The 144,179-nt window shown below is 38.4% G+C and overlaps 2 protein-coding genes across 2 annotated transcripts; one reads left to right on the plus strand and one right to left on the minus strand.

Annotated features, from left to right (window-relative positions):
• Nucleotides 1–44,875: 44,875 nt before the first annotated feature.
• Nucleotides 44,876–60,481, plus strand: AGA (aspartylglucosaminidase; the record flags this gene model as incomplete). The annotated part of the gene is made up of 9 exons (XM_084263632.1): nt 44,876–45,020; nt 46,917–47,070; nt 47,709–47,821; nt 52,525–52,637; nt 53,582–53,702; nt 55,658–55,733; nt 56,554–56,661; nt 57,886–58,019; nt 58,840–60,481. The coding sequence occupies 9 exons, from the start codon at nt 44,876–44,878 to the stop codon at nt 58,938–58,940; spliced, it is 1,065 nt and encodes a 354-aa protein (XP_084119758.1). The 3' UTR covers nt 58,941–60,481.
• A 13,529-nt stretch (nt 60,482–74,010) lies between these two features.
• NEIL3 (nei like DNA glycosylase 3) lies at nt 74,011–95,890 on the minus strand (the record flags this gene model as incomplete). Its single annotated transcript, XM_084263558.1, has 10 exons — nt 74,011–74,344; nt 75,132–75,306; nt 77,112–77,511; nt 80,335–80,504; nt 83,469–83,635; nt 86,116–86,190; nt 87,362–87,575; nt 88,633–88,767; nt 93,432–93,547; nt 95,774–95,890. The coding sequence occupies 10 exons, from the start codon at nt 95,888–95,890 to the stop codon at nt 74,168–74,170; spliced, it is 1,746 nt and encodes a 581-aa protein (XP_084119684.1). The 3' UTR covers nt 74,011–74,167.
• Nucleotides 95,891–144,179: the final 48,289 nt, after the last annotated feature.

Genomic DNA, 144,179 nt, shown 5'->3' on the forward strand with positions numbered 1-144,179 from the left:
TCCGTACCAAACAAGTGATAAGGCATTAAAGTTCATGAGAAGGGAAAACTTACAACATCCAGGTCTTATAAATTGGAATTTACAAATCTATCCGGTGTTATATTTCAAGCAGTCCAGAAATAGATTCATAGAAGTAGGGTTTCAGAGTCTTAATAGACTATGGGAAACTAGTTTGATGAAATGGATAACCTTTCAAATCATCTTCTTATCTCATCCAGAAAATGTAGGGGATTATCTCCCTACTCTGCTTAACCTAGCTTCCTGAAGCTCAGGAATGGACTTGACTCTCCAGTCACACCAACTTGAATCTGGAATAAGTCCACATTTGTAATACCTAAACTATAAAAGTATAAAACTAAAGTAAAAACCCAGTTGTTGTAAGTGAATCTGACATCTCAGTTTTTCTGTAAAGAGAGAATACAGCAATACTTGAAAAGATATTACTGAAAACAAGTAAATGGGAGGATTTTCAATAGGGACATTTATCTTCTACTTTTTATGTGTGAACAATATGAGTATTCTTATTATCACCCATGAATTCTACATATCTCAAAAGCAGACCACCTTTTGTTGAAAGCAATCGACACTTCATTGTTCCTTACAGTCATCTTCATTGCAGAAAATACAGTATCCACTTACCTGTTTAACTTCAGCTAACTTCAATGAATCACATTGTTCACTAAGAGTATAAAATTATCTGATCATACACTGGCCATCATATTTATTACAAATCCCAGATGTTAAAAAAGCAAAAAAGAAAGCAAAAAAAATAAAAAAAAGCTTTGTAAAAACAGTTGTCTACCTTCTATGTATTCAAACAGTTTAGATTTCCAACTGTAAGATTTGATTATCTGCATTTATAACGGACATCTTCATCTGCATGATGGATGCAATCAGGAACAGCTAAAACACCTCATCAACTCTTACCTTAAAACAAGGAATCTTCACTTTATTACCAACATTCATAATGTTCATGAACTCCATAGATGAGAGCGTAAAAATAGATGACTGTATAACATATGCACAATGGTTCAGGCTGAGAGCAAAGATGGGAAAGCATTTCTCATGCCAGAAAAGTGTATGTGTGTGTGCAAGAGCATGTGTACATAGACTGAGATTCTATTAATCAAAATATCCACACATTAGTCACTGTCATCAGTCACCAACCACTGTTTTTTGATTTATTATACTGATTTGTTTTTCTTAACTCTGAGAACATTGACAGCTTACACACATTGATGCCAGCAGAACTCCTACAGAACTTTGTTTCATATACATTACATCCAAGTCTGCTTGCCTCTCTGACAGACACTAAAAACCACAGGAAAAATCTTACTCCATTAAACTCACTACTAAACTCCCTACTATTTCTTAAATTAATACAAAATTTCGCAACACCATCATACTTTCTCCTTGCATGCAAATGTATGTACTATGCACATGTACATTACTTTCTGAACAGTAAGAAAAAGGAAAATCTTGGAGGAATTTACACCCTAGAAAGCAAGAAAATAAAGTAGGAAGTTGTATAGTAGATTACTGTTATAATATTGCTCCTAGTCATCTCTCTCAACTTTAAAGGTTTGCCTGTCAGAATGTAGGCTAGGTAAGCCTTCTTCTTAAATAGGTGACCCTGAAGCTAGAAACATGAATGCTAAATGGTGAAGGTGAAAGAACATCACTTTGGGATAAGAGACTAAATTCTTGGTTCCATTTTTGGGGATCAAAACTACCTTACTGAAATATTTCACTAAATTGCAGTCTCACATTTGGAATTGTTAGTGACTGTCAGGAAACACTAATCTAATCTTGTTTTTTAATTTTTTTTTTTTTTACTTCAGACATCATAGTTTTCAAATCAATAGTTAAAATTAATATTTGTTAGTAATTGTGATAGTATCAATAATAGAAAGATAATAGATAGATAGCATCTGTCTTACACATTCATAGAACCATAGAATGGCAGGAGGGAAGGGACCTCAAGGATCATCTGGTCCAACCTTTCTTGGCAAAAGCTCTGTCTGGACAAAAGCACCGTCAAGACAAGATGGCCCAGCACCCAGTCCAGCTGAAGCTTGAAAGTGTCCAATGGTGGGGAATCAACCACTTCCCTGGGGAGACTATTCCAATGGCTGATTGTTCTCACTGTGAAAATTTTCCCTCTGGTGTCCAACACATAAGCATGGGGAAAAACTGAGAAGTGCTTCATTAATTCTAGGCCTCATATTATCTAAATCTCTCTACAAAACAGTAAGACCACGTAGATAGTCTACTTATTGCTCAGACATGAAAAACTGGTTTTTTTCTATTTGGCAGTGTATTTGATGTTAAAAAAAATGCTCACAGTTCTATTTTCCAAATATGTGTTTGTCTAAGTCTGGGGCTTTCTGATATTGTCCCCTTCAGACATATAAAGATAACATTAAAGTTCTATCCCCTCTTTTTAGTATTAGTGTTTATTGAAAAGGTGGAATGTTGGAAAGGCAAAAATGTCATGGTGCGGTTCTTTGCCAAGGAAATCATAAATTGGAACCAATATTTTGTCAGATGAAAGCAATCCCAGAAAAAATGAAAGTAAGTCCTTATCTGGGCTTTGCATTCAGGGCTGAAAATAAAAACCTTCACAAAACAAAAACAAAGAGTGAAAACTGGGAGAATGAGAAAAGCAGATTTTATGATGCCTTTAACCCAGTAAAATAACAAAATCCTGTGCAAAGAGATTGTGAATTGATACTAGCCTGAGCTGTAGTGTTTCATCTGCCTTTTGTACTCACTTGGCAACTGCAAGGCAATAGAGCCTTCACACTCTGAGTTTTGCTCTCATCTGCGACACCAACCCTTTTATCAGTGAACTTACTTTGGAAATCAGTTTTCTCAGCTTTAAATAATAAGTCTCGCAGTACCTCTTAGAAAAGTGTGGTCAAGGTGTAATTTCTTTTAAGAACTGTCTTACATTAAGCATGATTATACGTTCATAAATATTTTAATTTTAAGGGTTTATAGCTCTTTTTCCCTAGCTTATAGATATCTTTTCCAGAAGAGTCTAGCAATTTTCTATAAATTATCATTCCAAGTTCCTTGAACTCTTAAACACAAACAGTCTAAGAGATGCCAACCTTGGAGACTAGCCCTGAAAACACACAGTACCCCGAATTATATTTACAAGTAGCACATGACTGCTACATAAGGACACTTAACTCAGAACAAATGAAATCTCAGCTGAACAACCGAATAACTTAAAATGTGCCATCTCTCCTTGCTTACATAGTGGAGAGAACCCAGGTTAACCAGGCTAGATTTACATCACTACATACTTAATAGCCAGGTCCCTGGTATAGGAACTAATTTCTGATAACTGATGATTTGAATGAATCCAGCTCTGACAATAACATGTTACATATTCCATGTTCTGCCAATCATTTGTTTTCTTCAGTATGACTTTCCAGCAATGTTAAGAAAAAAAAACAATCTGAAAAGCTCTCTTAAAAAAAAAAAATCTCATCACATTCAGCAAATGATTTCTTTGAAAGGATTTCTCTGAACATCCTGCCAAAATAATTGCAGCTCATTTCAGTCCAGCATTACAAAAATAGAATTTCACAAGGACACATTTCCCTGTTGAATATAACATTTATGTTTATAGGTCTGCTCTGATCTAGCTGATTGCTGACTCTCATATATTGTCCTCTGTGGTGTACTTCTCACAGTGAGGTCAAGGTTATGGTCAGATGCTGATGAGCTTTCCTGTATATGAGGGATGAATAAATTCGTACCATAATTGTTTTGTACTAAGAAAGCCTCTCCAGTTTTACTGGAGGTTCAGTTCTTGCTCCTTTCTCATGCTTCCATAGATGATACATGTCTGAAAGAGTCAGAGATGGAAAGATGTTGCTGTGGTCAGGAGTTTTGGCCATCCTACCCTGTTAGAAGAAGGAGTTGTCACATTATGGAACAAGGCAGTGCAAAGAGGGAAGAGCAGCCATCTAATCTGTGATGATGTTACTATTCTACAACCACACATCCACTTTGCATTTTTGTTACTACCAGATTTGCAACTGTGCTTGGTCTGAAGCATCCATGATGTACAAGTAAAGAGCTCACTGCTTTAGGACCCTACACCCATGTCATGAATGGAGTGTGTCAGATGGCACCTCAGTGTGACATTTCAAACTCGGTCCTGGCATGCAGGAAACCCTTTCCAGCATATGCAAGTAAGCCTTTGGAAGACTCATTTCAGCAAATTTAACTGAGATACTTACTTTTCCATAGGTCCTTCACCTATCACAGTTTCCAGCTTTAAACACGGAATTCATAATTTTCAGGTGGAATCAATCTATCAGTTGCCATAGCTGCATAGTTGGCAGTGTAATCAGTTAGGTAATTTGTCTATAAAAGATGTTTTTGAGCACTTCCTAGCATCCTGACTAATAGGAAAGGAGACCCTGATAAATGCCAATAGGGAAAGCTGAAACTTTTATTTACAGAAGGCCTCCCAAAATAGGGACTATTCATAACAGCCAGGATCCACACCTATATCTTGTGCACCATTAAAGGCACACTTAAGCTTTGGCTCTATGGCCGACCTAGACATAAGTGCTCACTGGAAGGCTCAGTGTCACAGACATACAGGAGGAAGGACATTGCACCTGCATGCCTGGATAGATGCAGAATGATTTGGTTTTATTAATTTCCTCCTGCATATTATGGATCTTGCTGGTTCTGAATTTATCCAGAAACAACATAAAATACTAAAAGAACTGCACTGCCCATTCTTACACTTGAAAAGAGACATATTGTTAAACTCTTAGTGGCCGAGTTATAAACTCGTCTATCTAGCCCAAGTAAAGGTTCTTTTGTTCAGAAGTTCATTATTTTTTAAAATTAGATTACTAAGGTGCAAGGTTCATACGTAGGTTTCCCAGCGGAGCTGAAATAACATTTTATCAATTGCAGACAGCCATTTCCATCTTATTGATATTTAATACATGTATAAACCTTTTTTTTTCATTATGTTCTATAATTTAATAAGGAATGGTATGTTTGCACTACACTTAAGCATATATTAAATGCTTTATAAGTGTAGTCAAAAATGTTTTTAAAATGGTAGGGCAGCCAAATGACTGCAATAATCTCATCTGCTGATTGATTTGGATCCCAAGCTGCTTTTATTGCAAGAGAATGAAGTGCCATTACATCTGGGAATATATTTTCTCTAGCAATGTTTTGTTATATCTAATGAAAGACAGTGAATTGGGATATTTTTCTTAACTTCAAAAATGTCACTTTTCCTAACAAAAACACCATAAGAACTCCCAATTAATTTTTCCAAATATAGTCAGTGTATTACAAGGTAGTTCTATCTGTGTATAAGCAATGATGATAGTAACCAGTGGGGAAGGTCATTAGGAAGCTTTCCTGGGAATACTTACCAGCTAGATATCCAACATTTTGGGGTTTGGAGCCAGGATAACAAGGCTGATAGGATAGTAGATCATGGACTATAGATTATTTACTCAGCATGGGATTGCTAGCTTCAGCAAATAGAAGGAAAGGGAAAAGAGTTTGAGTTCCAGTTAAAATATAGTTTGAAAAGTAGGCCAAAAAGATGAATCTAACAAAAAAGCAGAACATGCTGCTGAGTGTATGGCAAAAGCTTTTAAGAGAGTATAGTTATGAGATCTGAAGTCTTTTGAAAAGCAAAAGGTACCAAACATTGTTCCACATATTTATTTCACCACTTGAACAGCTCAGAGGCATTTAATGTGCATTCTTCCACAAAGGCAACAATCTTCACAAACTTCGCATTCAAGAGTCAAGACATTTTCTCACTGCAACTTGGAAATGCAAGGTTTTGAACACAATAGCATCAAACAATTAAACACCCAGGATTCTAAATTAGGAAATATGGAGATAAAGGAGAAAGAAAACATTGGTTTTCATGAGACAAGGAAAGAAAAGCCTTTGTTTCTAGGTGTCTTTGTCTTTATGAGCATAAAGGATGCCCAGTCAATTCATTTCTAATATGCATATGATAATTTTGGTAGTACTTTGTGACGTTCTTGCCTTGAATACCCAATACAATGCTAAATGAGTTTAATGGAATCCAGAAAATAACTTAAGAACGCCAGAAATCTGAGACAGCCTCTAAATTATTAAGATACTAAATGATCAACTTCTTGTTCCAATTTTACAATCCCAAAGATATTTTCAACCTTTTCTTTGTAATGTGGCTAATTAAACCCAGCTGATAGTGATCTTTTTTTAAATAGTACATCTGTCATTTCATAAAATGCCTTGGATTTTTTTTTCTTGATTCTGAGCTGATGTTTATAAAAGTCTTTCAGGCAGGAAGAAATTGACTGACTGTGGAGGAAACAGAGAAACTGTCTATACATAGAGGGAAATGGACCATGTTTTTGTAAAGCTTCTGTGGTATACTGATGAAAAGTGCTGTATAAAAGGTAGGTATTATAATTATTACGGAGAGCTGTCAAATGCACAAAGTAAACCAATCAAAAAAGCAGAGATTTTTTTTCATTAACTCTTTTCAATTATAGTAATCTTAGTTGTTACTTATAATTACACTCAGTAACAGACAGCACTGTTATTTTCAAGTTGATTGTGTCCCTTTAAATAAATCCCATCATGTGTCTAAATCAACCACATGGCAGAGAGCTGAAGCAGGTATTTAAAACCCCATGTGCACTGCGAGATTCTGTTAGTGAACTTTTCGGTCATGATCTCAGTTCGAGATTTTCTTGGTAGAGATACAAAAGATATTCAGTAACTCGTTGCAGTACTTTTTATTATATGTACATCTTATATTTCCCTAGATTATTCTAATTTTGCATTTCTAAAGGTCAAAATTGTTCCTCTGATACAAGAGAATCCTCACTTTATTCACCAAATGGGTCAGGTTAAAAAGAACATGTTCATATATATATGCATGTATAAATATATACACATACACCAATATAAAGCAGAGGGAATGAGGAAAAGATCAAAATCAAAGTGGGGCTTGGATTCCTGAGACTTCTTAAAGAAATGAATATGCCCGTCCAAACTAAATAAATGGAGATTTTATGCCAGACTATCTTTCAGCGCTAATTTAAATACCAGACAGTATGTGTCACAATGTGGGGGAAAAAAGGTCAGACAATATGCTAGAGGGTGACTGAAACAAAAAGGGAAAGCAAACTAAAATGGTAATACAAAAGAGATCAAAGTTATCATACTGCAGTCAGAAACAAGATAGGCAGACCCACGCTCCATATTTTAAAGCACAGAACTGTCTAAAAACTCCACTGGGGGTGCAAAGTCATGCTATCTTCATCGTCTTATATTGTATAACGTTACTTTCATCTGGAATCAGAAAGTAAATTAGAAATGTTTTCCCATTTCACCACACTTTCCCATCTTTTGCATAAAACTGTGACATCGCTTGGAAGCAGGGTACATATCCTCCTAGTTTAAACACTTTCTCCTGCTTGGCTACTGCTTCATACTGAAATATTCTTCCCTGCTTGGCTTCTGATTTCCTAACACAGTATTTTAATTCTGTGGATGGCTGGGTAACTCCACCTCTTAGAAGCCACACCAATTGTATCTTCTCATTATAATTGTTTATAGTTTTTGAAAAGTTAATCTAATAAAAAGGATGACAGAAGATGCCAAAGAAACTTCCCTATGCAATTACAACTATATCTGCAAGCTCGGAAGCATGTTTAAAAGCAGTGTTACTCTATTTTGGTTTTTCCCTTCTGAATGTGATTATCTGTTGCCTAATAATGTCCCCCATACACCAGGAAACAAAGAGGCAGGAACAATCATCTAATAAAGCCACAGATTCAAATTTGGATCTTGCCTCTGGAAATTGTCAAAACCCACTCTAGAACACGTGTCCCTCCAGGGACACTTGTACTCAGATAAGAGTGACCCCAAAATCCATGGAAGGCCAAAGAATCACATTATTGATATCTATTGTGTGTCAGTCATAAGGTAGACAAGCCTTTACTGGGGAGGAAGACAGTTGTAAACCTTGTAAGGAAGAAATAAAGGAGGCGGCCCTCACACATTTCTTGTTACAGCTTTTATTTGGGTCTGTGTTCTTCATCTCATCTAACCCTTTTCCCACCCTACTCTTTTTTTAAGAGGTCTTCTGGATTTTGATGCACATCATCACATCATTTAAATTCTCAGAGCCATGTTCTGTTAATCCTCTTGTAATCTGCTTCAAGAAATGACCACATTCTGACAGAAGACAGTATAATGTATTTCTCCAAGTCCATTCCTTTTTCATCCTAATTAGTAGTTTTCCAGACCCAAAGACATTCAGAAATAAAGAACTCAAGAGAGGTAGTCCAAATGTGCAAAAAGCACCATCGCCTGGCTTACCCATGGCCAGTGACAGCTGTATGCACAAAGGGTTCCTTTCTAAACATTAGCACGATGGGCAATGATCTGGCTCTTCCTTCTGCATTGCCTTTTCATTTTTCTTCTCCATTACTTGCTATGTAGGAGAAGTCAGCTGAAGACTGGTAGTATTATCAAAATTTGATTCAAGTTACATTGGGAAAAATGGCTTATATTTTTTATTCACAGATTAGATAACCTGAGAAGCTGCTTCTGGGCCAAACAGTTGAGTCCTGTGATGCTGCAATTTCATCTTAGCAAAGGGAACACAATATTCTTAATCAATGGATCATTTTTTTAGCTCTTAGAGTTCAATTAAATGTAGCTGTAATGCCTGTGACACTGGAGCTCACAAAACTGACAAAAATCCCCAAAACCAACAAAACATCTGCTGCTCAGGCTAGGATCTTGAGGAGGTAATGCCAGCCATGGCATAGATATGCCAGCAGCTCTGGGGCAGTCTGGGAAGCTTTGTATGCCATACTATAGAGATGCCTTTCATCAGAGCAATAGTATCTCTAACACCAAGGACATAACCTTTTCCTATTGGTACAACACTTCTCCATGTGCCTCACTAAGTCCCCCATGGCTCTTTGCTTTGTAATGAGGTGACTACTCTAGAAACTTCCACAGTGAATTGCAGAGAAAGTTGCACCATTTTCAGGAGATAATTAATTATTATGGAAAACTACTGGAAAATCAGTCACCAGAAAAATGACTTAAGCATCTTCATTCCAAGTGGGTCACTGGGATTTAGTGAAAAGGAGCTTAAAGCTCTAGAGGAGACCTTCACGTACTGTAAGCATCCTTAAAAGTGAAAGACATTACTCCCAGAGAAAAGCTAAGGCAATCAAGCATTCAATTTAACTCCACAGTGCAGACAGACCTACACCTAATGATTCCTAGATTATCAAAAATTTAATTATGTCATTTACCTATCTCGCCAATCTCCATTTACTTCATTAACAGCTAATCCAACACAGAAGTGCTGACCCTTTCGTTCATAGAAATAATTGTGCTAAACTTCCCTTTGTTGCCTGTTGATGTGAAGGCTCAGTTACCATTCATTTAATTGTTCTCCATTAAGAATCTCTAACACAAACTATTGAGTAACAGGTAGGCTGAAGCATGAAACCACTGCAACCCTGTTAGTCTTTATTAATGTTACAGATGTAGATGCTCTTAATCCACTGAAACAGTGGATTGCTGCAAGGTGAAGGAAAGCAGCTCCTCACTAATCCCCCCGTACAAGTGATTCTAATGACACCATACTACTTCAGCACAGCTCTGTGTTGCTTCTTGTGTGAATGCTGAAGTCCCACCTGGCAACATATAAAACTAATAAGTGAATCAGCGTGCAAAAAACATTGCTTTTGCAATTGGATTTAGTCAAATGGATGCAACAGAAGGAGTGTTCAGAGGCAGACATGAATATTCAGATATTTCACTGGGATGGAAAAGCCATCATCAGACATTTGGGAAAGGAACAAGACAACAAGCACAAGGGAGTATTAAAATTTCAGTTCAAACTTCTGGATAACATTGACAAAGATCTGACACTTCTGTAAAGAAATTCTACTGTTCAAAAAATATATATATATTTCAATATAAGCTAAAGAAGCAATGACAGGAGCTTCTTTTTAATATTGAATACCACTTGGATGCAATTATGAGCAGTCCACACTTACATTGTAAGAACAAGCACAGATCCATTTGCAAAAAATGAACTCTAAGAAGTGAAAATTGCTGAGGATAAGACAGAGTGCCTGGGAGCCGGGCGTCCAGGCAGCATGACTCACGACACAAACTTCAGCTCTGACACATCTCAAGCCAGGAAATCACTCTAATTTGTGACATTGATTGCAATCAGTAAAGTGGCTACTGTACATAATAGCTGCTCTTCTCTGCAGTACTTTTTGTGCTGTACTTGGCTGATGCAAGACAATTTATAGACTGCTTGGTACTGATCCCCAAAAAGAAGGCAGTCTTCCCGCAGTTCTCCTCTGAAGTAAGCTTTTACTTTGTCTTCCTTTGTTTCAACCCCATTTGTAAGACCTATGTTAATACTTCACTGTTCTCTTGGACCCCAGTGTACCCCAACACTACTTAGGTGGCAGCCTTAAAATTTAACATGATGCTGAGCCAAAGAGCAACGAATCAGTGGAAGAAAGGCTACTGAACCAAGGTTTGGGGGAATCGAGCAAGAAGGTGGGTAGCACAATCTGTAAAGAAGGTCTATTTTAGGTTTCTGAGTCTCCAAAATATCCATCAGTGTTAACAGGAATAGCGAAAGAAAGGACATGATTTTTGCTTTGCTTTCTCTAGTGTTATACTCAGTGTTTGACAGGCATATAGCTATATATAACATACAATAGATGACTGTATCTAATATACCAAAATCAGGCTCTTAACATTGATAGTAAAAAAGTAGAAATTATAATAGCATGAAAATCAACCCTTCTAACAGACAGAAGGGAAAATGGCAAGATGCTTTCAGAAAGGCATACACAGGCTTGCAGATTCTTTTTTAATATATATCCCTGTATCTCTCAGATTGGAGATGTTTCCCAAATGTGTATGTCTTAAGGTCAGAATGGGCTATTACCACCATCTAGTCACCTCAGTCTCCTTTATTGCATAAGCTATAGAATTCCACCAAGTAACTCCTATATCATACACTATATTTAACAACAGTAGTGAAAAAAAAAAAGAAAAGGAAAAGGAAAAAAGTTATTTCTGGTGCATTGTTCTTGAAATAACTTCTTTCAGTTCCACTCTTCATAATACAAGCAGGTCTTTTCCAACATATGCCTCAGAGGATCTGCAGAGACCACACCTACCAGCAGACAAGTTGTTCATGGTAGCCTACTTTTTAAGTTCATTTTCCATAGCCCCTGCCAGCCTAGCACTCCTCAATCTATTCTGACTGACACCAAGGCTCTGCAGAGTTGTAGGGTCTATATCACATAACATTTTTATGTAAGAAGAGAGAAGTTACCAAACGAGCAGAACGGATGAATGTCTGCTCTGGGTAGTAATTGATTGTTCAGCTTTCTAAGGACCAGATCTGGAATTCTCAAGACATTCCTGATTCATTCCAATTTCTTAATGATTCAGCCATTACCAAAGCATGGTCACTTTTGCATCTCTTTCTATCCTAGTCCTCACCACCTAAAACTCCACAGCTGAGCACACAATGCCCTGCTGTTGCCATGGCTCACCTGGGTGAAAGCAACCTCTCCACTGCAGGCTGTGCCCTGCATCATGGCATTTGGCCAGCTGCAACAGCTAGCAAGGTGTCTTCAAAGGCTCATTCTGAGTTTAAACCCTAGATAGCAGGATCTGAAAGTGTGCATCTCGGGCAGCAAAGGTAAGGGTTCCCAGACAGTAAGTTTCCAGATGGCTGCAGCTCTCTCCAGCTACTGGCAGGGGATGGGAAGTCACAGGTTATGAGTCTCTCCTGGGTCATGGGCTTTACTCTAATTTTTGCTATTCAAGGAGGAAAGGGGAAGGAGAAAGGCAGCCCTTGCAATGACACACCTCTCCCCCTCCACTATTACCATGTTCATGCTTTTCACTTCACCCCTTTGCTCATCTCTTCTCGGTAACAATGACTGGCACCTAAAATAATACTGCTTTAACACATATTAAAGAATTTGTCAAATGCAGCTCCTTCATGGCAATGTTCCTCTCTAAGTCCGTCTCTTTTCTGGAGCGTATTTTGGTCTGGCAAGAGGAAAGGCATCCTGGCAGAGCTTTGCCACAGCTAATGCTTGCAACTTTAGCAGGTAAGTACTTCTTGTGAGCTCTTTCTTGCCTACAGAACCTGCTGGGTTTTGTGACAAGGTGCTAAAATTCTAACTAGTGGCAGACTGCTTAAATTATCCCCAAGGACTTTAGCATTGTAAAGCCTGAAGGCAAAAAAAAAAAAAAAAAAAAAAAAAAGACTTCCAGACTTCAAACAGTAAGTATGAAAAGAAGAAGAAAAAAAGTCTACGAGGTGAAATTATATATACTACAAAGAAATGAGACTCTTTGTCTTCCATTCGCCACAGCTGAAAAAAGTGCAATTCATTACAAGGTAGGAAAAAGAAGTGTATTTACAAAGTCCTCAAGAATGGGCTCACTCTAGCTGTTCAGTTCAATGTGAGGTTTATTTTGAAATACTCTTTTAGCGGCATTAGGAAGGACAAGAGTTACCGTCTGAATACATGTATTGTAATTATGAAAAAGAAAGCACATCTCTCTTAAATTGGAGTGTAACAGCCACTTCATAAGGCATACTTCCTTAAGTGTGAACACATGGATTCCCTGTCTCTGCATAGTGACTGATTCAATAAGTACAAATGTCATACCAATCTTTTTAAATTCAGAAGTATTTTTGTCCTTTTTTTATCTCCCCTTTCACCCTTTCCCTAGCAAAAAGCAATCTACTGCTTATTTTAGATGTTGGTACCCTCCCATATTCTTCCACTACAGAAAATTTATCCAGATTCCTTAGACATATGCAATTAAATCTGCAGTTGTAAATACTGTACTATAAAGTACCCTACTCTCCTACTGGTGAGGGACTTCCTTTTAGAATGGTGTGTAGTGATAGGATGAGGGGCAATGGTTTTAAATCAGATGGGGCAGATTTGGATTTGATGTTAGGAAAAAATTCCACACTTCTAGGGTGGTGAGGCACTGGAACAGGTTGCCCAGGCAGAGAAGGGGTGGATACCCCCCCCCCCCCCCCCCCCCCGAGGTGTTCAACGATGGGTTGGATGGGCCTTGAGCAGTTTGGTCTAGTGAGAGGTGTCCCTGCCCATGGCAGGGGGGTTAGAACTTGATGATCTTTACTATCCCTTCCAACACAAACCCTTCTATGATTCTATCAAAGCACACTAACATATTAAAACTTACCAGATACCAATTATGGTCAACTGGTGTTACTCTGAGTATATCCCTCAGGGAAAAAAACAAACATGTAATCAACCAAGAATAACGATCATCTCAAACCAAAGAACTGGTTATGCAACATAAATATATATGACATTTTGTGATGTTAACTTTAAAAGACATTGGCAAAAGGGGCATTTAAAGAGCATTTTGGTAAATTTGGAGTTATGAGACTAACACCGAACTTTTAAAATACTCAGGTTCTTTAGATTAACAAGACAGTTTGAGAAGCACAGCAGTGTGTTCATGTAAGGGAGAACTGCCAGACCTCCAGTTTTTATGAGGTACCACAGTACATTATTCTCTGCACAGAAGACTTCTTACATGAAGATTTTTTAAGGATACAATAACACCTAAAAATACACACATATATACACACACACACACAAAATAATTATAAAGAAGTCATTTAACCTGTATTGTAAATGAGATTTTTTAAAGAGGAACTGCTGTCATCAATTGTCTACTCAACTAACAGGTGTTTATTCTCACGATGTTACTGTTACTGTTCCTCATTAAAAACAGAGCTGGGATTTACAGCATGGCAACTGGGCAGGATACCTAATCATTCTAGGTACTTCAATTTTTCAGATATTCACAGGAGGCAGATGGTTTGTTTTTCTCTTTAATTATTACTATTATTTTTTTAAAAGGCTATTCGGGAAGTCTTGCTGGACAGGCATTTCAGACTCCAGTGTTAATAACCACGTGGGGAAAGCTCAGCTCATCGGTCATATGCTATAAATGGAGTTGGTGCCCTGCTGCTTGTGTTTCATGCCTGTTGAGGGGAGCAGGAGTAACTGTACATTAGGGAGTTTTTAAATGTGCGCATGAGATACAAGCGAGCAAACAAGGTGCAATAAGGAAAGGTAACACAGGACAGGCATTAAAATCAGATTAATTTAAGTCTATTTCACTGTTGGTGGGCATTGGTTCTCTTTTCTTTCCTGTAAAATGGGTATTGGGATGTCAGACTGAAGCATAACACACTGGATTTGAGCTGCCTTTTTCAGAGAAATAAGCATCCAGCTGATTTCACTGTGTCTTTGCCTCTGCAGAGTTGTCAGGGAAACATATTTCCAAGAGGAAGACAGACAGTTCCTTCCACAGATGTTCTGCACTTAACAGACCTATGAACTAAGCATCTCTGAGTATTGTTGAGGTTTTTTGTCTCATCTTTCGCTGAGCTCCTGTCTGTTTGCTTCGGAGCACAAGACACCAGCATGCCATCCAGGCAGATCCCAATAAGCAGGACTGTGTGGGTCAGGGAGCTCTGCAGCTTGCAGAGAGGGGCACGTACCCAGTGGAAAGCAGCGCCCTGCTGCCTTCAGAGCACCACAATGAGGAGAGCGGAACACCACCCCCTCAGGACTCTTGTCCACAAGGAACTGTTGTGTCTACCTGTGACATAACAGAAAATGGTGCAGATGGTGTTCAAGAAATGACAGACTTTGAATCATTGAGAGGAGTCCAATTCTCAGCTCCCTTAGCACCAAATTCTTTCCCTGTCCTATGTCATAGAGTAAAAAATAAAAAAAAAACCTGTGCTGGAAGCCATCCCTTCAGACCAAGAAAAAAAAAGTAGATTTGTTAGCAGCAGACCCCCAACAATTCATAGTCTAAGTTGGCTCAGCTATGTTAACATCCATCTTATTCTACCTAGGATAATCTCCCCTTACTGCATCCCATATGCCTATCGTGCTATAGAAAGTAATGCTAAAATTAATCAACATAATATAGAAAACAACAGAACTCTGTACACATGAATATTGTGCTAATTATGAAAAAAAAAAGCGGGGGGAGGAGGTCCAAAGAAAAAAAGAAAATGGGTAAATTTTCTCTTACTAGCCTGGTTTTTTTCCACTGAATTCAGACAGATTAATGCCTTGGCATATCAGTAAAATATTTCTACAAACTCTACAAAAGCTAACAGCAGACACTTTGGAAATACCTCCTACAGATGAAACAAAGCCCAAAGATTGGAATAAGAAGTCCATAAGAGAAATATTTTAAGATGTGTGTACAGAAAAGTCTCAAAAGTTAGAACAATGAACAGAAAATGATTAGGTAGTGAGTTAGTTCAAAATTTGACAAAAGACAAGTATTGTGAGGTTAATGAACAGTTTAGATGAAAGGAAATAAAGCAAGGAGCAACTGCACATAATGACAGAGAACCAAATACTGCTTACTTATGTTCAATATCAAGATGAGCGAAATGTCTGCATGAAAAAAGCCAGAATAATTTGGTCTAAGGGAGTATAGTTCCACTCGCCTCCCACTGATGGAAGCAAGTTAGGATCTGACATGAGTAATTTGAGTGACCAGTGCTACAACACAGGAAAAAAAGAGTATCTGTATGTAAAATCATGGCCTGAAATTCAGTTTCACAAAAGAAAGGCAAATATTAATAGACAAGTAACAAGATACAACAATATAAAATATGTGTTAAAGGTTGTTATAAGGGAACACTCCTACAGGCAATGTAGATTTCAAGTATCTACCCCAAACCATGGAGACCATTAGGCAGAAGAGAAATCTGGGGAATACAAATTGTGTAAAATACTGAAAGAGTAATGAAACACAAAAAATAACAGGAAAGAGGAAATTGGAAAGGGAGAAATGCATGTTTGTATTTTGAAGAGCAGAGATATGCTTAGGCATGTACACTGAAGGTGAAGGAGTAGCTAGATATTATTAATCATAAACATTGTGTTTGTAAGTAGGATGGTGCACACACATAGGCAACATAAAGAGAATACAATTAAATCAGAAGAAAACTTAGAGGGACATGGAAAACGTGGAGAGACATGGAAGTGCATGGGATAGAGCAATAGAAAGAATGCAGAGGGGAAATGGAGAATGCAAAATAACATATGCTCAACTGCTCTGTATCTCTTCCCATAGAAAATAAACTTTTAGAGAAAAGTAGACTGTAGAGAAAAGTATAAATGCACAAAAAGTAGCTAATAATAATAATAAATAATAATTAAAAATCAAGGATTACAGAATTAAGTTTGCAAACAAGACTCAAAGGAAAAATCAGAAGACAGAAATGCAAAGTTAAATTGCACTAGAGGTTAAAATGTACAATAAAAGATTTTTAGAAATTGAAGAAGAAACCACTAAAGGTAATTGTAACAAACTAGAAGTGTTTATCCAGTACAGTTTCTCTTTGTCATTAACAGATGTTGAAATCAATGAGATCAATGGGTTCAGCTGAAGCATTTGAGGCATTCTTACTCTAATAATAGATGAAAGCTGTTTTAAGCTGTGGGCAAGATGACTGGTATAATGCCTGAAAGCAACAGCACATGCAGAAATAAAATGCTTTCTTTACAATGTGTTTATTTTGTGTATTTGTCAGCACTTGAGAATTATTCACATCACTGGTTTGCTAAAAGTTTTGCCCCCTTTCTTCATCTCTGCAAAACAAAAGTGTATTCCAATAAAAGCGGTAGCAAAGCTGGAAGTGAAAAAGGTAGAAGGAAAGGTATGTAGAATACCAAAAAGTGTAAATAATTCATGTTAAGAAAAGCTAGCTATGCTGCAAGCACGTGTTACCGTTAAAGTTAAGTTCTGCAGAAGATTCGAATGACACGGTATGACTGCGTGGTGTGGGAGTGTCAAATCCCAGGAAGTCACCAGTCACAACCCTGAGATTTTAGCTGTCCTGAATACTCAAATGATAGTAAATCAGAAAATTACTACATTATCTCAGAAGAAACTACACTTGTACTCCATTTCTAACAGGCTGTTTGTTCCTACTTAAATTTGGATAAGATTTGCACACACAACTGAAAGACCCACATCCTGCTTGAAAGAATTGAAGTCCTCTCCTTCCAACCACATAATAATGACTCGATTTTTTCTTAATCATGGCAGGAAATGTTCAGCTTTTGAGTTTTCAAGAATCAAAACCATCTCAGCTTTTTGATCCTGTGGCGGTTTACTCTGAAAGCTATCAATCTAATAGGTTCCGAGTTTTGTTCTTATATATGGATAGGACATAGCAGGACATTTCAAACAATGATTTGGGAGTGAAACCTTTATGTAGAAAGGTTGAGAAGTATAAAGCTTGAGAAAAGACAACATCCATCAAATTCTGACCAGATCTAGGGTGCAGAGGGGGAAACCTTATAAAGTCATAGCATACAGCTTAATAGAATTTAAAATATTCTACAACCCACAAAGCACAGAATCAAATATAAAATGGAGAAAATAGATCCAGCACTGGGCAAGTAATAGAGAATAAGATCATATTTGGAATAATGGGCATTGTTCTGGTCACCTTATTATGGAAGCGTTGGAACCTCATTGGCTGACATCTGATACGAGGTGGTTTTGGATGTCGTCCTGTTTCTTCCATTATTAATTTTGTGCTCCAGGGCAAATGCCAGCAGTGCTCATTTTAGTTTTTACCTCCTGCTGCAACTTCAACTGTCAGAGAGACAGCAGGAGTCAAAAATGAAAGGAGCCACCTTATAGAAATGCTGTGCCACTATGTCATTTTTAAACTGACAGCTTTTTACAGTCCAATTTCTCAGGGAAAGAAAAAAAGGACTTTCATTTTCACCTCCCACTGCTGCTTTGACAGAGAAAGACATTCACCCAGGTTTGAATGCTGGTGGGAGGCAAAAATGTAAAACTGCAGCAGAGTGTTTGTAAGTGGGCTTTGACTACCCCGTAGAAGGATAAGCTGATTTGGGACAAGTTGAACTCTAACCTTTGCTTACCAGGTGGCAAAAGAGAAAAATGTGTCCACCTGCCCTTAATGCAATAGACGGAGACTATTCTGAAGGATATACATGAATACAGAAGAGCGGGACACAACCGAGGATTTCAGTTCATCTGAACACACTAAAATGGCAGTTTTAGTGATCTTTGGTCTTCATGATATTGGCAGTTGAGAAGATTCTTCAATGAGAACCACCATTGAGGAAGGCAAATATATTTAAAAGGAGAATGTAGGAAAAAGATAGTATGCTCCTTATATTAGTTGTATGCAGAAAAGAAAATCCCTTCCAATCAAAGGAGTCAGGATAATAAGTCAAGAAAAAATGAATGCAGAGGAACCACACATAGCCATTTTTCTCCAGTTATTACCAAAATGGGTACTAAAGCAAAGTATCTATGATGATGAAAGCAAAGTAACAGGGAACAGTAATATTAAAGTACATCTATGAGAACCCTCTAGCATCCTAATCTATCTAGCTTCCATGATGTGTAGTATTTAGAAAATCCATAAACTTATATAATAATAAAATGTAGTAATAGAATATAAAAGTAGAAATAGCTCCTATTCGCTGCTTGATTCAGTTTTTCATTTTCAATGTTACATACTCTTCTGAGCTCAGAGTTAAAATTAATTGCAAGTGACAATGTTATTCAGGCTAAAGAAATTAATCTCCTATCATTTAAAATTCTTTATTGTTAATCTTGTATTCCTTGTTTTGGGTCTCTGCTTCTGACAATGTCCATGACCTTGTCAGGCTCAAAAGGATGCACTTGACTGGAACATGCAAAACGTTTGGCTCTCAAGGACAAGAACACTGAGTATCTCCAAGTGCATTGTTTAGTGAGACTATCTAGAATAACAAAAGCTGTGGTTTCTGGAAAACACACAAACTTTCCAAGAAAAATAGCATATATGGTGTGTACACTTCCATATACATATATTCATATACATCTATTTCCATATTTTAAAATATTAAATAGTATGCACTGAACATGCAAGCTGTACCTGGTGTTTTCTAATGAAAGTTTGGAAACTTAAGCCTTGTAATGAACGCACATTATCAACTGCAATGATATCTCAAGCTTTCATTAAATACCATGGGCCTGACTCCAACTGTTTTTTCAAGTACATGGGATAGCAAAACTGAATTCTTAATCTTTTACACATTTCATTCTTTATTTTTTCATTTAGAATTATTTTGAAATCCTGTTTCATTCATCTAAGCTCACTGACAAAACCTTTTTTCAGTATGTATTTCTTACCTTCTTATCATGTTACATGAAGAAAGTTACTTTCAAGTCCCCCCTGCCATTCTCCAAGCTACTAAGCAACCACAGCCCTCTCTCTTCTATCTGTTTCATTTCCACACAATACATCCCCATCCACGATTTTCCTTTAAAACAAGTGGGCTTGCACACACAGATACCTTCCTGTACAGCTGATTCCGTGGTGAAAGGTACTGCAACCATTCTCTGTAAAATTGCCTTGAGTGTTTCTAGGCTTATTGCTATACAAGAAAGCTTGAACATATGGTTCAGGTGGAAAGGGATGCAAATTATTTCTACGGAAGCATCCTTGTAATATGAAACATTATCAGTTGTATTTATGAAGGCTCTGTTGGTAGAAACATCAAGGCAACAATAAGTGATGCACAAAAAAGAATGGGAATGGTAACACACTGTTAAATAGATAAAATAAGCAGTACTTTAGTGGCTGAACTGGAGCTTCTGAACTGACTGCATAATCACTTCCCAATTCAATAATTTTTTTAAATTATTATTCTTTATTCTGAGTTGAAATGTAAGTTTCCAACTTCCTGTCAGAGCAGTTTACAGCAATTTTACAACAACTTCGCAGCAGAATTTTAATCCAGCTTCACTGGATGAAACCAGTAAGGCAAACCAAGGAGCACAGAGAATGTGTGTGCCATCATATATGAAATACCCATACAGTCTGCTGAGGCCATCATTTTACGTAGGTGGAACTTATTTCATAGTTGTAGCTAAAGAGGCTATAAATGTGTCTTTTCCCCACAATCCCCCACACCCCGTCCCACCCCTTTCCTGGCCAGACATCACTCCAGAGAAACAGAGAAGCAAGTAGCTGGAGCAGAGATGGAGGTAGGGTGGGATGGGGCTTTGAGGAAATGCGGAGGGATGAAATACTCAGGATAAATGGCGCAATTGTCTCCGAGATGTGAATCTCAGAAATGAGAAAAAGAGCCCAGGTATGTTCAGAGGTAATTGTGTGGAATAATAGAGATTGGTTTCTCCTAAATAATAGCCTTAGGGAAGAGAACGTTTTTACCATTGATGGCAGAAACGAGGCAGGCTGCAGAGAAATTACATAAAGAAAGGGGTTGGGTGTGGGTTTTTCTTTTCCTGTGTTTAATCCAAAGTTTTCTCAGATCCTATCTGAATTCAGGGTAGTTTGCTTTGCCTCACTGTCTTCCCCACTTACAGTACAATCCCATGGTTGCCTTTCAGTGTCTGTTCCCGAGTCAGTTTTGAACATCAGCTGTAGAAAGGGGCGTACCGGTGAAAGCATCTGGGTACCTAATGAATTGTAGGAGGGCGCAGTGAAATTTCATCCATTTTCCAAGAAAATCCCATCAAGCACTAAAAGAATCAGGTGATTTTGAAAAACTTCTGCTGTGTACCCTTTTGGGTTCAGAGCTTTAAAACTCTGTTTCTTAACCAGGCTAATAAAGACAAGTATGTGTTGGCTGCATACTGCAAGTACGGGGGCTGGGGACAGGGGTGGGGAAGAGGAAAAAAAAGAAAAACAAAGAAAAAACCTGAAACAATATTGGTTTTGACTTTGCATAGACACCTCCTGATAAGAACTTTAATACAACATATATGAAGCCCAAATTCCTCTCTTATTTTCACTGATAGCTAGAAGAAATGTCTTGACTGACAGGAAGTCAGTTTATGTTCTGATATACAGCTTTTCATTACTACAGTGTTATATAGGTTCAGCATGAATCCCCCAGAGCAAATCCCTAGTATATCCCAGCACATTGTTCTTTTCACTGCTGATGGCTGAAATCCTAATTGAAATCTTATGTTCATTTATTTATTTATTTACTAAATCTTTCTTTCTCTCACTTAAACCTCAAGTGATTTCATTATTATTTCTGTCTTTGACGACTACTTGACTAGCTCTGGGTCTCATCTTGTCCACACTAATGCAAATACTCTGATGAGGTTTACAGGGGCAACTGTACAAGCAGTGAATATTCACTTCGGTGTGCTTGTAGTATTGGACTTCTGGCTGGTAAATTATTCAAGTTCAAATATTAAAGATACTGTGGTTTAACTTGTAGATTGGTTGAATTATATATATATTATATAGAACTGCAAGGAGCTAGGTTTATTTCTAATATAAATCCCATGATGAAATGGCTGAACAATGAAAGTCACCAGGATATGGCTGAGATAGAGGTGAACCAACAGCTACAGAGTTCACTTGACAAAGGAATTGCAGTCAGTCAGCAAGAGAAAGGTTCGGTTTTACAGCAGGAAAGTGGATGACAGAGTGGCTAGCAGAGCGTAACGATGAGAGTTCTTTCCATCAACCCCCTTGCCCCCCAGAAAACAAACCAACAATAACAACAAAACAGTAATTATACTCCCTATTTTTACCATATGAGAAAAAATTAGGTTTTTCCAGGCGATCCACCAAGGCATCCTTGGAGTCCTCACCATTTAGAAGTGTGTTAGGAACAGCCACACCTGAAAAGAAGTCTGTATTGTCCAGATTGTTACAGAAATATGTGGAAGAAAGCTACACATGTAAATTATTCCCTCTGTATCATCAGAGGGAGAATGTTTAGGAATCTTTGCTATGTATCATGGAGTTGAACAGAAAATCCTCTGTCTCCTCAAGGCTAAACAGAAGAGGGGCTGAACCCATTTTGAACCCCATGACTGATTGTTAAGCAAAAGGAAAAAAAAATGTGGTTTATTTATCTCATTATACTCCTGACTTGCCCAGAAAGAGTTGCAAAATAAAAATTAACAAAGCAGTATTTTCAAGGTTGGTAGCGGTGGGTTTTTTTCTTCTGATGGAGAGAGAGAAAGAGAAAATAAGAGCTCATGAAAAAGCCTCTTCTCATATTGCAGTCTTCTATAACCAAGGGATACAAAGGTTTGGATAAAAACTGACATTATTACTCTGTCATAATCAAAAATTTTAAAAAAAGCTATCTTATTTTCATTTCATGACCACCCTGCTGCTTTTATAATTAATAGATATTATAATGATATTCTAAGGCACAGACTTACTAGTTATTAAGCAAATCTAAGCATCTCACAGGAACAGATTATACTGTTGTATGAATTATTGAGTTATTTGGATCTGTTTGAAACAGCAATACCAGAGAATGTTGAAATGCTACTAATGAAAGCCTTCAATGAATATAGGACCCTCTTATTCCAGGTGATCACAGATACAAGTTTCTTCAGCCATAAGTACACATGCATGTATAACAGACACAAGCACACATATGAACATATTTGGATGCAGAAGCTCTTAAGCACAGCACAAAATACTTAACACAGGAAAAGCCAACACATCATCACTATTGTGCAGATGAGAAACTGCACCAGAGTTAAACGCTAATGTTTTTATCCTTTCAAAAGAAGACCCCAAAACTTCTTTAAAAGTATGTCTCCATTCACCACCCCCCTGTTTTGAAAATCTTGCCCATCAGACAGAGAAAGGAGCCCAGGCATGGAGTAGTTAATTTCTCTTCTCTGGTACTACAGGTAATTTCTGATTCTGCCAGGACAATGCACAGCGGAGCAGTAAAACTGGGCTGCAATTCTGTTGCATTTGAAGGAAAATTCTACTAGAGTTTATGGAAAAAATCACGCTATTGTCACATTGATGAGGAGCTTGTTCATCTTTTTTACAAAAGCCTAGAATGTCCCCAAACTGCTGAGTGTCTTCTAAAATAATCTTGATCTTAGAATAGGTGACTTAATTACATTGGAAAGAACCGTGGGAGCACCTATCTGTATTTAAAAGAAATTTAATTACACAAGACAGACAACATTTATTTACTCTGGTTTGAACAATTCACTTGCTGTTAATTAGTATTTTAAAACCTCAATAATAGTGTGAAAAGTAGTATTTTTTTGTACCACAGTACACAACTCATACACTTACTTTTAGTCAGATCTGTAAAAATAAGATCCTCAGGAAATTGAGGCAAAGTTTGTTGCCATCTCTTGCTGCCAAGAACCCACAGAAAAAGCAAGGTAACACTGTCAGTGTTTTCTACTTTAACTCAGCTGGGAGGCATCAGTGGTAAGTTTCAACTGCTGAGATGCATTTGATGAAAATCTTAAAAGCAATTGAGTAGTCTAAACTGTTGACTTTTATGAATTTGTATTGCGAATTAGTCTTTGAAGGCTCTTTACCTGGGAGGCTTTGAACTGCCATTGTTGTGCTAAGCTTCCTATATTTGGAGATAACAAAAATTAACTTTTCAAAGATTCAGTGGTCTGGAAACTGGGAAGTTATTTAAAAGGTTTAGCTCCAAGAGTAGAGCAACACCCCGAACCCTTAATTATTGAAGACAATCTTTAATGCTTATCATCTAAATAAGTGCAGGTCTATTCATTATTTTCAACACTGATAATCTGAGCTCTTTCATTTGTGGATTAGTTGGACATTTGTTTCCACAGAATTTTATGGATGATTTGATATTGCCTTTGAAAGGTGATGGGGCACTGCTGTATTTACTTTATTACCTTTTTATCCCTGTAGATTGTTTTACACAGTCATTAGGAGCACAAAAGTAGCTTCACAGTGAGTTTATCCCTTTCATTTTGTAAGGCATTCCTTAATAGTAAGACTTTTTTTGGTAATTATTTCTAAACAGAAGGGGCCTGATCCTGCATGGTAATTAGTGAATTTTAGCTACCTTCAAAGCTAACAAGCAGCAAGTTTGTTCAAAATACTGCAGAAAATACGCAGCAGAATGCAAATCTGGGCTCAGAGTGATTTAAAACACAGTATGTGTTGCAAGTCCCATTCAAACCATATTTTGGCAAAAGACATTACTGAAAGACAGATCAGGCATTCACCTTTTTTTCTGGTGGCATATGAAACTACAGACGTAATAAACTCAGAAGACACACTGCTTACTGCAGAAGATGGCCACTGCAGTGCTGGCCTGTTCAATCTACTTAGTAAGAAAGCATGTTAATTATAGCTATGTTAATTACAGCACGGAGATGAGGAGGATAAACCTTACTACTACTACTACAAGCTTGCCTGACTTTGAGGAAAAGCAATTCCTATCAACATCTGAAATACAGATGTTTGAGATTTCTTCTTTGCTTCAGCATCCAATGCATGGTTTGGAAGGAATGCAGAGGTTTGTTACTATGATTAAGGCTCTTCTACATTATTTCATAGAAATCTTCAGTTTTGCATAATAGAGGGCTCATAGATCGCAAACAGCTAGCTACAAACTCAGACATGCCAGAGCGTATCATTCAAAACCAGAATACAACTTTTTGCAATGAAACATCAATATGATATAAAGAAAGGCTTATCGCAGAATTAAAAAAAAAAAACAATTGTAAAATAGTTGTTTAAAAAAAAAAGAACTTCAAAAAATGGACTCTAACTTTTCTGAGAAAAACTGACAGTTTGATGCTGGGCAAAGGATTCTAGAAAAAAAAAATAAATATTGAGAATTATTTTCTTTATAGACACTTTAAAGAAGGAAATGTTTTCCTTAGTTGGAACCTACCTGCATTACCGGGAAGCCTTAATACTCCAGTAGCCACAATACAAATCTGTTCTCAGGTCACTAACAGAGTCAGCAGAGCAGAGCTGAAGATTGCAAATTCAGGCACCAGCAGAACAGCTCCAGTTAGCATCCAATTGGAGTAGGACAACATTTGTAACCTGTAATACTTTTCTAATTCACCTAATCTACAGAGGCAATGCAATATAATATACACCAAGAAGGGCACAAGTCCATATGGTGGTTTGGCCCTGGATGGAGGCCAGATGCCCACCAAAGTCACTCTATCACTCTCCTTTTCCACTGGACAGGGAGAGATATATTTATTGAGAGGCTTAGGAGTTGAGATAAGGACAGGGAGAGATCATTCCGCAATCAGCGTCACGGGCAAAACAGACAACAGAAATAAAATAAGAAAACTCTCTAATTTATTACACTACACACCCAGTGACATCAGTTGGATAATGAGAACGACAACCAAATCTTAAAACACTTTCTCCCACCCCTCCCTTCTTAGCAGACTTCACTTTAATCATGCTTTTGCTCCCTTCCTCCCCCCAAGGTGTCAGAGGTAGATGGGGATGGGGGTTTCAGTCAGTTCCTCACGAGTTGTTTTCCTTCTTAGCTGGGGGGGGGCATTTCTCACACTCTTCTCCCACTCCAGCATGGGGTCCCACCCACAGGAGACAGTCCTCCACGAACGTCTCCAACATGAGTCCTTTCTGTCTGCATTTCAGCTCTTCACCAACTACCCCAGTGTGAGTCACTGCTATGGGGTGCAGTCCCTCAGGCACAGACTGAGTTGTTGATAAGGTAAAACGGATCATCTGAGTTTCCCCTTCCTTTCCCCACCTCCTATCTCCTCCCTCAGTATGCAAGCCCACTGCCTCATGCTTTGTCTCTGAGAAGGGATATGTGTTTGGGCTGGCTGACAGAAAGCGTAGGAAACACAGCCCAGCACGTGGCTATTCTAACTACTGTCTCACTTGGTAATTATGGTTTGGACAAAAAGGAAAGGAGTATGGAAGATACTTAGCATGCAAGGGCTTAGGAATTTAGCAAGGTTTTGTCATACCTCCAATATAAAAAGCAAAAATCTATGTCATGACAAGCTGGCTCAGCCCCAGATGTCCACACACATTAAATCCTGGAGTCCCAGGGTCTCCCTGGCCAGCAGTATTTTTGTATTCATGACAGCATTGCACTAAGCAAAGCAGACCAGCAGAAGGAAGAACTGGAATGGACAACTAGAGACACTCTAAAATCCATTTGAAATCCACACACCAACCAGACAGAAATATATTCAGGCAACCCCACAAAAGTAAAAGAAATAAGAATAGGGTTTTTTTTCTTTTCCTCCACACAGCTGCAGAATACTGACTGGCAGGGATCAATATCAATTCACTGGATGAAACGCTGGATTCACCAAACCCAGGAACATGAAAATGATAATGATAAGAGTGAAAATATGCTTCAAAAAAACTACTGGAAGACTATTGTTCTTTTCTGTTGAAGACAATTGCCCTTTGTTCATCAAATGTCAATCTAACTCACTACAGCTTTCATAATAAGGACTCATGAGTAGGTGTAAATGAAAAAAGAGTCTCTGTTATTTAAATTGAAATCCTCTTGCAATTCCTTGGTATGCAAATTACAGATTATGTTATACACTGATAGAGATGGTATAAATAGATCTGGCAGAGTCTAAGGGGACCTTTTGAATTGTTCTAAGAAACATGCACCACTTCTGAATTTGGCCTTGAATACAGACACAGAGGCAAACACAGAAAAGGAAATTTAACTGCTGGTGAAGAAACTTTGAACATGTCCATAGGCAGCGCAGAACTGAACAGGCACGGCAAGGAAGATGATAAATCCTCCCTTACATTCAGGGTCAGACAAGAATATCAGTAAAGAAAGATATTATTCTTTATGTGGAAAAGAAAGTTTCTCCCAAACTGCTTAAGATCCAACAGGACTGCTAGCAGTAAAATGTCTCCAAATGACAGCAAGACCTAACACCTTGTGAAATCCAACCCTGCTTAGTACCACTGGAGATGTAAGGCACAAAAATCCATGAAGGTGGCATGACACGCGAAATCTTTAAGTCTATAATGGTGATAAGATATTTTTTTTTTTATCAAAAAAACCTTCCACAGAAGTATAAGCTTGTTAGTCTTTGGGGACATAACGTGTAGCCTAGACTTTTAAGACATCTTTGTTTCTTAACTGAAAAACCAAGCCCTTCAGACCTGAAGTTGCAAACTTCAGCAGGTCTGCTAATAACACTATATTGAACTCGTGTGGAAGTTTAATACTCTGGCCTTCCTTCACCTACTGCAGATGATATACACTATGCTGGGGGATAACATTTTTTATATTGTCACAGTCATCAAAACTGCAACCGACAAGAAGAAATGAGAGGGTGGACTAAATAAAAAGGGTATGTATCATCCTGGCTTTGAAAGCATTATTGCATATACATGTAATAGAATACCTATAGTGAAAATTAAATGCTAGAAAACTCCAGAAAAGTAACATACAATATTCTAGCCATGAGGAATGAAAAAAGCACTTAGGGACCCATCTGTGACGTTATTTAGTGCCAAGATGCCTATATTCGTTCCTATCAATCGAAAGTTATATACTAAATAGGAATTAAATAACTAGAAGCCAGTGTTAATACAGGATATTTTTTCTCTTTTTATTTCCTTTCAATCATGACTTTTTTAGTGAAGCCTAAGTGTGTGTGCCCTAGTTTCAGCTGAGAGAGTTAATTTTCTTTCTAGTGGCTGGCATAGCACTGAGTTTCAGGTTTAATATGACAATAATGTTGATACATCAGTGTTTTAGTCATTGCTAGGTAGCTGTAGTGCTTGTACAAATCAAGGACATTTCTGCTCCCCATGCCCTGCCAGGTGCAGAAGAAGCTGGAAGAGCACAGCTGGTACAGCTGGCTTGGGAAATGCTTGCCAAAGGGATATTCCTAACCATCAGGGTCCAGACGTAACTGGGGAAGTGAGCTGAGGAAGGCTGCAACTCTGAAACAGTTAGGAAAAAAAGGAGCCTTAAAATGTTCCATTAAATATATCCTGACACAAACAGAAATGCTGGCGACAGGAAGAAAAGTTAAGTGACCCACCGCAGTCTTGACCTCCAGTCAACGATAAGACTGACACTCCAAATCTGTTCTGGCAAAGTGCATTCCATAGCTGCATGAAGACACTATGGGACACAGCGATTTATAATTCTCACTCCGAACAAATGAAAGCCCAACATTTTTACACTTGAGCAAAATTGGGGCTCGACAATAGGGAACCAAAAACTCATTTGGATACATGTGGTGTTTTAAAACACATCACCAGGATCTTCAAATCGATCCAGTACCTAATGGCAGGCATCACTGAGATCTCAGTACAGAGACGTGCGATGACCAGCTATTGTGCATGCTTAAAATCTCAGTGGTTGCATTATTGTACAAGTTCTTGTTTTGTGAAAGGATGGCCGAGTGAGACCTGCAAGCAGGGAATTACAGTAATCCAGACAAGATGTCACAGAAGCATGAATTAACGTTTCAGTATCTCTATGTGACAACGCTCTCAAACTTGTTATATTTCTGGGTTGATAATAGGAGTTTTGTTCCCCCTGAATGCACATGATCCCCAAAGAAAAGCCCTCAATTAAAGTTTACCTCTACATTTTGCACAGATGAAGACCAAGCAGTATTTATGTGCGGAACAGTGAAGGAACAAATCTTCAGACACAGTGTTAACAGCATTATTAAGCACAGTGGTCTCATCTTTTTCATGTTTAAAGCAATTTTGGGGCAGTCAGAACTACACTTCATAAGAAATGGGGATCAGATGCCCCTATTGAGTCCCTAGCAAAATAATGTAAGTCTTCTTTCCAATAGCTGTGCAAGCTTTTTACCTCTACTCTTCTCATCTTCCCCTGGATCTTATTATCCCCTTTTGTCTACGATGCTTAATCAGAGACACAGCAGTTTAAACTGCTATATGACCTGAGAGATGACTTCTTTATCACCTCTGCACTTTTATAACATAAGTAAGTGATGGATAAATTATATAAGAAAGCCTAGACTGTGACCTGAGATAATAATTTTTGTGTGCTATGTCCTGGCATTGTAAGTCTTGCACAGTGCTTGTTCAGGCAAAATACACACAGGAATGAATAGCAGATTTATCAGAGCCAAGCCCGAATAAAAGCAGAGTAGGGATATGAAGATTTGGCCCATTTTGACCTGGGCTGCATCAAAACCAGGGTGGCCAGCAGATCAAGGGAGGTCATTCTGCCCCTCTGCTCTGCTCTGGTGAGACCCCACCTCAAGCACTGCTCCAGCTTGAGAGTCCCCAGTACAAGACAGATATTGAGCTATTGGAGTGAGCCCAGAGGAGGACCACAAAGCTGATCAGAGAGTTGGAGAACCTCTTCTGTGAAGACAGGCTGAGAGAGTTGGTCTTGTTCTACCTGGAGAAGAGAAGGCTCCAGGGAGATATTAAAACAGCTTTCCAGTACCTAAAGGTGACCTACAGAAAAGATGAAGTGGGGTGGGCTCTTTAGCAGGGCATGGGGTGATAGGAAAATGGGCATGGACTTAAACTAAAACAGGGTAGATTTAGATTAGACATTAAAGAAAAATTCTTCCCTGTAAGGGTGGTGAGGCCATGGCACAGGTTGCCCAGAGAAGCTGTGGTTGCTCCCTTCCTGGCAGTGTTCAAGACCAGGTTGGATGGGCCTTTGGGAAACCTGGGCTAGTGGAGCGTATCCGGGCCCATGGCAGGGGGTTGGAACTAGATGAGCTTTGAGATTCCTTCCAACCCAAACCATCAGATGGTTCTGGGATTTCTTGCAAGCAGATTGGGCCACATTGCAAAAAGCATTCAGAAGAGTGAAAGTCCTCTCTGTTATTTTATGAAACACACTAATTTTGTACCTACATTAGTGGGGTGTTTCCCAACAATTTTTCAAATAAATCCAATATGCTACATAGTAGCACTTCAAGGTTGCCAATAAAATAAATAAATAACTTCACAAATTGCTTGGCTAGAAGAGACAGAGTTAATTCTGAAATTCCTCTAATACATCTTGTCCTTTTACAAGGTCTGTGCTTTGCAAATAGGCTTGGTGATGCTTACAGTATCAACACGCCCCCCCCCACCCCGTACATTCAGAGCTACAGTCACCAGTGAACAGGCCTTGCTGAAAAGACTAAAAATGAGCACACGCTTTTTATTTCTTTCCAATTTAATACCCCAGGAAACAGGGTTGAGGGTGCTCTCTCCCAGGAGATCTCCAGGCCCTGTCTAAGCGTGAACTCCATCAGAGCGAGTTGTCGAGAGCAGCTGTCTGGATCACCATTCAGACTGGGGGGGGGCACTGTGTAGCAGTGTGGGGGACACTGTGGGATGCAGGGAAGAACACTTTAGAAAGCAGCTGGACAAGAAAAGACTTGATTCTGGTGGGCAGGAAGCTAACGTCAGCCAACAATACACCCTTGCAGCAGAAGCAGGTAACAGTGCATTAGAAGTGTTGCCAGCAGGTTGACAGAGGACATCCTTCCCCTCTACTCAGCACTGGGGAGGCCACACCTGGAGAGCTGGGTCCGGTTCTGGGCTCCCCTGTACAACAGACACACGGACATGCTGTAGAGAGTCCAGCAAAAGGTCACAAAGATGAGCGAGGGACTGGAGCATCTCTCCCATGAGGAAGGGCTGAGACAGCCGGGACTGTTCAGCTTGGAGAAGTGAAGGCTCAGGAGCTATCTCATCAGTTTAGATAAATACCCGAAGGGTGGGTGCGAAGAGGACAGAGCCAGGCCCTGTCCAGTGGTGCTCAGAGACAGGATGAGAGGTCATGGGCATAAACAGAAACACAGAAGGTTCCCTCTGAACAGGAGGAAACACTTTTTTTACTCTGAGGGTGATTGAGCACTGGCACAGATTGTGCACAGAGAGGCTGTGGAGTCTTCATCCCTGGAAATACTCCAAAGCTGTCTGGACTTGGTCCTGGGAAACCAGCTCAAGCCAGGGGGCTGGACCAGATGACCTTCTGGGGTCCCTCCCAACCTCAAGCACTGTGATTCTGTGAACTGGACCTGGGCTGTAGCCTTGGGAGTTTCTGTGTCCAGGTCCAAGGAACTGGAGAGACCAGGATCTAGGAGCAGTTCCTGGGCAGACTCAGCATCTCAGCTTTGCTTATGGAAGAATCCACACTGATCAGATACACATGTATTATTATTTTTTTTAATTATTTTTTTCCTGGAGATCTGTTCTGCTCAGCCAGTGGGGAGCAGGATGAAACCATTGGTGCTGTCTGTGCTTAAGAGAGTGCTCTGTGTGTCTGTCTGTGATCTGTGTGGTTGGCCATGTACATAAACCAGTGTGTGGTGTATCCAGGTTCTCTGTGTGCTTGTGCATACTAGGGAGATGTTCTCAGGCTTGTTGGACCCAGGGGCACTGCAGTACCCTCACCTCCCTTGAGCTGTCAGATTCAGCGTGATACATTTTCCTCTAACAGAACCAGTTAAGATAAATTCAGAACTGCAAATTTTGCAGCTTCCCTTTATCTTCTGTATCTTTGACTCGAGTCAGCTTTTTTACCATTCTACTTCTACTTCTTTCTGCAAAGTCATAAATCTGGCAAAATGTAACAACAGCTCAATAAATATGGATCCAAACATATAAAAAACAAGTGGTAGTTATTGTTTGTTATAACCAGTTGCATGCTTCATCAAGAACTTCTGTTATCAATGTTCAAAAGCCCTGAGAATCCTGGCAGTACTCTCTGACCAATTTCATTCCCCAGTATGCATAATGTCAATACCGTTGCCGCTATATTCTGCACATACTAGTCGTTCTTGGGGCCATATGTTCTGCTCATACGGATTGTACAGGGCACTAATTCTAGCATCACCGGAAAGCAGCTGTTTTCTCATCAGCAGCTTGGAAAGCCAGCTTCATTGAAATCAACAATGAATGCACAGGACAATTTTCCCTGATAGTATTTTCGAGTGCTTTTCCTTCACCAAAAATCTCTTTCTGTTGGTATGCTCAGGACTCAGCAGGACTGCTCAGGATTCAGCAGTCACCCCCCAACCTGAAATAGAAGGCTTTTCTTAAACATTATAATACTTGTAGAATAAATTTATCTTTATCTTTTACCTACTGTCTTTAAAAGCTGTTTGGTATATTCAAGTCATATTTTCAATCTTCTTTCTCCTATTAGGAAGATAACAATTTATATTGTTGTTTAGCTGAAAGCTGAGATTCTTTCTTGGTGCCTGACAAAGTGAGCTTTTAAGAGAAACAATGAATATTGCAAGGCTCGCAATGCAATAATTATGGATGGTTTCATGGCACAGGCTTTCAATTAAGTAACTACATTTACACGTTGTTGCAGAACCAGGGCCACAGTCACTATAGTTTAGTGTCTCCACTTCATCCATGTGCTGAAACAATGGAAAGGAAGCTGAAATTATTTTTTCATTCATGTTCCTCCTGTAAAAAAATGTTGCACTTCTGTTAGTCAATATAATGCTAATTAAAAAGCTAATAAAACTCAACTCTTTAAATATCCAGTTAAAAACATTGTAAATTCAATCTAGAAAAGAGTCATCCATGTATATATCTAAAAGTCATGGGAAGGGAAGCTTTCCTGAAAAAAAAAAAAAAAAAACCAAAACAAAACTTGAATAAAGCCATATCGGGAAATCCTTTTCTGTTCTTCAGCACAATGTACCAATATCAAAGTACCAGGTCAATTGCTTAGTGCTAAAGGTTTAATAATCAGTTCCTGTATAATTAAGTTACTTCTAATTATTAATTTTGTGGTCAAAGTAGGGATGACTTCAGAACAAACACATTTTAAGGATTCAGGCAACTCAGATAAATAACCCAGCTTTCTACTTAGTTTTCCAAAGGAAGTTACTGGATATGTGACTGGGTTTTTTTATATCAAAGTGAGCAAAAAGGATACAAGCAACAGTTCCATAATATTCTGGGCTTGTTTTGGTCATCTGCACAAGTTATTTTATGGAGTGATATGTAGAAACTATTAGCTAATCTACAGACAAGTCACAATCAGAATGGTTTCACACTATATAACACTCTGGGTGGAAATGCTACTCTAGTAACTGCCATGATGTAATCTGGCATTTTGTAACAGTACATTTTTCCTTGTGTCACTGGTCTTGAATAAAGGAGAAGACAGGAAGGGAAGTGAACAGGACCTCATTAAGTCAAAAACATGCTTCACTGGTCTTGCAAGTAGTGGCTGCTTTAAAACTTCCTGGCTGGTGAGAATCTCAGCACAAAAAATGTCTGGTAGGCTTGTGTGCAACTGCATGTGCATCTGTCTTTGTGTGCATATAACCCAACGGAGACCTCACTCGGGACTACCATGCAGGCTCAGGAGTGCTGAAACTGCATTAACAACTTGTCTCCTATATAGGGATAAAGGTGGCGAACTTGTCTCCTATACAGGGATAAAGGTGGCAATCTACCACGGATTTTAACAAGTTGTTACATATTAGGAAATTCACTGGACACCTCCATTCTTTCAGAGCCTGCAGCAACTCAGGCAACACAAAAAGGTTGCACAGAGTTGTAACAGAGTTGTAAAAGTTTTAACAGTTCACTGGCCACATTTTACTGGTTTCCAGTACTGAATACATAAATATTTTTGTTTTATTAGTTTTACCCTGATAATGGACAACCTAGTTGCTCTTAAACTTCTGGTGTTGTCACGGGACATCCCTATTAAAGCAGGACAAAGAAGGATTTTAGCAGGATTTATAACGTTCTGGTGGGGTCAGACCCCACTCTCACCAAGGTGAGAGCCACCTCTATTTGCAAAAGGCTTCTCCCATTTTGGGGGCATTTGTTTACTTTTAATATAGACATCAAAACCAAACATAAAACACAGCACAAATTCTCAACTGCAGCATACATTTTTATAATAGATAATATCTATTTCCTAGATGGTTCCCTAAAATAAAACAAATCATAAGCATCAGAGACTCCAAGATATAAAACCAACCTAGCCCAAAATAATTAAATGTCCTAAATAATTATTGTCCACTTGACAATTACAGCAGGGATATGATGCATCAAAAGAACGAAGAGATTGCAGAGATAATGTGACAGGAAGTTCTCAGGACAAGAGAGGTCTGGATCAGACAGACTAAACCATCAGCATTATAAAGCATGGTGGCAGCAGAAACTTCTAAATATAAACGTTGCGCATTGCCCTAGAATAAAAACTATGGACTGCTTAAAAGACAACAAAATTAACCAGTCAAGTCACATAATGAAATTTGAGAGAGCAAAAGGCTTCCTGCAGAGAACTGGGCAGACAGTCAGCCGCACATGAGATCATTCTGAGCAGCAGCAAAAATGGAATCTGCCTGGTGTAAAGTATTCCGTTAATTCACAAGACAAATGAGAAAAAGAACTTCTTACCTCTGTCTAATACAGTATCTGTGCTTTAGCACCTCACATTTCATATCTACAAAAGGAAGATTTAACATTGAAGGGATCAAATCATACGGGCAGGCTATCCATTGCATGGACAGTGAATCTTAGGAGGGGAACTGCAGCTGATCCTGCTGGGGTCTGCACCTCCACAGTGTCTTCTTCTGGCCCTGCAGTGCAGGCCTTGTCCTGCCACAGCTCTCCAGGAGAGAGCTGCCAGCTCTCACCAGCTCTGCTGGGTCACTGCTCCTACTATCTCTAGCCCATCTCCCTGAGAGTCCCCCAGAGAACTTTCCAAAGCATCAGAAAAGAGATAAAAACCAAAGAACTCTTAAATGAAGCTACCCACATTCTGCCGCTCCAAATCAGTCTTCACAGGAGTGGTTAGAGCTCCGATACAAGCAGATCAAGATACACTTCAGAAACTCATTCAAGTAAAATATTTCTAATTCCTGCCAGCCATTCGGCGTCCCTCATGGATTGAAATGAACTCTACTCATGGAAGTGATGTCGCTGCATGTGCTCCATTTGGCACTCCACTCCATTCTTGAAACTTCAGGTGATGGAGCCCACTGGCTGTCCTGAGCTACTTCTAAATATCTCATGCGACTCCTGGGCTGGCTTTGCAAGTTCTTACAACCTCATTTATTTTCTACTTATGGTGTATATCCAGTTTGAATTCCTAGGGGCATAAAATTTAAAAAAAAAAAAAAAGGAAAAAAAGTCGGACTGTAAATTAATCAACATTTCTTTATTGCAACCCAGTGTAAAACATTTATCTAGTGCAGTTTTTTTCTGATTAGTACAGCTCTGCGGTTCAATTTGAGACAAATCACATACCACATTGCCACCTAGTGAAAAAAAATAGGAAATTCAACTAAAATAACGCAGTATACAGTGGTATTTTTGTGATACAGGTAACCTGAAAATTCCAATCTCGGGCTCCCCTGTAATAGTTGTGTGGTGTGTAAGCCAGTGTGTACTGACCATGTCAATCCTTCTGCCTTCATGTGTGTTTGTGTGTGTAGGCACTGTCCTGCCTAACCACAATGCACATATATACAAGTCTGTTTGCAATATATACATGTTGATGGACATTAGGGTTTACTCTTTTATATATATATATATATATATATATATATATATATATATATGCTGCCACCAATGTCAAGGAAGAATAGAAACATTATGTGGTGCTGTCTGTCATGCTTGTCATCAAACTACCTATGCCTAGGTGACATTAAATCTGATTTGTTCAGAGTGATGAGGCAGTCCGAATTCTGCGTAAAGATGTAGCATGCATCAGACGGTGCTGGTTTACTAGGACGCCGCTACCAACACGCTGGCCTGCCAGAAGATTTGCCATGGTTTCTAACATAGAGTGTGAGGATAAAAGATCTGTGGTAGAGCTCCTGGACTGACAAATTGCAAGTGATATCTTGACAACCACCATATGAGCTTTTAAGTTTAAGGACTGACGTGGGACACAGCAATGCCAGACAAGAGTAGACAAGATGAAAATGTGCTGATCAGAGATTATGAAGGCATAAGGCAGTGCTGTACTGAAAACTTTTGAATGTACTCAATCAGTCTGACTGTCAACAGAGTTGTTTCAGATGATATCTTCCTCACTACCACTCTCTACCAAGCAGGCAAGGTCATGACCTGAGAAGTTTTAAGGACCAGTTTGTCATTATCTTTTTTCCAGTGGGAAACATCCAGTTCCTAAGCAAAAGAATGACAAAATGAATTATGTGACAGGGACTGCCTGTTTGGAAAACTCTGGACCATTACAGAGAGAGACTAATTTAACACCATAGCTGTTCGTGTATTTTGTGAGGGTCTATATAGATGGATACATCCCTACAAAAATATAATCCCTAACAAACATGAAACAAGTGTAAATTATTAATGGCATATATGTATCATCCCAGATTTTTTTCTGGTATTGCTGAGTTTGTCATTAGGATTCACATTACTGGAGTAGTAAAAAGCAAAGTATGCTTCCCTAGCAGCTGGAAATGGAAGAATTTCCTTGCAATGATGTCCTTCATTTGAAGTGGATACATGCAGGCATTAGGGTGCAATTAAGTGGTAACCCACAATTTATAATTTTTTGGCTTCAAACTCTGTTTGTTTGCATGCATGTGTATATTTACAATCTTTATTGCCGTCTAGAACTGTAGTGGACAACAGAGCCAAATGCAGGTGATCCAGCTGTGTACCTAATTACTAAGACGCTTGCTGATCAAAGGTCATTCTCAGTGGTATACTTCCTCGGTTGGGCTCATTCTTGTTAGTATAAAATAATCAGAATGCACTCAAATACATGCAGTGTATGGAACCAGGTGCTACTCACGTTTCACAAGTTAAACAATGAAAAATGCTGCTTGAAAGTCCACACACATATCTCACAGTGTCGAACTGAGAGGAAGTTCCATGACCCATCTGGTTTTCAGGGGAATTTTATTATATCTTTTAGATATATTTTTCAGCTTCTGGGTATTATGTTTATTACCTGGATTGATTTGTAATCTGTTTTTCTCCTTGACTGAAACCTGGTTTTATGAGCGAGACACTGAAATAACATGCTCTTTCATCTGCTAGTTCTTATAGACTGTAGATAGAAGCATAATTTCAAACTGTCTGTAGACTAGCAGGAGTCTGTATTTGCTACTTCAAAACCAAATATGTGCAAAGTTAATGAAGGTAAATTCTTTAAACGCAAGCAGACACATTCCTTGCAACTAAAGCTTGCATAATACAAGTAAATACTACCCAAAGAGGACACTTTTGTTGGAATGTCTTTAATGAACCAAAATAATTGCAGAACAAAAAATCTACAGGTTTACTCATTGCACATTATCTGAACTATTTCATATCTGGTTAATATTCCAGATTATATATCAGATTTCTGAACAGATGTAGTCTTTATGTATTTCAACATACTCATGTAGAAACAGAATCACAGAATCATAGTGGTTGGAGATCAACCCTCCAGTCAAAGCAGGTTCCTTAGGACATCCAGACAGGTCTTGAATATCTCCAGAGAAGGAGACTCCACACCCTCCTGGGCAGTCTACTCCAGTGCTCTGTCACCCTCACTGTAAAAAAGTTCTTCCGCATGTTGGTGCAGAACTTACTGTGCTCCAACTTGAGGCCATTGTCCCTTGTCCTGTCTCCACAGACCACTGAAAAGAGGACTGTCATTTCCCTCTGTGTCGCACACTTAAGATTTTTATAAACATTAATATGTGAAGCAACGTAAGCATGCAAATTCTGAGTTTCCTGGTGAGTGAATTGTTAGTACAAGGGTTAATCCAAGCAGCAATACACCATCTATTAGTCTGAAAATTGTGTAATTGCTAATGGTGTAATTCTTGTAGAATAAGAGACACCTCTGTATTTGTGCTGCTTGTGATGATAAATTTGAATCTCCAGTTAGAGCCAGGTACCATCTATGGTTATCCATAGCTCAACAGATCTCCCTCAGATCTCTCTGTCACAGAATTACATACTCATCGAACCATTAAGGTTGGAAAATACCTCCAAAATCATCTAGTACAGCCATCCCCCGAGTATATTACCATGTCCCTATGTACCTCATCCAACCTTTGATGGTTTGGGTTGGAAGGGACCTTAAAGCCCTGTCCTGGTTTTGGTCAGGATGGAGTTGACTTCACTTGTAGCAGCGGATGGAATGCTGTGTTTGAGAGTTAAAATGAAAGCAGTGCTGATAACACCCTGATGTTTTTAGTTGCTGTCAGACAGTCAAGGACATTCTCAGCTCTTCGTATTTCTCTATTCATGAGAAAGGAGGGGCGAAGCCAGGACAGGTGACCCAACTCACCAAAGAGAGTATTCCATGCCAATTACGTCCTGCCCAGGATATCGGGGGGCTGACTGGAGGAAGGCCTAGGGCAGCTCTGGGACGCGCGGTTCTTGGGGGATGGTCGGGTTCTGGGACGGCTCTGGGTGGCACGGCCTGAGTTATGTGGTTTGGTGAGAAACTGCATTGTGTATCAACAGCTTCATATATTTTTGCTCTAAAGTCCTGTTAGCATTGTTATATTTTATCTTTCTGTTATCTTAGTAAACTATCCTTATCCCAACCCACGGGCCTCTTAGTTTCTTGGTTCTGGGGTTATTTACCCCTTCCTTTTCCCTTCCCTTGCCTCTCACCCTGCCCCTTCACTCTTCCCCTGCTTTTTTCCTTTAAGGAGCAGGCAGCTGCATGGATCTTGGCTCTCAGCCGGGGTGAAACTACGACAAGCCCATCTAGTTTCAACCTCCCACCATGGGTAGGGACACCCTCCACTAGACCAGGTTGCCCAAAGCCCCATCCAACCTGACCTTGAAGACTGCCTGGGAAACCTGTGCAAGTACCTCACCACCCTCACAGTAAAGAATTTCTTCCTAATGCCTAATCTAAACCTTCCTCCTTTCAGTTTGAAGCCTTCATATATCTGAATACAAAGAACACAAGGTAGAATATATAATACAACAAATATGTTTGGATAAGTAGGGGGAAAGCTGCTAACATAGATCCTCTGGAAAAGAACTGTGTAGTGTTTATGCATATACATATTTAAGTGAAAATTCTGGCAGATAGACTTCACTCTCAAATCCAAAGTGCATTATTTATATTTAGAAGCTTGATAATTTTTATTGGGTCATAACAAAGGCATCTGGTACCAAAGCAGGTCAAAATTAAGACTTTTTTTGGATGAAGGTCCGTACAATAACATCATAGTTTCAGTCTGATATTACCCAGCTTTTCATCAAGTCTTACAGCTTCTCTAAGTAAAGCTGAAGTGATGTTATCGCTACAGTGATTGACAAGGTTGTGAAATTTAAAATTTTGGAGCAAAACTAGATTTGCTTCGAAATAAAGAATAGCTAGAAAATCTACTGGGAAAATAACTAGACAATAAAGGCACTGGACTTGACCAATTTTAGCAATTTTAGTTTAGTGAAGTTTTTGTTTAATATTTTAGAAAATGTTTTTCTGAATAGGTGTATATGAATGTTCTTTGTAAAAGTCAAGACAACGTAAAGAAGACAACAGACTATCCTAAATGAATTCAGTTATTGCTGTCTAGCACACCATTACATGCATTGTTACAGACGGTGGGAGCCCCAGGTCAGAAGGTTGTAAGTGTTCCCTTCTTCTCAAATGACCACCTAAGTTAGTTAGCCATGCCCCTGCATGGCAGAGAGCTCCAGGCAATTGCCCTATGTGCCTCATAGGTGAACTAGTTCTGCTGATGAGGGAGTAGTCATTTACCAGATACTTTTCTAAGGAAGCCAAAGGGACCATCCACAGCAGTAAGGGTCTAAAAGGTCAGTCTGACTATTATTTATTCACAATCTGAATTTGTATTTATGCTACAAAAGCAAGGCAGCCTCCCCTTTCAACAAGGCTCTAAAGTGTAAATCTAAAAAGCAGTTGTAGAATCACAACCCTGGAGACGAGGAAATATAGGAAGAGGCATATTTTACTGCGATTTATCTAGGGTATGTCTAACTCATAACATTATTCCAAAAGTGAGTATCAAAGATGACAGCAAATGCACAAAACAACTTCCTTCTCTGAAGTGAAACCTTCTAGGATTTGAGAAACATCTATATAGAATGAAAACACACAAAATCTAAAGGAGAATTCCACTCTTGCTTCAATCTACGCAATCTCCTTTGCATTCTGTGGTGTTGTATTGGTGTGACCAGGAAAGGTTGAGATTATTATACTCAAATAGTCAGACCAAATCCTCACAAAGTAAGTAAATTCAGACTCACACCTGCTGCTTCACTGTTGGCTTGCCCTCTTGTCTCTAGACATCATACCCTATGATTTAATCAGTAGAGAAGGTCAATTTCTGGCACAAAAATGAACTTAAAAATGTAGTGGTAGCTCATAACTTTGTATTTCTGTGCTTTGTATCTCAGCCATTTCATCTTAAAATATAGTTGATAAAATGCTATCGAGAGGTTTTTTTGTTCGAGATTGCAGTTTGTCAGTCTGAAGCCAAAAAAGATGTATTTCCCACTTAATAACCCCTGTGGTTAGTATCAGAGTCCAGTGGAATTTGCAAAGGACGGTAATTGAATGGTTGGTACATTGCTGAAATAGATTCTCAAAATGACTTTGACCTGATTTGTACACTTCTTCAGTGGTTTAGAAATGCCGCAGAGCTGCGGATACATCCAGTTCAGATATCATGGAGTAGGAACTAGCTCTTTACCACTTAGCCCTATTCTTAAAAACTGTATTCTAAGTTTTTGAACCACCTCTACACTGAGCACCACAGGGCTCTGATACCTCAGCAAGTTCTACGCGCATGAACTTGAGCGTGAGACATAGAAGGCAGTATAAAACAAGGGCTTTGGTGTGCACAGACTAACTACACATGGAGAAACACAGAATGGCATTCCTGTGGCCCAACAAAAACTACAGAGAAAACAACTTGGGCAGAGCACTGTGCACAGACATCACACAATTTTCTTTTCATGGTCAGGGCTTACACACCATAAATTACCTTCCAATGCAATTATTTCTTGCTTTGGGGTGTTCCAACCATGAAAACATCACAGCACTGCATGCGTAGATATGTCCTCTGGTCTTAGATAGTCATAACTCAGGGAGGATCCCGTTAAAAAGTTTAGGTAGGCATACCCAAACCACATGAAATAGATGCAGGCACTGCAAGTTGCCATATTTCTAAAATAATGTTTGTATAATACAAGTCTCTGGTTACTTTTCTTTCAACATTGAAAACTTTAAGTACATTCATTTAACAATGTCAATATAACTTTCAGACTAGGGGGGAGGAAACAGTAACTTGTCATATTTGTCCAAGAACTTTATTATTGCCATGGATCACATTTATGAAGACATCATAAAGTTACAAGGAGTTGCAATAAAAAAAGCAGTTCCAACAATGTAAAGTGGTCCATTACATGTTCCATATGACAACTTTATTACTACAGTGGACCAGTATAGCAATTACAAATAGGAAATATATTACACGTAACTTGTTTTGAGACAGAATGCTACAATAGGCCAAAATAATACGGTACGAACTTTATTGTTCCGTGACATGTTTTAATTATTTCAAGGTTACAAAGTGAGAAGGTGAGCTACTGTAACTTGGCAATCTGATAAAAAAATGCTAACAAGCAAAATTAGCCATGGAAACACAACGATTTATTATTGTTATTACTGGTGGCTGCTTGGTTATTAAAATTAGCATCTGTATTTTTTCTCATTATAGATATTAATGCACATTAACATATTGTCAAGGATCAAAGAGTGCTAAGCTAGCACACACTTGTGCTATATGCTGTATACACTTAAAATGAAATGATGACCCATACCCAAAAGACCTTACAGTACGTGTGAAAAAGGAACACATAGCACACAGAAGAAGATTGTTGGAGAAGACGTGAAGACATGAAAACGGTGTGGGAAGCAGAGGTCTGGATAACTATATGATTTAAACATTAGACATTTTGACAGACCTCACACTGATGCTGAGTTTTATGGAGGATTCAGGTGAGGATAACTAAGTAGCTTTGAAAATGTTTATAGATAGCTCTTCTCAAGCATGAGAGAGGGCATAAGGGTTTTTCCTAGAAGATTTAAGAGGGAGATGATGGAGGCATTCAACAAGAATATACCCTTTTATCCTTTCCAGTGTCATTCAGTGAACTGAGAGAACACACGTATTGTAAGAAGCCGTGAAAGGGATTGACAGAGGGAAAAGCACATTTAAAAAACTGAGAGTGCAGTGCTTCCACAAATCTACTCAGAAACAGGAAAACCACAACACAGGGTCATTTAAAAACACATTTTAATTAGAAGTGTTATTGATTCAAAATCCCACATGTAAAAAATAAAAAATCACACAAGTTTCCACAGCAAAAGCTATCAAACAGTTGTTTATTTTTATTAAGAAAATTATTCTCAGATTTGCTTTTCGTGTGGTCTGTGTATGTTAATATTAGAAAGTGTAAGTAAAATCAAGATAGAAATGTAAACAAATTACAGATATAACTACAACACTTAATTAGATTTCAAAACACACAGAAAATTTGAGACAGCAGAAAGGAGCTAGGCATGCATTTTTGAACAGATGGTGCTAGGTAAGGTCACACAGATATAATTGAGGTCAGAATCTGGTCACTGTAGGAACAGCCACTCTCAGTGAAAGAGGTGAATTTCCTCCTGTGTTTTTCATTAATTACACAGTGCCATTCAGTCACAGTGTTGTCGGCTATAGATCCTCTAGGTAATCCCTTGTCCATCCAAGTCTTCCTTTAGAATATTCTTTCAATATTATGCATTTAAAAAAAAAAAGAAAAATAAACCCAAAGTAGAAACAGTGGTTTGTTTTTCAGCTGCAGAGACAGAAGTCTACCAGTATGACCATTTATCTTCGCTACCTACGGTCTCTAAGGCAGCAGCGAGTATTGGGGGACAGACAGATTAACACGCATTTTCACTGCTTATATAAGAGTAACAGATATAAAACAATAGCTAATTTTTATGAAAATAGAAACATGTTCTAAATTCAAAGATCAATTTTAAAATACTTTATCTCAGAGACAGAAGATAAATCCAGAGTCTGGATGGATGTAGCAGAACTGACTTGCAGAGTTGTCTTATACAAGTTACTGCTCAAATTCTCCTCAGCTGTCAGCATGTAAAGCCAGAGTTTTATTGACCTTGCTGTTGATTTTATATTCTGTATCTGAGAGCAGTGTTTGCTTTGTTTTTTCAAACTTAGCACAAAAACTATATATTAAATAACATTGTATACAGTAAAGCATGGATTCATTACCGTCTTTATTTCTAGCAGGAAGTCATTCCCATTTGAATGCCAGTTAGAAAGTCTCCACAGCTGTGTAGGCTCAGCCTGCAGATGCAACCACAGTCAGTACTTTTATTTGAATTACATCCACACCAAAGTGGTTTTTCTTTTATAATTGTCCATTTTATCTGGCTAAAATAAAACAGTATTTGAAAAATATTGTTAATGTATTAATTTTGGGAACATGTTTCATTGTATTTTCCTTTTCACTTATTACTAGTTTCCTAAAAATATTTTCTTCTCTTTTCCTTCAGCTAACAGTAATTTGGATCTGTAGTTTGGTCCTTTTCCCTTCCCTGCCAGCTTTACACAGAACTACGTGACAGAAATAAGAACAGTAATAGAAATAAATCAGCTAACAGCATTTACCTGAGTAAAGGTTTCTCTAGACTACTTGTAGTTTTGCTTTTGGGAACTGGCTGAAACCAAGGCCATGCTATTATTAAAGTCAGATCCAATACTGTATTTATTACTTCGTGACTTCTGTAATAAAGGATAATACGTTTCTTTTGTGACAGCCATTTAATTCCAAAGTCAGTGGATCATTTTGTTATAATAAAAAAAAATATTGCTTCAGGCCTTTTAAACCAGCTTGGGTACACATACAATTTATGCATGCCTACAAGCTTGAGCTTGGCACACATTATGTCCAAGTATCTCCTCTTACTACAAATGCAAGAACAGCAATATATACCAGTAAAGTGTAACTGAGTTTGGCCCATCATATACTGAAAAGGAGTAATGGCAATGAGCTGGAAAGGTTAAAAAAAAAATTAAAAAGTAGAGCATTTTATCCACTTCCTCTGGTAGAAGCAAAAGCCACCTTTCTCACGTTGTTCAGAAATAATAGCTGGTTGAAGATCAGCGCCTGCTTGAACATAATCAGCACCAAACACAAATCGGTGCATTACGCTGACAGCAGGCAAGCGGGCGGACCTGAAAACAGTCAGACTACTATGGCAACGGGTCAAACAGCTTTAAACTACTGCTAATGGTTTATCATTAAAAGCTTGAACAGCAGGGGCAGGATTAAAAAATTACTTGTTACACGTTTTACGATTCCCGTCAAGCAAGGCTTGTCACGGATTCTTCCACAGGCCATTCGCTGGAGCAGACCCCAAACTGCACCCTTCGCAGAAACTTCCCTGCGCCATTAGGGACCTTTTGTCGGAACTGTACATGTTACCAGGGCGGCACGTGGGTCCCATGAGCTTACAGGTTGCTTTTCACTCCCCCACCCCACAGCCCTGCTGCTGCAGGGCCAGCCTGGCTTAGCCTCTCTGCTGGACCCATGGCAGAGCCCCAGCCCACAGCCACAGCTCAGCGCTGAGGCTCCAGGAGCAGCCATTTCTCTGAGGGATTGTGCCACTATACGAGGAAGCTGGCTTTATTACACACCCAGGCATGCAATAAGCACATGCTGTGTTTTAATCTGCGCTGGGCGGCCATTTCGTCTTCTCCTTGCCACAATCACGTTCCCCAAGAGGCCACAGCAGACCTCGACCTCTGGAGTCGCACCGCCCCATCAGGGCGGGCAGCACCCTTCGCCGCAGGCCATAGCCGCCATCGCCCGTATCGCTCCGCCGCGGTTGGTCCGTGCGCGCATGTGTGCGCACAGCCGCTCGCTTCCTGGCGGCGCCGGCAGCGCTGGTTGGTCATGGTGGCGAGACGCGGCCGCGGTCGGCGGGGGATGATGGTCGCGCTTTTCTTGCTCGCCGTGTTGCAGCTGGCGGGCGCCGCTTCAGCCACCGCCCTGCCTGTAGTCATCAACACCTGGGCGTTTAGGAAAGCCGCAGAGACAGGTGCCCCGGTGGGGGAAACGGGTTGGGCGGGGCGGTGCTGCTCGCTCCACGCTCCTCATGCTGCAGCGCCGACGGGGGGCTCTGGGTGTTGCGGTACCTTAAAGCAGAAGTCTTTTCCCCGTACGGCAAGGCGAAGCGGGTTGTGGTTTTGTTCCCGTTAAATGGTTCTGGGTGCAGCGGGCTTGGGCTACGCCCGCTCTGCCTCCTCTCAAGACACAGGGAAGGGCCTGCGGCGGCTTGGGGAGGAGCTCGGCCAGGAGCCGGGTTTCCTTGAGCTTGCGTTGGTGGCGCTGTGCGGCCGAGCTCTGGTGCTGCCTGAGGGGCTGCAAGCAAGCGGTTTGGCTCCTGAAGCTGGGAGAAATGTGGGGTTTCTTGGGGCTCGCCTTGGCTTGCTTGTTGTTTTTTTTTTTTTTGTTTTGGTTTGCTTTTTCTTTTAAAGGTAGGGTGGTGGTGGTATGAGCTGAGGAAAAGCTCCTTGGAGGTATTCTTTAGCTAGGGGCGTGGTTTACACTCCTGTGACTGTTTGCAATAGTGACTTATTTTTAGTGGCGCCTTTCTGGGGTTCTTTCTTGCCTCCAAAAGTTTAGGTAGCTCTGAGTGTGTTTTTGGAGCTTTGTGTTGTTATGTGATGTCTTATTGACAGTCAAGGCAGGTTTTCTTGCGGCAACATGCATTAGTTGTGGATACTGACTTTGAAAGATCCATAGGCCATTTTACCATAGTTTGGTTGTAAATAACCTCTTGCTAGGGAAGCCTTGCTAGTGAAATGGGTTACCTCCAAAGCCTTGTGTAGGTCAGAAGTGAAATACAGCCATGAAAGCTGCAAGGCCTGTTCTTTGCAGCTTTGGAAAGCTGTGTTAAGGCTACTTGTGCTAATAAAGGGGATTAGAGCAGTAGTCCTCATGCTGAAGTTATTATAAAGACAAGCATATGTGGAGTTGAAGGCTGGCTATTAAGTCTTGTTTTCCCTGCAGGCAGTTTTGTGTAGTTGCATGCAGCATTTGTGAAGATGAGGCTTTGTGAGCTGGTTGAGACAGTGTGATAGTTGTGCCAGAAAGAGCACGATATGCTTCTCCTGCCTCCTCTGTGCTGGGTCTGGCAGATGACGAAGCATCAGAGGGAAGAGGAAGCAGGATTGCAACTGTCAGTGTCAGCAAGCTCAGGCACTTTGGAAAATCTTGCCTTGTGAAATGTGTGTGCAAAGCCATCAGGCCCTGTTTATTCAAGTCATGTTGTTTGGCACATCTGTAATGTCTGACAAAACTGCACCATGAGCTAGATCTTAAAGAACAGAAGACTGAAGGCTGAACAAGAGAATGTGGAGACTGTAACTTCTTGTGTACCACTTCCACTTTCTTCTTGTTCTTGTGTAGTTACTGACATAGGTTTAAATATTTCAGATTTCTGTAATGTTTAGATCTTTTTATTCTTCAGCTGGACAGTTGGTATTCTCAGATGAAGCTTTTGAGGGCTGCTTATTAGAATGTTTTGGTTTTTTGTTGTTTGTTTTGGTTGTGTTTGGTTTTTTGAGATAAAAACTTTGCTTCTTCACACACACTCCCCCCCAGCCAAAGGCTTTAAACAGTGTTAAAGTAATGGTTGGTTCTGGGCAGAGGAGGTTATTTAATATATAGAAGTTGTGATGATTGTTAGTAAATAATACCTTCGCAGTCAGAAAAAGAGCTTAAGTCAAATACTTATCTGATATGCAAGAAAAGCAGTATTTAGAAAAGTAATTATTTTTAATATATTTACATTTTTACTTCACCTATAAATTATAGTTTACTTTTTAAATCCACTTACATAGTGCACTTCCATTATGTCCATCTTTAAAACATTCCTTAAAGCAGTAGAGGAGACTGCTTTTGCTGATAACAATTATTTGTTTTTTTACAGCTTGGAGAGTATTACAGTTGGGAGGTTCTGAGCTGGATGCAGTTGAGAAAGGCTGTGGTCAGTGTGAGATTGATCAGTGCGATGGGAGTGTTGGATATGGAGGAAGCCCAGATGAAAGTGGAGAAACAACACTGGATGCGATGATTATGGATGGGTAAGAAAACTACACAGAGAAAAGAATGAACACTGTAACTTGTAGCACACTTCAAGGGTTGTTCAGAGATCTCCTTCTTTCAGGACTGACTCTGAGACAAGTTACATGTTAACCTGTGGAACTAGGAATAATAATTATCTAATTGGTGGAAGAGTAGCTAAGCTTGTTTGTTAGTGAATCTTTAGGTGTAGTGCAGTAATCCAGTTCTGGATACAGCATTTGCAGAGCAGACAGTTTGTGGCATTTAAGGTTCCTCCTTATATTCAGTCCGTAAATACTTCACTTTGGCAGCAGTTGTCTTCTGTACTTTATTTACCATTTAAAGCTGTCCTGATTAAAAAGTAATTGCCAGTGAGTGGTTCACATTATGACTTGATGTAATAAAATACTCTACTGAAAATATTACTGTGGGTGGAGTTGCTGTTACTTGAACAGCATCTCCGTGCCTGTGAAAGGAAGCAATGTATTTATGAAGCTTTTTCCCTAATAGTGTGATGCCATCTGTCTGGCATAGAACAATTAAAGCAGTATGTTAAAGGAGCAAGCTTTCTAATTTAGCTGAGAACAGATTTTTTTCTAATTTAAAAATGTACAATTATTCTTGTATTTTAATAAGTTTAAATATTTCTTGTTTCCAGCAACACTATGGAAGTTGGGGCAGTTGCAGATCTCAGACACGTAAAAAATGCAATTGGTGTAGCGCGAAAGGTCATTGAGTACACTAAGCATACGTTATTAGTGGGAGAGTCAGGTAATTATTATTCCTTTAACTGTTTCCAAGTCATACTCTCTTTTGAAAACACTTCCTTTTATAATTGCTGTATATTAGTCTTGGTGATACAGGAGGAAGGATTCCCTGACAATCAAGTGAATCTAATCAAATAATTCGCAAGTGCTTACTCTCTCATTATGTGGGTATGAATTAGGTTTTAGTTTGTATTAATGGAAATAATGAAAACCACAATAGAGTTTATGGTCCTTCTTCTAATATAACTGCAAATATTTACTTGTAAGCCCAAGGCTTTGCTAATATTACTGCTGTTAAAGGTATCAAAGATGCAAGACACTATGGAAGCTGTTAGCTGTAAGTGTTTCTTTTAAAACCATCGAGTAAGTTCTTCTAAGAAGTCACAGAATTAATAGATTCTACAGTGACCTTTAGTGTTTTTGTGTATATATAAAGCATTATTACTGGGTTTTTATAGTTTTTAAAATCAACAAGAACTTGAATGTAAAAAAACCCACGTTGTGACTGTAATGCTAGGCATAACAAAAGAGTGATAGCAAACTGGAGGAATAGCTGAGCTCCTAAAATGAGTTCCTACTGTTAGAATAATACTGGTTTTGAGAGGTATGTTGCAGAGAGGTATATGAATTGTGAGTGGAAGGATACTTGCTCACAGTTAAGGACTCTTAACATGTAGGTTCCTGCCCAGAAAGAAATGTGGACATAAGCGTGGAAATTGACATCTGAGCATTAAGGGTCAGTTAAGTGCTTTGAAATTGATATGAAAAGATAAAAAAAACTGGAAGGAATTAGTGTGTACAGAATGATAGAGAAATAAGTGCAAAAGCAGGTGTTTTAAGAAGTGAAATAAGGCAGTAGAGGGAGGTGAAGGCCGTGTTTGACAGAAGGTTTGAAAAGAGAGCTATACTTGCTGATCTTATTTGATTCAAGCAGGTGGCCATGATTAGGTTACAAGTGGCTTTGGTAAGAGATTTCACAGGTGATGCTGAAGAAATTGGGCAGGTGTTAGAGCAGGAAGAAATGCTCATAATACTCTTTTCCTCAACATTGGTAATTATCAAAATATTTCTAACTTTTGATCTGTAGAATGAGCAGAAAAGACAAGTTGAAGAAACAGGAATTTAAGTGCTGATTTAAAATACGTTTTCTAGCCTGGGAAGATAGCTCTTTGCATAATGGAGTCCTGTGGGCAAGGCTGTCATGCTGAGTCCTTGCTGTCAGTGAGAGCTGCCTCAGAATAAACTGCCTAGCAGTTGTAGCAAACGACAGACAGGAAATCTGAACATATATATATATATGTATCTGAGTAAAAATTGGAATTGGTGATGGATGTTAGTAACTGAATGAAAGTGGAGAAATCGAGAAAGCATAATATTTCTTGTGAAGGAATGTATTTTCTATGTAAATAGGAGCTTGGATAAAGGAAACTCTAGCTGTATTTACCGGATGAAGATTGATAAAGATAAAACAGAGCTATAGCTTCAGAAGGATCAAATCAGCATGCGAGAGAAACAACAGTTTATTTTCTAAATCACAGTATTTACATTTTTACTAGAAAAAGCTAGCTAAAATAGCAAAACTTTTTCATATAAATTAATAAGAAAGCCTGCAGAGATTATATGTATGATGCAAAGTTGCTGAGGTTATCCCTTATTTTATTCCCAATAACTGCATTTTTATTTGAATGTATTTGGTGATATAAGCCAGGAAAGTCTACCTGTCTCCTGAAATTTAATTTCTCTGAGTAGTTGTTACTAGAGAGGAGGTAGCAAGCTGTGAAATACATTAATTTTTAGTTGATCATTAAATATGTGGCCAGTATATAGTTCCTGGCAGTAAAGTTTTAATTAAAAGTAACACAAAATATTTGGTTTTGGTGTTGGAAACAATAATGGAATCTGTTGAAGTGCCATGACACCTAAGTAGTTGTTGCAGTTCTGTTTACTTTTGACTTAAGTTTAGGTATTTTAAAACCTCTGGTATGTGGGGAACTTAAGGAACAGGATGTATTATAGAATCATAGAATGGTTGAGGATGGCAGGGACTTCAGATCTTCTGTTTCAACCCCCCTGCTCATGTAGGGCCACCTACTGCTGGTTTCCCAGGACCATGTCTAGATGGCTTTTGAATGTTTCTGAAGGAAGCTCCACAACCTGTGGGCAGCTTGGTCACTCTCAGAGTGTAGAAGTGTGCCTTCCTGTTCAGAAAGACCCCCTGTGCTTCAGTTTATTGCACAATGTCTAGTCCTATTGCTAGGTATCACCAAAAAAGGGCCTGTATTGTTCTTTGCACCCACCCTTCAGGTATTTATATACACTGATGAGATCCCTCCTGAGCCTTCACTTCTCCAAGCTGAACAGTCCCAGCTCTCCTAGCCCTTCCTCATAGGAGAGATGCTCCAGTCCCTTGATCATCTTTGTGGCCTTTTGCTGGACTCTCTGGAGCGTGTCTGTTGTCCAGGGGAGCCCAGAACTGGGCCCAGCTACCTGGATATGGCTTCTCCAGTGCTGAGTAGAGGGGAAGGATGTCCTCTTTCAGCCTGCTGGAGCCCAGCCTGCACTGTTAACTGCTTCTGCTGCAAGGGCCTATGGCTGTCTGACACTCAGCTTGCTGCCCCTCAGAACCAGGTCTTCAGTCAAGCTGCTTTACTGATGAGTGGCCCCAGCGTGTATGGCTGCATGGGGTTTTTCCTCCTCAAGTGCAGGACTTCACACTTTTCTGTTGAACTGCATGAGGTTCTTACCCATCCACTCCTCTAGCCTGTCAAGGTCACTCTGGATACCAGCATAACCCCCTGGCGCTTCAGCCATATCTCCCAGTTTTATGTCATTCCAAGTTTGCTGAGGGAACATACACTTTGCCCTGTCATCCAGATCATTAATGAAGACATTGAACATTACTGGACCCAATTTTAACCCCAGTGGTACACCACTACTTAGTGGTTCCAACTTCATACAGTGATTCCCACCCTCGAAGCAAAGCCCCGCAATCATTTTTCAGTCCACCTGACTGTCTGTTTATCCAGCTGATACTTCATCAACTTCTCATATGTGAAACAGTGTTAGAAGCTTTATGGAAGTCAAGGTAGACAATATCCACTGCTCTCCCATCATCTACTGAACTGGCTGTTTCATCATAGATTGTTAGAAGGCTGACCAAGTATGACTTCCCTTTTGTGAAGCCATGCTGACTACTCCAAATCACCTTCTTGTCATTCACATGCCTGGAAATGGTTTCCAGGATTAGTTGTTTCAGTGATCAGGGTAAACCTTACCAGCCTGTACTTCCCTGGGTCCTACTTCTTGTTTGTGGTGTGGCTTTTCTTGAACAGGTATAGACGGTAACACTGACTGTTTCATCAGCCGCATTCTCCATTTGTTGCCTAATTTCTTTAGGACAAGTCTAAGGAAACCAGCACTGAGGGCTGTGTGTAGCAATGTAGAACTGACAGAGGGGCATTCAGTGCAGAATGATTACAAGCAAGGGGAAAAAACCCACCAATATTATTTTGGTTATTATCTGCCAATCAATTTTTAGGCTTGTTTCCAACAGATAGGAAGGTTTCATAATTACAGTGTGCTTGGCCTTTTTCCTTTGCATCCTAGCAGTGCTTAGACCAATAAGCCAAGTGGAAAGTTCACCGGGTAAAAATGACCAACTCTGCATCCTGGAATAGAAAAGCAGCTTTGAAAGTCACGAAAAAACGACCGGCAAACATGCACAAGCACAATTTCACCTCAACAAAAAAACCCAAACCAAAAACCCAGGAAAAAACCCTTTCATGTTTGTTCTAGAAATGGGAAAAATTTTTTAATTGAAGATGTCAGTTTTCTTTTCCTCTGAGTGCAAAGATACTTCAATTGTGTTAGTTTTTAAGGAAAACACAAAAACGCTGTCTGGAAATAATTGAAGGCATTTCTTAATTCATGGACTGGAGAAGCTGCTTTTGCCACATGTTACAGTTACATTATTATCAAGTATTGGTAATACAAATTCAAGCATCTGAATCTAGCAACAGTCTCAGTTACTAGGTAATATCAAAGGTACCTAGAAACTAAAAGATGAAAGAACAGTTGATCTTTCTTCTTTTCACTTTCCTTAGCTATAAAAGCCATTCTTAGAAGTGCAGCATTTTTTCATTGCCGATGTTGGTATTTCTTTTGCTCTCTTGACACGTACTGCATTAATTTTCAAAACAAGGAAGCAGTCACTTTTAAAGCTGCCAGGAAGAAGTGTAATATGATGTAAGCTGGTGGATTGATGCCTGGAAGTATTAGTGTTTTAGTGGCAAATGTTTTGCCATTATGTTTGTTACATTTCATAAAAGGGTAGCTCCTTAGCGAAAATGTGCCATTTCTTGTATTGTTTATTTAAATATTTGTGACATGCACAGCCCAGGCCACTCTTCTGCCACGTTATTTATGTCCAGTTGATTAACAGAGATTAATATGTTTCTTTTTCAATGGTAAAACTTATATGTTAACATAGTTACAGTGAACTGAGGAAATTTGATGTTGCCAGTGTAGGGAGCGGTTGTTACTGCAGTTGTACATCACTATAATGGCTGATGCTGGTCTTTGAAGTATTTTTCCCCTCGGTAGAGAATGCAGAATTTCTTCACTTATGAATAGTACTACATGGATGTATTATCATAAAATACATAAAAACATGGTAAATTAATGGCTTTGTCTTTGTTGCTTTTAAAGCCTCCCTGTTTGCTGTAAGGATGGGTTTTCCATATGAAGACTTAACTACACAAAAGTCTCTTTCGATGTATTCTAACTGGCTTAATCAGAGTTGTCAGCCAAACTACTGGAAGGTATGGTGTGGTGGTGGTGAAGTGAGGGCTTCGGACATCAGTAGTGCAGCATTGACTCTTCCTTTCACCTGATGTTGAAGTTTTCATGCTTTACACATGAAGAAGAAAAAACATTTTGCATATTAAGCAGGATTAACTTGGAATTACCAAGCATTTGGTAATGTTGGGAAGAGGATGTGTCTAGGTCCTGTTTCTTAGATCCTGCTGGTTTTGATGTTGCAGTAGAGATCTGGTGGGGGGAATTTTCCTTTTAGTTCTAAACTTGGGTAGGACTTCTCAAACTAAACAAAGTAGTGCATACATTTTTGATATGTATATAAATTTCTGAAAGAAAATCTTACCATAGCAATTAAGGTCCTTAAATAGAGTGACTTTATGTAGATCTGTGAACCCATGAGATTACTGCAGCTGTCCATGTTATGCTTGCCTGTTGTGGTGAAGTGTTTTTGTTGATGAGGTGGCATGGCAGATTTCTATGTGTTTGTAGACTTTTTTTCCTTGAACATGAAATGCTGCATAGCTGAACCACTCTAATTCAATACATACTTTGTGTTTCAGCTGGGAACATATCTTGACTATGATACTGAACTGACGTAGTATCTTACTGCTAGTAGAACAAGCTTAGTACATATGGCTGTGTTTTAGATTGAAATTTGTCTTCATTTTGTTGAAGTGAGCTTTTTTTACCAGTCAGTTGAACAAAAGAGATTATTTAATTTGAACAACATAACTTCCCAGTAGAAGAAAGTTTTTACTGTGTAATACAGGAAGTCAGTATTTATTCTTTAAATGAAACAACTTGTGGCTATCAGTACAGCTGTATGATTTAAGTATTGGGCTTCTGATATATGTGAAGTAGATTGAGGATATTGAGTGTCATATTTTTAAGTTTATTTGTAATAAAATACAATATATTATTCATGGAAATAACAAAATAATTACAGAATGTGGTACCAGACTCTTCAAAATCCTGTGGACCATACAAACGGCCTGAAAATTTAACTCCTGAAGAACAACCCACCTCACAAAGAAGAGCTCAGAATGTTCAGAGTCATGATACTATTGGTAACAACCTTTTGGCAACTCTGCTTTATTTTGTTTTGGTTTTACTTGTTCCCCTATAGATTAAATCATACTGAGTTCAAAGAAAAGTATTTCATAGAGGCATTATTTCCTATTGATAGTGGTTTCAAGGCTATGTTGCGTTACCTATGCACAGGGGTGGAGTGTCTAAAAGTAGGATTTGCTTTTTTGGGTTTCTGCCAACACACTTGTTGCACACATACTTGCTTCAGTTTTTGCCCTTAGCTATGTGTTCATCACCCTACTGCTTTTCCCTTGGATGTCTTGGCATAATTACTTGGGCAGCTTTAGATGCTTTGAAAACTGATGAAGGTTAAAAATAATTATTTTTATCTTGATTATTGTTAACTTAGGTTAAGTCTCCCCTATAGTTGTCAGACCAATTTAAAAGGCTTTGAAGTGATGGAAGAAATAAGTAAACAGTCCAGTTGCCAAAAAAAGTTAAACTTACGAAGTCAAGCTTACTTTCATTGTTACTCTATTCTGGCTTAATTTTAACTAAACGAATAAATTTCTGCAGCAGCTACTGTGCTTAAAACAGGTTAGCAGTCCCCAAAGACTTTTAAGAGTTTACTGATGGAGGACCATTAATTGCTAAGCCTGTAAGCTGATTAATGAGCAGATCTGACAAAGGACTGGAGCAGTTACAGATTCATGTCTTTCAAAGCTTTATACTTGCTAGTCTTGAAACTTACACTTTTTGGTTTAGTCTGGGTTTTTCTCAAGTTAGAAATTCAGAAATTTTTTTGGGAAGTATTTGCAATACTGAGAAACAACATCCTCTTTTCAAGTGTGAATCTTTCTTCTTCGCGTACAGTCCACACTACTGAATACCAATTCATATTCTACAGAGATCAGGCAACCTACCAAATTGTTAAGTTGGTAGATAGTTTTCTTCACTGGGATAATCACTCTTCATTTTCTAGAAAACTGTGGAGTGTCAGGATGAGAGGGGAACCTGCTAAATACAGTTCAGGAATTGAAGTACTGTTAAGTTGTCCTAAGGTGTTCTGTAATGAATGATGATGCTTCTAAATCACATTCCTGCACCCCATTTTTTGTTTTATGTGTGAAATAACTCCTTGACATTTTGTGATGAGTCTTCAGAATATATTTAGGAAGATAGCAGGAACTGGTGCCATTCCAGTCATCTTGCAGAGGCTAGTAATGGCCATACAGTCATTGCCTCTATGCTTTGAGCTTCTACTGGTCAGGAAACCCTCCTGTGAGGAGGAGGTACTGCTTAGTGAGATCAGGGAATTTGAATTTTGCTTCTTGGCTCTCAATTTGCACTGGAGTTTGATGCCAACAGCAACTTCTGCACTCTCTTAAAGAGATTAAGTCATGCTTAATGGAGAGGGAGTTGTCCCTAAATCCTGTTCCAAGTGCCGATCTAAGCTTTCTTAGTGAATGCAGTGGCTTCCCTATCAGCACAAAATGAGTGACGGGTAGGCTCATCCACATATATGATTGCCTGTCATGTAATTCTTACTTTGGTAGGCAGTATTTCATTTTATGACAAAATTAGGTTTATGCTGTGATTCATTTTTTTTTAATCTCCATCAAGCACCATGTATAACTTCTAGATTTTGCTGTTCTAATGGTGCTAGTGCAGGATGTGATGACACCAGGTACCTGTAGTTTACTGGCTAATGTGTCTGTCAGGGTACAGAGACTGCTTGGGTGGCAGTAGCAGACAGCTCTGAAAAATGTGATGCTTGTTGTTTTAGATTTCATTCTGAGGTCTTGTAATACACCCGGAAAGTTCCCAGATTTTTTTTACAAAACAATTGTTTCCTTTAAGAGTACGACTTCCCTGTGTTTCAGGATACAGGTAACTTGGATAGTCTGTGTGTCGTGGTTCTGTTTGATAACCTTAGTTATCAGCTTTGTTAGGAGTGTTTCTGAGTATCTTTCATCCCTGTTGAAAACACTAGGTATGGTTGTCATTGGTGGGAGTGGAACTGTTGCTTCTGGAACATCTACTAATGGTGCAATCCACAAAATTCCAGGGTGAGTATCTGGTTTTATGGAACAGCTTTTTTCTACATTTTCATGTGTTAAACATATCTAAAGGTTATAAGTTTTACATTGTGATGATTGCAAAATGGCCTTGATTATTTTTGGGCACTACCATAATTCCTAATACCAAGAAACTGATTGAGTTGCAAGATGATTTACGTTTGAGGGAATGCTTGTTTTTCAGCTGGCTTAATTCACCATCTAGAGACACAAACAACCGGTACAGTTGTGAGGCAACTTGTAAGGCAAAGCACCACAAGCCGATGAGCATGTCAGAGAGGTACACAGTCTCCAAAGAAATGTACATAGAATCAGAGCCTCGGGCCTGCGTTTTGTTCTTGAGATTTTTTTTTTCTGCCTATTTAGGAATCTTGTCTGTCCACCAAGCCAGACAACTTCTGGATTTAGCATCACTTATTGAACATACTAACGTCCCCAGCCACTTACTGTTGCCCACTGGCTAACCCTTACTGCCCTAACTATAGTCAGCATAATAACAAGCGGTTGTGCAGTGGAGGCTGATTAAGCCTCAGGTCAGTCAGGTTATCACAGATGACTTTTATTGGTAGTTTTAAGACAATGCTTTTGACTACGGTGGAGTGACCTCCTTAGCTGGTCTGTTCTCCTGTGGGTTTAACGCTAACCCAGCTGGAGGCAGTAAGGTTGATGAAGTTTAAAGTGTCCCCAAGTCACAAGAACTTACCAGTATCAGGCCAAGAGTTGTTGTATTAATGCAATCCCATTGGAATTACTAAATTACGATTTTCTGTACTTTCCAGTTTTTCTTTTTTTTTTTCTCTATTGATTACAGCCGTGTAGGAGATTCTCCAATTGCTGGAGCAGGATCCTATGCAGACAGTACAGCTGGAGGCGCTGCAGCCACCGGGGATGGTGACATCATGATGCGCTTCTTACCCAGGTTTGTCCTTAGGGTGAATTTTCTCTAGCAAAAGTGTGAACTCAGCAAATGAAGTAATTGATTAAAAAGGCAGTCTGACTTACTGGCTGCTGCAGTGGGAGTAAAGGAAGGAATGGGAAGTGAAAGAGTAGCAGAATCAAGTCATCCTCTATTGTAGGATTGAATTCTTAACTGTCTTGATGACAGATCCCCTTAATACTGCCGAGCGTGAGCAAACAGGCAGCAGATAATGGGTATATTCCCAACTTGCATGCTTTGTAACAGAACTGAGTAGCTTTCTTCTCCAAGGTGTTTTGCTGTGTGGGAGATAAATGTTATAAATTGTAGAAAGGATGAGGGGTGAGCCTCAGATTATTCAGGAGGATGGGGAGGTGTCAGATACAATTACATAGGACTGTTACATTACTTTGATACTGGAAGAGGTGTGGTAGTGCTGTCATCATGGTTGTATAACTTGTGTAAAACATGGCTTTTTTCATCATTGAGAGTTAACAATTGTTGGTGTGGATTGGTCTGAGCAGCAGTGAGTTAAAGAAGTCTGTGCTGAACATAATGGCCACTGGTGCTTGAAGGAATATGTAGCAGTGGCCAGCCTATTACTTGAGTGCTTTTTCTGAAACTCTGGCAGTTACGAATGCCTATTAGCTGCTGCATATTTACAAATGTCCTCAATGAGTTTTAAGGTGTTCCAAGCCAGCCTTGAAATAAAAGGAAATTGACAACTTTGTGAATTATCCTAAGATGCTGCCAGTAGTAGTGAGTTGAGCTCCACTACAAAGGTAATCAATAAAAGCTTATATTACAATTTAGCAGCCTGAAGGATTTTGGAATTTTAGGATTTTTTCTGAAATATTTTTTCAGACTCAATCATGCAATGAGAAATAAAAGCCACTAACTCTATAGCTGCTGGTTTTGCAATTCTTTAATGGTTTTGTTGCTTAACTGTCTGAGCATCTGCAATAGAAGAGGCTATCCCAGGCTTAGTCCTGCCTTAAAATTATATATGGCGTAAGCAACGCATCTTGCAGCCTCTTTTAGCCCTGTTTCTAACTGGTTTTCATGTAGAACCTTAGTAGTAATTGCCAATGTGAAGTTTGGTGAAAGATTATCATGTGCTTCGTTGTTTAAAGAAATCAACGTCTCTCAATGGTATTTTAGAATATGTAACCTGAGTATGGCTAACTGTTTGTGTGGGGGGTATTTTTTATTACTTTTTTAATTTAGTTATCAAGCTGTGGAGTACATGAGGATGGGAACAGACCCGGCAGTAGCCTGCCAGAAAGTTATTTCCAGAATCCAGAAGTACGCTCCAAAGTTCTTTGGTGCTGTTATATGTGCCAACACAACTGGAAGTTACGGTATGTATTTTACTTAACAAAGCTTGTGGGCCCTAAGTAGGTCACAGAAGTGCAAAACCAACGGTGGATTCTAAAGCAGAGATCTTTATTATTCTTTGAACACTGCAGCAGTGCTGACCATTCATAATGTCAAATGTTGGTCAGTAGGGCAACTGTGTCCTAATTGCAGTTGACATATTTTAATTTTTCCTTTACATTTTGATGTCTTGGACTTTCACAAAATTTTGGTAAAAAGAAAATAATATTTCCAACCTTTATATGTTTTCCTGGGCTATTTGTGATTAATTTGAAGGTTTTAAAGAATGCTTATGCCTCCCCTAGATATGGCATGAGGCAGGAGAATGTGACTGTTAAGCATAGTTTCAAAGCAATCCAAGATCAGTCATTGTGCCAGGCATCTCATTAGTGAACTCTTAGATCAGTAGGAAATACAATTTGCTAATCAACATGGCTTATTTAGCTAGACTGCTTATTGCTGTTCTTTGATCTCTTATTTCCCATAGTTCTGTGTTTAAGAGATTAGTGTTGGAGGAACTCATTAAGTTAATCAGTATTGAAAGAGAGAGAGAGATTTCCCTAACTTATGTTACCATTTGAATTGTATTATAAGGGCATTAATTGCACCACGGCAGTCAGTAGCACTGTGTTTTTACTTAAAAATGAAATACTTTCAAGATGTCTTGGGTTAAACAGATTGTAAAGGAGCAATTACCCCATTGTAGTAGAATTAGTAACTGGGTCTTTAGATGATATAGTACAATACCAAAGACACTAAACCTAAATGTAGCAAATGATACCTTTTTTCTCCTTTCTTTCCTAGGTGCTGCATGTAATAAAATTCCAGGATTCACTCAGTTTCACTTCATGGTTTCCAGCCCTTTGCTAAGTCAGCCAACAGAGCAAGTAGTAGATTGCATTTAGTTTCTTTCGTCTTGTTACATCTAAACCTAAAGAAGGAAATTGCTCAGGTTACCCAGGTGTTACGTTCTCAGATGGCTGTTCCAAGTCTGTTTTTGTAAGAACTAAGTACTCAAAAGTGATGCATAATAAACATTGAACTGGACCCTTGCTTTGTCATTTAAAAACACATTCAACAGAAATTTGGAGTAAAGGGTAGGGAGCAGGAAGGACTGCATCTACGTGTGAGATTTATTTTGAGAATATTTAATGGGCCTTCCTAAGATTTAATCCAGGTTTTCTTTCCTCTTGAAGAAAATTGCATGCAAATGCTGACATTTGGAAAGGGAGTTGAAACATAGTGGAGACTATTTCAAAGCTTTACGAGATAAGGAGCATCTCCTTGTGGACCTTTCTAACTTGTTTCCCAACAGCTGAAGAGAGGACATCCAAACATTCCTAGTACTACAAGCCTTCAAGGAGTACTGCATTGACTCTTGCTTGATGTGAAGACAATTGGAAATCTTCCTGTCACCTGCTTTTTGAGTTGAAGTTATGAATCTTAATCACAGTGATTTACTTGTCACCAATAGGCTTCCCTTGGCCTGTAGCACATTTCAACTGTTCTTTGTCAGGCATAATACCTAGAGCATGTTGTAGTTTTGCATGGTTGGGTTCTGGTAGAGGATTTGGGACTGTAGGGATGGCTTCTGCAAGAAGCAGCCAAAAGCTCTCTACAGGCCAGAGAGGGTAAACACCAGCTGACTCAAGGCCAGAGTCATTGACAAAGGCCCATCAGCAATGCTCACAGCGCCTCTGGGAATCACATTTAGGAGGAGAGAAAAATGCAGGCAGCTGCATTTTGCCACCAGAGAAGGAAGTGAGAGGATGTAAGAAACCATGCAGGCACCAAGGTCAGGGAAGAAGGAAGGTGTGGGGGAGAGGAGGCGCCCCAGATCCCGGAGAAAAAGATGCCCCTGCAGCCTGTGGAGAACACCATGGTGAAGCAGGCTCTCCCCCTGTAGCCCATGGATGATGATGATGAGCAGATAGCCCATTTACAGCCCGTGGAAGACCCCATGCCAGAGCAGCTGGAGACACCTGAAGGATGCTGTGACCCCATGAGAAGCCTGTGTTGGAGCAAGCTCCTGGCAGCAAAACCTGCAGCCTGTGGAGAGACCAACCCACGCTGGAGCAGGTTTACTGGGGGGACTTGTGAATTTGTGAAGGACCAGGCGGGAGCAGTCTGGGCCTGAAGGTCAGCAGCTCGTGGAAGGGAGCCACGCTGAGGCAAGTGGTGAGGAGCCCAAGTGCCGACAGAAGTGACGCATGTTGAAGTTCATGGAGGACTGTCTCCTGTGGGTGGGACCCCATGCTGGAGTAGGGGAACAGTGTGAGGAATGCTTCCCCCAGCTAAGAAGGAAAACAACTTGTGAGGAACTGAATGAGACCCCCAGTCCCGTCTCCCCCTGTGACACCCTGAGGGGAGAAAGGGAGTGAAATCATGATTAAAGTGAAGTCTGCTAAGAAGGGAGGGGTGGGGGAGGTGCTTTAAGATCTGGTTGTGCTTCTCATTGTCTGGTTTCACTGGGTGTGTAGTGTAATAAAGATGGTTTTCTCTCCTTTATTCTGTGTTGAGTCTGTTTTGCCCATGACGCTAATCATGGAGTCATCTCTCCCTGTCTTTATCTCGACTCCTGACCCTCCGAGTATGTATTTTCTCCCTTGTCCAGCTGAAAAGGGGAGTGGTAGACTTTGGTGGGCATCTAACCTCCACCCAGGGTCAAACCACCACAAGCATGATAGTTATCTGCAGCTGACAAAGCTGATTTCCTCACTTTATCTAGAGATGGCAGGATTCAATTGTAATAAAATCTCACCATCCTGAGGAGTGTTCCGCAGGTATTTGAAGATCTGTTTGATTGCTTTCTTAACTTGGTGGCTTGCTGATGGTTTCATTGCATCTTTGCTAAACCTGAGCTAGGAAAAGTTGGGGTTTGGGGCGGGGGGAAGAAAAATAAGCATGTCTTGTCATAAACATTTTGATTTATTCATTGTCTACTTGAATAAAATCATTGGGTAATGAAAGAACATCTTAATGTATCATAAGTAAGGTTGTTCAGATTTTTGTGTACTATCCTTCAGAACGATCGTTGCTTTGTTCCAAGTCAGCAGCTTTTAAAGTTGGGAAACACATCTATAGTGGTTTTAAGAGAAGTTTGCTACCTGTCCTATCCACAATGCTTCTGGTATGGATGCTGTGCCTTCAGATAACTCAGGCAGTGTCCCTGAAGTCACTGCTACAATTCTGACTTACTGCATAATCAGTTCATCTGTACACAAGACTAAAATTACGTGTCTGAGACACATGTACTTATACGCGTGGCTTGATAATGTAGGTTGCTCTGTGATGCTGAATTATCATAAATTAAAGGGTTAGGCTGTATAAGCTCTTTTAATACATTGTTAATATGACAGTATACTGCACTATAATATTAATGCACCATTCTGATTTTATGGACAGAATTCTGAATTAAAAATATACTGAATATTTTATCAAATATTTCTTTAAATGTAGCTAGCAGTAGTGCTGTTTTCTGCTTAGCTGACACATCCATTTTTAAAGAAAGATTTCTACAAGTACAAACCCTTGCCACAAGTAAGCAAAAATTGTTTCTGATTCCAAGGAATTTTGTATTTTTAAGCTTTTACTACAAAAAGCAAAAATTCCCCCTAAAATTGCACAGAATATATTGGCCAGTTATTGCCACAGTGAAATGCATCCTGTCTGTAAAATTGGGGCTTTAAGTCCAACTGTGGTTAGCTTGCCTGTTCGTATTCTAAAACTTTATTGAATTATCATTTCATCTAATGTGGATGGAAAAAAGCATCTTGGCTCAGTGCTCTGAAGTGGTCCGTGCCCTGTTTCTACATGACACGGACTCATTCTTTAATGAAGCAGTCTGGATGAACGCTGGTGATGCTTTGTGTGTGCTTACTGTGGAAAGCTTCCCTGTCCCCTCAGTTGTAGGCTACTGCTGCAAGAGGTCCCGTTGTCTGTAACGGCCTCGATTGGGAATAACAGTGATTTTCAGGGAATTCAAGGCTGGTCTTTCAGATGGAATCTGCAAGTAATACTATAAAAAAGGAATGAATCTATAATGTCTTCACAGGGTAAACCCAACAGTTTTCCTCTGCCTGTGTGTGTTGTTTGGGCTTAGTTGACATGTGCCTTGTGTTAACAACTTACAACTCTGTTCATCCTTTTTTTGAAATGGAAATTCCGCATAGGATTTCAGTGCTGTGGTCTGTGATACAGTTAAACTTACACTAATGTAGTACTAGTATGGTACATGTTACCCTGTGAACTACACGTGTGCTCACTGGGGAATCTTCATTCCTCCATGCATGTTCCGTTAAACTTACTGGCAACAGAACATTACTGGATGTCCGTCAAGCAGATGTCACAGGATCTCAGGATTTTGTGACTAGTTTTGCTGTCATTTTTCAAGCTGCTTAGTCAGGCAGCAAACACTCTTCGATGCTTGTTTGCACATCTAACAGTATTAGCCATGTTTTCATTTCCTTCTCCCCCTCACCCCCCAACATTTGGAATCACTGTAGGCAGGCAGACCCACTGGTGCAGCTGCTCTGGGTGTGATTAGCTGGTATGTTTACAGTGACAGGTGGTAGTCTGTGAAATAAAAGCAGTAGCAACTTCAAAGCGAGCCAGTTGTTCAGGGAATTCCTGTTACCAGTGACTTTTGATTTCTAATAAGAAAGAGAAAGATCTTTTAAAGAAAAGTAAGAAAAGTATAGGCTTGGTTCTTCTCCCTCCTGCCTCTGAAATCAGAAGAATACTTCTGGGTTTTTTCCTGTTCTCCTGCCACTAATGGGACTTTGTACTTTCTTCAAATGTATATGATTTTTCCCTTTTCATATGTTTTATTCTTGCTCTCAGCAGAGCTGTGTCTTTATAACAGCTTCCTTGAGACATTCTGACCATACCCATCCAGGCTCAACTGTTGGTTAATTTTCTTAAGTTGACGTAAACTACTACTAAGAGTAGTCTGTCACTCTTTTAATGTTGGGGTTTTTTGGGGGCGTTTTCTTTACCAGTTGGGAGGATCCAAGTTCTGGATGTTAAGATGTCTTAAAGGTGGCATAATTCCTCAAGCAGTTTGTCATTTCTCTTGATGTTTAAGGTGCCTACTGTCTACTTTCTTTGGTGGAGGGAGCGGGTGGGTTTTTTGGTATTTGTAAATACAAATAGATAACAGTATTAATGATTAATTCTGATATTAATATTAGTTCTGAATTAACTAATAGCAAGTTAGTAATTTAAATGCTAGCTACAGAACTTGCATTTTTGAGGGCTGAGGGAGGAGTTACTGAAATTGAGCAGCAGTGTCACAATAGATTCCAGGGTTGCAGTACTACAAGTTGAGGATTATTCTTTGCCAGGTCATCGATGTTTGTGTTACCTCAGTAAATGTTTGATGGTACATGTGGTTATTTATTAAATACAATGTGACAGGCTATTTGCAAATAGAATTTGTTTTGCTGCTAGCATAATACTACTCCTGGATATTCGTTGTTATGGGAAAACTTACAAGACAAATTATCATGGAACATGTGTGAGGATGAAGGCTGGGTTGGCAGGCTGATATGCAGAGAAGTATAGAGGAACTGAGACTTCCCATAAATTAATATTTTTATCTGCAGTGCTTCTCCTGAGTGTTGAAGAGCAACATAGAAGTGCCAGTTTCCTACTTCTGTCGTGTAATCAATTCTTTATCTGTGTAAGATTTTTTTCCTGGAGAATTTATAGTAATAGATGAAGTAAAGTACTATGGATTAAAAGGGTGAATGTAAAAAGTATTATAAACAAGTCTAATTCACATGCAGTCAAGTGTGTGTTGCTGATTTGGTTGTTACTGAAGACTTAATTTATTTTCCACTTTATAACATACAAATTACATTGGAGTAGCTGCAGCGCTCGCAAACGGCAACTATTTAAATTAAATCTGTGCCTGTTCTCCTGAATCCATCAACATGAAAGGTCCTGTGATCATATTTCTTGGCAAGATTTATGGCAGTTTTTGTTACTGCTTACTGAAGTGCTAGTCCCACAAAATAGGTCTTTAGGGGGTAACATCGCTTTGCAGCTGAAGGAGGTTAATGGCCTTTAACTGATTTCTGCAGTGCTACTTCTCGCTGCCTGCTGTCTCTCTGTGCTGGAGGCTGCTGTTCTGTACCAGGACCAGCAGACCAGGGCGTATGCATTACCCCACACAGCTTCACACCAGATCCAGTAGTTTAATCTCTCTGACCCCCATCCCCACTTTGCACTGAGGATAGCTGATCCCCTGCACCCCATTCCTCTGGCTCTGCTGCAGGGTTCATACCTTTCTGCCAAAGAGCAGAAACAAACAGCTCCGGGGCAATCTGACTGCAGGTCTCTGCTGGGGAAGTGTGCCTCGGAGCCCTCAGGTTATGTATGGAACACTGTCCTGTGCTGACCTCCTAGGCTGACAGCTATGGTAATAAAATCCACAAACAGCAACACACTGAGCAGAGAACAGCTAGCAGTCCTGGGCTGGCCTGAAGTGCTGGAGCCAAGGTTATGTTTTAAACTTTGTCTTTCTCTCTCTCTCTGGAGTATTGTTTTGGCTAGATAAAGCCTTTGCTGCCCCAAGAGGAGCGGTGCTACCCACATCCTCCAGCACACATTCTCTCTCCTCAAGTTATACAATTGGTTTTGTTGACTCTGCAGCTCTATGAAATGGAGCTCCATGAAATGGTTGGACTGAAAACTAATCTGTTCCTTCTTTCAGAGTGTAAGCAAGGAGTTCTGCTTTACCGTGCAGCCACCCAGCTGCGAAGAGCAACCCAAGGCAGACTGCAGGAATGTGCAGTAGGGAAGTTACCCAGCTGGTGAGAGCACAAAACAACATTCTCTTCAAAGCTTTCCTGCAGACTGAAGCAGGTGTCCCTGTGTCTGCAGGTGTGTGGCTATTGTCATGTGCCCTGTGTACTCTCTTCTGCCACATAAATATTTAATGGTTTGTCATAGGTTTCCCATTTTCAGGATGGGAGAGCACAGTCTTCATACAACCTTCTTCTGGTGGCCTTCTCTGTTAAAATGTGAATTTTAATATCTTCTGACCAAGGAGACTTTACAGCTCCTACTGCAGAGCAACTGCTGTTACAGCAATGCTTCATGAAAACATGAGCACCATGAATTCAGTCTCCTTGACTGGCTACTTAATTGAAAGTTGCCATGAGACGTGGTCTGTGCTAACAGGGCTGTCATTTGGGCACGCTGCTGTACTGGGCTCTCGGGGGACTTTCTGTCACTGGGATGTCTGGTTACTTTATCACAGTAGTTTATGCAAGAGACCAGTGTGCTCAGCGGAGCTAAGAAAGTATCTCCAATCACATTCAAGAATAGAGCTATAACCCTGTAACTTAATTTGAAAAGTCAAGTCTCTTTCAGAGTTGAAGTCTGATCTTGCATAAAGTTATGTAACAGTCGTTTCATGCCTTGCTATGACAAATCTAAGTGCTAATGCCAGATAAATATTTTAACTGTCATTTATAATTGTCATTTATGTAGCTTTGGTGGTCAGACTTAGCTATTCATAACTACGGCCATTAGTGTCCTACTTAACCATTCTGTTCTGCTTTGTAGCTGTGATTTATTTGTTTTCCCCAGACAGCATTTGGGAAGAACTTCAGACACAGGCTGGAAGTTGGTGCAATCTCATCATACAATAGACCATCTTGTGTAAGTGTCTCGAAAGCATTTCTTATGGTGAGTAACAAAATCACTGAACAGTACAGACCTACTGCAGCCTTTAGTCTTGGTATGCAAAGATTAGTGCTTCATCCTTAGGAAGGGAAAAGCTGCCCTTTCTTAGGAAGCTACAAAAGGGATGTAGGCACTACAGTTCCCTGTTTTAAACTTTTTGGGGACCTCTAGTTTGTCTCAGGTGCTGCTTTCTAACTTTGTAAATATCCCACATGTCCTGTATGTATTTCTGCTTTTGATAAAGCAAGATAATTCTTGATTATGAATTCAGTGAGAGTTTTATTTGGGTGTACCTTTCCTTTCCAAATTTGACACAGTCATGCCCTGTTAGCACTTAAGAGCTAGTATGAATGGTTCTTGACTTTATTGTCATGAGCTGGCTTGTGACCTGCTGCCAGTTGGCAGCTGAGCCTGCAGTCCTGCCATGGAAGCTGAGATGTGTGGGTATTGTTCACTGCCTGGTGCCATTCTTGTTCCTAGGAAACAATCCCAACCTCAGTTGCGAGTTTTTCATCAGTAATTTCTTCAATCAAGCAGCCTAAGCAATCGGTAAATATAGATTGAATATAATCACCTAAGCTATCATTAAAAGATTCATCTCAATCAGCAGAGCCTGCTAGCTGATTGTCACCTGAAGCCTTGCAATTAACACAATGACTAGTATTTTTGACAAAATAGCTGTGTGTCTTGATTAATAGTGCTATCTCAGGAATGGCCTTTTTCAGTATTTATTACTGTCAGAGCTGTCAGCCCTGGTACTGTGTTATTCTGAAGAGACTTCACAACACGTACAGCTAAATGGATGTACCTAAGATGGGCTCTGCCTGGCTTCCTGAGACGGAAGTAACAAAGTTCAAGTGCTTGAATTATTTCATGTGCTTCATCTGTTGATATAACAATAAACTTAGAATAAAGTTAATCCATCTTGTGTAATGAATCTGGTAAAACCCAAACACAGGCTGTGTAGAGTAGTGACGGGGGAGAAAAAAATATCTGTTTGAATTGCAGCTGAATATTGTTACCAGGGGCTGAGTTCAGTTCTGCAGTACCTAATTTATTACAACCAGAGCAGCATCACATAGTGAGCTGGCATTTGCTAAAGAAAACTTTAGGACAGCAACCAAAACAATTTCACTGTTTTTTTACCTCCTCTTGTGCACACTGAAGGTTCAGGGTTTTATTTCCCCCTGCCTGAATTCTGCCATCTGTTTTGTCCCGTAACTACTTTCTTCCTTCCATTCTAATCCACAACTACATAATTCCTGGTCTAGTTTATCAAATAAAGTTATAATTAGTAAAATATAAATAGCTGAAACTTCTGCAGTTACTGTAGTATCTGCAGACCTGAATAGTTTTATGGCAAGAGTATAGAGTTTCCTTGATACTTGTTTCATCCTGCTTTGCTACGTAAAACAAGCAGTGTCGGGCTATCGAGTGGCACTTCAAGCAGTTGCACCTTGCTTTGATCCCCTGATCTTTGTTGGTCTCTCTGGGAATCCACAACTTTTAGTAGCTAGTGTCATGACTACATATTTAATGCATTTCCACTGAAAAAGGAAAGACTTTTCCTGGTGTGATTATGTGCTTTCTTTTGACTTCCATTTCCTTCTCAGTGGTTACGTATTTTTGGCAAAGAAAGGTTTCTGCGGTAACTTTCTGAAACCTGTTCTTACTGTGACCTTTCTGGGGTTTGTTGCTGCTGTTCTTAGGTTAATCCAGTATCAGATGCTACTCAGAGTCATCCTGAGTGATTTCTGGAGAAAACCTCACCTTTTTTACATTAGAAAATTCAATTTTAAACAGTGATTACTTTGAGAAGTTGTGCCACTGTAATAGTAAATACAGTTATCGGTAGCATCTGATACTGGAATTCCAATACTAGAATTATTTATACCCTGAGAAAAGTAGATGGAATTACTTTTATGAGAGATTAAATGTTGTTTTTTCTCTAGTTGATCTTAATGGACGTTGACTTAAGTTTGAAATAATAATAGGCCAACATTGTGCTCTTCAACTAGCTGGAGCCAAAGCACTTTGCAAGGGCTACCAAAGCTGGTTATTCCTGTGTGGTGCTGTATTGTGTTCTCTGGATAAAGCTTAAAACACATTTCCTTTTTTTCCCTATTTCAAGTGATTTGTTTTTTTTTCCCTTTCCATACTACAGCACCCTGGCCTCTAAGGAATTATGAGGGGTTTTTGCATGTCAAGTCATGACTGTCACTCTTGTGATGATCGAGTATTTCCTGGGACAAGAATGAGAAGTTATGTTGGAAGGAAATAGCCACAAATAATTTCTAGGTTAAGTGCATCTGGAAGAAAGTGAGTGGATATTAATACACTTAAACTGATTAAAGGAGCATAATAAATCCACCTGTTTTCTGCAAAGGTGTATGCTAGATGAGTACTGTAATCCTGCCTAGACTTAAGAGATAGGTGAATAGATCCCTCAGAGGGATAAGATTTTGTCAGAAGAGAAATATTTAGAAATAAATTTTTCATTTATAGGAAGCAATAAACGTCTACTCCATCAGTCTTCCTGGACCCTCTGATCAAAATGTGGGGATAGCTCCTATTCGAGTTGCTGCCTTGTGCAGGATGTATGTGCAGATTTCTTCAAGAATTTCTGCTTGCTCTACATGAACAGCAAGGGAGTGGAACACAGTCGAGCTCTTATCCCAAGATGGGATGCTAAAGCTGCTGTGGTAAGACTCACTCCAAGTACTGGATTTTTTGAGCCCCCTGGAGCACAGACCTGCCAGCAAAACTTAAACATAGGCCAGTTTTCGATCTAGTGAAATGTGCAGTTAGAGGTACTCATCACCTGAGATTAAACCCTGTTAAATCTAAGCACAAAGCATTTGGATTGCAGTTAATTTGTTGAGTTGATCTAAAACACGGATGGAGATAATACAGGTTGGTGTGAAGCACCACACAAATTTGTGGTATCTGAAGGAAGGACCTGGAGCTGAAATGCTCCATCTGTAGCCAAAAAAGTGTGATGGGCCTTCCCCTGCCAAAGCAGAGGAACTCTTCCTTTTTTTTTCCCTTCAGTGTTCCTAGCTAGTTTCATGCCCCTTCAGCCAGGCTCTGCTGCTCATCGGGGCCTTCTGAGGGGTCTCTTTCCTCTCCCAACTCCCTGTGAGTATCTTGCCTGAAACCTCAGCGTTCAAAGGCGACTAGTGTTAGGATCTGGTCACAGTACGATCATGCCATGTGACTAACAACTAGAAGACAGTCGTGTTTGAAGTAGATTTTATAATCAAAACCATAAAGCATGTGAACTCTGCAGAGACCTGCACTTGGCATGGGAATGGCAATCCAGTAAATTAAGTAACTACAGCACTGACTTTGCTTAGACAATACCGTGTGTGCTCTTGATTCTACTTGTCTTTACTGTGCTTGTTGCATTTTTAATGAGCCTTTATCTGGCAAATAGCTTTATCGTCGGGTTATCACCTTCGATTGGATTTTATTTAGTTGTTCCACTAGAAGTATAGCACACTTCAACACTTTTCTAAATGGATTTTGAATGTATGCTCTGAATATTCAAGTGAAAACTGGACATATTAAACAACCTTTCAGGCATTAGAGGAATGAAGACAGACATGCAGCACATTAGGTTGCCCTAGATGCTGAACTCTGGCCATCATCAGCAAATGTCAGTACAAGTGTAGTTTACAGCAACTTCAATTGCACAGTGCAAAGATAGAAGAAAGGTGTTCAAAAGAGCTTTAAGTCTTCTAGAGCTTTTATTAAGAGAGAAAGAGGCCTTACAGGTGCCGTGCTGTCCACAAAAGATTTGCAAAACCTTTTGGTTCCGTGCAAGAGATGCTTAGAGCTGCTAATGCTGAACATTCATAGCGATATTAAGGGTGGCATCACCTTCTTTAAATGTACCCTTCTTCCCATCGAGCTAAACACTCTCCTTTATGGTTTCCATTGCAGAATAGCAGAGGAGCACTTGCACTGTTTTGCACAGCAAGGTGGATGCAGAAATAGTGTCATGTATATACTTGTGGAGGTCTGCAGTCACAGCTGTGACAGTCGTGTCTCAAAATTCGAGTGCCTATTTTTGGTGTAAATTTATTTCTCCCTGAGCGAATTACTAATCTAAGACCACAGCTCCAGCCCTCACTCTGTCTGTTGAGTTGCTATTGCCATCAAATGGTAGCTGTGCATGTGCAGAGTAAGAAAAATGCATGCCTTGCCCAACAAATAGATGGTTATAAAAGTGCTTTAAATAAGGATATAAAGGCATGAAACCAGGCATAAAATCTGCTGATTCTAATCTGGATGTCACAAACTGGAAAATAAATGTTACTTTCAAAGTGAAAGATATACTCTGCCTAAACTTACTTAAACTGCTATAGTAACTGAAGCACTGCCATAAAGTAGAAACTGGGCATGGCACTAACATTTCCTAGGTTTAAATATTTACTTCACAACTTGTGTGACCTTGATTTGATCCTCTAAAAATGGTTTTACACAGCATATCAGCAGAGTTCAGAGGTTAGCTTTGTGGTATATAAAACCAGAAAAAGTGTTTCCTGCGTAAGGTTGAAGACAGGTTTCCCTTATGAGGTGTGCTATCACTTTGTAATGTTAATGTCTAAAATAAGCTGCCTAAAAAGTGTGAGTCTGAGTACAGAGAAGTTAATTTGACTGTAGAACTCTTTTCTATTACTGACCTGTCATCACCACCTCATTCAGAATGTGTTAGGTAGAAGGCGCTTTAAGCGAGCCTGTCCCTCCTACCAGCCCCCGCAAGCACTGGGAATACAGCCAGTTTCTTGTAGCTACAGGTTAAAGGAACAACTTTTTTTTTTAAGAGGTGGTATATTCATGAGCAATGTAAATGACAGGAAATGATCAGGATGGACAGTTCCCTCTTTAACACAGGCTTTGTTACTCTCTTTAACCTTCCCAGTTGATTGTGCGTGACTGGAACCATTAGCATGTGTAAGCCAGATATCGATTTGAAGTAAGTGTGTTCCATCCCTTGCACTGTAGCAGGACAATCAATGTAAAAAACCTGAAACACACTTATAAGCTACCAGGACAAAACCTGAAACTCAGGGCTTTCACCTTGAGCAAACACAAGAGATACTTTCCAGAACTGCCTACTAGGTTGTACCCTTCATTGCAGAATCTGTTTGAAAGGTTGAGAGGGGGAGCTATCCCAAGGTAAGGATGGTGGTTTTTTTCTTGCCAGCTTTAAGTTATGCCAGCAATGAGGTACAGGGAGGCAGCTGGTCTCCTGCTTAGTCTCTTATATCACTGGAGTGTAAATAATGTCAGATTCCCCTGTGTGCTAGTTACAGGTTTGGGATATCCTCAGCCTTTGCTATTTCCATTTCTGTCTTTCCTCACCCTGTGATATTACACAACCAGGATACATCATCAGTAAATTCAGGTGATATAAATATACCACCCCTTCAGAGAGATGCCCAAGGGAATGCTTTCTACCAACTTTTGAAGTTTGTAGCTTAAAGTGGATGGTATTTATTGGATTATAAATTAATTAGATATTAATTTATCTCATTATTTAATGCATAGCATCATAGCTTTAGTAATGTAAATAAGCTATTATGTTCCTCTTGATATTAGTATACCCTGCTTTCATGAAGTGCAAGGAAGGATGTACTGTACCAAAATCATGTGAGCCTTAGGCAGTACTCTAATTTCTACATTTTCACTTGTCTTTATAAAATAAACATTTTTCCATAAGCACTTATTCCCCAAACAAAACTTTTGTGTTGCCATACCTTGCCCTGTTCCTGTTCACACTTCTTTGAAATGTATAAAAGTAAATTTAGAATTCCTCTCAAACATTCTACATGCTGTCTACTAGATGACAACTTGCCAGAATTTGAGCTAAATACCCTTTTCCTGAAAGAACTCTTTGTTCAAAACAGTGTTATCATCCATCCATCAGTGACACAACCTTTCTGAAACATCTTTAGAGAACCTTAGTGGCTTAATTCTTAATCTGCTTTTATACATGATGCTGTGCTATCAGAGACCTTATAAAATCTCCCTGGTAAATAGTGAAGTACAGCTGGTCAAGCTCCTGATCTGCAGCCAACTCTGGTTGCTTCAACTGGCTCACCTGTCACCCTACTTTGTATTTATCATCTCAAGCTAGTGCATGCTAACAGTTGTAGTTAGGCTGAAAGTAGCAGAAATGAGGCAACACAAAGTCAGTGTTAAAAAAAAACCCCAACTTTTATTCAAGATGAAACTTCTCTTGCACTACTAAGATTTTTATTGTAGGTTATTTCTTATGCTTTTACATTATGCAAACTTTAGGAGAAATTACTTGTTAGAAAGATGAGCCAATGATCAGGATGAAATATTTTAAATGCTTTTCCCTAGCTTAGTTCTTAGTTTAAGCAGGACCTAGTATTCAGTTCAATAAATAATTCAGATTACCATCTGAGGATGCACAAATGCACTTTATAATCACTTCAGCAACCAGGCTAACTTCGTATTCGAGTGTGTCTTTTAAAAGAAAGGGCATAACACATTCTAGAAATACAACAGAAAAAAAGAAAGTGGTTGCAGGAGCTAATAAACCTGTTTATCTTTTAATGCTTGTTTGTGTTATATGTAAATAGATACCAACTTCTGGTCTGGCTGCTAAGATATAAAGATGTAACAGCCCAACTGTTATCTCTGAAGTGTCAAAGGTTGGAAAAAAGTCCTTTAACATCCAGCCTCTGTGAGATCTTAACATTTGTGGAAGTCAAGTGATCAAAACTTGTTGTATTTCTGATTTCTTATGTTTATCTGAACTATGGAAGATTTGTCCTTATGTAAGACATCCAAAAGCATGTGCAATTTAAAAATAATCAGGTATTTTATTGCAGTAATCAATTGTATAAATACCAGGGACTGGTTAGAGAGCAAATTTAAAGATTTAGATGTGTAAGTACATGCGGTAACAGTGCTTATACAATGTTACACAGTGTATACAGTGACACATCACTGTAACAAGCATCATATAGAAAGACAGCAATGGAAAGTCAGTCTTCACCACGTGAAGTAGTTTGTTTTCTTCTTGGATGGAGTTCTGTACCTCACTTTAAACAACAAGCTTCATAAAAGATATATATTCTTTGGAAAGAGTCCGTTGACCAACATAAGGATTATAGTTTAGTCTAAAGTCTGAGTTGAAGATCTACTTCACATAGGGAGAACTTCTGAAAGGTACCAAAGGCTACTGAACAGAAGAAAAAGAGTGTCTGAATTTCTGCTAGTTAGGACAAGAATTAATCAGTTTCACTTGCACCAGGACATGGAAGATTTAAATTGGGCTGAAGTTCCACAACTTCTTCAGGAAAATTAGGTAGTACTTCCCACTGCATTCCCACCCCCCAAAAAAAGGCAAAACCTCAGTTAGGTCCCTGGAATGACACAATTCTGAAGTATTCACATACACTAAAGGACCATTTACAAGACTCTTTTAAACCTGTTTCATCTGACATTTTCGGTAGGAAGAAACACTACTTCCCCTACTTCCTTTAAAAACTGATTGCTGTTCAATAATTTATGAAACTAGAGCCATATCTTTATTAGTCTAATTTTCCTCATTATCTATAGAGCATGCTCCAACCTCTCAAAGACTTTTGTTTCTGCTTTTTCTCCCATTTGCTATCTTCCCCTATTCTCTTTACTTTCTCCTTGCTTCATCAAATAATGGTGAGACGAGCAAACACAAACTGACTTGTAACCACCTGAGAGGCATGGCTGTGTTATGCATTACACATAGATTGCTACTGAACATTTTTTCCCCAATTAGAATAAAATGTTAATTATTTATTTTTAACTCCAGGTCTTAAGACAACTTCATAGTAATGTTGTTATTTTTAGGGCAGTTTTTGTCTTTGCTTTCCAAATATAAGCAAAGTCACACGTTCAACTACGGTAACACTCGAAGTGAACAGTCCATTGTCATTTCACTTTAAGCTCAGAGGAAATAAAGCATTAAGTGGTATTAGAGAAAGTATATTGACTTGTTATTCACATTTATTTAATACACATTCACACTTGTGAAAAAGCCTACCACTTTAAAACATTAATTCAGATGAAGTTATCCATTCCATAAGTCACACATGCTTGACAGTATGCAGTGTTAACAAACCTGTGATGTTTACATGAAAAAGAGTTTGATTTTTGTATTAGAACTAAAACAGTATGTCACACTATATTGCAATCTAGATGTTTATTTCTAAATCGTATGCAGCGTACAAGCAGTGTCTGTTTTTTGCAGGACTATGTGAGACTACTCTTTCTGGATCTGCAGTTCTTCTTATTGAAGCTATTTTATTGATTAAATAGTGAAGAGGGAAAAAGACAAAACAAAACCAAAACAGAAATTATAAAGAAAACTGTATGCACTTAAGACATCCTGAGGAGCAGATAGCTAACACTGAAATCAAGGAATAACCTGCATACCTGGCCCATTTTCCACCCATTGGAAAAAGCCACACTGTTTCTCCTTCCCCAGAGGGCACACAAAAAAGTTCTTTCCATTATTGGGACCAATCTTCAACACAGTCTTCATAACGCATCGCTTGCCGTGGTTACAGAATGGAAAACTCAAGTCAGCCCACTGCCAAAAGAAACAGGTTCCAGGCACAATTTCAGCATATGCAATGGCCTCAAATTCCTTATTTTAAAACTTGCAATGGAAACAGACCTACAGGGGAGAGCCTAGAAGAGAGTCTTCCTAGTAACTGAGTTTGATATCTTTTGCATCCACTAATTTTACATGATTTTAACATCAATTGTAACTGCACTCACTTTAACTAGTGTAACTTCAATTGTTAACGCAGAGCTCTCTTCAAAATCAGGCATTATAGTCATTACTGTCTTGAGTTCATCTATTAACTACCTAGCAGTAGGTGATGGCAAACTCTTCTCCAACATATCCAATCACAGAAAGGGGCACCACTTGCAGCTGGGGCAGGAGACCTAGGTTTTCAGGCAGCAGTGGGAACAGCTGCCCAGGCAGATTACAGCATCTTCATCCTGAAAGTGTTCAGGATTTTGGCTAGACAGAAACATGGCTGATGTCTAGATCCAAACTTTGCCTTCTTTAAGCAAGAGGCTGAACTAAATGAGTTGTACAGGTCCCTTCAAAGCAACATTTCTGCTACACATCTTGTATCACACTAGCAGACTAAAAGTATTTACATAAGCAGGTGCCTTCTCAGCAATAAGTAGTTGAAACTTTACGTTTTTAACTGCTATTATGATCTTAGTCTTAAATACTTTTGCACACTGAATTGAAACTACCTCAAACTTTAAAAGGATATATCTGTCCACAGCTGACTGGGGAAAGGAGGCTACAGGAACAAACATTTCTTGGAAGAGAGGCCCTGAAGTCTTATACATACTTGAAAGTAGTCACAGCGTGTTTCTCTGGGTAGAGGACAGGTGTAGAACTGCCTGCCCTTGTTCTCTCCATCCTTTCTCACGACTCTGAGGCTGCAGAGACGGCTGTGTTTGCTGCAGCGAGGAGGGCCCGTGCTTAACGTAGGAATATCATCTGCCATTCTAGCTTCAGGTGTGCTGCAAGGACAGGTCAGAAGATGACTCCTGCGTGATGTCAAAGGGATTACCAATACCACAGCCCAAGCATTCCCTCCTATCATTACAACAGCTCAGTGTACTTTTACATGCAATGCAAGCCAGAGAACTTCCTTCTCTAATGCACCCTATTGTGCCTTTAAAGCTGAATGACTGCTAGTAACAAATAGACTCTGTGCTTTTCTTGCAGGTCTGATACCAGTTTTACCCAGCATTAGCCCATGTTTTAAATATGTCAAAGTAATCTGTCAAAGAAAGACATGTACTACTACCACTGTTACACTGCCCACCCCAAATTCCAACAGGTTCTAGAAGAGTATTTGCTCTCAGTGGGGAAAAAAGACCAATGTCAAGTAATTACTCCAAGCTGAAGATATTTATCCACTTCACAGAACAGGCCCCCACCCTCTTTAGTAAAAAGTTACAGTAATGCTCCAAATCATATTCAGACAGGAAGTAATCCAGTTGAGGGGATGGAATAGCATTCTCTGAACAGGAAAAAGTTCTTCTTTCTTCCTTTCTCATGACTGGGATAGAAATTCTCTGAATGTAATACACAACATTTTATTTAAACACAGTAACATAATGAAGAGTAATACTCTCAAATTTACCTAATAAATTTATAGAGCAAAAAAGGAGTGATGAAACCTTTGTGAAAAAAGGAAAATATTAATTCATTGATTCTTGTTATCAGCTTAGGAATTTCATGTTTGCTTTTCTCAGCTTGAAGACTGCAGTCCTAAAGACTTTTTTTTAATGAAATGTTTGATGGTTGCTGTTTGTTGGGGTTTTAAAAAAAATATTTAAGTCAATGACTTGCTATAACTACCTGTTACAGTGATTGATACTCTCACTTGTTCTTTGCACTCCTCTATTCTGCTGGCTACATCCTCAGTATTCCTCTACTGAGACAGTGAGAAGAAAGTGTATTCAGAGCCTAACCTGGCTAGCCAGTGAGATCCTGTTTCAAAACTGGTGCTTCAACAGTGCAGGAAATAATGTATTTCAGAAGAGACACATGACCAAGAATTTTGCAGCATACTGTTAATATTTCACATTCACACTGCATAATTTACAACTGTAAGTGACATCTACCTTGCACTCCCATTACTGTTGTGTATGTCTGCCCAACTTTTCCTTGACAACCCTAATAGATTTTCACATTTCTCTTCACTAGGCAATCACTGTGCCTGAACAGGGCCATGTAAATAAAAATTCAGGATACACAGAGCAATGAAGGACTTAGACATAGAGGATGGGGAGCAAAATTGAGAGAAAACAGTGATGCGAGGTTCATTAAGGTACCTGTACAGAGCTTCGTATCATGGAATAATGCTGAAAACTGCTAGTTGACAAATAACTTTATTAGAATGCATTCATTCAGCTACCTTCCTTTTGTCAACTTTCCCAATGATGTCAAGATCTCACTAAACGGATAGCAAGTACAGTCCCAAGACAAGAAAACTCCTTAGGAAGCACTGTGTTTGTTGACCTATGCTGTTGTTGAGCTATGCTGTCCTGTCCCATGGAACAGCTGTTCATAGTTCAGCTGTTCAAGTTAAACAGCAGTACCATCAAGATGCCAAATATCAGGGCTTTTCCAGTGACAGCCTGGGTCATTCAGTGCTTTGGAAGTCTGAGTGTAACTTTAGTTACTCCAGAATAAGTTACTTCTGGCAGAAAACCAAATACAGGAGTGTCTGAACACAACAGCATAGTATTCCATTAATCTTTATGGAAAAAGTTGGTTAACAGGATTATATAAAGATATGTTTTAGATTACATACCTGATAGCTGGATTACATTGGTGAGCCGAGGGTATACAATCAGTTTTCTGTTTCTTCTGTATATGTTTGAAAGAGAGAGATTGACAGGAGGACAAAGCCATAGCAGCTATGTTTGTTGAGCAGTCCTTGTTTGTGCTTCCCTTTGACTGGCAGCCGTTGTTTTGGATTTGATTACCATTGGTTTTTGTAGCAACATGGAGAGAGTGTCCATAGGATAACTGAGTATCATTTCTCAAAACAGCTTTGTTACCAAGATCTGTTAAGACAAGAGTTGTATTTCCAAATGCAGCTTTCCTGTTGATCTTTATTTCTGTGCTTGGCTTTCTGAAATCATTACAAGGGTACTTCATTAAGTTTATGTTGAGGGCTGCAGAATCGTCCATATTCTCTGTCTTTGGAACTGAGGAAAAATAAGTTGCTGGTTATAATCTAACCCTGTAGAGTGATGCATCATATTTCTGTATTCATAAATCATCACACAGGAAGCAAAGGAGTAAGTTTACCATACCATCTTCAAAGGTCACAAAACCTGTCGCAAATTGGATATAGCATTAATTTTCTTACAATTAGAAGCCCATGGACTTTTGGAGTGATGTACAACACATGTTTCAAGATGGCATTACTATTGCTTGAACAGAATCAGATGTGAGTAGTACTCTGTAAATGAAAGCTATTGGAAAGTTAACCATACAACACTGAATTTGGCCCAAAAAGGATATTTAAATACTTAATTTTCTTTCAAAACAATATTTTATAACCCCAGCACTGGAATATGGCAGGATATGGTACCTACAGCAACAATACTGTATCTGTTTTTAAAGCACTGTTCTACTATTGACGCAAAAAAGGAATATTCATCTGTTGGGTTTCCTAGTGTGTTCAGGGTACCTGTCCTTGCAAAACATCATGCACACCCAGACTCATCAATCCCTTACTGTAAAAGGCCTCAGAAACAAGTAGTGTGGGCATGTACTTTGCATTTACTTCCTCCCATGAACAAGATGTTTCTTCACAGAATTTTACTCAGAACATTTGTGTTCAGTCTCCTTCCCTTTTGCCACTGCTGCCCAGTGGAACATACTAGTTCCAGTGCAGATTTGTTGAAGTAAGAATATGAGTTTACTCTTGCACTTAGCAAAGAATTGGAGATGCAATGCTAAATAGTTATCTCTGTCTACAGCCTGAATTATTTTGGCTGTATGCCAGCAGCTAACTTTACCTATCAAGTATTTTGTCCTCAAAAATTCAAAGGTTTCTGCTGAGAGTAGTTAACTTTAGAAACAACATAAAACTTAAAAAAAAAACAAACCACAAAGTGAGAAGGCAAGGAAACAAAGTTTGAAAAAAGGCAAGCAAAACCATGTTTAAATAAAGTAAATCTCAAATACCACTCCTATGACATAAAAGTAAGCCTGATTTTTAAGAATTAATTTTAACAGTATTCCCCCAAGTCTAACACAACCTCAAATTCCAGGCCTGTGTTCACTAAAGGCATGTAGCTAAACAAATGGAATTTGGAAGTACAGGAAAATTAACAGGACTTTATTACAAAGCTTGAAATACAGCACTTGTGTACGTGCTATTATGGGTTGGACTAGATGACCTTTAAAGGTCCCTTCCAACCTAATGCATTCTATGATTATATTCTTTTAATCTCCAGCTGGCAGTCTGAATTCCAGGATAAATGTTAGATGGTAAAGCTGAGTCTGCAGACAGATTAAAACTTTCAGGTTTCTGGCACTGGTTTTCTGGGAGAATTATGCAAGATTAGCCTCTGCTGGCAACAAGTGTCACAAAAGGCACAAACACATACTTGTATTGATTTGTGACCTGAAGAAATGGACTTCAGTTAGTGTAAGGTAAGAGCTTCACACACATCACTGCATTTGTAAGAAGAGGAACTAGAATGAAGCAATACTTTTTAAAAGCATTTCCATTCTATTTTCATCCTAAAGCATTTATAGAACTTATTCCCTAAGAACAGAGATCAGTACCATAAAGTCACTTCTTCACCAGCTGGGAATTCAGAGGCACTCTGGGAAGCATGGCTCAAAGTACCCTCAGAAGTTGTAAGAATGCAATCTTAATTCTGATTTCACCATACGTAGTTTGAGTCATACAGTTAAATTCGGTGAACTTTAAACATAAAAACAGGGATTCTTCTCAGATACAAAATGCTAGTGTGCTGTTTACAAACATATTTTCTTTCAGTTTTGTAGCACCGGAACTAGAAAAATAAAGACATAAGCTGTAGCTTGTAGATTTCAGCCACTTCACTAGTAATTCACTACACCATGTGAAATAAGTGGATTATTAGTTTTTGAGATAGAAAAGTCTCAATATGGAATTGTTATAGAATTAGCTTTATCCCTAAGAAGCCACATACATGCACATCTCTAGGCTTTGTTTCTTCAAATATATGCAGCAATTCAAAATGTTTCAGAGCAACAGTTTGATCCAAAGAACTTCCCGTAAATCGCTCCAGAGTAATCTACTATTTTTTGTACAGAACGTAAAAAAAGAATTCACATAGAAACAGGTCTCAGCAGAAAGCCTCTCTCTTGACTCATTCATCCCTACTTAATATCTAAATTTCTACATAGAAATCTGGAGAGAAGCTAGCATGTTACTCATGCCATCTTCCTGTCCCTTTCTAGGTCTTGTTCCCAGCTGTTTCTGCCCACCAGATCTAGATAGCAGCATTAAAAACCCCACTCAGAAACAAACAAGTAGTTTAGGTAAGAAGTCCAGAATCATCCTTTCTCTGAACTTACATGAAAAATTCTAGCACCTCGGAAACCCAACGTCCTTTTGGACAGGCTACCAAAATATACTGCTTTTGTTCACATGAAAGAATGATAATTACTTTTCTGCTCCCTGGTGATTTCTCAATCAGACATGTGCCTCAAGCTTCTAATGAAAAGAAGAGCTGGAAGAACGGTGTTTTTGCCTTGCTCTTTGCCCCAGCAAAACAAGGGCCACAGCAGAGGCTTGGCAATAGAAACCCACCTGCACACAAAGCTGGAAAACAAGGCAGTTTTAAGGTTTAAGGAAGATGGTTTCCATGACTGTCTGTGTAAGATCTCCCCAAAATCTGACTTTAAGTTAGCTAAAGTTACATAAATGCAATTCACAATGAAACACTTCTACAGTTTCAGAAACTACTTGAAAACCGCAATCCTCCCCCTCTTCCCACTACAGGTTCCAGACAACCTTTCAGTACCTTCGGGCCTTGAAGTCAAACAGGCATCACAAATTTCAGCAGAAGGTGTGTTTATTAGGGTACAGCGCGTACACGTCCACTCCTCTTCAGATTTCTGAGCTACATGTTCATTAGAACATGACCCCCTGCCATATGCCCAGCCAATTAGGGTATTTCTAGTTGGCAGTTTGCTGTGAAACAAAAGATTGATGTTAGTGTTTTGTGACGTTTCTGCTACAGATTGCCTTACAGCACTATGTGCAAGGAGGCACAGGGCTGGAGAACAAACAGCACGCAGCGTTATGCCTGCCTATCAGAGCTGGGACCGCATGTCATGGTTACTCTGATTTTATTTTATTTTTGTTTTCTTTACTTCAAGGGCCAATCTTCCCTGATGCTGCACAATTAATAGGAATACAAATGTTTAAACAAAAATGAGCAGAAATTTAATAATTAACTGATGTACTCTCCGGCACACTGGCCCAGCCTCTCTCAAATTCCTTACCATTTTCAAGTGCCTGCAGCAAGAAACTGGATGAGAAAGGGAGACTATATCAGTACTTTTCCACATCTCTTGTACAGAATGCTAACAAACACATTACTGGATGAAGGACTGGTTAGAAGCTGAACTACTGGCAGTCACACAATCTAGCAAAAAAATTACATATTTTTTTATTAAACTCTCATTTAAATGGCAACCACTAGATCATTTAGTTAACAGAACAACAAACAGAACCAAAAACCCTGTAAGTTAGAAAGTCTCTCTCGTGTGTCACCACTTGGTGGAAAGCCTTTTAAATTTAGGAGCCTGTTCAGAATGAAGGATTTTTTTTTTTATTTTGTTTCTCCTCACTGGAAAGAGTTCAGGAATATCCTAGCTGTAACTGGTGAGCTAAAGCTGCACTCCTGCCACTCTATAGATTTAGCTTTATTTATTTCTCTGTAAATGATAATGCCTCAGTGTTCATGCACTGATTTAAAATCAGTTACTATTTTAGTCACTACATGTTTAGCAAGGACTAATTTTGTTACTGTATCCAAAGATTGTTAGCATGTTCAGTGTAACTTGAACTTACTTGTTCAGTAAAATATGTATGTATATTTTAAGTACTATGGTTGATAAGTTTTTGTGCAATTAAGCACTTTTCAGACACTTTTATTAATCCTAAGAATTTAAGCACTTCAATTAATAATGCAAATGCTGTATTTGGGAACTGTTGTGACACTCCTTAGAGGTATCACTTACTCAGTAACGATCACTCTCCTTAACAGGCTAGTTTTCTAAGATAATGGTAGGCATATCCACTACCTACCACATCTCTCCCACAACAGGGAAAATAAGAAGGATAATGAGAATTGCTGACACACTAGAGGTCCCGTGCTGTCAAGAGGCAGAACAGTAGCATTCACCAAAATACAGTGGCCAGAGAACAAAACAGCCAGTGGAAGCAGTAAAATGGATATTTTCACATTATTACATCAGTTCTTCTATGCAGCTAAAGATGCAGTGCTAGACTGCATCTATTCATACTGTCATGTTTCGGAGTTTAATTCCATGTCATCCCCTGGACTATCTGTCATGTTGTTCCCCTTCCTCTACCCCCACTTTGGAACACAAAATATGGGCAGAAAAGTTACATTTTAATTTGATGATGTAAGCTTTTATTAGGAATTTTCTTCATTTTTTGAGTTGAACAAAATTATAAGCTGCTTGAATTGACCCATGAACCACTGGGTTAAATTCTACAGTTTATGACCTGTAGCCAGTCAGCCTGAGCACACTGGCTCCTCTAAGCCTTTGAAGGTGGAAAGCCTGTAATGGCAGATAAATCACATGAGCTACACATACTTTTAATTGGCACCAGTTCCTGTGTTATAGAAATCAGAGCAGCAGAACAGAGACCTGGCCATTAGGATGAGGACAGCACAAGAAAAGACCTGTTTAGTTTATAGCTACCATTATAATGTTTTTCATTGAAATATGTTATTTGTTTAAAGAATACCCCAACAACAAACCAAAGTACTACTTGTTCTAGAACAGATAGGGGTTTTTTTCCACTCCTTGCATCATTTGCTAGTTATCTGACTCAATGGAACACTGCTGTCTTCCTACCCTTCTGCAAAACACTTCTTGTTATTACCTTCTGAAAATAGAGCAGATTAGGGTTATCAGCATGTGAAATATTTATCTTCCATGCTGGAATTTTCTATATTTAATCTGTACTCAAAGGTGCTTTTTAAGCTTTAACCAAAATCCCTTCAGCCATCTGAATCTTGAAAGAAGGTTGGAAGTTGGAAGAGCAGTTTGTGTGTTCTGTAAATCTTATCTAAATATATATACACACACAGAGTAATGAAGGGAAAGTTTGCAAAGCAAAGCAGTATCTTTTATCATATTTACAGAGCTCAGTACAAAGAGGCAAGAATCTGAAGCCTCAGATGAAAATTTTCAAGAATAACTTTGGTATGTAGAAGTCTAAATAAACTGGGTTTGGAACTTTTACCTTTTGACCCTTTGTGTTATCAAATGCATTTTGTGCTTTTCTAAAATATAACGAGGAAAGCTGCTAGTTTATGGGGATCTGAAAGTGACTCTGTGGCACATGTGTAGTAAAATCTTCCCAAATCCAACAAGGAAGAAAAAGGTCCTAAGCCCTACAATAGTTGCTACACTCTGGATTTACTTAAGTTTTAGTTTCCTCAGAATAACTCTGCCTTCAGAACAAAACTACATACACAGGTACCCAGACATTTCAGAACTGAAGGGGTTATCTTATGATAAGGGAGACAAAAATTTCTGCCTTCTTTATGCCATTCAACTCATCTGGGTGTCTATTAATTTTGATAACACCAAGAAAAAGGGACAACTTTCCCAGAAACAGTGAATGATTCTGAGTGCTCCACATTGTTGTACAGCTCCTAGATTTATTAGGGTAATAGCTATTTCACATCAGACAGGCCCTTTGAAAGAAACAGTATCAAAGAATCAAAGCTTCTAACCAATTTTAAATACCAATGGCCAAAACATTTTTTTTTTGCAAAGTCAAGTGAATGTAGGTGTAAAATGCACAAAGATCCATCCTACCCAAGAAGTGATGTCCCTTGAGGCTCTTACGCACTCCCACCTTCAAAGCGTTTCAAAGGTACCACCATACCTAACGCTGACAAGCTGGGGATCCACCTTCTGACATCGAGGGCAGAAGTAAGTCATCCTGTTGTTCTCTCCCAAACGACACACAGTGATCTTCCCATTGCACTGGCCACAGGTTGGGCGCTTATATACTCTGTAGTGTTTGTAGAGTGGAGATCCAGTTTTGCAGCACTAAAAAAAACAAACATGTTTAAAGCCCAAGTTAAAGACCTGGTATAAATTTCCTGTCAGTCCTTCTACAGTTCAACCAAAGCTAAAATAAAAACTCCTACGTAAACTGACAGCTCAATGACTACATAAAGATATTTAAGGCACACTCATAAAGGCTGTCATCTGTATTTTATATTCTTTTATGAAAAAAGATTGACTTCAGATTGGGTGTAATGGTGTCTGGAATTTCCACATAATGGAATAAAACACAAAAGAGAAAAAAACCCTAACGGCATGGTGCAAGCCAGTAACTGCTAGAGACTCCCAGGGTTCAGCTGGACCAGCCAGCTCTGATTCAGCACTAGTTGTCTTTGACCTGGCAGCCGCAGAGGTATTTTCAACGAGTGGATAACCTCCACTCAATCCAGCACAGAAAACAAAAATAGACCAAACATAAACCACTAAACCAACCACCTTCCCTCACCCCCAAAAGAGCCAAAACCACACTGCAGAGCTAACTTAGAACTGATGCTGCACAGCTGGGTTAATCAACCTACCAAAACCTGAGGAACTGAGCAATGCAGAAATATTGCAGAGATTCTGTAGCAGTTGAGTAGCGCCCAGTAAAGTTGCTCAGCTTCATCTTAGCACTCGCCATGCCTATGAAAAGCCAATTGGCATTACAGCCAGCTCCCCAGATCCTGGCAGAAAGTCATTAAATTAATTACAGTACAAGCCCAAAGGGCACAGAGACCTCAGGAGCCTTCAGAGGGCTGACAAGCAGGCACATTTCATGAGACAATTCACATGGAGTCAGCACAGACAAACTCCAGCTAAAACTGGCAGAAAAACAAAACAATCAAGAAAAGCCCAGCAGACATGCAGCCAACTCTGCAGAGCCACACAAGTTTCTGCACTACAATTGCAGTTCCTTGGGCGCAGTTCAAACAATACCACAGCTGGCCCAGCAATACCAACCCAGCTTCCGCAGAGTTCAGTAGCTCTAGCTCCACAATGCATGAAGACCCTTGGAGTTCTCCCAAAGTACAGGTGTCTCTGAGCACAGCATATTTGCTTCTGCTGTGCTTTTACTCACCAGCCTCACCAAACAGGAGAGTGAATTACTAGATTTTAATAGCAATTAAAAGCAATCAGAAGAAATTACTAGTGTATATTCACAAGTGGTTTGCTTTCTCCTCAAGGTTTACAGTTGGTTTCTTACTAGTAGACTCTTTCTATATTTACTTAAAAACCAAACAAAAGCAAGTTTTTTATTCAGCAAGATTCCTCACCCTTACATCTGTAAGCTGTTACTACAAATGGTATAGTACAATTACTTCATTCTGTAACAGTCTGTAAAAATGATCAAGCACTCCCCCCTCACATTAGCCTATTTTTGTTCTGTTGTTACCTTAAAGAGTCATCAGAGGGGCTGTCTCTCCTTTAAAAGCACTTGACCAGTGAATATGTGCTAAGTATAGATTATAAAAGTTTTGAAAATGGCTAAACTGAGCTACAGAAAGTTTATCTTGCTTGTTCAGTGCCAGTCTAAAAGACCATGATGCATTTTAAATCTCCTAGCATTATAGCTGTTGCATTACTGAATGCTCTCTCTTTCCCATGGACTTCACTATGAAGTCTGGAGAATGAAAAGATTTCCCCAGACAAATCTACTCTTCAGTAGGTTGGGGAAAAGGAGACTATATAAAAAAAAAAAAAAAAAAAAAACAAAAAACACCAAACCACTATTTAGCAGCACTAACTCCTTGGCTTTTCTGAATTCCAAGATAAAAGAATTTCACTGCTGCTGTTGGTTTCTCTACATACAGCTTAGAAAAAGAAAGAGAATTTCACCCAGTCTTTGTATGTTTTTCTTTTATTTTGTAAAGTTAAAGAGCAACCAGTAATTACAGTATTTATGGGGAAGAAGTGAAATCCTACTGAAGTTGTGACAGTAGGGAGAAGCTGGAATTTACTTGACTTTAGCAACCAAAAACATTGCTTCGATTAGAAAAATAACTTGTCAGAAGTTATAATCTATTCAGTCAAATAATACTTGCTATTTCAAGTTTCCTAAAAGAAGCCACATGAATTAACTTTGTAGTTCCCTGAGGCAACCTCTAGCTCCCAATCTGAACAGTCTGTCACCTTAATGTTATCTTGCATATAAGGGTGTGCTTAACCTACACCTATTCTGACACGTTCAGAGGGACATTACAGCACATGCACAGCAAAACTGAACTGGCCCTCAGGCAGCATCTGTCAAACTCCCTTGCTGCAACCAGGCCAAGCTTTGCACATTCTCTCAGTCTAGACTCCACCACACCTTTCCACCATTTTACAATTCACAATTAATTAAGAACATGCAAACTAACATCCCTATTTATGGAAAAGCTTGTCCTGTTGCTTTTTTCTTTTGGTACTGTTTTCATTAGATGATCACACACAGTTAAACAGCTAGAGTCAAGTTTTGGAGGTTTCTCAGAAACACATGCCAATACCTTATAGAAAAGCAGGGTAAAATCACGTGTCATTTTCACCAAGTGACATACATGCTCATCTGTCAGTTGGCAAATCTGTAAGACAAGAATGATCTTTAGAATGATCTTTAGAATACTACAATACTAAAGGACAACAGCATAAAGATCTATAATGCAGGGGCACACTCAACACCCTCAGCTGAAGTGGAATTGCATTGCTTCCTGCCAGCAATCCTCTGATTTCATAGTATGTGTGTCAGTAAAAGAGCACACTTTCACATTCTGAACTATACAAACTCACTATGTGAATACCAAACAATATTCTTTGGCGTGGACGAGACTAACATTAGGTGAAAATTTGTCTTCCTTTATATTAACCTATGGAGTTAACTATTAGCTCCCTCTTAATTTCCTCATGGATTATGATAGGACCTGTATATCATCAGAGGCTCTTTCCTGTGAGAGATCTTCAGGAAGAATACTTGAGCCAAAGGCACCATAATTAGACAGAAGTATCAACCAAATAAAATTTTGCACTTTTAACAAAAATTTAAGTATTTTTCTTTCCTCTGCCAGCTCACATTGCAGATACAGTTAAAAATCCAGTCCGATCCTGTGAAGAACTTTCAGAAATATTTTGCTTAATAAAAATCTTTCAGTTATTATCTTCGCCAGTTTTCCTTTATATTCTATGTAAACTCAAACTGCTTTGTAAACATCAGACTGCTTTTCAACCAAAGTTTGTAGATCCATGCTTGGAGATGTTAACAAAGAGAAAAAGGCATGGTAAACATGGCATAAAAGCAAGTGTTGCCAGCTAGCAGGACAAGAAGTGGAAGAAGCAGCTGCAAAAGTAATCAACTCTCCCACAGAAACTATTTTGGATAGTAACTGAACAAAGAAAACCTGAGCAATCTTCATTTTCCTTTACTTATACACTGACAATTTAATGTTAACACAACAGGATGCCAGACAAAGTCAGGATTTGGAAGTTAAAACCTCTTCTTAATAGGGAATCCATTTAAATTCTAAGAGAGAACTCTTAGTTACTGCCTCCACTCTGAGGCAGTAGCAGCAGCAACAGGTTCCAAGGAATGCAACAAGTATCTCCAGTTACAATGATAAAACATTAATTTAGTATCTTAAGAGTAACTGAAGAAATATCAGATGATAAAAGGTAAGATGATGACAAAGCATTATATAAATATGCATTTATATTCCTAATACTTTCATGTCATTCAAAACAATCTTGAGACATTTCACCCACCTTAACAGCTGGATGAAGACCACTGTCAAACAGTGCTTCATTTTTTATGATATTTCCTACCCCAGGTAATACTGCTTGATCCAGTAACACATCACACAGCATGCGGGTTTTCTGTTGTTTAATCTGACTTTGTGCTCTTAAGAAGCTAAACTTTGGAGAACAGACATCCAAGCTTTCCATCATTCTCACCTTCCTCTCGCTCTCAGCTGCATTTCTGGAAGAACAAAACACAATGACATTTATTTACTTCTATGTTAATACAGCAGTATGGTTTTAAAAACAACACATGAAAATATACTAGAACATTATATGCAGACAATAGAAACCATGAAAATACCCATGACAGGAAGAGGTGCTGAAGTTATGCTAACCACCTCTCCCAAAAAGCACGTCAATGATACATGCATGGAACATGTATGTGATAGAATGTAAAAGAATTCATCCTCATTTTTTTCATGTTAGTTTGAGAAATAATTGCCAAGTCCTTGCTTTAAAACTACTTCCAATATGGAAAGAATACATGTCTGGACTATTAAGCATAACTACCTACCAGCATGGTTACATGATCTAGTAGTTACAAGGTGAGAATAAAAGCTCATTTTCTTAAACCTTGATTTTATATTAGCTTAAGCATATTCATAAATTGAGGAACAAATAGTTTGAAAATAATACAGTACAAAAAGTTTCAGGCTTACATAAGCTTTTGTATTCTGTGTATTAAATATGTATATACATTTTACTTGAATTTACATGCTTGCTATGTTGTTTTTATTAGCAGTGAGAAGTACAATGCTGATGGTCAAAAACATCCACTTAATGTCAATTACAACAATTATACAAATTTGTTTCCAAAAAAACCACAAAAATAAAACCACAACCTTGGGAGCATAATTTGAAACCAGTAACCATCACAGGTCCTTATTCTTTTTAAGGATGTGAGACCTGCATAAGAATGGAGTGATGGGGTTCAGCATTTGGATCTAAGGACAGAATACAATTTTCATTCCCAATCTTGACACTATCTAATGAGGCTATGGCATAGAACTACTCTAACTGTACATAAACTCTGATACATAAGTAACAGTTATATTACCATACCAATAAATAAGATATGTTTAGAAAATTTTGGGTTGTTTCCTTGTGTCTGTGATGTCTTTCATCTCATCCAAGCACTTAACAATTTGTGTGTGATTTCTTCCCTATGTTCTTAGACAAATGCTATAAAAAGAAATAAGGCAAGCTGTGTTCAAGTTGATTAGTTTCTGCTTTACCTATACTCCACTGTCACCTCAAAAAAACAAAGAGTATCCTCTGTAAGCTGTATCTCCAAAACCGGTAGTGCTCCATTTCTGTCTTTGCTTCCATCAGGATTAATGCGCATGGAACCGTTCATACCAAAGTGAATCCTCGGAGAGAAAGAGAGTTCTTGTGGGTATTTTATCTTAATGTTCCCAAGCATTACACTAGTCTATTTTTGAAGTCATCAACCACTCTTACCTAACCAAGTCAGGACACATAGACATTAATTCTAGCCATTAAGAATAACACAGCAACAAAGGTACTGCTCAATTCCCAGAGAAGAACCCTCCTCAAGTCAGGAACAGTCCAAAACACAGCCGTCTTCCAGTGGGCATCAAGACTCATTACACGCAAGTCAAACCTGAGCATCAAGTAACACACTTTTCTGGTGTACCACAGTTAAGAACTTTTTCCACTTGACAAGCTGGTCGTCCAACATAGGCTCTTAAGTCCTTAGGGAGGCTGAAAGAAATCAGGCTACTTTACCAGACAGGTTTTTTTGTTATATCAGACAGAAGTCACCTGGTGTGAGAGGAAAGATTTCAGTCCTCGCATTGCCAACGCTGTTATCATATCAAAGCTACTGCCAATAACACCACAAACAAAGTAATTAACATCTGCCATATGTTGTTTTCTGCCTTTTCTTTGCCTACCACCAAGGCAAAACCTGCAGGTCAATTAAAAATTAATAAAAGAAATAAACTGAAAAATGGACAGATGGCAAAGGAGTGGAACAGACTCTTTCAAGCATTCCTTTTACAGATCACTAATGCTTTAAGAGGCCTTACATTTTATAATATATTCTACTGGGAGCTAGCATACTTGAGCAAAGGACAAGTTTGACTGTGGTCTCATACATTCTATTTATTAAGAATTCACCTGGCACATTCAATTCCTAAAAAAACATAAAACAGAGGGAGTGTCCTACTTCTGTACATTGAAAATCAGAAGAATTGGATTATTTTGTAGCTACAAAAGTATTTAACAGATCAAGCTATACAAATGACCAGAGAAATACAAAATACAACATCAAATGTTTCTTTCCCTCTGTTACATTTCAGGAAGGGTAGGTGTTATAAATATCTGCAGATAGGTGAAGACAATATTTCATAAAGCATAGATATCAAGTCAACTCTTTGATAGCAACTCTTCCTCATAGCATTTTTTCTTTCATTTTTATGAACCTGTATCTTTCCAAAACTTTATTACAAGTCAGTTCACTCAATAGAGGTGTTGCAGTCACTTTTATTTTCAATAGCCATTTCCAACTCTCAAGTACCATGTACTCCAGTGCTGTACAGGCTTAATTAGTCAAATTCCTTTTTAAACCAACCTCTTGCATTTTGCTACCAAATGGTAATGCACAAGGTGCTTCCTGAAAGTTATTTTAAAAGAAATAGCATTCATATTAAGAGCTGATGGTTTCATTTACTGAGCTCCAGCACACATTAAAAGGAGCATTAAGACTGACAAATATCTGGTACCCTATGAACTCGTCAGTTGATGACTTGAAAAAAAAAATCCTCACAATATATTTGCATTCAAGAGACTAAAGAAATTTATAAAATTTCACTCCAGTGTGTTTGATTAACTTTGATGTCCTAAAATCTTCTCATTTTAATTACAAATATAAAAGCCGTGCTAATTAAATCCATGATCTGTTACTCTGTGACAGCCAATAGTAAAGAGTTGACAACTTTTTGCTCTTGAAGTAAAAAGGTGAGGCTTTACAACTATCTAGCCATAACACAATATTGGAAAGATCTGCTTTCACTTAAAACATTTTTCCCCACAAAAATACAAGATTAGTAGCAGCACAGTCAAACTACTATATGTAGATGTAAAAACCAGTGACAACTGACATTATCAAGTTCTAAGGGTGAAGATGTAACTTCCAGTCAGGACAGTGGATGCCTTTCCTTGAAGGGTTTTGGAGTTAATAAGTATCTCTCTTCTAGGAATATTTTTGCCCATTGTCAGTTATGCAAAATCATATGCATGTTAACAATTTTCAGACACTTTGCCAAACCATTTATCACTCCAAATTTATATGAATAGTACACTACAGAAGCTAAACAGAGGACAACTTTCACATAACTGCACCATTTCCATGGCAAAACATGCAGTCCATGCAAGTCTCTCCTACACAACTTAGAAATACCAGACTTTTTTTTTTTCAGCATTCATTGATTAAAGTGACTTTCAAGGAAAAAAAAAACAACACACCTCAGATTTTCCAAAACAACTTTACTTTCTTCATTGACTTTAACGTCCTTGTTTAAATGGACATCAAAAAGCAGAAGTACTAATTTCTTCAGGAGGTGTCATTGCTCATTTGTACTCCTTAAAAAAATAAAAAAGCTTCAACTGCCCACCATGGATTGAAAGTATCCTGAACTTCATTTGCTAATTGCTATCTGCAACATGGCAACACTTCAGAAGTATCCTCTTCATTTGCAAGTCAGGCAAGCGGTAGCTAAACTGTATCAAACAATTTCATGGTCAGGTTATCTTCTCCCACCAGGCAGTCATTCCCCACTTGAGAAAATCCAAGAGCATAAAATGAGGTAATAATCCTTCGTGGCCCAGTCTTCCCCAAGACATGTCTAACAGCATTTCAGCATGACTACCATCTTTTTATAAGCAATCTTAGCAGGTGAGAAAAACTGGTGTTGTTATCTTGAGAAAATATATACAGAATCTGTATATCAGTAACCCTCCTCATTACAAGTCAGTCCTATATTTGAGGGCTAAATAATAGAGAAATAATACATCTTGTGAAGGCCTGTTTCTTATTTCCTCCCCCAGTAACAATACTAATTGGTAGCCAGTCTTTAAACTGCTGAAAAGACATTTTCTGAAGCCTTCCTGTACCTCCCCTCACCATCTTAAAGATGCACACCATACATTTTTTAAAACATAAGAACAAAGATAATAATCAGATAGGTAACTTCTGCCTCTTATGTAGACAACACCTTTCTTATACATAGCTTCTACAGTATTTCCAACCAGTGACATGACTAGAGGAACTTCTTAAATACAGTTTCTAGAGCTACAACAACTGATGAACCAATTAAACTTTTAAGCTTAATATGAAAACAATAACCAAAGGTTATTGTTAAAAGCCAATTTCATTGGCTAGAAAATTCAAGCTCTTCTAAGGGTCAAAGGATTATATTTTCCATACTAGAACTTAATCACATTTTGCTTCTCTTTGAAGAGAACTTTTGAAAAGGCTTACTTACTTTCCTCTGTAATAAGTGGATTTTTTTTCTAATAATGTAATTCTGTCTGTTAAAACAGTGTTTTCTTATTGTATCATTTATTCTTTTGCTTATTCAACCAATTTGTACTACATACAACAATCATTTAAAAGAGGGTAACATCTGTATCTATTACCTCCCAAGGTCTTTTTTTTTTTTTAATCTTCCATTATAACTGACTTTTCTTTTTAAAAACTGCTTTTCCTTCTCTATTTCTATTTAAGTAAACACAACACAAAGCAAGAGAAACAGATTAGGACCGTTATCCTTCACAACTGTGGGTTGCTTTAAACACATACACAGGTCTAACTAGTTACCTGTATGATCGCCACATTAGGACTGGTATGTGCATATAAGGCTGGTTGCCTTTCTCTAGCACCAAGAGAAATAAGCATTAACGATGTATCAGTGCTGATACCAAAGATCAGGCTACGCATTATCCCAGGTAATGATACTAATATAATATACCACTACCTTTATCTAGCATGCAACCACCATGCACCTTACACCTTTGCTCAAGATCAGTCACTAGGTAATAAAAACGACACTCAATGTATAGGTGATACTGCTTTCCCTTTTAATGATTTAGAAAGATTAATGTTGCAAGAAGTGTAAAAGAAAAGCATTAAATACAGCAAGTCTTACCTATTAAATAAAGGTCTTATTAATGCATTCTATACTAATTACCATACAGAATCGGAGGAGATTTTTAAATAATTCATTACACTGCCCATTTAGTTAGATCTATTTTAGTTGACTTTGTAGTACAAAAGCAAACAACAAGAAAACGTAAACCAGATTCCAAATACAACCTCTGTAGCTAGTACAAGGAGATCTCCAAGGAGTTAAAGCATTTAACAAAATCCTAAACATGCCAACAAACCCCTAATAAGCTTTACAAAGAATGAACAAACATTTGGCAGTTTTACCATTTGTCTAGAAGACATGGTTTCACTAGAAAACTGATGAGAGTTAAATTTACGATAACCAAACCATTCACCTTCCAAATTTCAAACCATAGCTCTAAATCAAGGAGTTGTTAATATTGCCTAAAGAAAGACAGGCAGCATAAATGCATACACACAGAATATTTCAAGTTTATTACCAGAATTGAACCATTAAAAGCCCAGAATCTCCAGTCTAAATTTCTTAAGGAAAATTAAAAGAAATTGCAACTACAGTTTGTAGATATTAAGTAACTGTAAGTGCATACACTTCTCTGAAATTTTGTCCCTATAAAACGCAATCTCCTGTTTGAAACAAAGCATTTCAAGGAATAACTATCCTTTTCAGATACCTTTACATGGAATCTTAGACTAAGAATAAAGCAGTGAATTATTTATAAGCATAAGTGACTATAAACAGTACTTCCGGTACTGCAGAGAGGCTGCTGAGAAGTCTCTCAGTAACACTAACTTTCAAATCTCTGAAAATGACATTGCCAAGAACAAGAGGAACCCCCAAATATGCAGTCTGAATGCACAGAAAGCCTTTTTCTGCCCTCTTACCTCAAAGCTTTCTGATCAAAATACATGAAAAGTTCCTTTCCCAAAGTCTCCACACCCCTGTAAACATGGCCAATAAGGAAATCAGGACCAGAGGTTCTCTCCTCACTTGCAGCAGTCTGAAAATGAGTACACACACACACACACAAGGATTAAAACAGAATTTATACTACTTTGACTCTAGCATCAGTACACTTTCAACAAGTAGCTGTACAAACTGATTCTCCAACTCAACATTATTAAACCTTCTCTCCTTAAGTAGCTCTATCAGAACTATGAAGACTATTAACCCAGGAAGCAGACAGTCAGTATGGATAATGCTATCAAACTTCGGTCTTTCTTTTCCAAATTGAAACAATAACTCTTTTTTATCAGGCTATTTTATGCCATTTCCTGAAGGCTTCCTTATTCACTTTCAGGCTGATGTAAACTAAACAGGTAAAGCCTGAATATTAAATATTTGTCAGTGCCTGTGCCAATGCATAACATTATTCTGTTCCAAGTAAAGGATTCCGCAAGTCCTGCAAATACTGAACTTAGTTTCCGCCAGCCTGTATTTCTCAGCCTGTAAATGTCCCCGGATCAGGACCACAAGGTCCATTCAGCCCCTGCTGAAACCTGCAAGCAGTATATTCACTGTCTTCCGAGCCCAAACTGCAAGGCACAGATATGTGTACCAGCGCTTCAATCACAACACCCAATTGCAATGCAAATACGTATGAAAGCGACTCTAGAAAATCAAGGAGGCTTCCGCTAGTTAGTCAAATTTCAGATCTACTCTCTATACAATCTCCCACTGCATTATCATCTTGATATGATATATATTTAGAGGGTTTTACGGTTATTTATTCTGTCAAGTAGAAAAATTAAAATATTTTTTGCATAACATCAACATAATTTACTTTGCCTATTATCAAAATATGAAGAAAGCAAAGTTTTGCTCTCATGTAAACAGTTCATCCCTTCCAATAAAGGTATTAATGTCGGTGTGCAACAGTTTTTTTGTCACTAAGGCTTGTTTAAACTAAAGTAAGAAGTAATCAAGATGGAAAAAAATTAATTTCATAACACTTTGGAATTAGGCAAGCCCTTAGAGCCACTGTAGTATGAACTCCTTTAAACAATGTAGTTTTCAGTAGCAGCCAAGGCTTTAGCCTTGGCTAGCGGTCATTGAGAGATGTAACAAGTCCAAGACCTGTACAATGATCATTTGCCAATGACTCAGAGGCTGCCCTGAGGTGACTTTTACTGTACAAAGACATCAATCTATTTGAGGGAACTAAACTTTCTTTTTCGAAACCATAGGAGCATAACTCCTTACTTCAAAAAGCTTAGTCCTGAAAGATACAAGCCTATAAAGGCCAATCTGTTGCCCGCATATCTTACGCCACATTTTTCCTTAAATTGTTCTTTCATTGAAGTACTACTAGACTGAGCCTTGATCACAAACTCTTCTATGCTGCCTTATATAAACTGAACGCAAGGAAAACAACCCCAACTTCCTATCGGGGGGGCATCCAATATACCTGGGCCACAAGCAAGGCAGTTTCTCACAGCTGAGCAATAGGAGGCATGAAAAAAAAAACCACAAAAAACCCTCTAGCCGCCTCAGTCACCCAAACCAGAGGAGGTACCTTTGCAGCCTATCAGCTAGGCATGCCCACCTACACCCCTCCTTCCACCAGAAGGTCTCACAATGCCAGGTACAGTTTTATACTGGTGAAGTATTTTATGCTACCAACAGAAAGGATTAAAAACTAGTAGAAAAAAATACACACTGTGTACACTGGAAGCTGATGAGCTAGTCTTTACTTATTTAAGAGTTGGTCTAATTAAGATAATTTTTAAAATAACGGTTACATAAGTAAAAGCTCCCTTTCTACAGGCAAACATGTACCTTCTCCATCACGCTTCATTCAGATTTGTGAGGACTTATGAAATCACAATAAAATTAAAATTGTGTTTCCTGAGGCTGAAGCTTACCCTACGTGAACAAGAGCAACTCTACAAGCTCTCTCTAGTTCCAACCCCACGATGCTTCTACAGCTTCAGCACCTCTTTTCACATCCAGCCTGCCAGGACAACTTTGTTAGGTTGCAGGCCAGGATATTATCATTTGAAGGAAGAATAAGGGCAGAGTACACGCACACCCCCCTCCCCCGGGCGTCAGCAGCCGCGGGCCGGGCCGCACCCCGCTCTGAGATCAAGCCCGCGGGCCCGTACGGCTCCGGGATTCGTGGCCGCTGCCCAAAACCGCGCTCATCCGGGAGCTCAAGCCCTGCGCCCCGCTGCCCGGCACTGCGCTACCCCTGAAGGGAGGCGGCTGCTGCTCCCCGGCCCCTCACCGCGTTGCCGTCTGCGGCTGGCAGAGCGCTGCCCCGCACACTCCGCACCACCTGGCCCCGCCGCACCCGGGCCCGCAGCCTCTCTCCGGACAGAGTGCAGCCCGGACCCTCCACCATGGCCGCAGAACGTCACCGAGCGCTCCGTACCGCCCGCCTCTTCCGTTCAAATCTGCCGCTCGCTTGGGGGCGGCACTGCCGCCCCGGGTCGCCCCGCCTCTGCCCGGTTGCTGCAGGGCTGCTGTGGGAGGCCCACGGCTCTTGGGGGAGCTGAGGCAGAGACTGAAAGAGGAACCTGGTGGGCCCTCCTGATCTGCCCCTCGCGGCTGAGCGAGGGGTGTCCCCGGCGGGCGCCGCCGGCCTGGCGGAGGCCGGAGGGGCGGGCGCGGCCTAGCCAGCTTCCTATTTCTCTCCCAGTTCCGAGCAGCGGGTGTTTTCAGTTGCCTTTGGCAAGGACGGGAACGTTAGTGAAAAAGCTTTGTTTTGTGAGCCCCGTCAGAAAAACACGGTATATCCTATTTATTTATGTCCTCAAATACCTAATTAACCATCGCAGGCTTCCTGGTCTTGTGTCAAACACCCTTGCACAAGTACATCTTCTTTTTAAGCTTGCTTAATGCATAATTGGAAGTTAATTTCAGCCTTAAAAGAGTCAATATTTAATAAGTTTTGGCAGTCAGTCCAAGTTTACCCAAGGAAAATGTTCCTTCCCCTGCTGCATTTGAAGTAAGAATGGGCATAATAAACTCTTTAAAGAAAATGGAGGGAACTTGCATCTGAGAGTAGAACATTAGATACCATTTCCTTAATGTCCACCTCGTGATGCAGACTCACACAGGTTGGAAAAGACCTTTAAGATCAAGTCCAACTGTTCCCATCCTATGCTAAACCGTATCCCTAAGTACCTCATCTACTCTTTTTTTAAACACATCCAGGGAAGGTGACTGAACCACATCCCTGGGCAGCCTGTTCCAGGCCCCGACAACTTTTTCAGTAAAAAATTTTTTCTAATATCTAATCTGAACCTGTCCTGGCACAGCTTCATGCCATTTCCCCTTGTACTATCTCCTGTTACCTGGCTGAAGAGACCATTGCCCACCTCTCTACAACCTCCTTTCATGTAGTTGTAGGTGGTGATAAGGTCTCCCCTCAGTCTCCTGTCTCCAGACTAAACATCCCCAGCTCCCTCAGGTGCCCCTCATAGGATTTGCCCTCCAGCCCCTTCACCAGCCTGGTTGCCCTTCTCTGGACTTGTTCAAGGACCTCAATGTCCTTTGTATGGTGAGGAGCCCAGAACTGGACACAGTACTGGAGGTGCAGCCTCATCAGTGCCGAGTACAGGGGCACAATCACCTCCCTAGACCTACTGGCCACACTATTTCTGATACAAGCCAGAATGCCATTGGCTTTCCTGGTCACCTGGGCACACTGCTGGCTCATATTCAGCCTGCTGTCAACCAACACCCCCAGATCCTTCTCTACCTGACAGCTCTCCAGCCAGTGTCCCCCAGGCCTGTAGTGTTGCATGGGGTTGTTATGTCCCATGTGCAGCACTCTACACTTGGCCTTGTTAAACTTCATCCCATTGGTCTTAGCCCATCAGACCAGTCTGTTCAGATCTTTCTGAAGAACCTCCCTACTCTCAGGCAGATCAATGCTTCCTCCCAGCTTAGTGTCACCTGCAAACTTAATACGTTTGCATCAAGGGGAAGAGAGGTAATAGCACTGTAAGAGATACGAGACAATTTTATACTTTGAAACAAATGCCCAATGAGGAACTCTAAATCAGGATGTTTTTTTCGTAAAGATACCTAAATGATGACAGCTGAATGAAGAGCAATTGTTTGGCAAAATCATTGCTATTACAGTTTTTTATGATGTAGTAGTGCAGACAAAACACAAGTATGTAACTGTGTGTTACAGTATTTCAAGTAGAATAATCTTAGCTGCTTTTGTAACAGTAATTCTGTGAATCCATAAATCTCAGTTGCTGCTATTCAGTTTCAATACTGCAGTTCCCAGGCTACAAGGGAACATATTTTGTAAGAGGCAAAGTTTAAAAGGAGGCTGATGGATTGCTTACAAAATAAAAGCTATCATTAGATTATTTCAGGGTTCTTCACTAGAATATAACATTTCTTAGCAGGTAATTCCATAAGTAGTTATTCACACCTTAATTTGCCTTTGTCCAAATCCAATGTCCACAAGAAATAATCTCTCCCACAGTGATTAAATGTGCAAATTTCAAGCACAAACAAGCAAATAAATCTCACTCCAGTAAAAGTTTAACATTTGACTATTTTTACTTCCGGTCTGCTGTTACATCAACAAAATCATGGCATTCTATTGAACTGTGATAATTGATATAGGAAATAATGGCAAGTCACCTGCAGTGAAAGGTAAAAATCTATTTTTAAATAAGAAATTGAGTAAATCTGCTTATAAACTTGTCCTCTGTTGTTGTACCTGTGTGCACAGCTGCCTCTGTTCTTTTACCCAGTGGTCTTCTCAGGCACTACTTCTTGATTTGTTTGTGCATTTGCAGTATTTACAGTCAGGTAACAACATACAATAGAACAGTGTGCTCAGGACTTGACAGTCATATTTTCACTGACTTAGTTGGTATATTTTTGCAGTTGTGGTCTCATTAGGAAAACAAAATCAAAAGCATGTTTATTTCAGAAATTCCAGGCTTCACAGAATTGTGAAAAGTAAAGAATTATTTTTTTTTTTAAATTCAATTTTTCAGAATTTATACAGAAGCCTTGTTGAGCCAGTTCATGTTGCAGGATGTCTTGTATAAAATCGATGTGGTCAATTTGTAAGTAGAAGTACCAACATCCAATTGCTAAAACTCTTTTTTAAATGAGCATTTTTGCCCTTGGATTAATGTTTAAAGTCCTAGAACGTTGGTGTGTAGTTTAAATACATAAGTTCAACTTGCAATTAACAGAGCTTTGAAAAAAAGATGTTGGAAATGAGTATCATCATATGGCACACATGGACTGATTTAAATAGGATACAATTTTAAATGGAATAGTAAGGTTACATTTCTCTGAAGGCAACACGAAAGAGCATAATACAAGCACACGCTGCTCTTCCAATCCAGCAGTCTGAAGAACAATGTCATCATTGAGATTCTCACTAAGGCATAGTGTTTTGTGACTTTTTTTTCTTCTGTCTGGTGGAAGTATAGGGTGAACTGAAAGACATTGCCTTTATGGTGACAAAAGCTTGGATAAAAATTAATAAACAGTGGATGACTGATCTGTTTCGTGGTTGCCTAGAGAGTTAATGGGAACAGTTAAGCACCCTCAAAATTGCTCATCATGTAATCCTAATGAAATCCTTCCTAAACCTTGTAAAAACATTACCAAATCCTTCTAAATTAAGTCTGTTAATACAATTAATCCATAGAGTTGCAATGTTCATGGAATGTGTTTTGGTTATGAATTCCTGGTCTGCCAGTGAATTTGGAAGGTCATGAGTAGTTGATATGGATGCATAGTTAAATTATTTTTTTTAGTTATGTCAGAATAAATAATGCTGCAATCCTTTTATTGGTGGAAAGTTCTTACTTTACATTACAGGAAATATACTATTGAAACTTTGTGTCCTACACTTGCAGTTATTGTAAAGATATAGACCAAGTTGGTTCTTTGGAAAGTGCAGTAAAGTATCAATATAAAATTTAGTATGGGAGTTTCTTGCATTTATATATTTTCTGCAGCCAAAATAAAATGCTACAATTTATGTACTGTTCTTACTGAAAGTGTATGTCTTGAAAATACTTCTAATTAATGGATTAATGGATTGGAAGTAAAGGGGTAGTGGAATTTATTAGTACCATCCTAATTTATACCAATTGAAAACTGTTCACAAATAAGCATATTCCTAGGGTTCCCATTCATATACTAAACAAAAGAGTAAATTTCTTACTTACAAGTATAATACATTGTACTTCAATTTGCCAAAGCAGGGCATGAGTTAGAGGATGCAAAAAAAAAGCCCAAACCACTTAATTATGTGTACAACTGTTATAAAACAAATTGTTAATATTTGATATTGTCACAATAGTACTAGGATTGCCCTGAGTAGTGATTAATAGTATGACAGATTGACCTGTCAATGACTTTTCTCCTGTAAACAAGTCACCATTCTTTTAGTAAAAATAGCTTCTTATCTCTGTATCATTTCTTGATTTCCCTAGAGATGAAAAAAAAAAAACCAACTTTGAAAATCTTGGCTAGTTTGACATGTTAGTTTTCAGCAGAGTAATTTTGCCATTTGCAACCAGGAGTTAGATGTGGATTGCTTTCAAACACTGAAAATCATACTTATTCCTAAGAGACCTTTGTACTGTATTAATCTCTTGATCTTTGCTGGGGGGGGAGGGGGGGAAGAGAGAGAAAAAAAAGAAAAAGCAGAACTAATCTATTTTAAATCTGAATTTTTCTTTTGTTCAGACCAAAGGGTTAAATCTACAAGAGGGAATTAGACTTAAAAGGAGAGAAGCAAGCTATTCACACTCCCTAAAATTCGGTAATAATTGAGGTCCATCAGCTACACTATATTTGTAAGGTAATGGAAACTCTGAACTCCCTATCTAATCAATGGCAAAAGGTAGGCACCTCACCAGACAGTGATTTAGAGCAGAGGCCTCATTAGGTCTTTCTCTCTATTACCCACGCAGGGAACAATGCCAGTTCCTGCTATTGGATACCCTGCTGCGTAACTTCAAACAGTCACCTATTTTCCTCATGCAGTGTAAGGGGACAGCTGTGTCTGAGAACATGGTTCACTTGTATGCTGAGCCAGGAACTGTCTGGAAGTGCCATGAAGTTGCCTGGATGCTTCTGTGCACTCTGGATTCATAGCAGTGAACCACCTCCTTTGGTTAAATACCCAAACAAAGCATTTTTTTTTCAAAAAGAGAATGTGGCAGCTTCTTTAAGATGCTGTAGCAATCCACTGATACCTGGATAATCAGTAGCGCATCCTTCCCTGGGAAGTGGAGAGCAATTGATCCGAGAGTTTCTAACTTCTGAGAAAATATGGAGGAGACTAGAATAGACTGTGTTCTGAACCGAGGCAGGCTCATCTCTCCTATCAGAGTGCTTTTACTTTGCCTAACATACTTTGTTTTTAGCTAGAGCAATGACTGGAACCAAGGTCGTTTAGCCTGGAATTATCAAATCTAATTTTCAGCATCTGACTGCTGAACATAGCCACCTCAAGTCTTCAGATTTTGTAATATAACTACCTCTGGAAGGCTATTCTGATCCTAGGCTGTGATCTTGCTGCGAGTTGTAACAGGAGCTTTTGACAGTATGAATTTAATTTTGGCTTGTTGGGAGTGTCTTAATGGTGTAGTTACTATGTTATTAAGTATTCAGTATCCATCTACAGTCATTAATTTTTATTTCTTTTTAATTGAAGGGAAATGCTTTACTACTAAAGACATTCCTTTTCCTTTCTCCATCAGAGTACCTAATAACCCAGTGATAATGGCAGTTCCTTTGGTGGCAGGAGATCAACAGTCCATATGCTGCTCCAAATCAGATCGAGTTCTTTGAACGTAGCGGTATCACTCACTGTGTGGCTATTTAAGCCAGCAGGAGAGAGCGTTGCAGAGACTCCTGCAATATTCTCCTCACCATGTTTGTGTTCAAGAGCTGACCTGATAAACATTTTAAGAAACTGCATCTCTTGGAGCAGACTCCGAAGGCAACGTATGCAGGGATAGTCAGTTCCTTCTATATGTGAGGTATAAAGAAACTGGTATCTTCAGATCTTGATGCTACATCAGAAATTTAGCTTCTTGGTAGCATATGTTTAAGGCAGGGTAACACTGACGTTGAATGTGGGAAGCCCTATTTTTTGGCTAATTGGGTCTTGGAATCAGACTTCTGAGATCAAAATATTACAGACTATATTATTTTTTTGGTGTACTTTAGAAAGTAAAACTGGAGAAAAAGATCTGAAAATATGTGGGTTCCTTCAGAAATTCTGTGTGGTACACAAATTACATTTCAAAGTTCTACAACCATATTAAGCAATATAAGTTTCTTTCCTGAATGTTTCTTTCCAAAATGTGACTAAAAGACAAAATATCTCTTGCAGTTCTCAAATTTCAGAGTAATATTGAAGAATTGGCTAAGACCCAGCCTAAATACAGGAATAAAATACTTGAAAATAATTGAAAAAAACCCGTTATTGTATAAATTTATACTGAAATTTACACGGTCCTTAAAGGGTCTTACTCCCTTCCCAGTTAAAGCCTCTGCTTCCTTTTAGATACTCTGTTCCATCTGCATAGCTACTTCTACCCATTCACAATAACATCATCTAATTTACAGTCATACTTTTACTTAATTTGGAGAAACTAGCTTGACAGCCATGTGCTACTGCCTGAGGGTGGGAAGAGCAGATCTTACTGAAGCTGGATATTCATGGGATAAGTACAGGCAACCTACCTAGCAACTTAGAAACAATGCTCATAACTTTACTGCAACTTGAGACACAGTTCAATGCCAGTAGTTTCTCTCATTCCATTGAAGGACATTGACTCCTCCCAAATGAAGTAAATGTTGCTACATTTGTCTGGAGGAGAAAAGAAAATATTTAAAACTTGCAGTACTTCATTCAAAGGGTAAAGCCTTGAAAATATTTAATAAAAAGTGTCCAGCAGTGCCTCTAGGCTATCTACACGCTAAAACAGACAAAAGGAAAAAGGGAGAAAATTGGTACCTGGGAGAGATGTAGCCTTCTTGAAAATATTGTGTTTATACATACAGTGTTCTGAGGTGTATTCTCTTACTCCAAATGTTTTACATTTAAGATTAACACCTGAAGGAAAAATAAGACAATTCAGGAGAAGATGAATTTAGGGTGAAGTACTTGCCATCGTTCCTTCAGGTTTAGATATTGTACTTTAATACTGTCCTGAAAAACATTAGGATAATATTGATAGTATTAAAAGATCCATAAAGCTCTAACTGCAGACCAAAGTAAGTGAACTTTGTTGGGCAAAAAAAACATTTGCAAAAACTGTTCCAGCAGATGCAACCTGTTTTTACTTCTCTGTTACACATAGAGTATGATTCTTAGTACCTTGCTGCAAGCCTTTATCAGCTGCATATGTATATGCAGCACTCCATTTTAATTAGCCTGAAGATTCAAGGCGCAGAAGAAATAGCAGGGGTCTCTAATTATCTTCACAAACTAGTGATCTGCCTGGAAAATGAGGAACGATAAGCATTAAGCAGTCAGAGGCCAGCATTCAATCACAGAGAAAAGCAGGAAGAGAATGAGATAAAGAAATGCAATTTTCACTGACTTGTCTGGGCATTGAAAATTACTAAAAACAATCTTTCTTTAGTAAAACACGCCTATTCTAGATAAAGATTTTTAGTTTACCTAGTTCAACACTATTGATATGAATAGGATAATTTTTTTCTCATGTCTGTGTCATATTTCTGATATTTTTATTTTAAATATATTTGTTTAGGTATCGGTGGCATTTCTTGAAGGACTCTGAGGACAATACTTCCCAAGTGTTGTTTATAATTTTTCAGTCCAAGTTCCAGGAAAATAAAGACTATTCTTTCCTTCCCCTGAAAAAAATTATGACATTGGGATTTAAATCATTGCTACTCACAAACTGGCCTTGAGAAAAAAGGACAGAGGATTATCTCTTTAGCAACTTTTGAATCAAAGTTGCATTATTGATATGAAGCTAAAAAGGCTTTGCAGTTCTTTATATAATTAAAAGCAACTGTTATTATGGAAATTTTTCAGAACAGCTGTTGTACTGGAAGAAAGGTTACACTCTTCTCTATCAGTAATCCCTTTAAATCTCTGACATGATTCATAGCTCCTCAAACAATGCCGGTAAATTAAACAAAGCTGGATGCCTTCCATACGTGTATTTATTACTTGCACTCCTATCAGCAAGTCATGTAAGGATGCAATAATGGAACTCAACCTGGATAGTGAAAGTAATGTGAACGTCCCATTTTATGAACTTTAATTCAATTTTTTCTTTTCTAAAACACTCATTTTTGTCCCGAAGTGGTGTCTGGTTTCCTGATGAAGCCATACAAGGACTGGCCAAAGAGCTTACAATCACTATGTTAGTCTTGAACCTAACAGATTATAAGGAAAGGATAGACCTTGCTGAGTTTGGTAAAGGCCAGAGGCAGTCTTGAGGTAGGAAAAAAGCTTTAGGTCTTTATGAATTTCTGTCTTTCCTTGTGCAAAGTGGAAAAAGATTTTTCCTTCTGGCTGGAAGGAAGCAGTGTATCATTACTGCAGTTGAGTTTCGGACTTTCAAGACAGGGAGAGCTTTGGAAAGAGGAGAAGAACCAGCCAATATTTTTTTCATTCCCCCACAATAGATAAGAAGCGCTAAGGAGCAGAAGGGAGCAAAAAACCAAACAAAAGTGGACCTGAAAGACCAGAATTTGTTAATGACTTGATGGGTTTCAGAGTGTATTTTGTAGACTGGAGAGAGCTTAGAAACAAAGAAGCCTGGACCTGTATAAAAGCAAGAAGGTGCTTCAAGGTGCAGCTTGGAATCGCCCTCATGCAACAAGTGCTGGCCGAAGGCCTGGCAGCCACCACAGCTGTGCTGCCGGACTAAGCTGCTGGCCTTGCTTCATCAAGTGGATAAGTGGCCAGCACTAGTTACCTGTGGCACGCCCTGCTGCTTCCAGGATAAGTAGCCTGAAGGTCATGGGAAGTGATTATTGCTGCTCGTTAGCATACATGAAGCCACATCCAGCCTCCTGTGTGTGGTTTTGGATTCCTGAGCACAGAGGATTCCTCAGTCCAGCCAAGCTCCACCAACATGTTTAGGGGGCAGGAGCACATGGAGCTGCTGACTCAAGGAGCTGCTTTTGCTCTTCTCTTATTGCTGCCTTCAACTGCCTAAGAAAAGAGAAGTTGTTAAGGATGCAGAGGCTCTTCTCAGAGGCAATGCAGGACATTAAGGAAACAAAACAATCACGAAGAGGGGTTAAGCACAGGAGTAGGCTGTCCAGGGGGCATGTGAAATCTCCACCCTTTGAGAATACTCCTAGGGATCACAGTCTCACTTTGAATATTGCCTTGCTTTGAGCGGGACATTGGTTTAGGTGAACAGTAGAGGTCTCATTCAATCTGCATAATTCTGTGAGTCTAAGATCCACACTATTCATCAGTCAGATTTCTCTCACTCTGTTTCTTCAATTCTGTGAGAAAATCAACATGTAACTTAAATTTCAAATTGTAATTTGCACGTGCCGCAGCCCTTATTTATTTCCACCCCCACTTCTGACAGTGAAATACTGTGTCTAAGAGGTGTTGGCAGAGGATTGCTGATTAATCTGGTATAGCAGTAAGAGGTGGGCTTCCATGCAGTAAAGTTTCTCATTATTTGTGAAGTGAGGAGAGTGTTTATTTGGCAACAAAGTTATTTGGCAGGGTATAATCTGATAGAAGCTGATGTGGAAGGAGTTGACAGAAGTGCTGTAAAGTTTGAAAAGGACAAAACCTTGCTTTTGGATGCACTTTTATCAATTTAAGGGTTGGCAACACTGCAGTTCTAGGAGTGATTTAGTCCTTTTGCCTTTGGATATTTTGATCTCTATTGTATTTCAGATTTTGCCTTCAGTTTCCTCATGAAGACTTTCTAAATGGTGAAAATTTTGTATTAACTGAGTGTAGTACATCATAGGCTAAGGAGAGTTGTGAAGAAAGTAGTTGTGAACTGTGCCTGTTCTACTACCCATCTTAAGTCGGATCTAAGGAAAAGAGAAGATGTGTAAAACAGTGCATAGAAGTGTCAGTACTATAAAAGGTTTTAGACATTGGAGTAACTAGGGAAAGATTAATATTGGCTACTACTAAGTGGAAACTGGTGAGGAAAAAAAACAAATGGAAAGAACTGCATAAAAGAAACCAAAGGCAGCCTCTAACCAGGCTCCAGAACTAGTAGTCTTGGGTTTGAGCAGACTGCTGTCTTGAGAAGTAGGGCCCCTGGACTCTTTTTGTAATGGTGGGGAGCTTACACTGTGGCTCGTAAGAGATTACGTAAAATACTTAAATAGAATAAAAACTGTTGAGACTTACAGTGACCACTAAAAGTTTTGGTGTTTTTGCAGGTTTGTTTTTTTTTTTTTTTTTTTTTTTTTTTTGTGGGGAGGGGTTCCTGAAGAAGGAAAGACCTTTCTTTGACCATCCGTACACTGATTTACCAGAAAGGAAGACTACATCAACAAGGTGTAACAGAAGAAGGGATGCAAACCACTAAAAGCATTGGTGATGCCATGTAGGTAAGAGCATTACTTACATCATTATGTGGGGTGAACATTATGTTGAGAATCCTGCATCTGTAGAAGTCTTTGTCCAAAGTAACTTAAATGCAGTTTAGCATTCCTTTCTTCTAGGGGTTGAAGGTTTTTAGGATTTTTTTTTTTTTATTAACTGAGAGTTTCTATCTGTCTCTCTCAGTTAATTCAGTAGGACTTCTTTTCAAAAAGTAGGGATTCACTTCTATGAATTGTCTGTCATTAAGAGCTTTTACAGTGATCTGGTTGTTGAGCTGTTCCTTGGGTCAGGAACCAAAAAGTTTAGAACTCTTCTCCAATACACTGTCAGCACTCTTCATTTTCTGACTTGCAGCAAGAAGCAAATAATGTCAGTGCAGGTTTTCAGTAATTGATGTGATATGTTCTCTGTGGTAAACATAGCCAAGCAGGTGGGCAGCCGCCTTTTATATCAGCTGTATCATCCAAACAATCTCCAAACAAAGGGTATGATGAATTACGTTGTGAGGAGGGGTGTGTGCCAAGGTGCCCTGGGATTAGTGTTAGAACTGCTCTTATTTAACATCTTCATTAATGATCTGAATGAGGGACTATATGGACCATTAATTAAATTGGCAGATATTACACAGAAATAGCTCTAAGATCCTAGCTAGACTAGAAACAAAGGCAGACTAAAAACAAAGACAAGTATTAAGAAAGTACGAGTAATTTGGGAAAACAGTTTCCTCACAGCCATGTCTAGGTCATTTTACAGATTGTGATTGCACGTGTATTTGTATCATCTGTACATTTAAACTCTGTTGGGGCTTTTTGCAATTAAATACTTAACTTCAGAGAAATAATAGCTAAACAAAATACATGGTTTCCTTATTTTTAGCAGAGAGAGTAAGGTAGAAAAAATCATGTTTTGGTTTCTTAGTCAAGAGAGCATGCTGCAGTGTATCTTGAGACAAAGTTTAAGTGATCTTGTCTACCCTGCATGTTTGCCTGCAGATATCAGTATACCTTTTATCAATACATTAATTTTTGACCGTTCCCAAAGCACTGAACAGACCTGACAGTAGGACTTGACAGACTCCTCTACAGATACCCCAACTCACTACTTGTGACTTTATTTTTTTTTAGAGATTTCAGGTGGTTTAATTTATGTTACATTTTTAGAAGTAGCTTTCAGCCAGAATTGTATTGTCTAATAATGTCACCAAACTTGTTTGATGATAAGGTTTTCTAGAAATAATGGGATTTTAAAATGTAATTCTCATTTTAATTCTTTACTGATTTTATGTTGTATCAGCAGTTTCATGATTTTGATCGGGTTCCCTATCATTCTATACATGCTGCAATCACCCCTATAGGCTAGTTTCAGTTTTAAAATTTAAAATGAAACTTGTTATTTTCTATGTGTCAATTTTATGTAAGGTCTTGTAAGGTAAATAAAGAAATATCTGTGATCAGCAATCTGAATATCAGGCACCTACAATCGAACAACACAGACTGCAAATCTGCTTGATTTTTCCAACAGCTGTGAATATATTTACTGTATAATGTTCTGTACAGACTGTGTACAAATAGGGCACGTACCCTACCCCTGTCAGTGAGACAGAGCTGTCTAGGCCACAGTCATGTGGGCTGCATGCGTTTCCCTTGGAAAAGACAGTTGTTTCTGTAAATCATGGATAAATCTGCGCCGCACGGGTTAAGTTGGAAATAAGCAGTCCTGTAGGACACAGCACTGCAGTTCTTGCAGTGTTTGGAAGCCTGCCTTAGCCCTGCTGGCGAGCACGGGGAGCAGGCTCCTGGTACAGCAGCGCTCTCAGGAGGCAGCTGGCAATATAGCAGAATCCGAGTAAGTAAAAAACGAGAAAAGCAGTGCTGCAAGTGCATCTGTCAAACCAGGGGATGCAGGAGAAAATGAGGTGGTGACAGGTTGGGCAGAAAGAGAAATAGCATAATATGAAGTGAGTTAATGATGCCAGCAATTTTTAGCAGTTGAGAAGGTAAGAGCTGCAAAGGCAAGGTGGCATTCTATGATTTATGTGCAAGAAGTAGGCAAGGTGATATTTTTTTGAAGTGTATGTTTTAAGCTGCTAGGCTAAGTTCAGATGTTCAATTTCCCTGTTATTCAGGATATAATTATAAAACCTGTGTTGCCGGAATTACCCAGTTATTCAGTGATTTGCTGTCTTTTGTGTTCCAGTCCAAATGGGATGACTTGCTATTAAGAAATATTTATTGAGAGTCAAGGTTTTGTTTTTTCTTATGCCGGTTATATGCTAAAAAATGTCCATTAGTTTCAGTTGAATTATTGCTCCTGACTCACCCTATTAAAAGTTTAACCAAACTAAGAATACTTATAAAGATATATTTTTCAAAAGATGTCATTTGTCCCGGGCCCAAACACCTATTATTTTCATCCTACTCATAAGAAACTTTAACATGCTGAATAGCAAAAATAAATCATGGCATTCCAGGTACTTAAGTTATTATTCATATTAACAGGATAAATACTAAGGGAAATGAAAAGCAGCAGAAAACTTAAACTGACCGGTAGTATTTTCCGTATGAAAATTAGTGGAAATTAGAAAGATAGAAGCTTTGAAAAAAGCTACAATATAACTAAAAATCTTCTAAAAATGTGAAAAAACAAGAGGTTTCTCAGATTTCTTGGCAATAATTTCTTTTTAGCATGTGTTTGTTTTAAGGTAATTTTTTTAAAAAATGAGACAATGCTCAATGGTGAATCTTGAAGCTAAAAAAAGAAGTTTTCCAGAGGGAATGGTATTCAGTGCATTGTATATTGGGGGGCATTCAGAAATAATAAAGAACAGCTGTCAAAGGAAGCTTGTTACAGTAAAGAATAATAAAGAATATTGGAGCACAACACTTGAAACTTTCATTAAGTAAGCAAGTGGTCGGGTCGGTGTGTCATACAGTAGTCACTGGTCTCTGTGAGGGTGGTAGCTTTTAAAATGGCAAAGAAAATAGGATGTGCCTTCATCACAGTATGACTGATGTGCTGGCAGAACCCTAATTATGTCATGAGCACCAGAATGCTATAATAGAACTTCACCGTAAGGGTCTCAAGCCCATAAATATATTTCACCAGCTGCCGTGTGGAAGAAAAACCTATTGCAAGAATTTGTTTTTTATGAGACTTCTGAAAAGGTGTTGATCATTGAATCAAGTCATGAATTCTCAAGATCATGGTAATCAGAGAGGGCTAAGTATCTATTTGATGTAGGAAACATCTGTTAAAGAATTTCTCCCGAGTCTCATCAATTGCTAAGGCAAATCTTGTTGCCTTAGCAATGTTTTCATTATTGCTGTGTCTATAAAATGACATAGTATGTTTTGCACTACTCTTCTGTATTCTCAGTGCAAAATGGTAGCGGGTATTTTAATTCCAACTTCTTGTTAGAAGTTGGAACAATATATAAAATAAAATAATTTAGTGCTTTTCAACTGCATAGTCCTATATTGGAAAATCCAATTTCTGTGCTAATACAAATCACTGGGTAAGAAAATAACCTATATCTAATCTATAAGCTACACATCTCTCTGTTTTAAAATCAAGACTAACCTACTTTGAAAATTAAGAAGTGACAATGTCCCTTGTTGTGTTAGTCTAAAAGTACAGAAAATTTTCCTAATGAGCATCTATTAACCTGATAATCACACCTACACTAGTCTTAGTGGAGAGAGCTACAGAAGTGAAATAGGGTAACCTATCATAGGAATCGGTATGCCAGGCCAAATAGATAGTCTTTTTAAGGAATCATAGAATCATAGAATTGTAGGGGTTGGAAGGGACCTCGAGAGATCATCGGGTCCAACCCCCCTGCCAAAGCAGGTTCCCTAGGACATATCACTCAGATAGGCGTCCAGACGGGTCTTGAATATCTCCAGAGATGGAGACTCCACCACCTCCCTGGGCAGCCTATTCCAGTGCTCTGTCACCCTCACTGTGAAAAAGTTTTTCCGCATGTTGGTGCAGAACTTCCTGTGCTCCAACTTGCAGCCATTGCCCCTTGTCCTATCTCCACAGACCACTGAAAAGGGGCTGGCTGGTTCCCCCTGAATCCTCTGCTTAAGATAATTATAGACTTTAATTAGGTCCCCCCCTTAGTCTTCTCTTCTCAAGGCTGAACAGTCCCAACTTACTCAGCCTTTTCTCATAGGGGAGATGCTCCAGGCCCTTAATCATCTTCGTGGCCCTTCTTTGGACTCTCTCCAGGAGATCCCCGTCCTTTTTATACCAAGGAGCCCAGAACTGGACACAATACTCCAGGTGGGGCCTGACCAGGGCAGAGTAGAGGGGGAACTGAGAGTGGCCAGCATCGAATACTCCAGCAGAGCTGAAACAAGTTGTGTAGTGGGTGCCTCCATTAAAAAAAACCCAACAAAGCCACAATCAAAAGATTTTTCAGTTAGGCTGAGTCTGAAATTATCTTTTCGCACTACATGATGTCTCTTTAAAAGTATTAGTGCTAGAAAACTCAGGCTTAATACTTTAATACCTGGATAATTTAGTATTTTTTATATGAACTTGAGGTTATTTTACCTTTAGGTAATTTTAAAGTAAACTACAGTTTTCTACACAAACCTCATGGACAAAGGAGATGCTTTATAGTAAAGCCTGTAAAGCATGCCCTCTTGACTGGTGGTGCTTTGGCTGCTGATTGAGGGTTGGGCATACGTACATACACTCTTATTCTTCCTTATGAGGAGCTATGGATTTTCATCAAAGAAAGGGAAGAGATTCATGGGCACATGCTGGCAGACAAAATATTTAGCCACTATGCTTCTGTTTCATCCAATGTAAGCAGTGTTTGAAGGAAGTACTTTATTGGTGTTTAGAACAATTTTGCATTACAGATCACGCACCACAACATAAATTTTGCTTGTTAATGACACGACTTTCTTTTATCTATTCTCTATTTACAAGCACAAAACTAATATACATAGCAGAACTGAAAAATACCCAAAGAAATGTAGACATTTTTCTTAGAAAAGGGTAAGATGAAGGGGAAAATCTTGACTAAGATGAGTGATAAAAGTGATTAGAATTTGAGTTGTGGTTTATGATCTGTTTTGTATAACAGTTGTGATAACAGTAAAGCTTGAATAAAGGGATACATAGTATTATTTTGCTTTCATTTCCTTGCCTTTATTGGTTTGTTATATCATATGATGTATCTAGTAATATTCGAGTTGCTTTACATCTATGAAAATATATTTTAATATTTTGTCTACTGTAACAATATTTTCATGACATATATGCTTTGTCTGTCTGCTGCTATCACATCATAGTTATCTTGTGGCAGAATATGTGCTTTATAATAATATTCTCTTTAAACTTCAAGCCTGTTGTCTTCCAATTTTTCTCAAATGGCTCCTTGCTATCGTATTATGAAAGAGGATAAATAGATTCAAAGATTCAATTTCTCTCCTCCACATAATTTCTGAAAAGCAGTGAAGCTAAGAATTTCATCTAGAATGGAAAGATTCTGGAAAACTGAATCCATACATATACATGTAATTTTGTCTTCCCTACAGCTTACCGTACTTTAGGAGCATGACTAGATCTCCTGTTCACCTGGCTATGTGTAACTCCCTGACACTTAGTCTTATTTTTGTTCCTGCTCTCTACTGCTTACCATCCTCCATTCCTCAGAAATTATTTTTTATGCACTAGACATTAGCAAATACGTACTTCTGACTACAGATAGAGTATCATCATCTAGTCTGTTTCTTAAAAATCAGTTTAATGTGACTTTCGCTTTGCTCAAAATCAGCCTTGTGTTGAATACACCCAGCATCTTAATACAAGAAGGTTTAGTACAGTTACACAGGACTTGTCTTACTTTGCTAATAACTGTACTAAAATCAGTGTTCCTCAAGTAGTGAATAGTACCTTCATATCTAACATGTAAGGTTTTGTTGCTCCTGCAACTGCATTGCAACTGCAAGATTGCTGATGCATGCAATGGACCTGGCAAATACAAGTAGCTGGCTGCATATAGTTGTGCCTGAATTCCTGTAGGTAGGAAAATTACTTAGCTAAGCACTTGTGCTTTTTCTGTGGTGCCAGATGTAGAGTTGGAAAAGGATTAGTGTTAACACAGGAACCCTGTTACCATTAAAGGCATATCAACTGCTACGAAATATCTGAAGAATGTGTTCCAAATCCAAGTTAAAATAACTCTGGTAGAGGAAGGAAGTGACAAAGCTGTAGAAATTACCAATATTCTAAAAAATGACAAAAACTTAAAAGAAAAAAAGAGGCTGATACACAGTGGCAGGTGTCATCTTTGGATCCTCAGTACTTTTATAGTCATCTGACTCATGAATTTCTACCATTTATTGCTATCAAAGAGAGGATGAAACAGCCTAGCTTCAAGGAAATACCCAAGACCTTTACATCCAACTCCAAACACCTGGCTCTCTTTAGAATGAAAAGCAATTCATCTGTCAGTCTCCAACTTGGAACTGGCAGTTCCCAGCCAATGTTGGCCAGGTATGATACCATCAGTTGGCACAAGGCATTAGTCTCACTTTTAAAACATCACAGAGTTCTAGGGAAGGACTAAGTTCCCTGGTTTTAAGAGTTAGTACATTAGATTTCTTTTAATTATGAAGTTAATACTGCAGAAAGATTGATAACAAAGGATATAATGAAGAAGTGGTTATAATGGTTGAAATCTCTTCTAGTATCCATGAGAGTCCATAGCAGATCTTTCTTAAGGCAATTATGATTTTTCAGCCTGAATTCAAATGATGCTGTATGTTGATTGGTGGATTCCCAGCTCATGTAGAGATTCAGTGAGATAGACAGTTCTAGAAAAGCAGAAAAGCTTCTCTAGGTAGTCAAGCTAGAAAAACAACAAAGAGTGAGGGGTTAACTGAATACTATTTTACTATGCATGAGAGCAAACCAGAAGTACATACAGGGGCCGTTACCTCATCTTCATATCTCAGCTAAGGTGTAGTAATTAACAGCTGAGAAGTGGCTATCTCCAGCTGAGCTTTAACAGAGTATTCACAGATTGGCTGTTCTGAAACCATTCTGAGAATGGAGTGTTTTTTACAGTGTTTAACAGTACCTAACATTAAAAAAAAAAAAAGCAAAAAGCTTCAAATTGTTGTCCACAGAGTACTTAATATCGTATAGCTAGACTCATAACATTAGTTAAGAAAAGGAAAGAAAGGGGTCAAATACATTGTTTGCAATAAATAGATCCCAAATGTACCTCCTTTTGACTTTATTAGGCTTACACGAGGGATGAACTTGGCTCACTCTTTCTCTGGTTGATACTAACCTCCAGTTGCTGATGCCATTATTAAGTTAATTGTTTGGATCATCAATCTGTGTCAACGAAGCTTTCAGAGTGCTTGATGAGATTTCTAGCATCAAGCTGTGAGGCATTAAAAAATGATGAATTTACATCCAGGTAAAACGATGCCCTTCAGCTATAATAATGAATCACTACTTTGTTTACAAATGGGTATTCATCATGAGACATGGCATGCACAGACATTTTTGAAGGGGAAAGGCACTAGCACAGTAAATGCTCTTTGCAACTAAAGCTGAATACACAGCAAAGTGAAAAAGGAGAGCATGTCAAATTATCTTTTCAGAAAGGAATTATGAATGCAAATTCCCACTGGTGTTGCCTGACCCATATTAAATATTAACAAAAGATACAATTCAGTATTAAGATGTCCTTTTTTCAGTAGAGACAAATCAACACAATACACTTCTAAAAGTTTCATTATTGGATAGAATTTCTCAGAATACAATTTTGGATCTTGAAGTAAAAACTTAATCTTTTTCTCAGAAAGAAAAGCTACTTTCTCTAGCAGACAGCAGGTGCCAGTGGTGCCTACCTCCCACCATTTTGGCAGCCAAGGAAGAGTCAACTGTGTTGGCAGCCCCACTCCATGCTGCTTCTGCCATTGGATGGGAAGATTTGATAATCAGTTAGGTCTGTATGCCTGAATAATAGGGTGGTTACATCACCAGTAAATTTAATTTTATTAGTCTCATGAAGGCAGTGAAGATAACTGCTGCACAGGCTCAAGCAGCCAGAAAATGTTCACAGAATTGCCAGAGGTCTGACGTTGTTGCCAGCAAATAACCAATACCGGGCAATTGTAGTTATTACAAGTGTGCCCACTAGTCTTGTAATCATACCTGGATCATGCCTTACAACTCTATGTTTGGAACCTAATTTATTAGTGTTACAACTCCAAAGTCATCATTACTGTCTAGAGAAGTATCTTCCATGCCATAAGTACAGTGGGTTATTCTGATGAGCAGGTATTGAACCAACTTTCAGTGCTGGGGTCATGTCAACATGGAGTTCCACAAAGCTGGAGTATTAACCAGAGACACATTAATGCCCTAGAAATAAACTGCTGATGTGAAGGTCTGGATAAGGTGTTTGCTAATTCCAAAAGCACCAAGCCTCTCACAATCTGTTCTTTGGGAGAGGAATATGTTGTACAAAATGCAAGCATGGTGAAAGTCTGTGATCAAAAGATCCAGAATGGTTACTGTCATTGTCATGGTTAAATCCTAGGACTCCTGAAGCAGCCTTCTTAGGATGCCCTGTGCCTGACAGTCCTTAGTGTAGTCTCTGAGGATCTCTTTAGCAATTAGGTTGCAATTGTCTCAACAGCACAGGTTGACCAAAAAAACTGCATGCTGGTCAAAGTGATGCATCATGGTGGAAATTTTGGTGTAGAGGCAATAAGTGTTTCTGCTAGATAAATTTGTTCATTCCTCAGGTTACAAGGAAGGAATTTGTGAAGTCAATGCACTACCAGCATTCATTGTTCTCCTTTCTCTGTGCAAAGTGCTTGTAGCCACTGAGGAGAAAGGGAGGAAACCTCAAAATAAACAGTGAGACTTTCGTACTATTAACATCTTAGTTACCTATAAGATTAATCACATCAATCCCAGGGTTCATTAAAATTATAATAGAACTGACTCTAACTTCAAGATAAAAGGTAATTCTCCACATTAAATTTGAAATGTGGTCACAAAAGTTTTGTTTCTGAAAGGAAAGGAATGGATGGGTAAAGGATGTCTTTGTCTCATTTAGAAACTGTGATGAACTTCAGAATCACTGCTTCAGGGCAGTAAGTAACATCTACAGTGACTATACATTAACAGCGCTCAGTACCATCATGCATTATTGATTCTTTTTCATGAAGAAAGGCATTTTTTCCCCTTAGTTGCAGAGTTGTCTGCCAGCATTCTGTGAAAAATGACAAATAGCTCTAGGAATTGTTTACATAAGGCAGGAGTATCCTTGCAAAAATAGGCTGGAAATGTTGTAATCGTTCCCATTTCTACAATGCATCACTAAAGAATCACCTTTGTGTTCCGAATTTTAATTTACAAACACAAAAGATTGCAGTTCATTTGGCTGAAGCAATTACTGTTTTTCTGCTTGGCATTCTCTTGGAGATTATTGTGTCTGCAGCAGGAGCAACCACACATGAAACAAGTTCTGAACAACTGCCATTTACTACCCAGGATATTAAAGTAACCCCAAGCAGCATCAATATAATTTGGTATAGTGATCCGCATGAGATGGTGAACCATCTGTGATGGTCCAGGAGTTGTTCATGCAGAGGGAGCACAAGTTTTCAACAGAGAGGCAGGGAAGACAGCCGAGAATGGTAAATTCTTCTGTCATTTGGTTGTAGCAGTAGTAATGAGCCTCCTCGGACGCTTCTTACTAGTTGGTTTAACTTACTTTCAAGCAGTAGTGTTTGTGTGTCAGAAACCAGGCATGTTTTATCTGGAATCCTAACCCCGTGCCTTCAATGGGTCTTTGCTACCAACTCATTTAGTATAACAATCTTGCCTTTTTTTAGCCTCTAATTATTCTCTGTAATTTTACTGAAAAAAAACCCCACCCTATATCAGTCTAGTGCTGAGATCTGAGATTTTTTTTTATATATAATTTTGTCAATTTGTTATATGCATCATTCACAATAAGATTTGCAAAATATAGGCAAATGTACAGCCAAGTAATGCATCCAGAGTTACACAGAGGGAGCTCTTGCTTTGTTTTTCCAATACAGTAAGGCAGTAAGTATTTCCGGGCAATGACACATTTTGAGGCAGGATGAAGATTATTTGTTACAGGCTAAAGCAATAGCACCCAACAACATTTGCCAGCTTTCTCATTTATCTGATACAAAAGAATTCACTTTCCCTAAAATGTAGATGTTTTCAGCTGCTGTTTGTTTCATCTACAGAAGTTGAAAGATTCAAGAGAGTGTGACATTGAAGTTTCATGATCCCACAGTGCTCAAAGAAGAAATTTCTCATTCTAGGGTGCATAGAATAATAATAGTAACCCTGCAAAATTATCTGTAGAAAAATTAATACTTTGTCATGAACCTTGCGTAGTTTGGTTCCTCCCTTTATCTTGGATTTGCAACTATGTATTTGGTTCCCATAATTGTTAACCTGTTATTTAATCTGCAGATGCAGTTCAAAACCTTTCATCTGTTCAGTGGGTTTTTTGTGTTTCAATTTTCCTTTTCCTGGAGTTGTTTGCTTTTCAGAGAATGTTTGAAGTCTAGTTGCTAAACAAACACTAGAAAGAATGAAGTTTCCTTCCCTGTTACTTATATAGGAACTTTAAAATTCATTTTTATCACAGATATGTGAAAGCATTTTCTTTTGTAGGAAATCAGAGAGAAGAACATGCTTCACAGGCCCTCAGGGTGGCAGACAGATTTGTGTGCAAGGAAAAGAGGTACTTGAACAAGAATCTTGGGCTGTGTGCACTAACAAAACACTCTTATGGGTGTGATTTTCTAAAAGTGGCTGACCTCTCTTATGTACCAGTTTTCTACCCAGCATTGTATTCATTTTACAGTTATTTACAGTCTGCAAACTAGACAAAGAAGTATTTTAAGAAGTTGTTAGTTACACAGCAGTTCTTAAAGAAAATGACACCTGCCAAATACAGCATAGCTTATGAAATAATACTATATAATACCCATGGGGTTTGACATACTTTGTAATTCACTGTGTTGGGGTTTTTTTGTTCATTAAAATAGAATAGTTACATGAACTGTCTGGCTGTCAGTCATGAAGGGCTAAATAAGCTGGCTGCTCAGGATAAATCCTGCTAGCTGTGCTTTGAGGTACAGGTGTGTAGCGTTCTCTCACATCCCCATTCTTCCTAAGTTACTCCAATAAATCTGTAGAACGTGAAGTATTTAAGATACATCTATAAGATAATTTCAGTAAGGTCAATGAAACTCTTCTTTATAAAGGTTAAAGTCTGTTGCAAAAAATTTTAAAATACTTTATAGAGAAGGTATATTTTTGTCATGATAACAATTTTAAAACTCCTAGGATTGACTACATTGACTACATAAGTTTATAGCAAAGATGTCTGCACTTGTGTATCTCTTAAAAATATTTTATGGATCTGCAAGTAGGTGTTTACTGCAAGAAACACAATCTGAAACTTTAACTGATCCAGCAGCATCAGTAAAGCAGATGCAGTGGTAAGAATCAATGTTATTTGAGGTCAAATGTTGTTCGCTGATAGCTGATCCCTGAGGCATCTCCTTTCTATGTTGCTTGTCCAGGAAAGTGTCTTCATTTTTTGGGAACAAGAGCCCAATATCCTGGGCTACCTAATCTCAAAGTATCCTAGGACAGGGACACATGGTCACCTCACCCATTTTCTTGTTGGGATTTTTGTTTGTTTTGGGGTTTGGTTTATTTTGAGGAGTGCAGTATATTGTGGCCCTTGGAAAGCAACTCTTCAGAGGCTAGTTATAAGGTCCTGTTCTTTGTAAGCTCTGAGGAAGGATGTTGTGGAGTGGCCTTTTCTGGACATACTCAAAACCCACCTGGGCATGATCCTGTGCTACTTTCCCTATGTGAATCTGCTTTAGATAGGGTTGGCCTAGATGATCTCCAGAAGTCCTTTCCAACACCTACTTCTCTGCGATTCTGTGATGTTTTGTTCTGGGAAAGAGTAAAGCATATTCCTGGCTTTTAGCAGGAATAAAATGGGGACTCGGTCCCCAAATTCTACTGCTCTTCCACTCCTATATAAACTAAGAAAGGATTTCTTCCTGCTCATTCCTTGTAGGTGGCCTGCTCTCTACCTCTGTGCTGTTAAGCAATGTAGTGTCCAGGATTTTAGACTCTCTTTAAGACACAGGCTTGTACAACCTTTCAGGTGATAAATAGACCCCGCATGTGAGGCATTCGGGTGTGCCCTACTTCTGCAGGACATGGGTCAGCTTGGGATGGGGACAGGAAGCCCTGTCCTGTTTGGGGTAGATATTCCAGCAGGCTAGCCCTATGAGCACAGATACAGGGCACTCTACCTCATGAAGGCTGTCAATGTCCAGCATGTAGAAGGGCCCTGGGAGGATAGTACAGACGGCTGCTGACGTGGAGATACTGCCTTGGTCCAAGATTTCAACCACTTTGCTATGAGACACTGGAGGGGTAAGGTAGACCACCTAATATATAATAAGGCTGTAGAATAGCTGTGTTGTAAAAAGGCTGGAACTGGAACAAATCTTAAAAGCTCTGTCATGTGAATGCAGGAAGGACACCTTATGGAGAAGTGCTTAAAGGGATGCCTGTATGAGAATGACCTTCAGAAATAGTGTGGACATAATCTTTATCATCAACTAAAAGGAAAAAATACCAGGATTAAAATTATAGTACTTTTTCTATGTCACATTATCCCTGAAAATTTTTGTAAGGAAAGTAATCTGTTAAATGGTATTCTTGGAAAACGTGGGATTTCTTTTTTGTAAATTGCAAACGAGGAAGGAAAAAAAAATCAATAAAAATGAAAGCCTTTTAAATGCTTGTATTTACGGTGCCTGTTTTGTAGATAATTACAGTAGTCATTGAGTTAGTTGTGTGTACAATCAATCGTAGCTCTTGACTTTATTTAGTTATTGTTCCAGCTTTTTAATATTCTATCCTGAATTTACTAGTTTGCATGAAGAATACACCACAAAATTATGGTTTGAGATATTTTTGATTTTCCCAAGGTATTGCTTTCATTTTGTTTAAAATTCCAGTTATGCATACAGAATGTTTTGGTAAATACTGTCTTACTGGTGCATGTCTACTCAGAGTAGCAAAACCCAAAAGATTTGAAACAGAAATTCACACTGGGAGTGGTGAATGAGATAGGGATGTTCTTGGGTTTAGTAAAGGGATAGAAAGGATCATGAAAGAAAAATGCCACTTTTGAGGCATAACTTTTAATTGCTGTTGATCAAGTTGCACTGCAACTCTGGGTCTTGAAAAGATCAGAAATAGCTGATGTCAAATCATACTTTTATGAGAGTTCTTGGCATGAAGCAGGCATTTCTTTTGACATTCATTCAGAATAGCGCATGCATTATGCCACACAAAGTTGTTGCAGATGAAAAATAGTGATAATTTGAGCTACTTTTGTGTAACTAATAATAATAAGTTAACAAAGTAATGTGAAAATATTGTCCCTGTGCTTGAATTTAGTGAACCTAAATGTAATAATTTGTATAATTTTGATTATACAAATTCTGAATTGAATTTTCATCAGTGTACATTTTGTACATCGATGCATCCTTAAATCAGTAAAAAATTTTAAAATATCTATAACTCAAAAAAAGTAGGCTTATATTCATAAAAGATATTGTAAAAATAATGTTACATACCCAGTGCCCTAACACTTACTTATTCAAAACTGAACAATGACTGGAATCTGTCCAAATGCAGACAAATGCTAAATACTGCCAGTATACTGCCAGTATAAAACCAGTCTCTCTTGCTGGTATTCAGTGTCCCTAAGGGAGTAGTGACCCGTACATTGCCATCCGTAATAGCTACTTTCCCAGGAACAGAGGGGAAGGGAATGTTTGTACAACTAACTTTGGTAAGTTGAATCGCTTTTTCTTCATATTTTATTGTGGTTTAGTGGCAGTCAATGGATCTGGAGACAGGACTGTCTTCCTAATTGAGGTTTCAGAGGTTAACTCTCTACTGATCTGTTATGCTACCTTATTTTCTAGTTTGTTTCTATATTGTCCTTTCTATTCAGCAGTGAGTTTATCATTGTTCATTTGATTTTTCTGTAACTTAGAACTCCTCCTCTACTTCTTTGGAATACAATTGTACAGCCCAGTTTGAGTTTGGTCCTTTTGAGCACTAAAATACGAGTTCTTACCACAGCTGTCCAAAAGCCAAGATTGTATATGGGAGACAAAGAAGAAAAGGAATCCAGGAAGTCTTAAATTAGGATTTTCCCCATCTCAAAGGAGGCCTACAAGACAAAAATACCCCCATGGTTCTTCGCAGAAGAGGATGTTTCTGATAGCAATATCTGATTCAGACAAATTCTTCAATAAGGATAAGCAACATAACTCATTAAATAAGTAGTCTTCCCCTTTGACACGAGTTCCACATTCTCTCCAGAGTTTATGACCATGGGAAAGGAAGTACAAATGTTCCTAGACTTTTATGGGCCAGACAGGCAGAATCTGAGCTATTCCAGAGAAGCCTTATCTTCCATGTCACAGTTCTGTCCTTTAGCTCATGAAGACAAAGAGCTGTTCACAGCATGTCTAGAAAGATTCAAGAGTTGAAGAAAATACACTATGAGAACACTGTGGATGGGCAGATCCTCCTTCATTACAAGCTGATAGCAGGAAAGGACATTTTGTCCTTAATATGTGCAACTGCATTTATTGATAAGGATGAACTGTAAGATTTTGCTTTAGAGGAGCGAGAAGATTTCTCTGGTGCCTCCTTTTTTTAAAAACTTTATTTTTTTCATGGGGGTGGGGTGCATTGTGGGATGGTTTTTTTTTTTGTTGAACCAGAGCACTTATTTGTATCTTAGTAGGTGGAAAGAAACCATCAGAAAACAACTTGAAAGGTAGGGCTATCAGGAAGAGAGGACACTTGCAAAGAGGAGTCAGACTTAAAGAGACAGACACAAAGGTTCCTTAGTGGAGTCTACAGCTGAAGGCATACATCACCTTTAATGGGGGAAGCTAAGTCAGGAGCAAAAGTGCAGCAGGTGTTGATGATGAAGGATGAAGATGATGACAATTTTAGATTTTTCTGTATTTCTAGTACTATGTAGTTTTCATGAGGATTTGCTCAAACTCTCTACTAGTTGATTTTATTTCTAATGGTATTAGCAATGATGGGAGTATGCTAGATGGATCAAATGCTGTGCTGTGATTGGTTATGTTATTGAATAATGTAGTGATACAGAGACAGGAGAAAGTCTGACATGGGGGTCAGGGAGGAGTCAGAGATCTCAGGGAATCCATGAGTTGGACACTGAAGTCGCAAGCTCCAATTTTCTAACTCCTGATATCAGGGCTGTGACTGTGATCCTTTTTTCTCCCCACGGACATAAAGCAGTCACAGCTTGGAAGTCACAGCTTGGAAGTACGTTACTTCTGTCTTACTCTTCAGTGTGTGCTAGGTGTGATCTAAAAATGCCTGCTAGATCTGGATTCCAGATTTGCATGGTACTTGCTTTCCTAATGATACCAGGCTTGCATGGAAATTAGGAGCTAATCTCTGCCAAGCATATCAGTCCTGGGCATGAACAAGAGCATACCATAGAAATACTATGTGCACAGTTCAAGCAGGGCGACACTCAGTGAGTCAGGCCCTTACAGTGTTTGGCAGCAACTGATTTTTATTATGATTTTTTTTAATTTAGACATGGATGTTTCTGTGTGCTTTTATCTCTTTCTTAAGAAGACAATATTCAGAACAAACACATATTTTGTGGTTTTGTATTAGAACCATTTCTGGTGATTATAATCATGGTTAAGAAGTTGTCCTGCTCAATACTGTACAAAATATAATGAGGGGTAGAGCTTTGGGGAATATGATATCAGAAAGGCAGGAAAACAAAAAAGAGAAGTGGTGAAATACCTTATGTTGTTTCAGTAGTGGAACAAGGAAAAGAATGTTTGTCTCGTTAGTCTAATGGCACTTGACTCCATGTTGCTCTGCTTCCTAATAAAATTGTTTGTTCTCTTCACTGCTGCTGTGTGATGGGATCATGATGCATCATTTAATTGTGTAACTTCTTTGTGTGATGTTTACTACATTTTGTTTCTTTTTTGCAAGATAACTTGTTTTAAAATATACTTCGTTCTTCTAACAACTTCTGGCCCTTCTACATACTTATTTGGAAACTACAAAGTTTGCTGTCTCTGGCCATGTTCTGCTAATTCTACTAACCCAAGTGTTAACTCCTTCCAGGATCAAACCTTGTCTAACTGCAACATAAGTGATACAAATTAAAGACTATAAAACAATGGTTGAATTATATTTCACTGCCAAGTCAATCAAGTTGCCATTGTAAGAGTATTCACCAGTGTAGAATTTGTGATCTTTCTAGATGGGTTATTATAGATGTCCATGTCCAGTCTGCACTGATCTAAGGCTGTAATCTGCTTTCTGAGGTCACCTTATCCATCTCTTCTAATATCGTTATTTGCTCTGTTTATCAATAAAGAAATTGCATGCTCAGATATTTAACTTAAAAGCTGATAATTGTGGACTGTAGATAGTGGAAGGAGCTGCCAATTCATTATTGCAAGAAGTGGAGAGTAGAGAATTATCAAGAGAAAATGTTTACACAGATACCCAAAAGGAACATTTGGACACATCAGCTATATTAGCAGAGTTAATTGTTAAGCATGACCCAACGTCCCTTCAGTCTAATTACACCAATCCCCAAATTCTGTGAAAAAGCAACAACTGAGCAATACACAGCTGGAAAAAGGGCTTCAAATGCAGCTGTCTTGCTCTTTTTAACAGAGGATTAAAAAGATTCATGAGATCATTATGATAAGCAGAAACCTTTTCCTCATGTAAACTGTGGGGACAGTCTGCTTGCTCTCCGCTTTCTCATGAGTGTTCAGAGATAATGAGAACATGTAAATCTTTTCTCAAAAAAATGTATGTAAGGCAAAATCCAGCTTGTTTCTGAGCATAACAAGTTTGTTCCTAAATGCCATATTATTCATAGCTCAGTAAATTCAGTATTGCTCTAGTGACTCTAATTGAAAGCAGAACCTTTTTGCTTCTCTTTCTAATGCTTCCTACAAATTCTGTAAATCTCTTTAAAAATGAAAAATACCAGGGGATTTGTTAAATTCATATTTCAAAAATATATTTCAACTGATTTATTGCATGAGGTTTAGGACTAATATCTTTGAGAACACTTTTTATGAACTGATCTGAATCAAATATATATATATATATATTTGATTTGTGACCTCTTTTTATGATATATTAGTTCAGTATGGCTAATTCCTGTTCATTGAGATTTCTATTTTCTCTTGTCTATAGATAATTATATGAATATGACAAAAATACATTAATCACTTGAAATATTTTTAGCAAAATAAAGAATTCTCCTGCCAGGAAAATAAAATTTCATTAATCTTCTACCTGTCAGCATTCCTTTGTTTTGAGACTTCTCTTTTTAGAGTATAAATACTATGTGTATTGTACAGATATCCGGTACCGAAATGGAACTGCTAGAGCAGTTTACAAAGAACTGTATTTTACTCAGCAAGACCATTATTTAAGTCAATATCTAGTCAAAAATACTCAGGCCTTTAAAGGATCCTCAAACATAAACGTCAGGAGACATGAGTTGAACACAGGCAAATCTGTCACAAGATGGAAAGCGTGTCACTTTTGTGTGAGGAGTTGAATTTTTAATCCAAGCTGGTTTAGTTTGTCAACTATTTCACATGACGGTATTTGTCAAGGAATTACAGCATCAACTGATATGCAGAACTGGTGCAACAAACAGGGGGAGGACTCTGGAGAAGGAGTTGAAGTGCCATTGCTCCTTTTCTCTCAGTACAGAAATTATACATCCCGTGCACTTTGGGAAGATTGACAGTTTGGCCTTTACAGTCTGGAATCCCATCACTCATTCTGGCCTGATCTTGTCTTTCCATATATACTATTTTGCTATGAGAGCCTACAATAGTTTTCTAGGATACTTTCTACACTAGGATACAATTATGATGTAAAAAAAAAAAACCCAGATAAGTCAATTTTTATTATATCCTGATAATGCTGAATATTTAATAGAATTATCCTTTGATTATGGTATCTTAGGTACTGCTCTCTTACCAACCAGACTGTTTTAAATTGACCTCCACTTAATAATTACAAAAAAACCCCACATGCTGGTTCTCTTTAACTAATACCTGCATTTCCCCTTGCTCAAAACTTTGTAGTGAAGTTGCATTCACAGCTTGGTAGATCATCATACCTTCCAGATGTAATCATCTGTGACAGAATACTAGGAGAAGTGAGAGACACTTTGTAGCATAATTTATTATATTAACATTCAGTTTTATTATAAGTGTATGTTTTGCAATAACTTTCTTTATTCTTTGGTTGTTCAACCAAAGTCATATCTGATTCACCTGAAAAGATCCTTTCAACATTGTTTCTTTCTGAAGGAATGCTGAAGTTGAAACCTTTAAGACAGTTTACTAAACTTTTTCCGTTTTAAAAATTAAATACTAATTTGGAACACTTTTAATGTATTTCTCAACCATGTAGGCCACTTTCAATCTAGCAATTGCCTACTTTGAACTGAAGGACATAATCCCTTATTAGAAACATATTAGCAGGGTGTGCAGTTTCATAACTACTCACTGCCAACTAATACAAAAAGTCTTTCCAAAATAGGAATTTTGTTTGTTTAGAGAAAAGTAATTGCATTTACTTCAGATTTCAAAAATAAATATCTTCCTAGTTGTAAATGTTGTAAATTATTGGTAAAAAAAAACCAACCTGACCCCTCTTCTGGGACAAAATATTCTCACCTTTAATTCAAATTGTGTGCTTCTGCAAATTATGCAGGACTCCAGTAGCCTTCACTTTTGTCCTCCTATGTAGTCCACAAATGGACTTATCTGAATCAATGGCTTTAGGAAACCTGGGGATTTTTGTGCTGGGGGCTAATGGGGAGCAATTTATATGACTTTGATTAGAAACCAGAGGTTTCTGAACAAGTATGGTTCTGTCAGTAGTTTGTCAATACTTCTGCCAGTTGTTTTTGATTTGATGATTTAAAAAAATCCAAAGGAATTGTTTTGTAGGATTTTCTGCTGAGTTCAAAGAGTAGACTTGTATGCAGAAGGCTGCATTTGTTTCAGTTAGAGCTGATTCCCACCGTACTCATTTGATCACATTTTAAGATGTAATATTTGTTGTCTAAACTGTATTTCTCTGATCCACCCTGTGCAAGGGGGTAACAAGAAGCTGCATAGCCCATGAGCATACCAGGAATAGAATTATGATTCACAACTTCTCTTGTACTTTTCCCTTCATGTGTTGTGGGACTGTGGGACTACCCCACTGGTTTGTATGAAGCAGATTCTTGCTTAAATTGCATAGGAAGTTCCGCACCAACATGCAGAAGAACTTTTCCACAGTGAGGGTGACAGAGCACTGGAATAGGCTGCCCAGGGAGGTTGTGGAGTCTCCATCTCTGGAGATATTCAAGACCCATCTGAATGCCTACCTGTGCAATATGAGCTAGGGAGCCTGCTTTGGCAGGGGGGTTGGACCCGATGATCGCTTGAGGTCCCTTCCAACCTCTGTGATTCTATGGTTCTATGATTCTTTGGCTGGCGAGTGTCAAAACCTCACCCTCCAGTATGTATATGGGCAGAGAGAAGAAGAAGAATGAATATTCAATTTGATTAAAGACCATATTGCTAATAAGCTAATTCATGCAAAGTAATATTCTGCTTGTGGAGGTAATGAGATTGTCTGTAGGGTATGGTTCCTTACTAACGCTAACAGAACCTGTCTCAGATGTGATAGTCTATTCTGTCATTCAGTGATCCAGTATTCCAATTAAGGTATTTACAAAGATTAATTTACAAAGATTGCAGTTCAAACATGAAAAACATTTATCTTGAAATGATTTCTTTATGCTTAGGAGCTATATCTGTCGGATATAGTATCTTATTATTTAACGTCATGTCAATTTTGATTCTGTACAATACTTTACTTTCTTTGTAATTAAATTAATATGAGAACTAACCCCTTTAGACACCTCCTTAAGCATTCTTCTTATCTCCATAAGCTTATCTCTTTATTTTAAGATTATCCATATGTTCATAAGCACAGACAATAAAAAGCCATAGCAATGTATGCATTTATCCCATAGTACAAGGGAAAACTACTCCAGAACTAAAGTAGAAGAGTACGTTTATAGAAGACAATCTTCACTTGCGCCAGCCCAAGCTGGGCAATGAGTTTAAAATACCCAGATTGCTGTCTCTGTATTCAAAGGCCATGTTTGAAAATAAAGTGAAATTAGATAGTCTTTATGTTTGCTTTGTTACACATTGGAAAGCATCAAGCCAATTATGAATACCTTAAGAAACATACCTTGGTGAATGCCACATTGTACTGGACATGGAAAGGACGCTTGATTGAAAAAAATATACAGCTTAGAACAGCTGACTTTCAGCTGCTGGACTTTATTAAAAGTTGACCCTAAAGGTGACCTTTAAAGATTTAGTGAGATACACATTGAAACATGTAAAAAGCTTTCCATTCTACGGAGCTGTAACTGCAGCCTACTGCTGCGTGAGTTACGGGATTTTATAGGCACAGTTGAGCCTTTCTAAACACAATACAATATAAAATGGAAGGTCAGTGGGAAGATTTGATAAGGAATAATGTGCATGCCATAGAAAGGCAGGCATAGATTTACACAGGTTTGGTAATCTTTATTCAAATCCTGGGTTGCATATAGTACTTTGCCACAGAAAGCAAACTGATAACTGATCGGTTTCCATGGGAGGAAAAGGCCATTATTTTTTCCTTTTGCAGAACAAATATGTTAGCAAACTCTGTTTTATATGACTAGTACTACCCTAAAACAGTATCAGAGTCAGTGGGGGTCTGCATACCCACTTCCAAGGAAAGTTGTGAGAATGACAAGGAAGTACTAATTCAGAGCTGATTACCCTTTGCTTATCAGTAAGAACTGATAAACTGATCAGCAAATGTTATACCACCACATTTCAGGGGATTTAATCACCCAATAACAAAGAAACATATTGACACAAAGGGATGCATCAGCCACTTCCTTCTTTCACTGATTTAAGTGCAATTGGCCTTGTATCTTCTGACTCCTTTGTAATAAAATGCAAAACTAGTCTGAACTAGAAGGAAAACTCAGGATCAATTTAACTGCCAGTTTGTAGTAAAGCTTGATTAGTTCTAGTCAGTGGAATCTTTTACTGACTCCACAGGACTGAAAAAGGAACTTTGTCACATCCATCAGAGTTAGCATGAAGAAAGAGAGATTATTATCTCTTTGGACCCAAGTTTGGTTTTGGCTCTCACTCTTGTTTCCCAAACCTTTGTTTGAAGCTCAGATGGAAGAAGAGAACTGAATTAGATGATTAAAGGAAGGACAATATTAAATAGGGAGAAGTGTGTGATTGCCAATGTTCCTGTGAGTTTGATTGTTGTTAAGTGATGAAGAGCATTACTGGACAGCTGAGCAGCTACTCCCACAATGGGGATAGTAGTTTTGATTTTTCTTCAAATTCTTCTGGGTGGGAGAAGCTCTCAGAACAGACAACAGATTCAGTCCCAGCTCTTCAAAGTACCCAAAGGTACGCAAGGTGCTTTTGCAATGAGGCCTGCGTGTCACTATTTCTCTTTGACAGTACACATATTCCTGCTGGAAGAAACATTTTGATAGAAAAACTCCCTTGCTCCTGGTAGCTCTCTTCTAAGAAGCATGTTTATATTGTGAAGAATTGATTTTACAATATAAAAAGCACTTCAACAGTCTACTTTAACTTGCTTAGTAATGCTTTATTTGCTTCATGAGGTGATGTTACTGTGCATAGTAGTTTGCACAATCTCATCATCCATGGAGTTTTCTTCAAAGCATAATCTTTGTGATTAAGAAATTAATAATGTAACAACCATCTTCCTAGCTTTCATGCCTGAGACTCATTTGTATACACATATACTGACTGGATATGTAGTCTAAGGCAGAATTTCCAGGGGATACCTTTGGATTATTTCTATGAGTGTTTCAAATAGATGATAGAAAGAAAAACATATATTAAACTGAAAGGGGAGAGAAAGGTGAAAGAATGACTAGAGAGAAGGAGATGGTAGTAATATAAAAGTATTTATCTTTCCATTTTGAAAAGTCTGATAAACAAAAAGTTTTTTACTATTGCATACATTTTCTCATGATATTCTGAAACATCAGAAGAAAACAAATTTTGTAGGATTTTTACTTTCTTACCATGACAGGCTAGTTTTAGCCAGAAACAGTGTTGTACATTCACAGCACATTTTGTACTAAGTTCTCATGCTTTTGGCATTCCAGGCATGAAATCGTATGTCCTCAATCTGTTTGGAGACTGAATGGCACAGAGATTGTTAAAAGTGCACAGGCACCTTCACTTAGCCTATAGAGTCATAAATCTTCACATTCTCTTTCCCATTTGCTAGCCAACAGAGGCTTTGAGTAATGTCCCAAATACAGTTACTTCTGTTGCTAGCAGTTACATGTATCTGTATTTCAATTTGAAATGAGCCGTATTTAGAAAATAGAGAAGCTGATTTCTAAAACCAAGACAGTAGCTTTATATATAGATCTGACTCTAATGAAATGTATGGAAATGTCATCTTTTACTTATCACATCCTATTTTAAAGCAACTTATGGTATTTTCCTATTGATTTATTCAATTTAGTTCAAAATTATGAAGCTCTACAAGTATTGAATATTATTTGCACACCATTTGAACTAGCTTGGTTTCCTTATTTGATGAATGCTTGGGTATTATCGCCTTTGATACTGTGCATAGTCATTTATTATTTTCTAATATAAATAGTGTTGATAGCTCCATGAAATTGTTTTCTACCTAAGAGATTATTTATTTCTTCTCTGAAAATTAGTACAAAAAAGTAAATTATTGTAACTCATCAAAAATCATCCAAACCACAAGACACTGATGGGAAAACAGCTAGTCAGAAGGTCACAGTAGAAGTATTTTCCACACAGAATAACTGCACCCATCTCACTGGGTGGGAAACTTGTCAGGAATTTGAATTCCTAGATGTTTCCTTTGTTTACGTGGCAGATTCATAGCTTTTATTAGGTGAGATAAGCAACTTAAAAAATGTATCTTCATACATTCAGAAGGTATACATAGTTTTATTTAATCTGACACAGAGGTAAAATTCTTTAATATTATGAGCTGCATAGTGACATTTTCAACACAAAAGATGTCAGAATACAACAGTGATTCCATGCAGGTTTTACGAGTCACGAACACTTTATTTTTCTGTTTGTGAAGACAAAGAAGTTGTGAAAATGCATCCAGTTATATTTGCAAATGTCTTTTAGTGGAGGAAGGTGAATATTGGAAGAATTTTTCAATCTAATTGAAAGGAATTCCCATTCAACTGTCCAATTCCCATCAGTTTATAATACAACATTAAACAGCAATAACTAGAACCTGAAATATCTGATAACAATAATCATTAGATATGACTGATACAATCTACTGCAAACATGGTTACTGTTTTTCCTATCTTAAATATACTAAAAGGAATAGGAAAAAGCTCTTTCCTTGTAAACTTCTTCACATCCTTTCATGTGTCCCTTTGCAGGATGCCACTTGCTTGGAAAGTTGACCAAAACCAAGTTTTTGTGATTTAGTTTAATCTAAATATGAATTTTTCATGTAATTTCTATGTTTTTATGGTGACATATTATGTTTGCCCACTGCAAGTATTTAGGTAAAAGAGCTTAATAATATTTTTTCACATCGAAGAAAGAAGCTAATAAATTTAAAATAAAGACTGATGATAGATCAAAAGAATCAAGACCTCTTTACAAATTACATTTGCTTTATTTGTTTCTTACCCCTTCCCATCCCCCCAAACCCCTCCACAAATACAAAGCCAACCAAAAAAAAAAACCCAGCAAGACAAAACTAGCAACTGTTTATAGTCACATAGCAAATACTTTACTTCAAATCTATTATTGCTTGAATTTTTTGTCCTTACGTACCAAACTTCAGTTTCTGCACTGATTGGAACTTCTAAAATCCAGTTAAAAATACACAGATCAGATGTAGGCACTAGAGGGAGACATGAGAACGTGAAGTTAATCAGCATATTAACATCATGTTTAAGTCTTGCGAGAAATTACTGGGTAGACCATAAAACATTAGTTCTTAAGGAAGTCTTAGGTTTAGTGTATGATTTGTTATGATTCTGAGAGCTCTAAAAAGTATTTTAAGATCCCCTCCAAATATAAATCAAATTGCTTATTACTGAGTCATGTTATCACTAACATACCAGCAGTTAGAAATAATTATTCAAATGCACAGCAATACACTGTTTGTAAACTATAACGCTTATAGAATTGCAAGGTAAAATGAACATACTTTTTACCAGCTCTCTTGTTTAATACTTTCTGTGTACCTATTTCTCTATATAAACTTATTTATTGTCTAGGCACTATTTGAGAAGAGATGTAGACTGATACGAGACAAACACATGACATTTACTTTTAGATTATATCCTAGAAGAAAACTTTATTTTCTCTTGTAGAGTCTATTTAGAAATGAGAGAAACAGGCTTTTAGGTAGGTTTATGATTTAATAGAAAATGTGACCTTTTTCATTTTTATAAGCTTTTTTGGTAAACTATAATGAATTCATTGTGTTATTGTAATTATAATTTTTATTTATTTAAGAGATCACTTTACATATAGTCATCTAACCTACTAATGCTGTAGACATATGGAATATGTACCGTTTATAAGAACCTAATCTTTATCTGCTAAAGCAATCAGTTAAGATCCAGGCATTTTGTAGCCTGTAATGGGATATTGAAAGATACATACAATTTGTTTGTGCAAGCCATCTGTATAAAATCAGGATGTTTGTACAAAGGTATGCTCAAATCAGGTATTCTTTTCAGCTGCATTCAACTGTTTGGGAGCAATATACTGCTTTCTCTGCTTTTTCCAATTCCGTTGGCAATGAGCGATTTGTGTGTACAGAATACAGTTCGTACACAGCCTTTTGTAAACATAAACTGTTTATTTGACATCTTTAATATTTTTATGCTAGTTATTTATTTTTTTTTTTTTTCAGGATAACAAAACCATTTTGCTGACAGATTACCCTTGTTAATTTTTATATAAAACAGTGTTGGTATGAAGAATTGCCTAATGACACAAAATGGCTTGGAACTATGTGTCTTAAAGAGAAATTTAACTCTTGCTGCTGCGTCTGTGTCCAACTTTGCATAATTTTTTAGTTTCTTCTCTTCGATAAGACTGTTATAATAATTCTACCTTCGTTTCCAAGAAATCAGTTTATGTGTTCTCTCTGATAATGTTAGTTTACTGATTCTTGAAATAACATCCCTCAAAAATTATTACTGGAAAGTAATGTAGCACATTTCATCTGCTGCTCAGAAAAATGTAGAAAACAAGCAAAGAAAACAAAACAAGAAGTCTGGAGGGGCTGAAGGCAAGCTTTGCCCATCTATAATGTGTCCTTTTGCCCACATGTGTTACATTTTGATTACCAAGATGTGTTCTATTAATGCAGTTGTAGGTGAGACATTGCACGTAAGTTTATTTGGTTCTTAATATAGTGTAAGAAAGTATTTTTTTAAAAATTTGAAAAAGTAAATTAATAGATTCCCACTCCTACTCTGTCTTACCTTGGTATGCAGTACTTACCATTGTCAGCAAATAAATAGTCCAAGACTCACTAAAATATTGACAGCATACCTTGTCTTTGAACTGTGAGCAATCAGCAGTGAATCTTTACAGCATTTTGCAATTGTGAAAGCCCTGACCATTATAAAAGTTTTACTCCAATAAGAAATAGACTATAAAGATATATAAAGTATTTTCTAGATCATTAAGTTGACATTTTAATAATATAATGTTTTTATATTAAAAAATTATCCGTAGACAAGTACGTACATTGATGATTTTCTTTACATTTAACGAAGAACAGGGTGGAGTTGCTGGGTTTTTTTCATTCATTCTTTTCTGAAAAGACATGAAAAATGGAAAGTGTCCTTAACAAAGACATTCATTATACTTCCAGCTAAAATATGTTCTCTATGGTGTCAACAACTCTAGTAACAGTTTTCAAACTAGTGTACTAGGATCCTAGTATTTTCACTAGGAGGTGCATTCACACAGATTTTATAAGAAGACCCTGTGAGAAATACCTGCACTTGATTTCTGCAATTATGATCACAGTATGAACTAACACTGTGCATCTCAGTAATCTGCCATATCAGCTCTGAGAAAATTCTAATAGCATTTCACATAGTTTGCCCAGATGCTGCTGAGCACTCGCTGGGTGTTCAGATGACTTAAGTTTGCTCTATGGTTAACTAACTGCACCTAATATATTGCTTTATTAGAACTTCATGATTGGAAAGATGCTTCATAGTAATTGTCTATTACATGCTTTCTTTCTTCCTGAAATATAAGCTATTTCTCATTTAAAACATAATTTAACTGAGAAACTTACGCAAAGATGGTCTGTTGATTTTGATGTAATTTATGTAGTTAACATGGTTGCTTCACAAACTCGGCTAATGTCAGGAAAAACTGATGCTTAACATGCTTTACAGCATAGCGCTGTGTGGGGTCAATTCAAAGTCAGAAAGACCAACCCAATTAGGTTAACTCTTGGAAAGATTACATGCATATTCTGGACACTTATTAGCTAGAAGAAAATCACTTTGAAGTTTGAGATCTGTAAAGCTGAAGACAAGCTAAAGACAGGGTCTTGTATATCTCTGACACATTAGATAGATTAGTCTTACTAAAACACTTATTTTAAAGCAGCTGTTTTAAGCATGACTACTAATCAGTTTGGAGTTGCCAAAGCTTTTATTTGGGCCATTTAGGTTTCTTGAAAACTAGTAAAAAAACAGGCTGTGTATCATATACAAAAAATTGCATTCATTAATCTAGGTGTAACGGAAAGTTGTTTCAAACACATTAAAGGAGTACAGTAGATGTGAACTTATTCAAATCAGAACCTTCACTAAAGTTTTTCCTTTTTGATACACTGCTTTGATAAATATATAGCAAGGTAATAAATAAAGAGTAAGTTTTTAGGAGACAAGATAAATTAAGAATATATTAAGGAAGATTTTTCTTTATAGCATTCCAATTTTCATGAAGAAAGTATCCAGGTCTTTAAAATTAATATCTAAATATTTTCTAATTACAAATTCCCTTCAATTGAAACAGTCAGAAGCTGAACATTTAGCTTTGGATTTGTAATAGTGAGTTAACACTGCATATTCCTGAGTCATAATTGCCATATTTTTGAGAATTTAAGACTTCAAAAATTATGAATTCATCTTAAAAATGTCTTCTGATATGATATTTATTGATAATGATTTTTAACTTCCTTGAAGTAATGGTTTAAGAATACAGTAATATCTATGAGGATTAAAACCACCACCTGTTTTTAAAAAGAGGTATTTTCTCAGTTTGCTTAATAGAGAGGTTTGTAATAAAATTATTAAACTTCTTTAAAGCGCTGAAGTGACAAAGAAAAATACACATGCCCAGTCTGAAAAATACTTACATTTAAAATTAAATTGAAAAACATCAGCATGAGGAAAAATACTTAAGAATGGAAGTTATTGTTACATGGGGGATACATTAAATGTATCAAAAAGTTCTACAATTCACTGCTTCTTATTTATTCTTAGCAAAACAGAACCAGGGATAGAGTACAAAATTCTGTTAAGGCTTCATTTCAGTAATAGAAAACTGAATTATCCCAGAATAATAGAAAGAAATCGCTCCAAAATAGATAAGACCTTTTGTCATGACAGGTTTTCCTGGAGTCCTTTTGAAAATCTGTAACATACTGTGTTTAAATATAATGAGAAAAGGATCTTGTGTTTACCTGTTGCAGTCCAGTGCCAAATCTACCAGGTCACACATTTATTTGAGAGTACAAGGTAAATTGAATGTTGAATAGAAAACCAGTAGATGGGCCAAATTCTGTTGCTGATTTCTGAGCAGCTCTGTGACAGTACCAGAGTTACAATGCAGACAAAAATTGGTATTGGAAATGTAAAGGATGAAGTATTCGATCAGATCGCATGTATAGCTTTGCTGGCGTTTAAGGGCTGCTATTGAAAGGAGTAACTGATAAGAATAATAATTCATCTAAAGTTACCACATAGCCATCAAAGTCAGTTGCTTCATTTTGGGGTTTTTTGATTTTGCTGATAGGTGATTTGTACTCTTTCTGTACTCAGAAGTTAGTCAAAAGGAAAGTAGTGTAGCATTCAAAATATTTGCTGTCATCTGACATTGTTGGCCTTCTGCAATGCCAGTTTAGTTTATCTAACCAGAAGAGACATGCCTGTTTAAAACATATGAAAGTGGCATGCTTTCAGACAGACAGACAGACAAAGAGAGTGTTATTGCATCCTGACATGGACAAGCCATTAGCAATAGTCTAGCTATGAATATGCTTGGCCTTCTCATTGAAGCAGCAAGTAGGCTTGGAAGAGGAGACTGTTTGCACATCCATGTGGCAATGTGCCTTTTGTTTCTCAACAGATAGAGGACTCTTGCCCACAAAAGGCTGTGCAGTTGGAATGTGAGGCAGAATGTTCAAAGTAGTTTGTATTAGAATCTGATGGCTGTAAAATTAATTTTTCTCCAATGAAAGTGGTTAGTGTGTCTTTTAGACTTCTATACATTATGATTTTAGCTGTTCTAGGATTGTGTTGTATGCCATATACTTTGTATGCTGCATAATCAGTTGTCATATGCTATATTGGACTACTAGTAGATCATACTACCAGCTCTTCCCTTGTTTAAAATTTTGCATTGCTTCAAAATGTGAGAAATATCAGGCAGACAATATAATTCCCCTTATTCATGTTTTGGTTTTGGCCCCTCAGGAACTACAGTTTATGAAATTCATGTAGTCCCATATATTTGAAGTCCACCTCTAAAGTTTCTGTCACCTGGAGCTCCTCCACAGGAACTTTACCTCGGCCGCTAAAATCATGTAAAAATTAGGATAACCAGTACATTTAAACATGTTAATCTACCTGCTCAATTGAAAAGCATTGTCATAAGAATTTTACTGGATTCTGTGTAGCAGTTGGGGAAACAGAGGGATTGTTTTTTCATGTGCTTTTTTGGAGGGGATTATTCTTTTAATAATGCAAAAAGTATGTTCTATTTTCAGTCACATTTTTGTCAGTCAAGAGCTACTCCATTGTTTCAGTCAACTGGATTTAGTCCAGTGAGAAGACAACATAAACTGTATTTTTAATTCCTTCTGAATCATAAAGCATTATTTTGTGTGGTTTCATGTCTGTCAGACATTTTGTAAAACAAGTATGGAAGGAATAAAGTAGAAAATAAATGTACCTCTTTAGAGTTCTGCATATTGTCTTGAAAGCTAAATTATCCTGTGTACGATAGAAAATGTTTGTTTCCATAACTTTGCAAGAAGAGGTAACTTTTAACATTTTTGAGGAATGGAAATCATGCAGATCACCAAACTGAAATTATAAAATTAAAGGAATCTGCAACTGCATCTACCATGAAGGTCCTAGTTGATGCCATGTTTGCAGTTTCTGTACTCGCAGTCCTTTTAAATCATGCTAGAAGAGCAAGGTTTTGTTTGTTTTTCATTTGCACTAAAGTGAAAAGATTTTTGCCAATGAATTAAGTCTGCTGTAGTAACTTTGGCACCAGGCATCAATTATTCTGGTTTTATTGTTTTTCAGTACAAATTTGTTGCATGTTGTATTTTTTAGCATCCTTAAAATTTACAATGCTTACATTTTCTTCTATTTAATTCTATGCAAAGATACTGAGAATCTTTGGCAGTCTTTTGTGAGTGATATCATCTTTTCAACGATGATCTTACATACAGCATCTGCCATTCATTATGAGCCTGACCAATTGCCTAATAGAGTCTTCTTCACTTTGATGGATCATGAGATTTGGATTGTCAAATATAAAAAACCACTCCAATTCCTAACTTCCCTTAAGCACTTATATTTTAAAATTTGCTGGATCATAACAGTAATAGCAAAAAACCTTTATCTGGTAATTTCTGTTAACCTTGATAAGACTGATCTAAAAATTATAGACACAGAACCTTAAGCTGCTGGAAGAAATTAAATATGTTTTTAGGAGTAAGAATTAGAAGCATTTCAAAGGAAACTCATCCTAATACAGCACAAAGAACCTGTAAGATAATAATATTTGTATTGTCCTTCTGTATTTCATAATTTTTTTTTCAGTTAATCAAATTATCAATCTGGTGTCTGAATAATGTTGCAAAACTTGTTTTTTGGTTGTATTCCCCAAATCCCTATTATTTGATGTTAGAGGACTGTTCAGATTTTCTGAAATTAAATGAAGGCAGATACTCACTTTGAATTCCTATGACTTTAGCCAATAAACACATTTCATCACTATGGTTGCAAAAAACAAATACCCACTATTGCACTGTATCTCATAGGCACGTGTTGACAAATTAGTTTACATACAAGGATTTGCGCTCTGGTACTAGGTTAAAGCCTGAATGCTTGAAGGAGAAAGACTGAAAATAGGGTGAATTCATTAGATGAATTCTCAGATATAATATTGTATTTGTTATGAAGGTTTGTATTTGATCAGCTTTGACAAAAGTTCTGCTCTGAGACCTTACTTTATGAACTGCTTGTAAAGTGGCAGAGGAACTGTTTGGTGACATCTTTTCCAACTGGTTTAATCTTTGTGTGCCTGCTCCCTAAAGGGGCGAAAAAGGATGCATGTTAGAGTAAAAAGTCTTGATGTGGAGCCCATGTGCAGGACAAAATCATGAGAAAAGTTCTGGGGAGGGGGGAAGGCAGCAGTTAATCTGCTGGTTTGAAAAACATTGCAGTAGAAATATTTATGTTGCAAAGCCAAGTATTTGAAGATTAACATTTAGGGTTTATGTGCAACTTCAGTGGAGCTGTACATACATTATGGAACAGATTTTAATTACAGGGACATATGATTACTTTCCTTAAAATATTCCAAACATCATTCAGTACACAAAATCTCACTTATTTGTTTAAACTCCATCATTAAAAGTGGTCCAGAGCTTTATCTGGTAAATGTATTCAAACCCTTTTTGAGGAAAGCATCATATGTTTCTCTGTGGAGTTTCAGATTAATATAATAGTAGAGTTTTTCATAAGCACTCAGGCATTTATTTTAAACTTAGGCTACGTGACATGAGATTATATTGCTGTTCTCATTTTATGGGAATCAAGTTGCAGAGTCAGGTTACAGAATGAAAATAGAAAGTACCCACTAACATTTGTTGCTAAATTAGAAACATCAGAGACCCAAATAAGCAGTGTATTTAGCAATATATTTTAGTGCTGTGTTTCCATAAGCCTAAATTACTTCTTAAAATTAGCTTTAATCAAAGGTACTTTATGTGAAGCTACCCCTTCCAAAATGCCAGTTACAAGAGAATACTAGGAGTGACTGATCACGCCAGGTCCATCCTCTAGTCTTGTAGGATTATTTCTACACAAAATTTTTCACAAGTAAGCTGTTTTCTTATCTGAAATTGCAGATAGCATCTTTCACATAAAGATTGACCTTTTTCTTTCTCCTGTGTTAGTGCAGGAGTCACTAATGACTTTTTTGTCATTACATCACTTCCCAAACCAATACAGTTATTAGATTATGTTAAAATGCCTTTATCTCTGTTAGAAGAAAATATATCATGCCAGATCCATCAGCCTGAGAGAGGTAAAACTGCTTCAGTTTCATGTTCCCAAGTCTAACCAGGAGTGATGGTGTTCCCAGCGGACATACACAGACTGATCACTGATATATACCACATATACACATGGCTGGCTGCACACATGACAGGGCAGTCACGTGAACACAAACAGCACGAACAGCCTCATCTTGCTTTCCTCTGGCTGAGGAGGATTGAGTTCCACTGTCGAGGAGGTACACACATATATTTTTACAGATGTGTATGTACAAATCCAGCACAGAATGCACCAGCAGCTCGACTCAGGCACCTGGTCTGCCCAGTAGCTGCCCCTGAATCCCAGTCTCTCCAGCTGCAGACACCTGGACTTACAAACCCCTGAGGCTGCAACCCTACCCCAGTTGCAGGTACAGACTGTTGCATGCACAAAGATGGTCGAAATTTCCCAGTTCTCAATGCAGACAGAATGGAGACCTCCCTACCCAGGGAAAATTTAGAAAGGAATTAGAAGGGAATTTAATAAAACAGGAGACACTGCACTGATCTGTTCACACATGGCCAGTCCTTTTTGTCCTCTTACATTTCTTACCTTATCTTTCTTCTATCCTTGGCAATCCCAAAATTATCTTCTCCTGCATTCCATAGCATGACCCACTGTCCTTATGTAGCAAAACCCCTTAGACATAAAGGTGCTCCAAAAGGAGGGTGGCTCCAGATGATTTATCTTGATGGGTTTCGCACCTGGACAATGAGGCAACCCTGGGAAGGGCCCATAGAAATAGTTTGTTTCTTAAGAGTTCTTAATATGGGTTCCCAACTGCCATGGTGCCCATGTACTCCCATAAGCTTTCAGAGACCAGAGCTCATGGTTTGATGGCTCCTGTGATGAGCCAGAATAGCCCTTGACTCCTTTGTGAGTGTGCAAATGAGCTTATATCACATAACCAAGTTCAACATAGATGTTATCAGCCTTGTTCATGACCACACTCTCCTTTACCTTTCATCCTTTCTGAACTGTATCTGCAGACAGAAAACAATTGTCTCTTTTGTCTGCAGTCAGCTGTGGCAAAATGTAAATAGCGTTTCAGCTATTTTCTAGTGAGATTAGGCAAATCTCAATTATGTCAGTGTAGATGTGTGCCATGGGCAACATAGAGGTGTCTAGACACTCTTCCACATTGACCAGAAATAAAACATTGTTACACTACAAAACCCTACAGTCTCATAAGAACAAAATCTTTTACAGAGCAAGCTGTTAGAAACAAACATAATGCTGTGGACAGGAAAAAATGTTCGTCCAGTATGCTCTGTTGTCCTGGATGTCTCCAACTTCCTCATCTGAATCTACAAGTATTCTTGTAGTACTGCCTTACCCAACTTAACAGGAGGCTCTGTCTCAACATGAGAAAAAAATTCTTTATTCTGAGTCTGACAGAGCAATGGGACAGGCTGCCCAGAGAGGCTGTGGAGTCTCCTCTGGATATATTCAAGACCCACCTGGTCACCATCCTGTGCAGCCTGTTCTAGGTGATCCTGCTTTAGGAGGGGGGTTGGACTAGGTGACCTCCAGAGGTCCCTTCCAACCCTGACTGTTCTGTGAGTCTGTGAATCTGTAAATTATTTGTAACCTGCTGGCTAAATAGTACAATGTAAAAGGACACCAGTGAGAGCTATGACATACAAAATAAGCTAGTGAGAATTAAAAAATTTACAAAATGGATTTCTGACAAAAATATGAAAAAAAAAGTGCCGGGGGGGGGGGGGGGGGGGGGAATAAAGCCTTTCTTCTTAGAATAGTTTGTAGATGGCAGAATTCCTATAGCAAATTAGCAGTCTAAAATTAGGAATAAGTGGTCCACTTGACTGTTTCTAATTGAAGATGATTAACTTCTGGGAATGCTTTTTCTTTTGAAATTTTGACCTCTGTTACTGAAAGCTTAGTTTATGAAGGGAACAACTAGATTCCCTGTTAAAGACATAGGATAGTGAATAACCAGGCAAGCATTCATAATGTACAATCAATTGTGGAACATTCCTTAGAAAATCAGGCCTCAAGTGTCTAATTAAAGCAATCTGTGAAAGCCCGTAATTTAGAGCTCATGGAATTGTATTGAAGAAATCCAGACTGGTTCAACCACTATTAAGCACTGAGTGTAAATCACAGATTATTAAGTGACTGCTCTACATACAACTTTTGTGTTGAAAACACCCAAGTAGACATCAAATCTGAAAGAAATGAAGTGTTTTGTCCATATTCTCTTGCTTTACAATTTTGGGAATGTAAACATTTCTTTACTGCTATATTGAAAAACATTGGCATAGGAGTTTGGGTTTTCTCTGAAATATTGTAAAGGACTTGTCTGGTAATTATGAAGGATATTAGAAATATAACTGAAATATATAAACATGAAATTAATTTATCAGTTGGAGAGGCATAGTGCGTTTGAATAGGCCTAAACTTTTCTTGACTCCCTTAACCTAAAGGGATTGCCTTGAAGTATGAAAGTGTTGTTAATCTCAGTGTCACTTCTGTTTTATTTTTTCTTTAGCAAACCAAAATAATTCTAATTAGTTCTGAGCCTTACCAATTCGTTTCAGTGAAGACTGAAGTTTTTTTCATACAAGAAATTGCAATGTGCATGTAAATATATCACTGTGCATCCAAGGTTTAGCAAGCTGCTCTCATCTCTGTTAATCCTGTTTTGTCACTGATGTCATGTGTAAAAGTCAAGTCCAGACCAACCCAGGGAGAAGACAGCTCAAAATTTTTGCAGAGAAAGCAGACTTCTCTTTAAAAAAAGACCCGAAGTCTGGAATCAGGTTACTGCAAAGCAGAGATGCCTTTTTTGGTGGAAGGTATGCCATCCAGCAGGACTTCGACAGGCCTGTGCAAACTGCATAGAGTTCAACAAGGCCAAGTGCAAGGTGCACATGGGGTGGAACAACAAGCACAAATACAAGCTGGGCTGGATTGAGAGACTTGGGGGTGTTGGCTGATGAAAACTTCAACATAACTTGCAGTCCAGAAAGCCAATTGTATTCTGGGCTGCATCAATAGCAGCATGACTAGCAGGTCAAGGGAGGTGGTTCTCCCTCTCCACTCTTGTGAGACCCCACCTAGGGTGCTGCATTCAGCTCTGGGGCCCACAACATTAGAAGGACATGAAATTTTTTGAACAGGTCCAGAGGAGAGCCATGACGATGATTAGAGGGCTGGAGCACCTGTCCTGTGAAGACAGGCTGAGAGAGTTGGGCTAGTTCAGCCTGGAGAAGGGAAGACTTTGGGGAGACGTTGTTGCAGCCGTCCAGTACCTAAAGGAAACCTACAGGAAAAATGGAGAGGGACTTTTAATTTAGACCTTTAGTGATAGGACAAGGGGTAATGGCTTTAAATGGAGAGTAAATTTAGATTACATATTAGGAAGGCGTTCATCACTGTGTGTGGGTGCTGAGGAACTGACAGAGGTTGCCCAGAGAAGCTGTGGAAGCCCCGTCCCTGGCAGTGTTCAAGGCCAGGTTGGACGGGGTTTTGGGCAACCTGGCCTACTAGAGGGTGACCTTGCCCATGGCAAGTAGGATGGAACTCAGTGATCTTTCCTTCCAACCCAAACCAGTCTATCTTTCTATAATTTTTTTGAGCCATTTTGTGCCATTGTGTGCCCTTCTGAATTTCAGATATTACATATGCATCTTATCTGAGTTCTGCTTCAGATCATAAAGTTTAAAACTTCCTTCAGTAAAATGAGTGGTAATGCCTGAAAAAGATGAGTCTGGTGAAGAAGGCAGGTAGTCACTTTCTCTAAGTCTTTATATACCAATTACAAACCCAAGCCTATGACTGTACCATTATGTTACTTAGTATGCATTATGTTATTGAATATTGTGTGCGGTTCTTTTTTCTTCACCCCCTTGCTCTCTCACTATGGTTCCTGCTAAGAAGGTAATAGTATCAGGAAAATAGGAGAAAAGAGGTAAGGGAGAATGAAAGAATAAAATGCATCCACAAAGTTATGGGAAAACTGAGGAAGTGGCTTTTCCACTTGGAAAGCAGACAATTGCAGGGGGATATTACAAAGGGCGGAAGTTTTTGGAGACTACAAGTGCAGTTGAAAGAACAGTGTTTGTTCTGTTGCTCTATGCTCATTCTCCTCTGAGTATCTGGTTTTGATTACTAGCTGTGAAAGATAGAGAACTAATTGGACTTCTGGGGCATTCTTATGTTCCTATGCCATCTGAGACAACAAAGTCATACTGCTGTCCCACCTGGATTTGCTGTTTGGTTGTCAAGGGTGAATAATAAAGGAACCTCTCTGAAAGGGCATTCTGGAGTAACGAGGGACCCTAGGAATTCTGTCTGTCTGAAGCACATGCACCCATTGATTGTCTAAGATATTTCAACTAAACAGAGTTGAAAATGCCTGTTTACCTTTATTTTGTCATAAAGCCATATAGATTAAAGGAAATAATTCATATGAAAGATTCTGTTAAAACAGCTTGAACTAGACAATGACTATTTACTCAGCTTTTGCCCAGGTGAAATTCTCATTAATCTCATTAAGAATGTCAATTGAACAATTCTTCCTTATTTGTCTTTGTGTATGCAGACATATAATTTGAGGTTTGAGAACCAGCAAAAGAAAACATTGCTATTTCCAGTCTATAAATGCCAGAAACCAAGATCATTTGAGAAAAACTTATTTTTGCTTTATTTATACAATCTAAAGGTTAACAGCCGTAGTAGTTTGGTGTATTGGTGCTTATGGTTCTATAACACTTAAAAAAATGAATCTAAATTTTCTCTTTCCAAAATAATCAAGTTTTGTGATTAAAATTTTGTGGTGTGAAGAGATAAGTGAAAGCAAACAGAAATTATTTACTATTCATGGGAAGTCTCTGCTGATAAAACAGTATGCTCCTTATCTATTGATTTAAAAGATCAAATGAAGTACTCAGGTTGCATTTCTGTTTTGGTTAAGTGAGGTCAAATAACCTTCACCTCTGTACTGTCACCTTCTAATTTTTGAATGATTGTGATTAATTAGTCGTTGATAGGGATCAGTCTTACCAAAATTATAACTTGAAATCTTGCAGAATAACTGTAGATAGCATTGTCAGTACTCCTTAGTATGACTGCAAGTGGAAAGGGGAAATAATTATTGTGTAAATATGTGTAAAGATCATCCCCAAACTGAGTTGCCTGTAGTCATGTTAAAGCCTGGTGTACTCCCCCGCTCAACAGAATACCAAACATCACAATTTGAGGTGAATTTCTTGACATTACTGAAAATAAGACGGATACTAATCATAATACTAATAGCAACAAAACCAACAACAATGATAATAGTACCACATTTATTCAGAGCTCTGTCTATCAAATACTGTTCTACATGAACAATGCTTGGGTTCATATGACTCATCAGAATAAGACTCTGAAATGAATCCAAACCACCCAAAACAGCATTTTGGTGCTACAGCGCTGTGGGTTGTACTGCTTTTATTCTAGTCACCTGCTCTGCAATCCAGTCCAAAAATAATTAGACACTCAGCCTTTTTATTTGATGCATGGGCAAAATTAAGTGTCTCAAAGAGGAATCAGTCCACCTCAGACAGACAAGTTACTGAACATTTAAGATCAATAGCCTCAGGCCAGACTCCTCTACTTGAGCAGAGATGCTATCTTAGAGATATGGGTTAAGCACTAGGATGATACCACAGGATGCAATTTTCTCCTGTTAAAAAGTATTCATGCCATTTCCTTCTCCCAAAATAAATAATTTAGGTATAAACAATCAGTGGTGACACAGACAAGCTCATTTTTGCATAGGTGATATTCTCTCCTTTTTTTCCTGGAGTAATTTGCAAAGGAGTGTTTATAATCATTAGATTTCTACCTTTCTCAAGAGTGCCCCTATTATGTAGATCTATACACTGTGCTGTTATAAACAAAAATTCACTAAACCAAAACAGAATGAAAATCTGCAGTCTGTTTTCCAATTACTTCTATCCTAGCTCCTGATTCAAGAATCTGTGTCCAAGAGAGTAACATCTTCCTACAGAACTTTCCAACCCGTGCCTCCTACCCATCAGTGACTAACCAACGTGGGATAGGCACAAAAACTGGGGATCAAGGTTTTCAAAACCACCTTCCAATTTCTTGTCCTTTAAATAGTTAGAGTAGATGAAAGCAGTAAGATCATATACACTTTTCTTTCCAAGGATT

The sequence above is a fragment of the Gallinula chloropus genome (assembly GCF_964237585.1).
Source record: "Gallinula chloropus genome assembly, chromosome: 4".
NCBI lineage: Eukaryota > Metazoa > Chordata > Aves > Gruiformes > Rallidae > Gallinula > Gallinula chloropus.